Below are 144179 nucleotides of genomic sequence, written 5' to 3'. Positions count from 1 at the left end.
ATTGTTATAGGGTGAGCTCTGTCCACTACTGGTGCAAAGCTCTTTTATCCGAATGATTCGCAATACGATGACATTTTAAAGATCTCAAATCACCCTTAGGTCTCGTTGGTACAAGTCTATGGATAATGTTCCTTTCCTCGTTGCTGGGGGCACTTAACGATATAAGCATATAACTGTAGTTTTAGACCGCGAAATTTGCGAATCAACTCCCAAAGGAAAGGGGTGATTTTATCGACGCCACCTTATGTCAGCTCCTGATGCCTTTTCGCGTAGATTCTGAGAGGTGGTGTGTCTGCAATGTTTTCCTCAGCCACCCTTAAGAAAACCGTGTGATTTCAACATTGGGTGTCGCAGTTCTGATGTCTGTATTGTAGACGTCTTGTGTGGTTTGTCTGTTGAGACCGGCAATACAGCACTGCACGACAGGTCGATTCGTGTTTCTAAATCTTCTGTATACTACTTTGGAATATGTCTCTGTCTGGATTCCTTTCAGTTTTGATATCTGTGCGCCATGGTCTGATGGACAGTTACTAATTTTCGGCAGACCGTCGCGGTCAACTAGAAAACCATCTATTTTAATATGGTGTGAAATTGTACTGCTGGTTCCCTTAATTCTAACTGGATAAGTGTACTGTTGTACGTGTTAATCCATAGGGCAAAAATGTGGAATTTTTATGAATCATACTTGCTGCTGTCTGACGATGCGTCTCGCCCAGAAATTAGGTACAATCAAATAAACCATCCGCTCAAACAGTGTGGCTTGCCTGAGGTTTTCCTTCAGTGATACTTACAATATCAGCGGCGGTGTTCTCAAATCATCATGGACATAATAATGTACTTCCTCAGTAAGTTCTCGATTTATTACAGGAGAGACTAGCCACAACAGGCTGTACTGGCGTGGCCCAGTAGACAACACAAGTCCATTATCAGCTGGTTTATTTTACCTAATTTCTTTATTTATTATGCGAAATGTGTGATTCAACGATATAGTTAACGTAACTGATAATTTTTGGTAGTTCACAAAGAACATAATACACCAACCTGCGATGTATTTGGGTCAATTAGCTTAAAGAAATAGCTGTTTTACATTTTTTAGACAATTCGCACTTCTCAGATATGACAGATGTGATATCTGATAGCCTTTATTGTGCTGTATTGGAATAAACACTTATCAAAAAAAGTTTTACATGACCTCGATTCCGAGAGTTCCGGAACCTGTACAGAAAATTGGAATGAAGATCAACATAAACATCATTTCAGCCTTTTTTTATTGCTCATAAAAACCACATATTGCATGTTGTACCACCATACAGCGAGACCTTCAGAGGTGGTGGTCCAGTTCGCTGTAGACACTGGTACTTCAGTTACCCAGCAAGTCCGTTTGCATTGATGCATGCCTCTATTCGTAGTGGCATACTCCACAATTTCATCAAGGCACTTTAGTTACAGATTGTCACACGGCGACTCGGTGTGGATCCCTCAGAGTGGTTGGTGGGTCACGTCGTCCATAAACAGCCCTTTTCCATCTATCCCAAGCATGTGTCGATAGGGTTCATGTCTGGAGAACATGCTGGCCACTCTAGTCGAACAATGTTGTTATCCTGAAGGAAGTCATTTACAAGATGTACACGATGGGGGCGCAAATTGTCGTCCATGAAGACGAATGCCCCGCCAATATGCTGCCGAATTATTTGCACTATCGGTCACAGGATTGCATCCACGTATCGTACAGCCGTTACGGCGCCTTTCATGACCACCAGCGGCGTACGTCGGCCCCACATAATGCCCCCCCCCCCAAAAAAAAATGGCAGGGAACCTCCACCTCGCTGGGAATTGTGTCTAAGGCATTCAGCCTTACGGGGTTGTCTCCAAACACATCTCCGACGATTGTCTAGTTGAAGGCATATACGACACTCATCGGTGAAGAGAACGGATGCCAATCCTGAGTGGTCCATTCGGCTAGTTGTTGGCCCCATCTGTACCGCACTGCATGGCGTCGTGGTTACAAAGATGGACCTCGCAATCGACGATGGGAGTGAAGTTGGGCATCGTGCAGCCTATTGTGCATAGTTTGAGTCGTAACACGACGTCCTGTGGCTGCACGAAAAGCATTATTCAACATGGTAGAGTTGCTGTCAGGGTTCCTCCGAGCCATAATCCGTAGGTAGCGGTCATCCACTGCAGTAGTAGCCCTTGGGCGGCCTGAGCGAGGAATGTCATCGACAGTTCCTGTCTCTCTGTATCTCCTGCATGTCCGAACAACATCGCTTTGGTTCACTCCAGACGCCGGGACACTTCCCTTGTAGAGAGCCCTTCCTGGCTCAAAGTAACAATACGGACGCGATCGAACCGCGGTATTGACCTCTAGGTATGGTTGAACTACAGACAACACGAGCCGTTTACCCCTCCTTCCTGGTGGAATGACTGTAACTGGTCGGCTGTCGGACCCCTTCAGTCTAACAGGCGCTGCCCATGCATGATTCTTAGATCTAGTGAGATCTGTGAATAGTCAAAGGGACTGTGTCTGTGATACAATATCCACAGCCAACGACTATCTTCAGGAGTTCTGGGAACTGGGGTGATGGACAACTTTTTCTGATGTGTGTATTTCTCAAAATCACAATCATTATTAACTGTTCTTATTAAGCAAATTACTTTGTGAGGAAGTCTACTATTAGAAGATTCTGAGATAATTTTACAATGTGGTCTTATCATAATTACTGATTTTCGTACTGAATGGATCCTAGTGGGTCATAGACTTCTCTGTAGTGTTAAATAAAGAAAGAAAATATGGAAGGTAATTAGAAAATTCCGAACGAAGATTCCGAAGTTCCAACAAACATTTGTGATTGACCACTAATTCAGAAATGTGTTGTATTGATAATGAACTTCAGTGATTTTGATAAGAAGGGTACTATTTTTCTACGCCTGAAGGTAAAACTATTAAAAAATTGATAGATACTTGGTCTGCTCAGTTGTTGGTAATTTTAGCAATGAAGGAAGCTAATAATATTCATCGAAGTAATGAATGTAAGCATTTTATCGAAAATTTTTCTTTATCTCCTATCTTCTAGTCATAATACTGTTGTTAAAGCAACTACCGTAATCATCTTCATAAAATGACAAACGACACTATTGTAATTATGTATGAATTATCAACTTTTAGCGGCTTCTGTAATGATTATGCGCATTGTATCTAGTGAGTGAGAGAGTTCTTTCAGCCCAGCAGCTATGCGTTAACTTAACAGCTTTCGCAACTGAATTTAAACTCGTAATATGTGATTTTAATATTTGGTTTAAAGTATAATAGGCTCTTTTATTTCAATTGCCAGTTACTTTCTGTTGCATAGGATTCGGCTAGTTTGCCGCTGGTCTATGCAAATTGTAGAAAACTTATAACACTGTAAAATAAGCTGACTTCACGGTCTATTTTCTCGGTTATAGGCTGGTACATGATTTAGAGAACTGAAACGTATTATATATGCGTGGAATTGATTGTTTGAACTTTGTTTTCGAAATACTACTCTTCATTTAAAAAAAATACTTTCTTTGGTGAAAAACTGAGTTGAGTTCTTATTTAATATCATATCTACACTTTCAGTAAGTCACTGTATGGATTTCAATAGACCTCTTGCCCATATGAAGGAACGGTACGATGGGGGACTGTTGGCTGTTTTCCAACTTTTCTGGAGATACATACACGACAATCAGTAATGAGGATAACATTTACTTCATTGTATATCATAGAGTATATACTTGTTCTCCAGGAAAAAACCTCTAAGGAACTATAACCAGTGTTAAAGACAGTTGTGAGAAATTTGCTCTTTCTTGCACAGTGCGTAATTTTTGAGACCGTTGATACTACCATAAAGTGACACAGCTGATTTTGTCTGTTGTGACGTTGTTCTCATCAGCTTGTCTATAAACAGTAAGTCCGCTCGATTCATTTTTGATATCGTGTAAACTGATATTTATTATCTGACACGATGCCGGACCAAATTGAAGCAGTTCAAATACCGACGACTAAAACGTATTACTGAAAATATCTGACTCATTTGAGAGTATAACATCTATAAATCCTTAGTCTGTGAGATATCTCAGAGATTTGGGTTTTAATTCACAAAGCAGCAATATTATTCGGAACTCCGTGTGCGAGATGAATGTGAATATTTAGGCGCTTGAAACTCATCTTGAGATCGACTCCCCGAGTCCACTGCTGCGAGAGATGAAAGAACAGACACTTTATGCAGTACCATAAAGTGAAAAGCTGAAGCGTTGTCGGTGTCAATGCCTAGAAACAATGACGGACAGTTGAAGAAGCTTTCGCGTGATTACTCCAGTTCCTCGTTGTCTGCGTCTCGGAGCTGTATTTTCTTCTTACCGTTTACATTCACTTAATGAGTCACTCACAGCACCTCAGCAGCAGTGCATCAAGAAGAAGCTTGCTGTTGTCAAAAAAATACCTTGTCCTCCTGCGCTGTCAAAGACAGTAAATGAAAATGATAGTAAGTGCAGAATGGAAGTAGGCTGGTTCTGACTCGCTGAACAAATTATACTAATCAAAATGTGATCCACAAGGAAGACAGCCATTCACTGTGTTCTATCACTGTAAAGTTCGGTTCTAATACAATTTCACGCAGATACATGTTTTCAAAAACTTAAGCTATCTCTGCACCTCTGTCAAAATGAAGAATATGTCGGAGACATTCGTTATTTCCACGTAAAACTCTTCTCCTTGAGCTTACAAGTAGGTGAAAAAGCGATATAATCAGCCAGACTCAAAGCGTTATTACAGGGTGTCTGTGAAGTCCCAGTACCCTGATAGAATTTGAACAATTTGGAAATGAAATTCATTCACAAAGGAACATCTGAAATTAAAGTACCACACTCAGAAATGTGTGGCCTATTAAAAATGATTTGAAAATGAAGGAAATTAGACCAGTGGTGGGAAAAAAAGTTAACTGACAACGATATCGGTCAATGAGTTGCTGCCTGCCTACTGTCTTAACATTATTTCCAAATGTCGTGTTTCCTGATGAATTTGCAGTGTATCATATTTTATACGGAAGGAATGTGGTTTTGTGGTCAAAGTAAATCCTCATCAGTACAAGATCTTCTCGTGTCCGGAAACCAAATGTCATGATACCGCCCTTGATGCATGATTATACCTGTTCGGTCCTTTTTCTTGAAGGATATAAGAATGGAAGTTCTTATTTGTTATCTTGTAAAAGTGGTTAATTCGGCAGCAGTAAGACGAGGGAATCACACATCATGTGAGGCTGCAGTGAGACAGATTGCCAGCACACGTTGTTGTTCGAGTGTGTGAGTTCTTTCACGATATCATTCAAATGACCAGCATGAAGCCCAGATTTAAACATGCCAGGTAACCCGTCACGGGAATAATCATGTCCCATGTGGTTCAACATTAGTACAAGACTAAGGAAGAAATGTGTCTGTGTACTTTACTTTCACGTGTCCAGAAACAAAATTATACTATTTCAGCCCAGTATTGGCCCACGTCTAGAGCTTGTTTCTCCTACAGCCACATATTGTCGCGGTTATAGCTGTAAGAACAGTTTAAACAGGCCGGGAGGTGTTCATGTTTTGCACACCTCCTTCCCTGCCGAATCTGTCCGTACACGTACAACCCCGACGATATGTGGCTGGACAAGGAAGCTAATATGTTCTGTAAGGTGAAAAGAAGGACATGAACACGGAGAGATCGCAGTCTACATCACAACGATACACACACACATCTGCTTGGTTCATACACTGTCCACTCACATTAATGGTTCAAATGGCTCTAAGCACTATGGAACTTAACATCTGAGGTCATCAGTTCCCTAGACTTACAACTACTTAAACCTAACTAACCTAAGGACATCACACACATTCATGCCCAAGGAAGGATTCGAGCCTGCGGCCGTAGCAGCCGCGCGGTTCCGGACTGAAGCGCCTAGAACCGCTCGGCCGCAGCGGCCAACACTTACATTAATGTGACTGCCTGTCAAAAGTCCGAATAACTGCTGCAAGACGTGCAGGAAGATAGTCAGTGAGGTTCGGGAAGGTAACGACAGGGATGGAGGCAAAAGCAGTGCTGAAGCTAGCTGGGTTAGGTTTCTTGGTTGAAGATCCAAAGCGCGAACAGCCCGATCGAGGTGGTCACACAGATTCTAAATTGTGTTTAAATCCGGAGGCTTTGGTGACCCGAGAATTACGTTAAACTCATCTTGGTGCTCCTCGAAACATACACTTACGCTGTGAGCTGTGTAACACGTTCAGTGTCCTGCTGGTGGGTGCCAGGGAAAAACCAACTGCATGTAGGGGCGGAAATGGAACCCAAGGACAGACGCACGCTTATCATGATCTATTGTGTGTTCCAGAACGCCAAGATCACCCAGAAAATGCCACAAAGATATTTCCCACAGCATATGGACTCTATCGACTGTTGTCACAGGATGTCTGCTTTCAGGCGTTTCGCGCCGTACACGCCCAAGGCCATTTGTCTGACGATTCGTTTGGACGGAACACCCAGCTGCATTCGTCGCCAGTGAACAGCAGTCTGCATGGATGTATGGACCAGCTGCCTACTGTGCAGATCAATACGCAGCAACGTATGCTGAACGGTTGTTGAGAAGACATTTTTGGTAGCCCCGTGGTTCATCTGGCCGATCAGTTCCCCAACATTTCGGTTACCATAGTTCATCACCGTAGCCCTGTGGCGCACCACAGATTCCTTGGCGTCAGTTCTGGATAGTGCCATTTTGCCTTCCGGTTTAAACTTTAGGCATGGCGGCACGCAAAGGATTTACAGACTTACCTCTTTCAGAAATGGTTCTACTCTTGGCCCAAAAGCCAATGATCATGCCCTTTTGGACTAAATGGGTACATCGCTATGTCTCCGCAGTACAACAACGACTTGACTCTGTTCCGCGAACTACAGCCGCTGCCTCCTTCCTCCCTCCACCCCCCTCCGCCACTCCTGGCCCATATACTGCACTGCTAGTGCTGCCAGCTGCTGTCTCTGAGTGGTTACTGCACGTTGACACCGAACACAAGCAGTGGTCACGTTAATGCTACTGTATCCTGTAATATACTGCATGAATACATCACAAAAATATGAGTTAAGACCCAAGCTTATGGGATTGTTGTGTATCATGTATAATAACAGAACGAAAATTCTCGACAAGTGCATAGAAAGAATATAACTGACACACTGTGTTACTCTAATAACGTGGCAACATAATCGTGACTTATACCTCGTCGAACCAGGGATTTGGATCCTTCTTTGACATGTTGTAGAAGCAAGAAGCTCAGATTAACGAATGACAGGTGGCAAATGATAAATCTTCCAATAAAAGCGCCTTGGAAAGGTAGAAACAAATACTCTGAACTTAAGCGTAAACTTAATACCATCCAACCGCACTGATCCGGATTCACACTTGATTTAGCGCTGTTATTCCTAAACTTTTCTAGCTGATGCTCCTCGTTGCAGCCCAAGAATGTCACATTTTCTATAAAATTATATATATATATATATATTCTTTCGAAAAACTTTATTTGGCAAAAACTTCAATCCACATTTTACTACAAGGGGGATATCAAATGGAGAGTAACAATTCTGTATTGTAGTGTTTGATAGGTGAAACAGAAAGTTCTTATGTCTTACTTCAGTACCTATTGATAATTGATTTTATTTGAACAATACTTTTCACGTCTAAAATATTTTATGTGATGAAAGTCGCAAGAAATATTCAGTTCATCAATCAGATGTGTCATGAAGCAGCTCCTAAAGGTTTGGTTTCGAATTAGTTAAAGCTAATGTCACTTTCCACGTCCACGCGACTGCCGTGTGTTCTTTTTATGATCGCTAGTGAAGGGTATTCATCTCACGTAGGTATTTAGATGAGACTGTACGAGAAATTTTAAAGTCTTCTTTGCCACTGCTGGATAAATAGGAAGGCAACTGACCCAAAGTTCTTCCGACCCCTTGTTGAAACTGTTGTTTAGCGCTCGAATAACTTTTCAATTTGAACTGTATCCTCTTGTATTCCGTCAGGAAATGCATGCACATAAACAGTGCAAGGCGATCTTGCTAATTTTCACTGTCCATCTTTTGAGGACAAACGAGGAAAATCAAGACTGTACTCTCAATGAATCAGTTGCAGGCCTTCACTGATGATAACTATGAACTCCTATGAATCGAGAGAATGGCGATACATGAGTAAAGAGAGTGTGAAAAGAGCATCTAGTTGATGCTTCCATAGTTGTATTACTTCCAACAAGCACTTTATGGTACAATTGCCAACGATTATTCTGATATTTGTACCACGTAGTTTGAAACTGAGGTTCTCCAGCTTTTCAAATAAGTCTGCAAGGTATCAGTTTACATTCCAGAGAAATGTAGGAACACGAGAGGCAGTACTGACCCTACGACTTCTCATGTTTACAGCGTTTATAGCATTTCTGGACTTAGAGAAAGCTTTTGACAATGTTAACTGGAGTACTCTCGTGCAAATTATAAAGGCGACAGGTGTAAAATACAGGGAGCCAAAGGCAATTTACAATTTGTGGATAAACCATATGGCGGTTATAAGAGTCGAGGGGCACGAAAAGGGGCAGTTTACATTCCAGAGAAATGTAGGAACACGAGAGGCAGTACTGACCCTACGACTTCTCATGTTTACAGCATTTATAGCATTTCTGGACTTAGAGAAAGCTTTTGACAATGTTAACTGGAGTACTCTCGTGCAAATTATAAAGGCGACAGGTGTAAAATACAGGGAGCCAAAGGCAATTTACAATTTGTGGATGAACCATATGGCGGTTATAAGAGTCAAGGGGCACGAAAAGGAAGCAGTGGTTGAGAAGGGAGTGAGACGGAGTTGTAGCCTATCCCCGATGTTATTCGATCTGTATGTTGAGCAAGCAGTAAAGGAAACAAAAGAAAAATTTGAATAGGAATTAAAGTCCAGGGAGGCAGAAAAGGACTTGGCAGAGCAGTTGAATGGAATGTACAGTGTCTTGAAAGGAGGATATAAGATGAACATCAACAAAAGGGAAACGAGGATAATGGAATCAAATCATGGGATGCTGAGGAAAATATATAAGGAAACGAGACACATAATGCACTAGATGGGTTCTGCTATTTGGGAAGCAAAATAACTGTGATGGTCGAAGTAGGGAAGATAATGTAAACTGGCAATGGCAAGAAAATTGTTTCTGAAGAAGAGGAATTTGCTAACATCGGTCATAGATTTAAGTGTGAGGAAGTCCTTTTTGAAAGTATTTGTATGGCGTGTAGCCATGTATGGTAGTGAAACATGGACGATAAATAGTTTAGACAAGAAGAGAATAGAAGCTTTTGAGATGTGGTGCTACATAGGAATGCCGAAGACTAGATGAGTAGCTTACGTACTGAACAGAATGAAGGAGAACATAAATTTGTGGTACAACGTAACTAGAAGAAGGTATCGGTTGGTAGGACCACATTCTGAGGCAAAATCGTAGAGGGAGACGGAGAGATGAATACAGTAAGCAGAGTCAGAGGGATATATGTTGCACTAGTTGCTCGTAGATGAAGAGGCTTGCGCAGGACAGAGTAGTATGGAGAACTGAATAAAAGCAATGTTTTGACTCAAGACCACAACAACAACAACAACATGTCTGAACTGTCTGACCGTATACGTCTGCTTTCTCTGAGCTTCCTGTGCCCCCACCTATAAATCACTTATGCCCCAATACCACTAAGGTGCGCCCCTGTCCCTCCCCGTCGTCCCTCTCGCCCTTCACTCCAGATTGTGAACAATCGATTTAGCACAACGAGATATGAGAAACTAATGGCTGACGTGTTGACTCTCCATAAACAACATACTTTGTAACAATTATACCCACAAGCGGATGGAGTAAGAAAGAATCCATTCCTCTTGAGATACGCGCATGTACACCTACATTCGAACTGCGAAACCAATGTGCAGTATATGGCCGAAGGTACTACGTAACAGCTTAGTCCATTGTCGGTCCTTTTCACAAGTGGCAAGGAAAATCAGAGTCGCTGGGCCTCGGTTCATGCCTTAATCTTCTTCACATGATCCCTCGGCAAAAAATTCGTGGAGACTAGCAGAAACTTTGCACAGTTTGCTTGAACATCGATTTAATTAACCTATCCAAGATGGGTTAACGAAAAAGATATCGCCTTCCCTCTAGTTACGAGTGGCATTCAGTAATTAATACATTTCTTTCCGATTGGGTTGCTTTTTTTCAGGAGTTCAGTGCAGCGTATTATTCCTCACCCTTCTGGCTACAAAACTCTTTTTTTTTTTCAATATGATCCCCGTTCGATGCGACTGCCTTACGCCACCTTACGGGGAGGGCCTGTACGCCTGCATGATACCACTCTGCTGGTCGTCGTCGGAGCCAACGTCTGCTGCATCAGTGACCTCCACATTATCCACGTGCAGGGTGCATTCTTCATTTAGCCAACCGGATGGAAGCCTGAAACTGCGAGATCCAGTCTTTTGGTTGGATGAGTAACAACAGTCCAGTGAAGTTTTGTGAGCTCCTCTCGGGTGCACAGACTTAACTGAGGTCTTGCATTGCCGTGGGGAAGGGAAAGTTTGTTTGTATTTTTGTAGGAGTCACAGCCGCGTGTGGCCAGATGGCAAACGGAAGATTGGACAGGTTTGTGCGACCTTGATGCGATGGTGACAGACGTCTCGCCAAAAGACTCACCTTGCTTTGTTCATCGCCAGGTCTCCGTAGACATTCTGCGAGCGCCTGTGGTTATACGCGATTATCTCGTTTGACGCTAAAAAAGCTCTCTGCTTGGAATGCAGCTCCGTTAGAGACGCTGGTTTAAGGTATATATAGCGCTGGAACTTCGTGAAACTATAAGCGCTGAAGCAGGGTTATTCCAAGATGTCCAACAGCAAATCCAGCATTTTTTTCAACCGAAATTGGTCGAGGAAAAGTGTTGCATCACTTATTGGAAGCTTGTCGTATTGACTCTCAAGTACCTTGACTAGCTGCGTAGCGCTTTCAAATGGTCTATGTGTTCTACAAACTCTTCTCTGTTATCCGGTAATGACAGCTCTATGCGAACAACAGTACCGAACGTGAATAATTTGAGAACACTGCTCACACTACATGACAAACTGCATACGTTGGTCTCATCATCAGTCAGAAGACGCATATCATGCATCGCCAGATGCTAGTCGTTTCCGTCCAAGTCTCTTAGTCTTGTACAATTACCGTCTCACTTGTTAATAGCATCAGGACCATTTTACTTCATTATTCCAGTTACTAATGCTCACAGTATCGGGAAGCTGAATTTATCATCCGCAGTGAAGGCAGCGAGAGCCATGATATTTAATTTACGGCACAGCAGTTTTTCTCCGTACCGTCGCAATTGTTGCCTCGGTTCCGGGATCTAGTCAGCTGCCCAACTAGACCCCAAGGCTAGCGCTACAAGGTGCGAAAGGCAACTAACGAGTTAGATTCGTTTGCGTCGTGAACTCGGTTCCTTCACCGCCGTCGCTGCCACCTCGCCACGCCGACAAACACATTGCAGCGCTACGCACCGCGACCAGGGTCCGCCTCCAGTGCGTCACGCGTTCTCCGTCTCCATGCCGGGCAGCCGACGCGACGCGCCATCAACTTCACACCACCAGCAGCACAGCGGTAGCAGATCAGTGTTGAGTTGAGCGGCATTCACTATTTGCTGCTTGTTAGCTATGGCTGATGGTATCACGCTATCACCCATTGAGTGTGTCTCACGCCGAGTAGACAGCAATGCGGGGAGCCCTATTATACCTGAGAGAATTCTGATAAAAAATTTTGAGGACGCGGAAAGTATGTTCGCATCAAGAGACCCACTTGCACTGCTGCAAGTTATTATGCAAAAAGTGGGAGTAACTGATAAGATTAAAAGTAAAGTTAAGGGTGTAACACCACAGCTCTAATACTGTACTGATTTAGTTGGAACATGTTTTTATAGATGTTTGTGTATATATGTGTTTAGATGTAAATGCAAGGTTTTTGAGTATTTAAAAAGTTTCAGGATAATGAAAAATATTTTCCGTTTTGTTAGGTATAAAATGTTATGTGCTTTTGGAATGTATGTTTTTGTAGATGCATATTTACCTTTTTCTAGAATGCTATACCTGTTTTACTAATGTTCAGAATACTTTGTGTATTGTTTGCCTGTTATTTGAACCGTATGTGTATGAAATGTACATGTTTAAAGACATCTTGTGGAATGATGAAAATTAGTTTCCTTAAACCAGTGCGGAAATGAAAATTGCTGTAAATGTCTTATTTTTGAAAATGTTTTTGGAAGAAATGTATGAAATTTCTTATGGTATATACTATATGTCGGTAATATGTGTACTTTCTTTTTTTCTCCCAGCTGAAGTTGGAAGGTATAATGTTTTTTGTTGGCATCATCACTTAGGTGTTATAGATGTTTCCTTTAAGTGTCCCTTACCGGAAACTTCAACGAAACATGGGGCATGTGTAACACCATAGCTCTAATATTCTACTGATTTATTTTGCCTTTTGTTTTATTTAATGTTACATCGTTGAGGTTCTGTAAATGTGTTTGATTGAATAGATAACACAAAATTCTATACTCCTTTCTTTGTAAAAACTTTGATGTCATGATTTGATTCTATGCAGTGTAGTGTATCTGTCATTTAAATTCTTTGTCCCATTTGGAGGGAACAAAACTTACTGTATATAATTGTAATTTCTGTGTGAAAATTTTTTGTAGACATGTCAATATGTGCAAATGTTCTGTTTTCTTTAATGTGTTTGGTTGTTGTTATGGAAACTGCTAATCCTCAGTTAGGGTTTTTAGTTATTTTTCATGTAAAAGGTAGTGTGGTTCCCCTCGGGAATGGAACTTAGTAGCGCTTGCAAGTTGTGGTTGGCCTAGGTAGAAAAGGTGGAACAAGAGTCAGTCGGCGACGAGCTACCCAACTGCTATCTGCTCATGTAACAGTTGTATATTGCGTGGTTCCGAGAGAGGCATTTTCTGACGCTTTCCAATGCCTCGGATGGATGGATGAAGAGCTGGAATTTTTCTGGAATTGGTATCTATCATCACGACCAACAAATGGCAGAGTCTAGCAATTCTACCTGCAAATCCACCTACTAACATGCAATCGCCACCACAATGCCCAACCACTGTAACAGAATACTATAATAATGTACAGTGAAGGATCAGCTTATTGGATGTGCTAGTGTGCTCAAATATAAGGTAATATATAACTGAATTTATGTTTCTACCTTGATTTTTTTCCTAATCATAACACCTCTCAGGTTGCTCTCCGTTTGAACTTAAGTGATTACCGAGTGTCCCTACTGAAAGAACATTAAAGCCCAGTATTTTGCTAATTAATGACTCTTGAACATAGTAAAAAGAAAGTTAAAGTTAATGCGGCAAGAGAGTGAGTTAAAATAAATGATGCTTGCTGAAAATAATTTTCCTATTAAAACTGCTTATGAAAGCGTTGTTGCCAACTTCCAAATTAAAAGTTCTTAAGACTGAAGTCTATAAAGTTTTTCTTAGTAAATGATCACATTGCTGCCTGTTGTAAGTCGCAGAAGGTGAGTCAGTATCTTACAAATATGTTAATTTTGTGTCTCACTGTAGTAAAAGTGAAAACTGCATTTGTGAAAAGTTATCTCCTCATGCTTGCTAAGCACTTGTTTATTTTGGGTATTGCAAGTGTATTGATAGTGTAATAGGATCCACAGCTTGTCCTTTACGCTCATGATAAATAACACTTAATAGGAAGATCACTATTCATGAAAACAATAATTTCTTTATTCAATAAAACAGTGATAAGTAACCTGTTAGTGAATTCCATTTAACTTTCATTCTAAATAGAAAAGTATTTAGCTGAGAGAGGCTTAACCTGTGACCAGTTCATAATTTTGCAATGAACTACATTTACAATTTTATGTCAGCTAGGAAAATGTTTGGAAAGTAATACTGAACCTATGTCCAGTTTATGATTCTACAATGAATATTAATAGTAAAGTTATAATGACCATTCAGTTTGAATAATCCATGAAAGTAATAGTGTGTATTGTTATCTGTTATATTTATGCCAGTAGTTTGTTCTGATCTGTTAACTCCAACCTTAACCTGAACACACTGTATCCAGGTGCCAGAGTTCATTGCACTCGCGTGTAGCAAAGTATAGGTTGTGTTTGTCTGTTGAAGTTACTCATACCTAATTTCTTAAACAAGAATGTTAATCATTCTCTTGCCTAATTAGGCTGACGACCGCTTTCTTTACTCTTTAAACAGCGTAGCTAGGCAAAATATTATTTCTTACTGTTTAAATGTTCACGTAATTCTGACTTTCACTTCCGATAAGCCACCTCCGTTAGGTACAAAACGGTCAACATAACAAAATTCCTCTCAGAGGGTAACACTGCTCTGTTGCGTTGTACCATAATTGCTTTAACAAGATAGTTTTATTTCACGACCTTCCTTCAACTTTAAGGTTATGGTCTAGTAATAGCACACAGAAGTGCTATACGTGGCTTTTCCGTGACAGGACTACTTTGTTCTGTTGGGGCATAGTACGAAATAAGCCAAAATAGGTATTTGATTACATAAGCTACGTAAATGCTGTTGTAGTGTTATATGTGGCGCCGCGTGACAGGACGGTGTTCAGTGTACAACTACAGACGGAATAAATTATGAGTAGTTAGCATTTTACATACATAAAGTGAACATAAAATGTCCAGCCGCACGAACCTGTACATTATTTGACAGAACGGACAGTGAAAGTTCAGCTAATATTAAAAGTAAAAAGACATCAGTACTTAACAGTAATTAAAATGGACAGAAACCTAGAAATAAATCTAGGCACGCGACAACAGAATGCAATCGAGAGCAGTTCAGGCAGCACACCAGCAGATGGCACTACGCGCGATATAAATTACGTACGAAATCACGTGGACGTCAATAGTCATAGCTATGAATGTCGTGCATACTAAGCAAGACAATGTAGGCGATGTTGTCGAAGACAGTGGCTATGCTAATGAATCGAGGGATATATTTGAATCACCAAAAACAGAAAGGGCTGTAGGACATGAACACGAAAATGCAGTAGAAACCAATAGCGAAAAGACACCGGATGTGACTGATTTGTTCAGGATGTTGTCTACGCAATTTGCAACACACGTTGCAGTACTAGGTAGTAGTATAAGTCGACAGATGCAAGCGCAAAGCCAGAATCTTAGTGAACAAATCGAGAAGGTAAATGTTAAAGTAGACATTGTAAGTAATGAAATTAAAAACCTCAAAAGCGAAATTACTGTCATCAATGGCAATATTGCCAACGTACAAGGACAGATTGACGACATTAACGAAAGATTTGACACTGAAGTAATTAAAATTCACGATCAAATAGAACCCTTAGTCACCACGAAAGTGGACGAAAAGGTATTCGGTATTAAATCCGAAACACAAACAGAATGTAATGCGGAATTTGCACAGATTAGGCAATCTGTAACAGAAACAAGGAGAGTGCTAACCAAACAGATTGCTACTTGCGAAAAGAAGTGTGACCATAACACTTCACAAATCCAAGGCAAAATGTATGACTTGGAAAGAAAAATAGAAACAGGACCTACACATTTTACTGGAAGAATGCCTTTCAGTAAAATATTAGAGGGCAAAGAAAAATTCGACCCTGGAAAGAGACATAACGGATGGCACCCCCTTGATTTTGTAAAAAAATTGCGAAAGGAACTTTCCTGAATATTTATCTGATCGAGAAAAAAATTTATGTTGTAATCAGTGCATTAACGGGAGAAGTAAAAAGGTGGGGTTGAATCTGGATACAAACCAGATGTCTTTCGAAAGATTTAAACAAAAATTTATTGACGAATACTGGTCAGAACAAAAACAAGACCAGTTGTGGCGTGACTTTCTAATGGGCAGGCTGTATGATATCAGAGGTAGACAAACCATGAAAGAGTTTTGCGAATCATGGTACGGAAAGCTGATATATCTGAAGGCTAGGAGGACTGAAGCCGAGATCGTTTGGGTTCTTTGCAGAAACTGCCTGAGGATTCTAAAAGATATGTTGGGAGTACCCATAGAAGTTTTTCTGCATTCTTGGAAAGGGTAGAGGATGAATATCACTGGCGAAAAAATCGCGAGTCCTTTCCCCATAATAACGACAATTATTCGCGTGAAAGTAATGACCAAAATGAACGACCTGAAAATGATAGAATTCGTGTAAATATGACTCAGAGAGGTCGCGCGAGAGGAAGGGGAAATTATACGATGCACGGTAGGGGATACATGGCGCGGAATTTCCAAAATAGAGACGAAATGGAAAACTGAAAACTGCGTGTGTTACGGGCCGGATTCACGCGGAAACCGGTTTTGGGCACAAAGAAAAGATGTCAAATCATAAATTAGAAAAGGTAAGATGTAAAATACGGTGCAGGAAGATTAAGGACGCGCCTAGTGCGTAGTCATGTGACCACTTGTACTCGGGGCAGCGCTTGCGGGAGCACCGTACACACTCAAATGGCCGAGGCCAGAACAAGATGGCTGCCGTAGAGAGAAACAGAAGAGGCGGGATCGGACACTTCCCTTGGCCGGTTTCAGTATTAGACGAATGTAAAAATGAAAATAAAGTTAAAATGTCATATGATAACATAACTCAATGTTGGAACCATGCGAAAAGGCGTTATTAAAGAATGATAGAGAGCCAGAAAATGCGAGTGAAAAGGAGATTATTTGTACTGTTACTGAAGTGTATGAGGTAAAAGACGTAGATGTGGGGGAGGTTATGATGAAAAAAGAGGAAAGGAAGGCAGAATATGCCACGCAAAAGACGTGTGCACAACTAATAAATAATAAGTAAAAATGATGTAGAGGAGGACGTTAGTAAACATGATATTATAAGCAGTGCAGGTGAAATTATTGTTGATGGAAAGGTGTTTTGTGATTCTAATGCAGAAGGGTCTAGAAAAAATTTCACACAATTACCTGAGAATGATAGCAAAGAGGAAAATGAAATGAAGGTTATCGAAGTATATAACGATTATACTAAGTATGAAGTTAAGACTGAAATCTTTCAAAGTGATACAGATAAAGTACCTGAGTGTCCAAACAATGTGCATTGTGTAGAAAATGAGTCGAAAAAAAAGTGGCTGAAACATCTAGTGATAATCTACTCCACTGTCTAAAAGTTGCTTTCGTGCTCGAATCTGATGAAAATGAGATGATGGAGGGTATATGAATACAGAAAAGAATGAATATATTAACTTTCACTATTATTCAAAAGTCGTGTACTTAAGTGAATCTGTTGGTGAGGAAAGGAGTAGTGACGACTCCAGTGAAGATGAATTTTCAGGAATAAACGAAAATGAATATACTTTTACTGAAAGAGGGTATGAGAAAATTAGTGACATTTTTCCAAAGCAAGATACAGAAAGTAGAAGTGGGCCAAAACCGAAGGAATTATTCAGTAATGTAACACAGGGGCATTATTTGCAAGAACCTCCAGATGATACTATACTGGGGCAAGCCTTAGCAAATGTTATGAAGGAGTGTCAAATACAGGAACTAAAAGAACCACCTGATAAAATAATAGCAGAACAGGAGATTTTGTACTTTGCCAAAGACTTTGAAATTCCAAAACCCAAAAAGCCACCTGATGAAACAAAACGTTGGCAAGATCTGAAAAGTTTAATGAGAGATGTAGAAAATAGGAGGCCCAAAAAGCCACCAGACTTAAATGACTGTTTTAAGAACCATAAAAGACTGCCTTGTTAATAAAGAGACTGGGGGTAATATATATATATATATATATGTAGTTAATATAATGCATGACTTTATTATTATTGTATCTGAGTGTTACCTGAAAGTGAATTATTCTTTTCTTGGTCTTGAGGTCTGTGGCAGGTTATTGCTTATTTAATGTAGTGTCCTGTTTGACTTTGTTTCAAAACTGTTTATTTTCAATTGAATACTTATGAAGATAGGGGCATGTAGTGTGACAAACCTGAAAACTTTACGACTAATGATGCTTATAGTAAATTAACGAAAGTGCAAAGAACTCCACAAGATAATAATTTATTTCTAATGTACTTAAAAAATCATAAAGGGCTTATGTTTGCAGCATGTGGTTTACTTAAAGATACATGTCCTCAGATGAGGGTTGTCAACCCTCAGGGAACATGCACTCTTTGCATTGTCAGGTGCCTGACGAGCACCAGGGACACGAGTCGTTGCCAGCACTACTTCCGTTTCTTTTCGTGTTGTCAAACTTCCTCTTCTTCATTCAGAACTTTTACTATCTTCTTTCCTTCTTCTCTGTCAAAGTAAACTAAAAAGGTGGAAATAATGTAAGATACTGTGTAATGTTTATGGACAAGTAAATGAATAAATAGATTGGCCACACCAGAAAAGACCAAGAATAACGTAAGTATAGTGGGTATTGTAAAGAGAAAATACAATGGAAAAGTAAAAGGAAGAAATTGGATGAGAAAAGATAAGGATACTGAAATCAAGGTAAATGAATGTTATAATATGACTAAATGTAATTTTTAAGGAAAAGGGGTAAATATGATGTTGAAAAACTATGTGTCTTCAAAACTGAGGAGAGAAACCTGACTAATGTGTGTAAAATAGATATGAGATGTATGTGTCCAGTGCCACAAAAAGTTGGCAGAAATCACTTGCAGTAGGATGTAAAATTATTGTCCTGATCTTGACATATGTGATGACCTAAATGTCTGTAAATTGAATATTGATGGTAAAAGGAAATACTACTGAGTAAAAAAGAGGAAAAAATCACAAATCTGAACTCTCAAATAACTCCTGAACATTGTCATTATACCAAAAAGTCATTTAAATTTTTCAAGATTAATGATGTGTATATTACCTGATTTTTTCATGGTGTAAAGAAAAATTTAATATTACCAGTGTCTAATTGCTGTTTCAGTGTTGCAGGTTTTGTGTTTCATGCTGTTAATGCAATTTGTACCAAAGATGTGACATAATGATGAAAAACTTAAAGATGATTACAATAAACTGCCCAAAAATATGTTGTTGGGCAGCAAAACAAGACAAAAGAATAAAAATACTGTGGTCCTGAAGTTGAGGACTACCAAATATGCTACGTGAGCAGTAGCCAAAGGACTTGCCATTGTGGGGGCAAGGAGTTGATAAGTGATCACGAACTGCCTAATCTAGAGAATGGGGCAGTGTGTCAATTAAAAAAGGTGTTTTTTAGTATTCTTAATCTAAATTGTGTTCTATACCTAAATGTTTACATATAAAAACTGCCAAACCAATAATGGGCAGAATATGTAACATGGATTGCTAGTGCTGAGCAAGCAGTGAAGTAACTTAGGTTTTTGGTCAGTGTGTTATGGACTGACTATTATTGTTGAAGTCAGTGAAAAGTTATTGTCAAATATATATGGAATCTTGTTCAAATAGTTATAGATGTTTTGAGATTAGGTTTTCTTGTGTAACTCTAAAGTTGGACTGTCTTGCTTTAAAACACAGCAATGATAATTAAAGATATATTCTGAACTTGTTAGTGTGTTAATGCACAACAAACTTTTTTTGGACTGCTATTGATGAAGAGCAGCTTCAAAAATTAATAATTCTGAAAAGAAAATTTTGAGAGGGTAATTTTGCTTTTGAAGATTTAGTTGGAAAATGTTTTTATAAATGTTTGTGTATATAGGTGTTTAAATGTAAATGCAAGGTTTTTGAGTATTTCAAAAGTTTCTGAATAATGAAAAATATTTTCTGTTTTCTTAGGTTTAAAATGTAATGTGCTTTTGGTAATATATGTTTTTGTAGAATGCTATACCTGTTTTACTAATGTGCAGATTATTTTGTGTATTGTTTGCCTGTTATTTGAACTGTATGTGTATGAAATGTACATGTTTAAAGACATCTTGTGGAATGATGAAAATTAGTTTCCTTAAACCAGTGTGAAAATGAAAGTTACTGTAAATGTCTTATTTTTGAAAATGTTTTTGGAAGAAATGTATGAAATTTCTTAGTGTGTATACTATATGTCGGTAATATGTGTACTTCCTTTTTTTCTCCCAACTGAAGTTGGAAGGTAAATCTTTTTTGTAGCCATCACCACTTAGGTGTTATAGATGTTTCCTTGAAGTGTCCCTTACCGGAAACTTCAACAAAACATGGGGCATGAGTAACACCATAGCTCTAATACTCCACTGATTTATTTTGCCTTTTGTTTTATTTAATGTTACATCGTTGAGGTTCTGTAAATGTGTTTGATTGAATAGATAACACAAAATTCTATACTCCTTTCTTTGTAAAAACTTTGATGTCATGATTTGATTCTATGCAGTGTAGTGTATCTGTCATTTAAATTCTTTGTCCCATTTGGAGGGAACAAAACTTACTGTATATAATTGTAATTTCTGTGTGAAAATTTTTTGTAGACATGTCAATATGTGCAAATGTTCTGTTTTATTTTATGTGTTTGGTTGCTCTTATGTAAACTGCTGATCCTCAGTTAGTGTTTTTAGTTATTTTTCATGTAAAAGGTAGTGTGGTTCCCCTCGGGAACGGAACTTAGTAGCGCGCGCAAGTTGTGGTTGGCCTAGGTAGAAAAGGTGGAACGAGAATCAGACGGGGGCGAGCTACCAAACTGTCAACTGCTCATGTAAAAGTTGTATATTGTGCTGGTTCCGAGAGAGACTTTTCCTGACGCTTCCCATGCCTCGGATGGATGGATGAAGAGCTGGAATTTTTCTGGAAGTGGTATCTATCATTGCCACCAGCAATTCTACCTGTACATCAGCCTACTAACATGCAATCGCCACCACAATGCGCAATCACTGTAACGTGCTCAAATATAAGGTAATATATAACTAAATTTATGTACCTACCTCGATTTTTTCCTTATCATAACACCTCTCAGGTTCCTCTCCGTTTGAACTAAAGTGATTACCGAGTGTCCCTACTGAAAGAACATTAAAGCCCAGTATTTTGCTAATTTCAAGATTTTAAACATGGCTGCAACAGCAACTGTTGAAATTCTTCACGATAAAGGATGACAGCCAAAACAGTTGCAGGATAAAATTTTTTTATTAAAATTCTTGACCAAGGTTTCGGTACATATAAATATACCTTCATCAGAAGTAAAAAATCCGGAACAGGAAGACACTTTCATTAGAAAAGCCTTAGCATGGGAAGTGAGAAACACAAAAGCTTAAGTAACAGTGAAATTACCAGAGTAATACAGGCACAAAATCTTTTAGTTACTTACTAAAATTACATCATGCAATGGAGATTAATAAATCAATTGTGCCAAAGGCGTCGTCAATAATTAAGACATCGTCTCCATTTGTACAACATGACTATGGGCACAGGGTCAATGCGAACAGTTTAGCACGGGAAGAACTCGGCACTAAGTCCGGTGTATACAAAATTACGTGTAACGACTGCCCAAACTATTACATTGGACAGACAGGTAGACCCATTAAAGTAAGGTATAAAGAACACATGTTAGGTAAAAATGGGGAAAACGTACATAATTCCACGTTTGCCGAACATCTATGGCTCTTACAGCATATGCCACGTGAACTGGACGACGTAGAGTTGCTTCATGAAGCGAATAAGGGTTACAAACTGGACTTGCTCCAAGAATTAGAGATTTTCAAGCATCTGTCTCTAAAAGATGGTTATGTTCTTAATGAACAGGTGCAACTTACAAACAAAAATATTTTAGACTGTTTCAAACCCCTCCTTGCCTTAATGTAATATAGTCTGGCTGACTAGACGTTAGTTTTCTTGCTTGTTGATGCCGATGAAATGCGCTTTTCCTGTCTTGTTGGGATTTTACATATGTTTGATGTTTGCTGTTTGTGATTTTCGATGTGTATGTGTGGTTAATTGACTAGCATGTTTTTATTCACAACGACAGATGGTTTCGGTTTATTATAACATTTTGGTTGTTTTCGCTAGTATGTATTTCACCGCCTACGTTACGCGAGATTGTCGCGCATTACACTAGTGCCCTATCTCGTTAGATGTGTTCCATAGTGCAAGCTTCATCTGTTTGACACTAGGTCACAGGTAAATTGGTTCCATATTTTCTATTTTACATTAATGTTTTTATATGGTCTAATATGTTTTATCTATTATGACAGAAAGTTTGATTTAACACAACTTTTAATAATTTTTGATGCGCTTATGCAGGTATTCATGGATTTTAATATGCGCGAGTGTCTGGCACATACCACAAGTGCCCTGTCTCGGCGAAATCATCTGCCCTAGTGCTTTCACACTCTTGTCTCGATAGTTCATAGGCGAAGTACTGGTGCTAAACTGTTCGCATTGACCCTGTGCCCATAGTCATGTTGTACAAATGGAGACGATGTCTTAATTATTGACGACGCCTTTGGCACAATTGATTTATTAATCTCCATTGCATGATGTAATTTTAGTAAGTAACTAAAAGATTTTGTGCCAGTATTAATCTGGTAATTTCACTATTACTTAAGCTTTTGTGTTTCTCACTTCCGATGCTAAGGCTTTTCTAATGAAAGTGTCTTCCTGTTCAGGATTTTTTACTTCTGATAATAGTACGAGCGCAGTTCAATAAGTAATGCAACACATTTTTTTTCTCGGCCAATTTTGGTTGAAAAAACCGGAAATTTCTTGTGGAATATTTTCAAACATTCCCGCTTCGTCTCGTATAGTTTCATTGACTTCCGACAGGTGGCAGCGCTATACGGAGCTGTTAAAATGGCGTCTGTAACGCATGTGCGTTGCAAACAATGGGCAGTGATCGAGTTTCTTTTGGCGGAAAACCAGGGCATCTCAGATATTCATAGGCGCTTGCAGAATGTCTACGGTGATCTGGCAGTGGACAAAAGCACGGTGAGTCGTTGGGCAAAGCGTGTGTCATCATCGCCGCAAGGTCAAGCAAGACTGTCTGATCTCCCCCATGCGGGCCGGCCGTGCACGGCTGTGACTCCTGCAATGGCGGAGCGTGCGAACACACTCGTTCGAGATGATCGATGGATCACCATCAAACAACTCAGTGCTCAACTTGACATCTCTGTTGGTAGTGCTGTCACAATTGTTCACCAGTTGGGATATTCAAAGGTTTGTTCCCGCTGGGTCCCTCGTTGTCTAACCGAACACCATAAAGAGCAAAGGAGAACCATCTGTGCGTAATTGCTTGCTCGTCATGTGGCTGAGGGTGACAATTTGTTGTCAAAGATTGTTACAGGCGATGAAACATGGGTTCATCACTTCGAACCTGAAACAAAACGGCAATCAATGGAGTGGCGCCACACCCACTCCCCTACCAAGAAAAAGTTTAAAGCCATACCCTCAGCCGGTAAAGTCATGGTTACAGTCTTCTGGGACGCTGAAGGGGTTATTCTGTTCGATGTCTTTCCCCATGGTCAAACAATCAACTTTGAAGTGTATTGTGCTACTCTTCAGAAATTGAAGAAACGACTTCAGCGTGTTCGTAGGCACAAAAATCTGAACGAACTTCTCCTTCTTCATGACAACGCAAGACCTCACAGAAGTCTTTGCACCCGAGAGGAGCTCACAAAACTTCAGTGGACTGTTCTTCCTCATGCACCCTACAGCCCCGATCTCGCACCGTCGGATTTCCATATGTTTGGCCCAATGAAGGACGAAATCCGTGGGAGGCACTACGCGGATGATGAAGAAGTTATTGATGCAGTACGACGTTGGCTCCGACATCGACCAGTGGAATGGTACCGTGCAGGCATACAGGCCCTCATTTCAAGGTGGCGTAAGGCCGTAGCATTGAATGGAGATTACGTTGAAAAATAGTGTTGTGTAGCTAAAAGATTGGGGAATAACCTGATGTATTTCAATGCTGAATAAAACAACCCCTGTTTCAGAAAAAAATGTGTTGCATTACTTATTGAACTGCCCTCGTATATTTACATGTACCGAAACCTTGGTCAAGAATTTTAATAAAAAAAATTTATCCTGCAACTGTTTTGGCTGTCATCCTTTATCGTGAAGAATTTTGCTAATTAATGCCTCTTGAACATAGTAAAAAGAAAGTTAACGTTAATGTGGCAAGAGAGTGACTTAAAGTAAATGATGCTTGCTGAATATAATTTTCCTAGTAAAACTGCTTATTAAAGTGTTGTTGCCAACTTCAAAATTAATAGTTCTTAAGACTGAAGCTTATAAATTTTTGCTTAGTAAATGATCACATTACTGCCTGTTGTAAATCGCAGAAGGTGAGTCAGTATCTTACAAATATGTTAATTTTGTGTCTCAGTGTAGTAAAAGTGGAAAACCGCAGTTGTGAAAAATTATCTACTCATGCTTGCTAAGCACTTGTTTCTTTTGGGCATTGAAAGTGTGTTGATAGTGTAACAGGATCCACAGGTTATCCTTTATGTTCATGATAAAAAAATGATTCAAATGGCTCTGAGTACTATGGGACTTAACTGTTGAGGTCATCAGTCCCCTAGAACTCAGAACTTCTTAAACCTAACTAAACTAAGGACGTCACACACATCCATGCCCTAGGCATGATTCGAACCTGCGACAGTAGTTGTCGCGCGGTTCTGGACTGAAGCGCCTAGAACCGCTCGGTCACAACAGCCGGCTACGTCGTGTGCATGGGTAGCATTAAAGAGAGTGATTTATTGGCGGAGACTGAGCTGAGGAGAGAAGAGGTGGAAAAGATTCAACCTGTCATATGTGTTGTGATGTCTGACCGACAATGAAAACGACCTTACATTTCAAATTCATTTCTTTAATGCTCTTACAGTGGTCGTGTCTAATTTGACCGATAAGAATTTTTAATGGTCTATAATTCCGAAAATGTTTGGTTCTAATGCATTGTCGTCATTAACTTTGTTTGCGCCTTAGTAAAGTATATTCTGTCAGGAGCTTTAGTTTTGGATCCTCAGAAATAATACTTCTCAAGTTGTTTGGAACCTTTTAGACCCTGTGTATTTTAACCTTCATTATTATAACAAATTCTGACAATATTAAATTTGCCAAAAATGAAACGTGTATAAATACAGTAGGATGGCCAAAAGGAAGTGAAGTTATTGTTATTTTGAACAATGGAATATCCATTGCTGTGGAAAGGATGGGACGTTTTTGTTATTGTAACCAAATCAGTTTGTAAAGTGATTCGCTTTTACTCAGGTGCTAGGTGCCTACTTCTACAATTCATAGATTTTGTTGCCGGCCGGTGTGGCCGAGCGGTTCTAGGCGCTTCAGTCTGGAACCGTGCGACCGCTATGGTCGCAGGTTCGAATCCTGCCTCGGGCATGGATGTGTGTGATGCCCTTAGGTTAGTTACGTTTAATTAGTTCTGAGTTGTAGGGGACTGATGACCTCAGATGTTAAGTCCCATAGTGCTCAGAGCCAACCATAGATTTTGTTAGCTTTTTTGCTGAAGATAATATTGTCCTTGCAAAATGATGAAATAGCGGACATACCGACGAACTTATAGTGCTAAAGTAGTTTTAGAGGATGTTTCGGAATGCAGCTCTTGATCTTCACTAGAAGGCGCAGATGATTCACCAAAGCCGGCCGAAGTGGCCGTGCGGTTCTAGGCGCTGCAGTCTGGAACCGCGAGACCGTTGCGGTCGCAGGTTCGAATCCTGCCTCGGGCATGGATGTGTGTGCTGTCCTTAGGTTAGTTAGGTTTAAGTAGTTCTAATTTCTAGGGGACTAATGACCTGAGAAGTTGAGTCCCATAGTGCTCAGAGCCATTTGATTCACCAAATCAGTAAAAGGTGAGCAGTGTAACTATGTGAAAGGATAAATCAACTGAACGAAAGACACCAAGTAATCTAGTTCATTTGACTCTAGTACCAGCAAGATGTGCCACTTCTCGCATTATAAATGAATATTCAGCTTTCAAACTGATCTTTCCTCCAACAATTGAAAATATTTATTCACCCATTCTAAAACTGAAGAAATGTGTTTATATGAAGATAAGTGGAAAAAATGGACGATCTAAACCCGGTAACTTTCGTAAGTATGTTGTTTATGTTTATTTATTGATACGTTAGTTGCAGACTATTACATGAGAATTTTTGTGGATGTTGTAATTCTTGGTGCTGCTTTCCTTATCTTGCTCTCTGCATTAACGATAAGGTAAGCGGAGGTATTGTGATACGACAGAACATTTGTATGTAAAATGGAGAGGGTTTAGTTGCGAAAGGCGTTTGATTGAAGCACACACTATGACGCAGAGGTTAGCCGCGGTGCGGGTTGGGCTTGAGTGCGTGTGTGTGTGTGTGTGTGTGTGTGTGTGTGTGTGTGTGTGTGTGTGTCTGTTGAATGCAATCCTTTGACTGGGCCACACGTTTCTGTCAAAGTTTGAAATATTTGGACGTGACGTCAGCTCAGCCGCACAATTGCAGCTAACTATTGTTCGTCACTGTACTCATATAAAGCAAATAGTTCACCACGTAATGAAGAACTGTAGGTCATATGAGAGAGAGCAGCTCCACGATTCCGCTAGTGCGCAGTTATTATTTGTAAACTTTGTATATACAAAGATACAGCATCGAGAAGTTTTCCTGTAAGCGTCAGTCAGTAAAACTACAATAATCTCTTTACAAATTAGTGTGCAGTGAAGATCAGACAATAAATTTAAGTCTAGACGAGGTGCATCGAGTGGTGCAGTCACACAATTTATAATATAATTAATTCAGCGTTGAGAAAAATTGTAATTGGACTTTAATTCACAATCGATATGAAATCTACCGAAGAACAAGTACACATACAGCGAGGCAGTGTGCCTTGCTAGAGGTCGTAACACACAATTTACAATCGTTAGTTCTTAGGATTTGTAATTTACATTGTTTCTTTATAATTTTGAATGGTTTCGTCGATAACTACTGAACTATTACACATCTATAAATTCTGAGTAATGTAACAAGAAGACCAGTAAAAGTCTGAAAGTAAACGATGCCAAATTAGTAAGTCTAATAATTTTCAACAGCTCAAAGAGAAAGAACTCTTTTTGAAATGAAGTTTGTAATCATTCAGCTTTAATTATTGGCCAAATCATTACACACACATTTTAATATAACGTATTATTTTAGAAAAGAATTTCAGGGCGCAGCTAATAGCGCAGCAGATCATTCATAAGTACTCTGTATCAAAAGATGTAAGTGAAGCAGATGAAAAAGCGAACCTCATTGAGTGATGCTTAGGGCAATTTCGCTGAGGGGGTGAACCGAGGCTGCATAAGGGTGACGACCACCATGATGTGGCGAGAGTTCGGTGCGACTTGGTTGGAGCGGGACCTGTGCAGCTCGGAGAGCGTTCAGTGTGGTGTAGTTGAAGCAAGATCTACGTCAGGCTGAGTGGTGATTCCAGCCACACACGCTTTAGGACGAGAAAAGTTTGACGGTATGTCCAGAAACTGGACTCATTAAGCTCAAGGCCTAGTCATGTGTCTTATTATTTTCTGTCAGGTGACCGTCCGGACATGTGATTAAGATCTACGTCAGGCTGAGTGGTGATTCCAGCCACACACGCTTTAGGACGAGAAAAGTTTTACGGTATGTCCAGAAACTGGACTCCTTAAGCTCAAGGCCTAGTCATGTGTCTTATTATTTTCTGTCAGGTGACCGTCCGGACATGTGATTAAGATCTACGTCAGGCTGAGTGGTGATTCCAGCCACACACGCTTTAGGACGAGAAAAGTTTTACGGTATGTCCAGAAACTGGACCCATTAAGCTCAAGGCCTAGTCATGTGTGTTATTATTTTCTGTCAGGTGACCGTCCGGACATGTGATTAAGATCTACGTCAGGCTGAGTGGTGATTCCAGCCACACACGCTTTAGGACGAGAAAAGTTTTACGGTATGTCCAGAAACTGGACTCATTAAGCTCAAGGCCTAGTCATGTGTCTTATTATTTTCTGTCAGGTGACTGTCCGGACATGTGATTAAGATCTACGTCAGGCTGAGTGGTGATTCCAGCCACACACGCTTTAGGACGAGAAAAGTTTTACGGTATGTCCAGAAACTGGACTCATTAAGCTCAAGGCCTAGTCATGTGTCTTATTATTTTCTGTCAGGTGACCGTCCGGACATGTGATTAAGATCTACGTCAGGCTGAGTGGTGATTCCAGCCACACACGCTTTAGGACGAGAAAAGTTTTACGGTATGTCCAGAAACTGGACTCATTAAGCACAAGGCCTAGTCATGTGTGTTATTATTTTCTGTCAGGTGACCGTCCGGACATGTGATTAAGATCTACGTCAGGCTGAGTGGTGATTCCAGCCACACACGCTTTAGGACGAGAAAAGTTTTACGGTATGTCCAGAAACTGGACTCATTAAGCTCAAGGCCTAGTCATGTGTCTTATTATTTTCTGTCAGGTGACCGTCCGGACATGTGATTAAGATCTACGTCAGGCTGAGTGGTGATTCCAGCCACACACGCTTTAGGACGAGAAAAGTTTTACGGTATGTCCAGAAACTGGACTCATTAAGCTCAAGGCCTAGTCATGTGTGTTATTATTTTCTGTCAGGTGACCGTCCGGACATGTGATTAAGATCTACGTCAGGCTGAGTGGTGATTCCAGCCACACACGCTTTAGGACGAGAAAAGTTTTACGGTATGTCCAGAAACTGGACTCATTAAGCTCAAGGCCTAGTCATGTGTCTTATTATTTTCTGTTAGGTGACCGTCCGGACATGTGATTAAGATCTACGTCAGGCTGAGTGGTGATTCCAGCCACACACGCTTTAGGACGAGAAAAGTTTTACGGTATGTCCAGAAACTGGACTCATTAAGCTCAAGGCCTAGTCATGTGTCTTATTATTTTCTGTCAGGTGACCGTCCGGACATGTGATTAAGATCTACGTCAGGCTGAGTGGTGATTCCAGCCACACACGCTTTAGGACAAGAAAAGTTTTACGGTATGTCCAGAAACTGGACTCATTAAGCTCAAGGCCTAGTCATGTGTCTTATTATTTTCTGTCAGGTGACCGTTCGGACATGTGATTAAGATCTACGTCAGGCTGAGTGGTGATTCCAGCCACACACGCTTTAGGACGAGAAAAGTTTTACGGTATGTCCAGAAACTGGACTCATTAAGCTCAAGGTCTAGTCATGTGTCTTATTATTTTCTGTCAGGTGACCGTCCGGACATGTGATTAAGATCTACGTCAGGCTGAGTGGTGATTCCAGCCACACACGCTTTAGGACGAGAAAAGTTTGACGGTATGTCCAGAAACTGGACTCATTAAGCTCAAGGCCTAGTCATGTGTCTTATTATTTTCTGTCAGGTGACCGTCCGGACATGTGATTAAGATCTACGTCAGGCTGAGTGGTGATTCCAGCCACACACGCTTTAGGACGAGAAAAGTTTTACGGTATGTCCAGAAACTGGACTCATTAAGCTCAAGGCCTAGTCATGTGTCTTATTATTTTCTGTCAGGTGACCGTCCGGACATGTGATTAAGATCTACGTCAGGCTGAGTAGTGATTCCAGCCACACATGCTTTAGGACGAGAAAAGTTTTACGGTATGTCCAGAAACTGGACTCATTAAGCTCAAGGCCTAGTCATGTGTCTTATTATTTTCTGTCAGGTGACCGTCCGGACATGTGATAAAGATCTATTTCAGGCTGAGTGGTGATTCCAGCCACACACGCTTTAGGACGAGAAAAGTTTTACGGTATGTCCAGAAACTGGACTCATTTAGCTCAAGGCCTAGTCATGTGTCTTATTATTTTCTGTCAGGTGACCGTCCGGACATGTGATTAAGATCTACGTCAGGCTGAGTGGTGATTCCAGCCACACACGCTTTAGGACGAGAAAAGTCTTACGGTATGTCCAGAAACTGGACTCATTAAGCTCAAGGCCTAGTCATGTGTGTTATTATTTTCTGTCAGGTGATCGTCCGGACATGTGATTAAGATCTACGTCAGGCTGAGTGGTGATTCCAGCCACACACGCTTTAGGACGAGAAAAGTTTTACGGTATGTCCAGAAACTGGACTCATTAAGCTCAAGGCCTAGTCATGTGTCTTATTATTTTCTGTCAGGTGACCGTCCGGACATGTGATTAAGATCTACGTCAGGCTGAGTGGTGATTCCAGCCACACACGCTTTAGGACGAGAAAAGTTTTACGGTATGTCCAGAAACTGGACTCATTAAGCTCAAGGCCTAGTCATGTGTCTTATTATTTTCTGTCAGGTGACCGTCCGGACATGTGATTAAGATCTACGTCAGGCTGAGTAGTGATTCCAGCCACACATGCTTTAGGACGAGAAAAGTTTTACGGTATGTCCAGAAACTGGACTCATTAAGCTCAAGGCCTAGTCATGTGTCTTATTATTTTCTGTCAGGTGACCGTCCGGACATGTGATAAAGATCTATTTCAGGCTGAGTGGTGATTCCAGCCACACACGCTTTAGGACGAGAAAAGTTTGACGGTATGTCCAGAAACTGGACTCATTTAGCTCAAGGCCTAGTCATGTGTCTTATTATTTTCTGTCAGGTGACCGTCCGGACATGTGATTAAGATCTACGTCAGGCTGAGTGGTGATTCCAGCCACACACGCTTTAGGACGAGAAAAGTCTTACGGTATGTCCAGAAACTGGACTCATTAAGCTCAAGGCCTAGTCATGTGTGTTATTATTTTCTGTCAGGTGATCGTCCGGACATGTGATTAAGATCTACGTCAGGCTGAGTGGTGATTCCAGCCACACACGCTTTAGGACGAGAAAAGTTTTACGGTATGTCCAGAAACTGGACTCATTAAGCTCAAGGCCTAGTCATGTGTCTTATTATTTTCTGTCAGGTGACCGTCCGGACATGTGATTAAGATCTACGTCAGGCTGAGTGGTGATTCCAGCCACACACGCTTTAGGACGAGAAAAGTTTTACGGTATGTCCAGAAACTGGACTCATTAAGCTCAAGGCCTAGTCATGTGTCTTATTATTTTCTGTCAGGTGACCGTCCGGACATGTGATTCTCGTGTGATGTGGGCTTCGGACTCTTTCATCATTTAAGTTGGACTTTGTCTCAGTTTTACCTGCGAGGGACTCTGATAGTTTTTACTGTGAATCGGCACTTAGAACATAGAGTTGTGTCTCAGTATGACTCTAATAAGATGAGAGTTAGTCTGCGCTTTATTTTCCTATGATGATTAACAATGAATTTAGTCACTGTTTTAGAACAGATTTTACTTAATAAAATTTTATATAGCTGCCTTTCCGGCCGCTATACTGGATGCTCAAGTCGCTTTAAACCACTTACTGAAATAGTTGGTTCCCCAGTCTTGAGTTTTGTGAACATTTTATACAATAAAGTTTCATCGTTGAAAACTGAGATATTGTAGTCGCAGGTTTCCATTTCACGTATTTCTGACTTGGACAATGCCTAATGATTAACTGTCTTACTTGTTAGTAACATGATGGGCAATTTCATTTTCAATTACTGAGGGGCACGAGAAAGAAAAGCTGAGTCTGGCATCATCAGTGTAGGCCACGAGAGCCATTGTGTATAATTTACAGCCCAACAAATTATCCCCATACAATAGCATGCTGTCAATGAATACAAGTCCATCTCAACCATTTCCGAGCGAACTCTGCGAAGGGAACTACGTGCAATAGACATTTACTACTGGACATCTCGCAGAAAGCTATTACTCAAAACTGACGTGAAGTTGAGTGCCTTCCCACAGCACAGACAGTATAGAAACTGGACCTGGAAGCGTGTAATGTTATCCTAATGGTCTTGATTATGTCTCTTTTGCAAATGATGCAAAGCGTCAAGTGCATCGACGGCCAGATGAGGAGTTAAACTTGCAGTGTACTCCGGGCCTTATGTGGCTCTGCGATATTTTAGAGGATTTTACGTGTCACAACTGGAGCTTAGTATTTAAGGTTACGGGAAATACGAAACGTAATGTTTGTTTCAGCCTACTTGGTAACCAAGCGTAGCCTTTTGTTGTACATCTGATGAGTATACTGTGGACAACCCACCTACTTAATACTCGTTATGTCAATATTTGTCACGGATAACAGGAGCAACGCGTCATGACATGGAAGCAATGAGGCCTTCGCAGGTCGCTGGAGGGAGTTGGCACCGCATCTGCAGACACAAGTCATTTAATTCCCTTAAATTCCCGGAAGGAGGGAGATGAGCTCTGATGCTACGTTCAATCACATGCTAGATCGATCAAGTACTGATTTGGTGAGTTGGGGAGCCGGCACATCAACTGGAACTCACCACTGTGTTCCTCAAACCAGTCCATCAGAGTCCTTGCGAATGGTGCCTTATCTTATTGGAAAATGCCACTGACATCGGGCGACATGACCGCCATGAAGGGGTGTACGTGTTCTAAAAGCAGTGTACGGTACTCCTTGGCCATTATGGTGCCCTGCACGAGCTACACTGGGCCCATGGAAGCCCACGTGAATATTTTCCAGAGCACAATGGAGCCGCCACCAGCTTGTCTCCCTCTCAAAATACAGGTGTCAACGAGCTGTTCCGCTGGAAGACGACGCATTCGCGCCCATCAGCATGATGAAGAAGGTATCGGGATTAATGAGGCCATGCAATGCTCTGCCACTGCGCTAACGCCCAATGCAGATGGTCACATGATCATTTTAGTCGTAGTTACAGTGTCACGGTGTTAACACTGGCACTTGCGTGGGTCTGGGCTGCGGATGTCCATCGTTTGAAGTGTTCGGCACTCTGTGTGTTCAGACACATTTGTACTCTACCCAGCATTACAGTATGATCTTAGTTCGGCCACAGTTCGCTGTCTTTCCTGTTTTACCAGTCTGTCCAGCCTACGACATCCGACATCTGTAATGAGGGGTGGCCGCCCAACCGCACGACGTCTGAATGTGGTTTCACCTTGGTTTCGCCACGTGTTGAAGTCCCTCAACACAGCACTCATACACTCGAGAAGTCATGTAGTTTCCGAAATGCTAATGCCTACCCTATGGGCCATCACAATCAGCCCTCGGTCAAACTGAGATAGATGGCGCGTCTTCCACACTGTAACGCGAACAACAACCTCACTGATACGGCATGTATGTGTCTGCGTGTCTATCTAGCGGTCATGGAGACGCAGCTATCGCCTGCACGGGTTTATATCGATAGTAGTTTTGTGGTCATGTTGTTCTGATTGAGCAGCTTATGTGCCTTGTTTGATGAACACTAAGGCACCCCATCACACTTTCACTCCGAAGCTAAACTTCAGTTCCACAGAAAAAGTTTGGAAGTATTTGGAATTGCAGGTGAAATGTAGCTATGAGATTCCTTACAAACGGGTCTACAACTCAATGAGTGGCTTCCTCTGGATGTGGCACATCAACACAACTTGTGGACTCCTTACTTCGCCAACTTGAGGTCATTTTCAAGACTGTCACGCGGGATAATGTGCCCTCTCTTGTTTTTTGTGTATGAGTGGAGGGGAGGGGGAGGGGTGAGTGACTTCTGTGCAGTTGGATTACTGTACGATTTACACAGAAATGAAGGAACAAACTGTCTTGGTTTCAGTGTTAAAATTTTTTATTATTTCCCATTGATGCGTTTCATGTTTATTTAGGCGTCTTTCGATTGGCTGATGCTTGGTAGCGATGGGTATATGAGATACGGCGCACAAAATATCCCAGCAGGTAGATGCCCCTCATCAAAGCTTTAAAAGCACTGTGCGGTCATCTTGTTACGTTATGTGGCGCAATCTAATGCAAACGGAAACAGGCCTAGAGTTTATGTTTACATCATAAACATGCTGGACGTGTAGTGTATGTTCCGGTTGCGTAAATCGCGCTGTGTGCAACCAGGAGATGCAGTACGCCTCCGTCATGTTTACAGTGGTGTTAGTGAAGAGAACAGATGCCTTTCCACAGCAAGAGACCAAGTACAACGTAGGTTACGTTGTGTCTTTTTGCTACTGATAAAATTTGGATTTTCGAAAAAGCACTATTAAAGTTAAAAACAGGGATTTATGAGAGTAAATCGTACTTACGGAGGCAGTAGAGTCAAAAAATTCTGCTTACTGTTGTTATGTCCCCTCCACTTTACGTTGTGTTTGCACTGTAGTTCACAGTCTGGTTGGAGGCGAAGGCGCGAGTATACACAGCAGCATAGTCAGGTACATGGTTACATCTCCCATAGATTAATTGAGCGATTCTTTTATCGAAATGATGTGGATCGAGTCAATATACAGGATACTTATTTAGTATTAACATTAATGAACATATTGTAATTTTATTGCTGTTCATGAAACTACATTTAAAAACAAGGAATTTTTTAACCGTCTACAAGCTTTTAAATGTAAAATAGTCAAGAGAATAGAAGGAGTTGTGCAGGAGCAATGATTTTAAATTAGATTTAACCCTTGCTTCGCTACCTGTCAGTCATTTTATGTTACTAGGCAAATGTCGAAAATTTATATTGCAGCATATTGAACGCCTCTCTGAACCACTGCGGCCGTAACAATGGATAATAAAAGCCGTTCGTCCGTCTAGTGTAGTAGATAGTACATTTTTATTCTTCTCAAATTGTGATGGATTATTTGTGATAAACACAACAGTGTTCAATTGTTAAATCTATTCACAATAAAAAACCATAACAGTTATTATAGATAACTAGCGTTCTAAAAAATCGTTGACTTAATGCTGCTTGGGACACTCAAAACTGGTATTCGGAGCTCTTCTATCTACTTTTTTGCTTTCTCCTGATAGCAATGTATTTTTTATGCACCATTGTTTTTAATTTTTATTCATCTACTTGTTCTGACTACTAATATAGGCATTTTATCAGCAGTTTTTTAGAGTGCCAGTCATCGATAATAACTGTCATGGTCCGTTAGTGTTACAAGATTAACCAATTGACAACTACAGTAGCTCAAAACCTGCAGGCGCCATCTGTCGAGAGCTGTGTGCATTAGTCTTAGGGACACTGTACGTTTCCATATCCAGTGTGATGTGTGCAACCAGTGTAAGCACTACACCTCTGGCACGTTTATGATGTAAAGCTTCACTGTAGGCCTGATCCCGTTTAGTTTGCACTGGACTGCACCACATGCCATAAGGACACTGCTCAGTATTTTTAAACTTTTGACAAGGGGCATTTACCCGCTGGCACATTTTATGCGCGCCAACGGCCTTGCCGCTGTGGTAACACCGGTTCCCGTCAGATCACCGAAGTTCTGCGCTGTCGGGCTGGGCTAGCACTTGCATGGGTTACCATCCAGTCTGCCGAGCGCAGTTGGCAAGCGGGGTACACTCAGGCCTTGTGGGGCCAATTGAGGAGCTACTTGATTGAGAAGTAGCGGTTCCGGTCTCGGAAACTGACAACGGCCGGGAAAGTGATGTGCTGACCACATGCCCCTCCATATCCGTATCCAGTGACGCCTGTGGTCTAAGGATGACACGACGGCCGGTCGGTACCGTTGAGTCTTCATTGCCTGTTCGGGAGGAATTAGTTGTAATTCACATTTTATGCTTTGTATCCCATGTGCCAATCGCTACCAAGCATCTGCCAATCCGAAGATGACTAAATAAATGTGAAATGCACCATTGGGATATAATAAAGAATTTTAACATTGCAAACAAGAATCCTTGTTTCTTCATATGATACATACTGGTATCTGTACCAGCACCGGTATGAACTGGAAGAAGTATCACGCAGAAATGTTTATATACAGGGTCCAGCATCATTAATGTGACCACTGACCATGTTCGGAGTCAATGTGTACCAACCACTCACAGGCAGATGGCAGCACTAACAGTAAAGGATGTATTAAACGTGTCGGGGGAGGCGGAATACAGTGCAGTCGTGTCGTAAAGCGGAAACAGAGTGAATTATGTAACGTTCTAATGGACATGGTGATTGACTTTCGAGCCAAGGATGGGAGCATTTCCGGAACCGCTAAACTGTTAAGGTGCTGACGTGGTTCAAGTGAACCGTGCATGGCAAAATAAAGCTGTCCAGAACGGGCGCCGAGGCAACTGTGGTGAATTACGGGCTACGGATGGCATTGGTGAATGTCGGCTGTGAAGATGTGTACAGGCGAATAGATGGGTAACTGTTGAGCAGTAGCCTGCACAGACGAATCAAGGGATTACCGACAGCGGCTCTTCAAAGGCCGTTCAGCGAACGTGGCAGCATATGGGCCTCTGCAGCAGGCGCCTGGTTCATGCACGTATGCTAACTGCAGTTCATCAGCGACGAGAGCTTGAATCATTCGCCAGGTCCGCACTGGACGTCCACTGAGTGGCGGCGGGTGTTTGCAGATGAATCACATTTGGCACTCCACCGCACAGATGGCCGTGTGCGTCTACAGCGTGAAACATCTAACGTAAACACCCCGCAACAACTGTCGTAAGGGTCCAGGCTGGAGGAGGGAGCGTTATGATATGGGGAATGATTTCATAGCGTTCTCTGGGTGATTTTGTCATTATGGAATGTGCAATAGATTAGCCAAGAAAGCATCTTCCCTTGGGAACCATGTCCATCCTCACATGTAGTTTGTTTTTCCACGGCACGATGGTATCTGCAAGCAACAGAATGCCTGAGTCACACAGATCGCAGTGTACGCACATGATTAGAAGAGTACCAGGATGAGCCTGTGGCATCTCCTCGATCGGGCTGTTGGATCCTCAACCTGAAACCTCAGTGATTCTCTTCTTGCACGTCTCGCTGCGGTCAGTTCTGCAAACTGGTTATTCAGGTTTTTGCAAGATTGTTACATTAATCTGATTGGACAATGTAGATTTGCCCATTCATTGGATCTGATGATATTAACATTCTCTTAAACTAAAACCAAATATATTTTAGATGTTTAAAAGCGGAGATAGGCTCTGTGACCGTTTATTCAAATACGGGAGAACCACAAGCAATGCCCATGTAGCTTTGGAGGATAGGAAGCCTTGAAGCATGAAAGCAAAGCTCTTTCATGAAAATTTCGCTCCATCTGTATGGTGAAGGGATAAACTATGTAGCAAAATTAAATATCATTGATCAGAAATTGATTCGTTGCTATGCCGCTTCTGAAGTTTCAAAGAAGTACGGTGAAATCAGATTTTGCTTGGATCAGGTATACTGCGACATATGCTAAAAGTTTATTTAATTTATGCTACTCGTAAAATATTTACTATTGAAGGATTATTAATTTGTATATGTTTTTGGTCTACAAAGTTTTGTAGTACGAAAGCGTCACCTGACAAATCACTAACTGTTCTGAATACAAAATGAGCAGTAGAATTCATCTGGAATTACTATTCGGTGAATAGTAATGCAGTTGTGATGGGGAAGTTTGCGTTTTTTGTTGGTTACTTATTTTATGTCGCTTGCAGTAATTGGTATATTTAATTGTGTTTGTGTTATGTTGTCCAAATGCTGGAAGCTGGGAGCCAGGGGTGGGACAGCGGTAAGTGTACTTTCATGGATGGTAGGGAAAAGTGAGTGATCAAAACGTGGCTCATTGGTGGTGAAGATGTGAGGCCGAAATGATGCAAAATGGTTAGCTCTGCTCGTCAGATAAGGTACAAGTATCAAGGAGAAGCAGGTAGTAAGGTCTGGGGTTATTGCCAGTGAGTGGATGGAATGCTTTACAGCACTTGAAAGAGTAAATGGAGAGTGCAGCGTTGACTCTGGTGAATATATGGCGTCAGTCCTGGCGATTCTTTGCATTTAATAAATTCCTAATATGTCTCTGTACTTGCCGGTGGCATTTAGGTGTATCCTGGTGTCGAGTCTGCATGAAGGAGTAGTACATATGACTGGATTCTCAGAGGAGTAGTAGAGCCTTTTGGGGGGAGGGTGGGGTGCTGAGGGTATATGGTTTTAGTAGGAATGTCGATGATGTGGCAGGATATCGTCTGATTCCTAGAAGGACAGGAGGTGGTTCACTATCTGGGTGTGTATGGATTCCTGGTAGGCATTCTAGCTGGTGTGGGAGTAATCTTGGATAGCTCTTGGATGGAGATTGGGAGGGGGGCTTGTGGATGAGATGGGGTATAGGAGATGCTGAGGAATATGGGTTGGTGATCACTTCCTCTCAGATTGAGAGCTTCTGCAATGAGTCCACCAGAGAGTTCTGGAGGTGACAGGATGACATAAGGGTGATTTAGCTTCAGGATGGGTGTGGTGTGGGATGGTAACATTGTCACCTTGCAGGGAGTTGGTAATTTAATGCCACCACTGGAGTTCTGTGGAGGATCTACTACAGATGTTGAGATCTGTAGCAGAAGGTGGAGAAGGTACTAACTATGATGGTGAGAAAGTCATAGAGGTTGGGGTGACTATGCGAGATGTAGATGGTGGCACAGGTAATGGTTAGGGTTTGGAAAAAGAGGTCAAGCATACAGTGTTTGGTGGAAGTATTGTTTAAGCGTTGTGGCCAAACAGGGATGTTCTTGTTGTGGCCAACTGCAAATGATATAGTTAGAGATTCTGATGGTATGATATGGTTGGAGGAATGTTTAGTTAAAGATAAATGTGTGGCTTTTGTGTTTTGATTGAGTATGTATTAAAAGATGTTTATTAATGGGGAGGCAGAGGATGTTATGCTACAGGACTTTGTAGTGCCATCGTGCCATTATAGTTGACAAGACTGGTTTTGTGGATAAGGTCTGAGAAGGTTTAAACAAGAATATGAAGGTGGATGAAGACGAAGTGGACCAGGTTGTGGGTGTAGGTAGCGTGGGTGCTGAGATGGAAGATAGAGTAGGCAGAAAGGGAGATTTGTTGAACGGTGTGTGGACATTGGATAGATGTTGTGGAGGACGAGTGTATTAAATGTGATGCTAGGTTAGGGCACTATCTAATAAACTGGGACACTTTGCATTGTGGAAAGATAGGTGGGTTTTTACTGTCTGCAGTAAGGTGCTCATTGTAACAGATACATTTTTGACAGCAGCAGGGCTGAGAATGTGATTTTGAAGGTGCAATCTAGTGGCAGTAGTGGTAGACAGGGCTCCCTCTTTATGGAGAAGATCCATGGTGACTACGGATTCAGAGTAGTTGTGGAAGTGGTGAGTGGGACCAAGGTTATCATTGATCCAAAATGCATTTTGAACTTCCTAAATGCAGGTGGTTGCTAATTTCAGGTGTCACTACTTCATTCATGGTCTCACAATCGATCTTTATGATCTCTGTGGTGAGGGTGGCAGGACAGCGGAGAGGTTGAGGTTGTTTGGCCCTGGGTGTGGTGGTTAGAGGTATAAGGGGACTTTGGGAGCAAAGGTAATGAAACGTATTTTGGAGAGGAGGACAGTATGGATGTAGGAGTCTAGTGATTTTAGTAAGATGGAGTCTTTTCTTGGGATGATTTGCTGGAGGTGGAGGATTGGTAGGTATTTTTTGAATTAGAGGATGAGGGATTTGGGTTTAAGGAACTTTGGGTCAGTTTGGAGAGGATGAAGGTGTGGATGGTGGAGGAAGAAGTTAGATGAGGAGGACTTGTATCCATATGTTGAGTGTCGTCAGACTCAGTTTGCAATTCCTTGGGTGTGGGAGCTGGAGAGATGCCAGTGGTTTGGCGTTTTGTCGTTTTTTAAATGTTGTTGGAGGACAGGATGGATATGGGAGGGAGTGTGGCGAGATATAACGTCTTTGAAGGTTACCTGTGAGCTGTGCAGGTCCTTCAGCGTGACTTGTATTGGTCGTTGCTGTGAGGCTCGATGAGTTGAGACTAATAATATCATGTGTTGCAACTGTGACTCGGCAGGTGGTGACACGTGCAGTAGTGGTTGTAGAGATGGCTGGTGAGTTGTGACTGAAACAGAAAAGATAGAGGTGTTGGGGACAGAGATAGCTGCATGTGGAACAGCTGCAGCAGCACAGGGTGCAGAAGGTAATGAGGGATAGATGTGGGGGGTGACAGTATGAGCAGGAGATGGAAAAGTGTAGATGATTGACGTAGTAGGGTGGTGCATGATGGAGAGTGCTGAATGCCGATGACTGAGGTGAGTGGCAGCCGAAGAGGCGTTGGGACACGGCGATGAGCTGTGGTCAAGTTGTGAAGGATGAAAATGTCTCCGATGTGGCAGGGATGAAAGAAGCTATGTCAGGCGAATCTGGTGGTAGGGACCGACAGATGGAGGAGGCGGCGATGACGAGCAGGCGATGTGAGGCTGTCAGTGAAGCTGGGGCTGGCGATTATTAGTGGCGAGGGTGAGATGTCGATGCGAAGATGATAACTGGCAGTGAAAGTGAAGACAGGTAGCGAGCGCTGGCGGCAAAGACAATGACATGTAGAGAGGAGTGGCAGAGAAGGCAACGACGAAGACGACTGCGAACTATTCCGTAAAGAAAATTTAAACCCTGAGAGCAATCCAGGCAGTTCTTTTTCGCGAAAGAGGGAGGGGTTCCAACCCTCGAATCTGGTCAAGAAGGAACATATAACATTTAAAAAAATGTGAGACTATGAGCACGCCACGAGATCATGTCAAGTACTGAATGAATGTTTCGGGACAGCTATACGGAGAAAACTGGAAAACTCTGAGTCATTTGCTACACACATCTGTTTTTATGTTTTTATACAATGCATTTTTCTCGAGATAATACCGTTTTGGAACTCACATGTGTCATTTGTCGATTAGGTCACTATAGCGTCATTTATTGCGCAACGACAAAAGTGTAAAATACGAAAGTTACGTATTTTTTCCCGTAGAATCCGCTTCTACAAAAAAGGAAGAAAATGGGATATTCCAATTTAAGATCTCAAATTTGGTTCCAGAGGTCACGTTGTTATCGTCGGAGAGCATTTTTAAAAATACTGAACATGCATTTTTCCGTTCTTTAAACCGAGCGAAGTTTTTGAAATATACAGCTGTCTGTGTCCAGGACCTCACATAGCATTAAATGTGTAGAACTAAAGATATTTACAAATTTTGGAAAAAAACAACATTTTGTCTATGGAGTGCGTGACTGATTATTTTGTAAAAATGTTTTGTTTATTTATAGACGCAATCACATGTTTATGTCTCAGTCATAAGTGGTTTCCGCCATACAATGACCATCTTCAGATTCTAAAGGCGGCATACACTGAACACAGGTTGATGCATTGTCAAATGCTGTATACACCAAAAACAGTAGAAAACGGTGAAATCTGGTAATGATGGTCTCCAATGTGCAATACTTCAATTATTTCTACAATAGATCAGCACACTGAAACACCGACCAGGAAACGGTACACTATCTTCAAGGTGCGACGTTCACCCATACTCATTATATAATTCACGCAGACAAATTTGAAACGATCCATCGCATTATCGTTCACGTTTGTTTGCTGTACGATGCTATTTTCGTCATGCAGCATAATATTTATAAGATGCAACAGAATTGTGATGTGTGGTCTCCAAAATATAATTCCATAAACTGAAGGATGCTTGATTGTCGACGAGACATATACATAAATACGTAGTCTGAAGCGTCGGTGTCGATGTCATTAACAACATTCTAGACGTGCAACGTCATCGAATAAAATACTTGAAATGCTAGAATACTAAAATAACCGACGTTCCGCCTATGTTGCAGCTACTCTCCTCAGGACAAAAGTATTCACGTATTTTAAGGTATTTTGTACGATTATGCGGCTGTACACCCAGAAGAACATTGATGAGTGCAAGATATTGTAGCAGTGGTAGACTCTGACGACAAAATTGGTTTCTGAAAACTATTTTCACTGACAGTGCAAAATACGCCTGTAAGGAGGGCGAAAACATCTCTGTCAGACGGATAACGTCAATGGAAAATATGTGTTGGAAGGGGTTTTCATTACGAAAATATCGAATTCAGCTCAGGGAAAATCAAGGCTTCCCAGGAAACAATTCAGCATTAATGACTAATACCTTCCTCACACGATGAAAGATTATCTCGGCAGCAATGACATTATTGAACTGAACCTTGGAAGCCTGTCGTCAGAAAATGCACCTGTTAATGCCACAACAGTGCATTAAAGTAGTGGCGTAGTGTTTAAAGAATTCTCACGATACATTCTGTCACATCACGGCCGGCTACGACGTGCCAAACTTCACACACGCAGCATGTGGAGGTCACGGGCTGACCAAGCCTGGCCTATCACTCAGCTTTACTCAATCCTTCTTGGGAGTACCTGGAACAAAAATGGTTCAAATTGCTCTGAGCATTATGAGACTTAACATCTGAGATCATCAGTCCCTTAGAACTACTTAAACCTAACTAACCTAAGGACATCACACGCATCCATGCCCGATGCAGGATTCGAACCTGCGACCGTAGCGGTCGCGCGATTCCGGACTGAAGTGCCTAGAACCGCTCGGCCACGGCGGCCGGCTTAACTTGAACAGAGCGGAATTTCGTGTCATACTACGGTGGGGCATTTTTCAGTCGGCACAAGTATCTTCTGTTCGACGGAATCGAGTTGTCAACACTGTTTAGTCTTCTCTATTTGTTCATGGTATGAAGGACGTTCACTGGTCCAGTGGCTGTTTGCGCAAAGGAGGCAGTAGAATGATCTATCTTCGGAATCCCTTAAGATGAATGGGAATGACAGAAGAGAGGGATAAGAAATCTCAATTCACATATGTGACAGGTAGCTCATATTTACTATGAAACGACATTACAATACTACCCAGAAAGAATTTAAAGATTTCGTTAATAATGAAAGAGCAAAAAATTACAAAGTTCGACAGTTGGGATACATTCTGTGCTACATCAAAAAACACTTTGTGCTAAATTGCAGGGTTGCAGCACGTGAAGAAATAGGTGGCACGAATAAAAAAAATTCTTATGTCACACACATTATTCCATTGTCGGTTGCAACAGTTTTCAGTGTAAATGAAGGAGAGTATGGAGGCTTAATATGTTACTGAAAAGCTCGTAGGTTAGGAAAGGGGTATGTCTGCAACGAATTTGAAATTTCACACACGCTACTGTTCAGTTTTTTGAAGGAAAAAGTATTTCAGGAACGGAAAAAATAGAAAATCGGGAATGTATTGCAGACTTAACATTTTAAGTGGACTTGGATGCCCATTGCCCACAGTAAGACATTGGAAGGTAATTTCTTTCTGATTTGATGGAGATGCATTTAAAAAGAAAATCGGGTTGTAGGAGGGACACATTCTAACGAAGACAGTCCAGTTCCCTAAGGTCATTGGCATTAAAGAAAATGCGAGGTTTGAAGGATTCATTGTGGCCTACAAAGAATTACAAGGATAATTTTATAAAAATTTTGAGAACACTATCAGTCTTACATATTTTTCCGAGCTGTTTCCAAGAAAGTTTGACGTTCCAGTTGAAAGCGCCCCTGTGCATGTGCAAATGTAACTGGTTAACCTCAGTAGTGTGTTTACATTTTGAGGCGTGCAGTTGCAGCTCTAGCTGCAATAAAGCTAAGTACTGGCGTAGTTATTTGTGTACTGTTAGACAGTTACTAAATTTAATAGTTTTCAGAGGTGTTCCGTGCTGTTTGTGGCGAAATAGCCGCGCGGGATAAGCCGAGCGGTCTTAGGCGCTGCAGTCATGGACTGTGCGGCTGATCCCGGCGGATGTTCGATTCCTCCCTCGGGCATGGGTGTGTGTGTTTGTCCTTAGGATAATTTAGTTTAAGTAGTGTGTAAGCTTAGGAACTGATGACCTTAGCAGTTAAATCCCATAAGATTTCACACACATTTTTTTTCTTTTTTTTGCGAAATAACGAATTAATACACTTTTTGGAACGTTCGCCCGTTGTGTTTTTTAGAGTTTTCTATGCGTTGAAGTCGTTTAGTAAATTTCGTGCTTTAGTTTTCAGCTGACGCTTCATATTGTTTCTAGTGAAATATTTCAGTAAAATTTTCATTGAGTGTTTTAACTTCTTTGAGTGTTCCAGTGGTCGCTTGATTTTTTTTGTTTTAGCTAATAATTTTGTGAAGATTTGTTGGTACCGGTATTAGTTGTGGTTCTTAGTACTAATACATGTAGTTGAGACCACTATTGTTAGTTCTATAAATAGTTCTATTAGTGTAACTGAACTTAGGAAACGTATAGTTCTTTTCAGTAGCTATAAAATTTTACTATGAGTGAGAAGTATGAGCTCTGTCGTAGGTTTGTGAGTAGTAGGTTATGGTGTGGGATTTGTTAAAAGTATTTTCACGGCGAGTGGGGGGTGGGGGGTGGGGGGTGGGGGGGGGAATGGAATGGGGAAGTCTGTGGTCATTGTAATGAGATCCTCTCCTGGGAATGATGCAGCATCTGTAGTACAAATAAGTTGATAGAGCTGCAGAAGTATAAGATCTGCGCCCTTCAGATGCAGTTACAACACGCAAAGGAGGGAATAGATAGGTTGAGAAAGGCGAAGGGTGATGGGGAATGGGAACTGGCAGTTGGCAAGAAGGCAGCTTGGAGGAGGATGTATCCAGGCAGCTACACTTTGCGTATATGCAATAGATCTGACCAACTGTCAGAATTGAGTGGAGAGGAGCCTCTTGTAGCTGTAGATATGTGGAACATGCAGCAGTCCTCAGCAGTTAGGAGGCCTAGGTCAGTTGCAAAGTCAAAGAACAAGGGTGTGGGCCAGCAGTTGCAGGAAGTGAAGCCTAGTGCAGGGTTGGCTCAGGTGACTGACAGCATAATGGTGTTATGTAGGAATTTTACGAAAGAGGGTCAGATAGTGATAGTGGGTGGAACAGGGAACAGTCTTGATAGTGACAGGGAATATGATGTAGGTGGTGACCTGGTAAAGATAGCTACTCAGACTTGTGGCACTAATGTGCATTTCGTGCAGTTGTTTCAGCTTCATGATTGGACTCATCGTAATGAGGCTGTCAGGCACGTTAACATGGGACTGGAGAAGGCACTGATGGTAGAGGGTATGAGTCACATTGCAATGGTGCTGTCAGTAAATCGGGTTTCACTAGGCATGGCCTGCACTTCAATAGGTATAAGAAGGGGAGACTGGCGAAGCTTATAGGTGACAGTGTAGTGGGTGGCGGTGGGATTACTCATGGAAAAATTACTGTCGTAGTTGGTGTTAGAGCTGCGCCTTTTTTAGATTTTAGTCAGCTGATAGATATATCTCTTTAAAAGAAGTCCCTCTGAGAGCTCACTTTCAGAGGACATCATGATTCAAAGTAGAGAAGGAATTAGCATATGTCATCTAAATATAAGAGGTATTAGAGATAAAATTAGTGAACTACTTGTAGATGTTGACTCTGAAATTATCGGTACATCGGAGAACCACTTAAATAATTTCACAATTCAAGAGGCTTCCTTTACCAGGATACAGATTAGCTGGCTGTTTTTCAAGGGGTTCCTTTTGGGGTGGGAGAGAGGCCACGTGAGTAAAAAAAAGTATTCCATATAAGTCCATAGACGTATCGCGGCACTGCACTGAATTGGTATTTGAATGTTGTGCAGAGGCAGTTGAATTTAGTGAAACTAAACTTCTAATTTTTGTTCTTTATAGATCCCCTAACTCCGACTTCAGAGCATTTCTGCTCAATCTAGAGAGGGTTCGTGATTAGCTTTATAGGAAGTACCAGAAATTAGTTGTATGTGGTGACTTGAATATAAATTTTGTATATGATGGTGCAAGAAAAAAGATGTTGGTAGATCTCCTAAATTCATGTGATCTGATGCAGTCAGTGTTTTTTCCAACTGGGGTGCAGAGGCACAGTAGCACAGCCATAGACAATATTTTTATTCATTCTTCATTACTAGATGGGCATTCTCTTAGTAAAACGGTGAATCGCCTTTCAGACCATGATGCACAAATTTTAACACTAAAAGTCTTTTGTACTAAAAAACAGTCACTTATAATTACAAACTGTGTAGGAAAGTTAATCCAACTGCAATAGAGTTTTTTAAACCTCATCCAGGCTCAAGAGTGGCAGGATGTTTATAGCTCCGACAACATAGATGACAAATACAATGCTTTCCTTAACACGTTTCTCATGCTCTTTGAGAGTTGCTTTCCATTACAACTTTGTAAATGGGATACTTGCAGTAAAAGGCAGTCAGGGTGTCTGATAAGTGGGATAAGGATATCATGTAAAACAAAGTGGGAATTATAACAGAATCTTAGAGGTAGTCACAATGAAGCTACAGTAGCCCATAAACAGTACTGTAAGGTGTTTACAAATATTATTAGGAAGGCAACGAGCCTGTGCTATGCAATTAGAATAGCTAATTCACAGGATAAAATTAAAACCATTTGTCAGTTGGGAAGGAAGTGTCTGGTCAGCAACATAAGGTCGACGATATAAAAATATTTCTGTTAGTGATAAATCAGATATATGTACAGTCTTAAACAATCATTTTCTGAGCGTTGCTGGTGAATGAAATAAAAGTTTAGTTTCTACAGGGAATCATATAACTCTCTTGGAAAATGCGTTTCCGAGACTGATGTCTGAAATACTCCTCTGTGATAGAGACAAGGGGGTGATTGAGTCAATAATTAAATCACTGAAGACTAAAGACTCTCGTGGATATGATGGAGTGCCTAGCAGAATATTAAAGTACAGTGCTGCACATGTTAGCCCCGTATTTAGCCATATTTGTAATTTTTCCTTAAGGAATGGTCAGTTTCCTGAACGATTAAAGTACTCAGTAGTAATGCCGCATCATAAAAAGGAGAAAAGGATAATGAAGGCAATTTTAGACCTATTTCCATGCCATCAGTGTTTACAAAAGTTATTGAAATGCCTGTGTATGTAAGGATAACTGATCATTTTATATTACACGATTTCCTATCATATGTTCAGTTCGGCTTTAGAAATCATTTAACAACTGTAAATGCTATATTCTCTTTTCTCTGTGAGGTACTGGATGCGTTCGGCTTTAGAAATCATTTAACAACTGTAAATGCTATATTCTCTTTTCTCTGTGAGGTACTGGATGCGTTTGCAGATGACACTAGCTTGGTAGTAAAGGATGTTGTGTGCAACATTGGCTCGGTTTCTAATAGTGCAGTTTATGGCATAAGTTCATGGCTTGTAGAAAATAAACTAACGTTAAATCACAGTAAGACTCGGTTTTTACCGTTTCTAACACACAATTCAAGAAAAGCTGACGTTTTAATTTTACAGAATGGGCGTATGATTAGTGAAATCGAACAGTTCAAGTTTCTAGGTGTTCAGATAGATAGAAAACTGTCGTGGAAAGCCCTGTTCCAGGACCTTGTTCAAAGACTTAATGCTGCCATTTTTACGATTCGAATGGTATCTGAAATGAGTGATCGTTCGACACGAAAATTAGTCTACTTTGCTGATTTTCATTCGCTTATGTCGTATGGTATTATATTTTGAGGTAACTCTTCCCATTATAAAAGTATATTTTTGGCTCAGAAACGGGTGGTTCAGGCAATAAGTGGTGTAAGTTCACGAACCTCTTGTCTATCCCTGTTCACGAGTCTCGGTATTTTGACATCGGCCTCTCAATATATATTTTCCTTACTGTCACTTCTTCTTAACAATATTAGCCTATTCCTAAGAATAAGCAGCTTTCACATAGTTAATACCCGACAGAAATCCAACCTGCATTTGGACCGGACTTCCTTAACTCTTGTGCAGAAACGTGTGCAATATACTGCTGCACCCATTTTCAATAAGTTACCACAAGAATTCGAAAATCTTAGCAGTAATCCATGCACTTTCAAATCGAAACTGAAGAGTTTCCTCAAGGGCCACTCCTTCTATTCTGTCGAGGAAGTTCCTTGAAAAAATAAACTGATTCTTGTTGTATTGCTGATGGTGTTTACGTAAACTTATAGTTTGATTTTTCTCGGGTTCATAAACATTTTATTTTTATCTGTTATTATTTTTATGTTGTAATATCATGTACTGGCACGTTCAATGACCTTGGAGATTTGCACCTCAATTTGGTCCTGCGGAAGTTGGCGTGTAAATAAATGAATAAATGAAAGGTAATTCCAGTTTCGACATTCTTTTTACTTTAAGATTGTTCAAGACGTCTAAGTTGCTTTCCTCAGTTTCAACTTACACGTCTCCATAATGAGGCCATATGTTGATCGACATATTTGTGTGTAAGACCTTTTTTGGGTTATGAAACTAAAGAAGTCACGGTTACGTTTCAGATTGAGTGCGTCTGTCCGTCCACCGGCAGCTCCTACAACATGAAGATTATATTATGTCAAATAGTTCAAATGGCTCTGAGCACTATGGGACTTAACTTCTGAGATCATCAGTCCCATAGAACTTAGAACTACTTAAACCTAACTAACCGAAGGACATCACACACATCCATGCCCGCGCGGTTCCAGACTCTAGCTCCTAGAACCGCTCGGCCACATTGGCCGGTTCTATTATGTCTTTAGCGCACCAAAAGTAATTAAATGACCCTGAAAGTTTGCTTTATTTGTGACCTATGTTGTTGAGAACAGTGAGATATAAAGCCAGGTAGGACGCAGTGTGACAGCACTCCCATTCAAATGCGGCGCATTCCTAATTCACCCCCCTCCCCCCTGCCCCTCCTTGCGCTTAGCTTGTAGTGGCGTTGGGGTGAGCGCGAAGCGAGGCTGAGCGCTTTGGCACTCGTGCCCGGGCATGGCCCGCGAGCCGAAATCTTGGCCATCCCTGCTTTACATGTTTCTAGGCGTGTTTGGTGTAACTGCACAAACTGTAATGCAAAGATGTGGCATGAGGATGAGGCAGGTGTAGTGAAGAAAATACATCTCAAAATTTTTAAAAGTGCAATAAATACCACGACTGTAACTGCTTATGCGAACCATTTGTCTCTTTTTTGCAGATTATAACAAATCAAAGCAAATGATACATTTTGAAGACGCAGAACGCTCTGTATGTACACACATTTGTAAAAAATTGGAGGAAGGATGAAATTGATGTACAGAACATGAAATTAATGTAGACTTTTTGTGCAAGAAGAAGCGTTCAAAGCATTTTTGATTACCAGTCTTCAAAATTATACACTTACTCTACATACACAGACGCACACACACACTAATACTCCATGTGTTGTCGTAAATAATTAAGTCACCTATCGTCATAACTTGATGATGACTGTGTGATGGTGCTAAGAATTTTTAACGTTTCATGTTCCCTACCCCTCTTTCCATTAAGAGAGTGAAGTGTAATTTCAAGTGAAGGAAAGTTCTTAGAAATCCCTGCGGACGTGACGTGAAAATCTTTATCGGTTCGCTTTCCGAATGCGCCAATCTCAGCCTAGGGATTAGGCAGGAGGGTTGTGGGATGGAGCGTGGGTGGGGGGGGGGGGGGAGGGAGCAGTAAGGGGGAAACGAATGGGTCGAACACTGATCCCTGCCTACGGGACGGAAATTACGGCCGCAGATCGGAAGCTCTGATCGTGGGCCTGCCGCAGAATAACTGACGAGTGGACTTGCAAATTCTGGAATTAACTGCAAACGTCTGACTGGGGCATTAGGCACATTCTTATGCGCTGCGAAGAAACTCTGTTAATGCCATTCAAAGGATTCTGTTCAACTTTCCTTGTGTTTTCGTAGTTCATGGAATGAAAATGTATGATATTCTACTACACTGAAAGAGAAAAACTCAAAACCAAAAAATATCTAATTTAGAGTATTGAAAGTCTGGGATTACATTTGCTTCGGCATCATATTTAAGTGAGTAACATTGCAAGATCACAGGTTAATGTACTCGCGAGATAAGCATTTGCATATGCGAAATTCTGGTAAATTAGTAACCAGTGTAAGCGACAGAATGTTGATTGGAAGCGTGCAAACGTGCATGCATTGTGTTATACAGATGTCGGATGTCAGTTTGTGGGCTGGAATTCCATGCTTGTTGTACTTGGTAGGTCGATATAGTAAGCGGTAGAGCGTTGTCCTGTTGGAAAATAAAGTGGACATTTCAGTGTAAGAAAACGACTAATGGGTATGGGAAAGGCGCGGGCCATCTATCACACGTCATTCATAAATTTACAAATCCAAAGAAACACTAATAAAATACGAATGAGTCAAGTAATTATTCCAAACTTCCTTAAACTGAACCAACTGATGATTAATTAGTTAATTTAAACGAATAAAATTCACCAATTTAGGAAGAAGTAACAAGCAAATAGGATAATTAAATACATTTCAAACATTTGTTTAGCGCTGGGCAAACAGTGACAGTAATGATGCTAAATCCGACATTTCACTGGCCAAAGGGGTGCTTAACCTTCGCCGGGTTGGGGTGAACCCTGTCTTCTATACTGGTCGCATGATCCAAGACGTGCTAGGCTCCACCAAGGACAAAGTGGATGGACTACACACTGAAGGCGTGTACGAAGTAGAATGAGAATGTGGAGAGGCATACATCGACGAGACTGGCAGGCCAATAGCAACTCGTGTTCGGGAACACGAGCGCTATATTCGTCTAGGGCAGCACAACAAATTTGCAGTGGGAGAACATCAGCAAGATTTGTGAAAAGAAATAAAATTCAGCGAAGTCTGTGTGTTGGCCAAGGAGCTGCTTATGACGAAACGCAAAATCAGAGAGGCCATCCAACTGCTTAAACACCCTAAGAACATGAACAGAGAGGAGGGATTTAGGTTCGCCCCATCTTGGCTGTCAGCAATCAGAGCCCGACAGACCTCACTGTGAACACGAGGCACGAGCACTACCAGCGAGTAACTGCTGCAGCGCGTCCGTTGTCCAGCACTTTGTAAACAGGAGCCAACTTCTCATTCGCTGGTCACTACCAATCATGGTACATAACACAAGAGCTAATAGACAACAGAGGTTACGCTCTCCCTCCAGCGCAGTAACCTATTAAAATAAAGTTCCCTCTCCTTCTTTTTAAAATTATAGCATGCTCAGTGAACAGTAATAACAAAACGTAAGGGGCACTGCATAGCTAGAATGCAACAGTAGACCCAGAAGAACAGTAGACCCAGAATGATCATGATGATTGGTTTGTGAGGTGCTCAACTGCGCGGTCATTACCACCCGTACGACTTCCCACGCTGTACCATACCCAGAAAACTTTTATATCGAGTATTCCCTGCGCCTTTCTACATTTTGACGAGCATCAAAGGTAGCTCCTCCCACTGAAACTTCGTAATCGTCTATCGGGTCTTCACTTTTCTAGAGCAAGAAGACCTCGGAGTCGATATGCCTTTCAATATTACAGAGGATATGGACGACGTTTCTTTCCCTCTCATCTTCTTGTTGGAAGGTCATAATCCTCGACTTCGTATTGGACTTCCCACAAGCGACGAAGGACACGATAAGGTTCACAAAGCTTTTATTTCTGTGCAGATAACCGGTCGGTGCTTGGCATTACTGAGTTCTCGGTCTTCCTTCTGGGCGTGCAGGGTCCGTGTGCTGGCCAGCTGCCTTGCTTCCTCGGTCCTGGTGATGAGCTGTTTCGCGTAGTCGTCCTGAATATCGTATGGTTGAAACGACCATAGTTATTCCAAAGTCGTTTTGGCCTGTGACCGTGAAATATAATCAACAGGGTGAAGTCTGCATTGTCTTCGCTGTGCACTGGTTGAATTTGACTGTCATGACGGGCAGTACTGCTTCGCAATCTCTCTTTTCGATGTCGTCGTGCATAGAGCACATACTCTGATGAGCCAAAACATTATGACGACCTGCTTAATAGATTGTTTGTGCGTCTTTGGAACGAGATACGTCACTGATTCTGAGTATCAGGGATCCGACAGTTTATTCGTAGGTTTGTGGAGGTCTCTGGCATTAGATGTCTATGCACGGACCATGTAATTCGTGTAAATAGCGGGCCACTGATTTGCGTACAGAGTGATGGCCCCCGACAGCGTCCCAGGTGGGTTGCACAGGATTTACATCAGGTGAACATAGTCCCGGAGGTGTCAACGTGACTTCACTATAATGCTCCTCAAACCACTGTAACACGGTTCTGTCTCCGACACAGACAATTATAGTGCTGAAAGAAGCAGGAAGGGGTGCAGATTGTTCGCAGCTGTCAGCTACTACCACAGATCCAACGAAAGTGAAGGAGAATGTCTCCCATAGCATAATATTGCTCCCACCATAGCCTGCGTCTGTGGCAAGCTGCTCATTTCCAGCCGCCGTTCACCTCGATGACGGCATCTGCGGAGTCGACCGTCAATCTGGTGGAGCAAAAATGTGATTCAACCAAAAAGCCGAAACGTTTCCGTTGACTGACGGTCGAATCCCGATGGTCCCACGCCCACTGCAATAGTAATTGACGATGCCGTTGGGTCAGCATGTGAAAACGTGGGAGTAGTCTACTGCGGAGTTCCATGTTCAACACTACACACTTACGATGAGCGGTGTGCTCCGAAACACTTGTTCATGTACCAGCATTGTGCTCTTTCGGGAAAGAAGCCACAGGTCAACTACATTACAAAGAAGATAAGCCTACGAATCCCAAGTTCTGTGAAGGGTCGTTGCTGCCCAACCATTTAGCGCATAGTGTCCTTCCGTCTCTTTCCGTAGATGCTCGCGACAGTAGCACGTGAACATTCGGCCAGAGATACCTGTTCGCAGACTCTGCGTAATAATAATCTGCCCTTTGCCAGAGTCGCTTATCTCAATGTATTTACCCATTTGCAGCTCATATCTTCGCTAAGGTGATACACCGCCCGAGTCTGCTCCGCTTACATATTTTTGTTAACGCATCACGTTCCTGCAACGCCAGAAGGCGGTAGCCAACGTTGTGGTGGGCAATGGTCGTAATGTTTTGGCTGATCAGTGTGTCTGTGAACGTTTTACTAAAGGATTTTGTGAGTCCATTCTTCTATAGATAGAAGGCGATTATCATCCTCTGGGCGATGTCACAATGTGACGTTAACTCTAGTCTCGATTGGAAAACTTTTGTACCATCAGAGAACACGACACGGGATGCCCCGTGTCTCAAAATGATATCTTCTACACAGGATCTGGCAACTTCAGGATCTCTGATGGTTGAGACCGGTTTGGTGAGGTGCGGACTGTTATACAACATTTCCAGTCTGCTGATTTCTAGAACATCCCCAAGAGGTCGATTCCATTTCGTTGGAGTGGCACTGCTGCAAGCAGAATTGTTAGCAGGTGCCTCGGAGGTAATCGTGACACGTGCTTCCTTTGCCGTCTCAGCTCACATAGTATCTAAAGGATCGGTAGAGATCAGGCCAGCGATGCTTGCGTCTGATTGTGTGTGGAGTCTTCACGCTTCCAAAGTGGCCAGATATTGGAGTGTCGTGGAAGTACTTAGGGATAACTAGCCATAGATGAGCTGGGACTTGTAACACTAACCTAAACGGCCTTGCTGTGCTGCTACTGCAAACGGCTGAAAGCAAGGGGAAACTACAGCCGTAATTTTTCCCAAGGGTATGCAGCTTTACTGTATGGTTAAATGATGATGGCGTCCTCTTGGGTAAAATATTCAGGAGGTAAAATAGTCCCCCATTCGGATCTCTGGGCGGTGACTAATCAGGAGGACGTCATTATCAGGAAAAAGAAAACTGGCGTTCTACGGATCGGAGCGTGGAATGTCAGATCCCTTAATCGGGCAGGTGGGTTAGAAAATTTAAAAAGGGAAATGGATAGGTTAAAGTTAGATATAGTGGGAATTAGTGAAGTTCGTTTGCAGAAGGAACAAGACTTTTGCTCAGGTGAATACAGGGTTATAAATACAAAATCAAATAGGGGTAATGCAGGAGTAGGTTTAATAATGAATAAAAAAATAGTAGTGTGGGTAAGCTACTACAAACAGCATAGTGAACGCATTATTGTGGCCAAGATAGACACGAAGCCCACGCCTGCTACAGTAGTACAAGCTGCATCAAACCAGTCTCAGGACTGAAGACCACAACAACAACAACAACAACAACAACATGGTTTTCTCTCTGTTCAGCAACACTGTCATTAAACGAGTGATGACTGAGATTTCGTATATACTGCTGCGTTCCACCACAGGATTCCCTGAAAGCATCTTTCTGTTTGTGTCCATTTTTGTACATCACTGTGACGTCATATTCGTGAAGCGTCAGTGTTGTCTCATCAGTAGCCCCGATGGTTCCGTCAGGCTAGTCAGCCACCATGGAGAATGGTGGCTCATCACAATGATGAATGGTTCGTCAAAAAAATACTTGTTGATCTGTCTCTCGTTTGTAGAGCAGTTCATCTCAGATTTTATACTGCTCCGCCATAACCTGTGCTGGGTACAATGAGGGTAGCAGTTCACATTGCTCGCTAGCTTGCTGTGGGTTTTGTTTTGTGGGCTTCTTAGAACAGCCTCACCACTTATGAGTTCTGATCCTCCACTGTCTACGACTCCTTGTGATGCCTGTAAGACGCCCTATCCAAGAATTACGTTTGCCTACCTCCTGTTAAGGCTGCTGACTTGGAGGGGTGCTTGTGTCATTGATAGTAACGCTTATAATTCTTGTTCCTGTTGGCTGTACGTATTTCCCATAGTGACTTAAAGCACAATTATTTTCGTATTACGGAACAGTGTCTTCTTTAGATGGACATGATAAACATTTCATAAAAGGAATCCCCTGAGTCTTCTAGCGCCCAGATAGTTTAGCCGTTGATGATGATGTCTATGATATTTCCTGATATCTTTGTGATTGTAGTCCGTGGAGGATTTTCATCTGCGACGACATCACCATCGCACATGGTCGCCTCACTTAGCTCTCCTGAATTTCGCTGGGAGATGAGCGGCTGGTATCTCTGTACGGCGATGGGGAATCACTGGGGCGTGTTGGAAAGCGATCTTGTGTAGGTAGGGTACGAGTATTGGTTTCGCCCACAGGTTGTCTACAGTCGTCTGCAGGTGAGTGGCGCGAATAGGACTGCTGTGATGGCTGACGTCTTGTGGCTTAATAGTCATCAAACAGTCGTGATTTCTCTCTGCAGTAGCATACAATGTTTCCAGGACGACCACATTAAATGACATGCATGTTCCTGTTACATGCCCGAAAGATGATGAAATATCGGCGTTTTGTTTTCTTTCCTCCAAGTCTCCGTTTTCCTGTGAGGCATTGCACTTGCCGGAGAAGTTGGCTGTACCTGTATTGATCGGATGCTGGGTTGTCGTTTGATAGCTCCAGCGTAAATCCGAGCTCACCAACTCCATTCTTCACAACGCGTTTGACTAGTGTTATGGATTCATAGAACTTATTATTCAACATTTTCTATTACCTCGAGACTATTGGGGTCGACATTCATAACTGCTACCTCTTGTGTACTCAGTCTGACATTTCTGGTTACCATAATCTCCGAGCTCATAGTGATCTTTCAGAACTGCTATAGGGACACACATTTGGCAGCCGGTCATACCCCCTTCGTCTTTTTCTGTTGCGTTTCCTCGATCGCTTACACGACTTTATGAATTCCTCTGCCGCTGTGACGTCCTTTACCAGTAGATATGGTATGTGTCTTCTTCGAGACCTTTCAACACCTATGAGATTTAGTGATCTTCTGCCATTTTCAGATTTCCTTGTGGCACAAGGCGAAAACACGTTGTCGGTAGAACTGTGCGTTTACCCTTGATGTTGGTGCCCCCTCTTCAACTGTTCTTCCGCTAAGTGGACTTGCTGCATATTGTTAACAGAAGTTTTCTGAAGGTCGGCCTGAAATGTATCCGAGCTATTGAACTTCTTTGTGTTGTTCTGTAACGACTACTGGGCTGTTCTGTACCATTAAAAGTGCACATTTACGTAACATACATCTCATCCCCCCCCCCCCCCCCCCCTCCTTTTACATTTTGCGGCCTCGTTGAGTCCCTTCAGGCACTTAAATGGTTTCTGACCAGCGTTTCTCCAAAACACTGATGGATATATGAAGTACAGCTGATTTACTGCTGTTTATAAACCCTCTGGTCTCTTGTATATATGGACCATGGTAATTATTTACTCCTTGTATTCCGTTTCCTGTCCATATAGACCACGGATATCACATCGCCTGATTTGAGCCACAATGATGTAGGTATTTTTAAGTACACAGCTTCTCCACCAAATTGTGTCATGTTGTAACCAGACTCAAATTGAATTCCGAACGTAAGGTCGGAAATGAATCCGAATACTGAAAGTCCGTTTATTATAAAACGAACGTACAGCCGGAACAGAACAGAACTGAACTCCTGGATGGAGAGTACTGCTATTTATACAAACATGGAATATTCCAGAATACACAAACATAAGAAATTTGGAGGATCTTCCAGAAATTATACAAACTAATTAATAAATAATTGCTGATGGTCAGGTGTGAACTACCAATCCTAACTCGTCAACCGTGGAACTAACCGCCACGCCACACCACATGCAGCACAGATCGCGGACAACACATTCAATTTCTCAGAAGGTCTTAGTAATAAAGTAGTGCGGAAGTACAAGTAAATTAAAATAAAATATCATATTTCATGGAAAACAATCAGTTAAGCTGAATCAATTGTTCACATTACACTAAAATTAATTAGAGGTAAATATCGAATGAGTTTCACAAGCAAGACAAGCCCGACAAAATGGCTCGCAGATTGCATTCTACACTCTCTGTCGGAATGGAAGTCAAAGGATCCGTCACGAAGGCCGTCTATCATTTTCGAAAAGAACTATGTTCCATAGAGACACGTGGACGTATTACCAACTTGGCCAGATTATTTTGAGGAAGCTTATGTACAGGATCATAACATAAATTGCTACAAAGTTCAGTGAGAATGTGTATTTATAATTCGTAGTCCAGCCGCTTTGTTATGTTCACAGGTACTTCACCTATATTCTCAATCACTTGATATAGCGATAATTTAAAATATCGTTGACAACAGAATTGCCGCTGTTCCTTTAGATTCTATTTGACAGAAGAAAGGTTTATTTCTTAGTTTTTTATTATTTACTGCAAAGTGTGAAACCTTCCGCACTCAATTGCTTTCATTGCCAAAAACATTAGCACTTGTATGCTATTGGTAATTAGCGATAGTAGAAAAGTTTAATAATCATTGTGATTTTCCAGGAGCAGTTCCTTCTCTGATTACTGGCTGCCACACATATCCATCCACATCTAGGAGAGGTAATCGTGATGATTCAGGACAATTCTTAAAGAACTTGCAGCTTGAAAGAGCTATAACTGCTATCGTAAGTGTGCAAAAAGAATATTGGAAGACTGTGTCATTTAAATCGTCGTGGGATTTGAATGGGAAAATAAATTAGTGGAAGATACACTGTGAGTGAGTTATTGGGATTCCATGGTTTCCTTTCTTGAGCCACTTTATTCTTCAAAATTTTCTGCTGTGTAAGTTATTGATAAATTCTGGGTAGATTGTGCCACGATTTATGTCTATAATACACGTCAAAACACTAGCTGGAGTCTTGTTTATTATGTAATATATGTTTGTGAAATTACTTTGCAGTTCTTCCTTTTTCGATGAAGTGTGCATTACGTGTGTTTAACTGTGATGCAGATGTAAAGATTGAGCTACGCAATTGCTGTATCTGCTCATTCATATTCGTTGGATTCACCAACTTTTAACCCATCTTGAACTGAATTGCCACCTTTCAATAAAATGCTAAATGAGAAGAAAAAACAATGAACATGTAGTGTAGATATTGTGAATCTAAAACTTTTTAAGGTGAAAAATAAAATGAAAATTTTTAGATACATGATAGCTGGCTTCTTGCAGTGGTATTTGAAACAGCAACAATGAAAGGTAAAGCGACATACAACAAGTGCACAATTAAAATATATAAAACATGCTGCTGATAACTGAAAGAAGCACTTTCCTGTCACTGGAAACTGGAAGGACCTGCCATGAGATAGGGAGTCAGTTGGCAAAGGAAAAAGGTTGGCCAATGAGGACTGAGGGAATGTGGTGGGATGAGGCTGAAGGACCGGTGCATAGCAGTCATGGTGCATGGCTGGTGGGACAGAAGAATGGCATGAAGTAGAGGAGACACTAATAGTTGTTGGTAAAATGGATGTGGAAAAATGAAAAAGGGGAAAAAAGGAGGGTAAGAAACTGCATGTGGGGAGGGCATTGAGAGAAAGCCCTTGTATGATGAATTGGGTGGGGTGAAACTGTACTAGGAAGAATAGGTAAATGTCAGGTCAGAGTTCATGATCTGGGATGGGGAGATGGTTGAAATTTCTTTGGGAGAGTATGTGGAGGGGATGTAGCTGGAGGGTTGGTAGGATGTGTTGGCAAAGGCGTAGCAGCAAATGAGAGTTGGAAAGTAGAGGGGTGACGATTGGATTACTGAAGCTGAATTTTCGTTCAGAGGTGTTCTGAGTGAGTGAGGATAGGTGGGAATTTGATGAGTTCGTAAAGGATTCTTGTTGGGGAAGGTAAATGAATGCGGAAAGAGGTAGGAAGTATATGGCGTTCCAGCGTCTGGAAGGTCTGAGATCTACGCAACATCCACATAAAAAAGGATAGGATGGATAAACGATTTATATGAGTGGAGGACTGTGGAGGAATGCAATCCCCACCTAATATCACACTGTAGCCAAACACGTCGGTACACCTGCCTCCAAAAACACAAAATTTTCTCACAGGAAGTTAGCATCTTGGTTCATTTGTTCATACACCCAAGCATGGGAAACGAAATTTTTAGAACGAATAAAATGTCAGTCGACAGATGACACATGACGTTGAATGTTAATTGCTCAAAACATGGTTCAAATGGCTCTTAGTACTATGCGACTTAACTTCTCAGGACATCAGTCGCTCAGAACTTAGAACTAATTAAACCTAACTAATCTAAGGACATCACACACATCCATGCCCGAGGCAGGATTCGAACCTGCGACCGTAGCGGTCGCTCGGATCCAGACTGTAGCCCCTAGAACCACACGGCCACTCCGGCTGGCTGTTAATTGCTACTTTTTGTTGCTAGCTCCTACCTTTAGTTGCGAGCTGTCACTGAAATCACAGCCAGACATGGCAGCATCAGGATGACAAATGATTAGTAGAAAGAAGTGTGAAACTCAGGCAATAGATGACACACAGCGTTGAATGTAAATTCTACTTCTAGTTGCTACTTTCTTGTGGCATTACACTACTCGGCTTGTTCGCCATATTTTGCAAACTCCAGGCTCCGTCCAGAGTTCATGGATAATCAGAATGTCAATGGAAAAGTACCCACTAAAGGTCTTAACTTTATCATGTGCTATTAAGACTTTGAATGCATATAAACGCGCGGTGAAGAATTATTAAACTCGTCTGTAATAGATACTTGATCCTTGCCAGGAACGGTTGCTGGCGCTGTTAAGGCCAGTATTACACTATCAAATTTCTTTGTCCAATACCTTTGTCAAATATCTTTGTCAAAGAAATTTGATGGTCTAATAGGGAACTTTGTCAAATGTCGCCAAATATTTGATCAAATCTAGTTCAAAAATGGTTCACATGGCTCTGAGCACTATGGGACTTAACATCTGAGGTTATCAGTCCACTAGAACTTAGAAATACTTAAACCTAACTAACCTAAGGACATCAAACACATCCATGCCCGAGGCAGGATTCGAACCTGCGACCGTAGCGGTCTCGCGGTTCCAGACTGTAGCGCCTAGAACCGCACGATCAAATCTAGTGCCTCGCTGTAGATTTGTTCAAAGAATTCGCTTGTCTTCTGCTCACTGCAATGCGACATGTTACTACGTGGAGCGCTAGCATCGCTGCAGCGTTCTGTCATCTGTAGTGTTTTTATAAACATTGCCGGTAAATATAATTGGTGTGTACTGGCAACTACAAAATTAATAGGGACGTATAAAGCTGAAGAGTCGCTTTACAACGTGAGGCACCCTGGATTAAAAAAAAGATTAAGAAGATCGGAGACCTAACCTAACCTAACCTAACTCTCCCCTGTAGCAAGGAATCGGAATGTTACAGTGAGCCTGTCTTCTGCAGACGTAGCAGTTCTTAAGTGAATACTGTGCTTTGTGATATGAGGATTTTTCTTCACTGAGCACATACAGAAATGTTTGCTCATCCATTGTTAAGTAATTGATGTACGACTTGGCGTCCTCCACTATAAGCTCACGTAACAAGTTTTGTTGTATCGTATAGTCCTAAAAACCACGGCTTCACCGAGGTACATTTCCTTTTTTTGCCCGCTTCTCTTCCACATGTGCATACGGTGCAATTGTGGTACGTGCAACTGCTGTGGTTCATAACAAGTTGTTGCTGTCAGCCATCTTGAACTTTGACGAAAAATATGATGACAGTGTAATACCCCTTCTAGCGCTACGTCAAAGATCTTTGTCAAATTTATTTGACGGAATATTTGATCACATCTTTGATTAAATCTTTGACAAAGAAATTTGATAGTGTAATACCGGCCTAAGACCTAATGTTTCACCTGCTGTGACGTACGAGCCGCGGCTGGTCTTTGTCGTGCGGGTCGGACTCGATAGCATAGCGTGACAGGGTTCTTTGAGAGAAGTATGAACTTTGGCCAACAGATGGCACTAGGCGTTGAATGTTAAACGCTACTTTCATTTGCTACTTGCGACTTCCAGTTGCGACTGAAATCGCAAAGAGATCTGTAAAACTTTATTGTGATAACTGTTTCTCAGCCACTGAATTGTGTAACAGATACGCAGTTTCTTTCCCGCCCCTACTTCGCTTTGGCAACATGAAAAGGCCACTTTAAAGAAAAATAAGCATCTTCAAGTAAGGAAAACCTTGTGGGAAAGTGCAGTTAGCGTCTGTTGGCGCGCTGGTGTTGTGAACTCGCTTTTCTCCGGCTCTCCCGTATTCCCCAGGGAAAGGTACAACTACCGGCACAGGCCTCCTGTTGGTGGAGGGGGAGCCGCCATTTTGCTCCTGTTTGCCGACCAGATCCTGCGCGACTTGCCAGCAAGTCGTTGCCTCGACTGAACTGGGTCCCCCGTGAGCCGCACTGAAATCTCTTGTCACGTTATTATTTTCACTTTTCCCCAGAGTGGCGCACAGTCGGCCGACTCGTGAACAGCACAGTAGTGACCGCGGAATCCAGTTGCCGTAGCCGTCTACGTGGGATGAAACTTTATAGGCTGGTGGAAAAAAGTCTGTTCTGCTGCGATGCTGGCCGTGCACGTTCAGTGGGAAGACGCTGTTGCACCTCACGTGGCATGCGTATTATTCTGTTCACTGCGATTGTATGTGGCTATCAAAATAATGCAGGCTCATGGCTAGAAAAGTAATGCGGATACTGATGTCAGAGTAGAGGTACCACGATCGTGGCCTGTGGCAGAGAGAACCGGTCATTAGGATTATCTGACAGCATTGCTATGGGCGGACCACGAACGATTAATAATAGCCTATACACATAAGTCGAAAGAGTCTGCACGCTAACACCTAAAACAGTTGAAAATTAGATCGGTTACTACATACAAATATAATTGATATATTTTATATGAAGCCTGTTGCCTGGCAGGAAAAATACTACTGGCCGTTAAAATTGCTACACCAAGAAGAAATGAAGATGATAAACGGGTATTCATTGGACATTAATATTATATTAGAATTACATGTGATTACATTTTCACGCAATTTGGGTGCATAGATCCTGAGAAATCAGTACCCAGAACAACCACCTCTGGCCGTAATAAAGGCCTTGATACGACTGGGCATTGAGTCAAACAGAGCTTGAATGGCGTGTACAGGTACAGTTACCCATGCAACTTCAACACGATACCACAGTTCATCAAGAGTAATGACTTCCGTGTTGTGACGAGCCAGTTGCTCGGCCACCACTGGCCAGACGTTTTCAATTGGTGAGAGATCTGGGGAATACGCTGGCCAGAGCAGCAGTCGAACATTTTCTGTATCCAGAAACTCCCGTACAGGACCTACTACATGCGGTCGTGCATTATTCTGCTGAAATGTAGGGTTTCGCAGGGATCGAATGAAGAGTAGAGCCACGGGTCGTAACACGTCTGAAATGTAACATCCACTGTTCAAAGTGCCGTCACTGCGAACAAGAGGTGACCGAGACATGTAACCAATGGCACCCCATGCCACCACGCCAGCTGATACGCCAGTATGGCGATGACGAATACATGCTTCCAATGTGCGTTCACCGCAAAGTCGCCAAACACCGATGCGACCACCATAATGCTGTAAAGAGAACCTGAATTCATCCGAAAAAATGACGTTTTGCCATTCGTGCACCCAGGTTCGTCGTTGAGTACACCATCGCAGGCGCTCCTGTCTGTGATGAAGTGTCAAGAGTAACCACAGCCATGGTCTCCGAGCTGATAGTCCATGCTGCTGCAAACGTAATCGAACTGTTCGTGCAGATGGTTGTTGTCTCACAAACGTCCCATCTGTTTGTTGATTCAGGGCTCGAGGCGTGGCTGCACGATCCGTTACAGCCATGCGAATAAGATGCCTGTCATCTCGACTGCTAGTGATACCAAGCCGTTGGGATCCAGCACGGTGTTCCGTATTACCCTCCTGAACCCACCGATTCCATATTCTACTCACAGTCATTGGATATCGACCAACGCGAGCAGCAATCTCGCGATATGATAAACCGCAATCGCGATAGGCTACTATCCGACCTTTATGAAAGTCGGAAGCGTGATGGTACGCATTTCCCCTCCTTTCACGGGGCATCGCAACAACGTTTCACCAGGCAACGCGGGTCAACTGCTGTTTGTGTATGAGAAATCGGTTGGAAACTTTCCTCATGTCAACACGTTGTAGGTGTCGCCACCGGCGCCAACCTTGTGTGAATGCTCTGAAAAGCTAATCATTTGCATATCACAGCATCTTCTTCCCGCCGGTTAAATTTCGCGTCTGTAGCACTTCACCATTGTGGTGTAGCAGTTTTAATGGCCAGTAGTGAATGTCATCGCGCCTTGGAAAGTGCCATCAGTTTGCTTGCAATACAGGAACTGCTGGAAACGATTTGCGTTCTGTGTTAGGTTCAGAGTGTCGTGTATACACTTTTTTCCGAAAATTGAGAATTGGAGAAGACTCTTTGTGTAGTGACGGGTTGGAACTCCATGGGCTTTACGCATCGTTTGAAGGCCAAAGATAGAGCTTGATATCCCACCAAACTACTATGTGCTGGAAAAGTGAAAACAGTGGATCGCCATTACAACAGAAGTCACAAAGATGACTCGATGAACTTGTCTTCTGGTCAGTATGCAGCTTTCCCAGAGATGACTGGAAAATAGGGCAACTGCCTCAGTGATTCTCAACTGAGAATGTTTTGCATTCCTGTAAAGTATCAGTGCACGGGGAGAAGCATGTGATCACTGATATTGTAGACAAGACTAATGTTTTGAAACAAAGATGTCATATTAGCTTCACATTCATAACAATGTGCATTTACTGAAAACTGAGTGAGACAGTCCTGGCGCAGTCATGATTCACTACGATTCAGTTATTAAAACACTGCGTGGTGACTTCCAAAAGGAGTTTCAGTATTTTGTTTGACTGAGAAGATTTTGAATTCTTGACCGACGGTTTTTTCTATACGCCGCCGACATGCCCCATTGCTACCAGCTAAACTTGTAGTGCTAACGCTCAGTTCAAGTACGTTCTGACATCTCCATTATGGAGCTCATATAATGTTAGGGCTTGTTAACAGAAAGCACCAATTAAATAGAGCACTATTTGAGAATACGCGTAGGACGATAGTTCAGAAGCGTGACTTCGCTCATTCACACACGAGAGCTCACTTTATAGTCACGTGGGCAATCATAATAAGAAAGAATAGTGGGGTATTGCTCATACACGAATCTGATCTATGATTACTGAATGCTAAGACAGAAAAGAGCTACACTTATTGCTAAGTAAAAAAAAAATCTATTAAAAACAGATATCTCAGGGAAGTTATCCTTTAATTGATTACTCTACAGATATACACCAACATCACTATAACACTGTTTAAAATAGGCGACAGATACTAGTAATGTGAAACGATAATTTTCGAATGTACACAAAAAAGTAGTAACTGTTATTCGAAGTTTAGAATACGTACAAAGGTAACAGAAGCGCAGTCGCAGCTCAGACATGGTGCTGGTAACACGTCCGGGTCGGATGGAGATGTCCCTGATAGTAATGCATATCACAAACAATAACACATGTGTAGGATAGTAATAGACTATTCGTCATTCTCAAATCTCATATTATCTTTGAATTGACGTAATATAGAAATGTGTGATAGGGCTTTCACGGTTTCTTAAACGGTACACGGTGCCGAACTAATGCTCGCAGTTTCAGATGATTCGGAAAAAAAATGTTTTGCTGTATTCCACAACGTCTGTGAACAGCAAGACTACAAGACGACGTACCTAACACCGTCAGTAACCGCCGAGGAGCTGACGAAGGGGTATCCGAAAGGTTCATTTTTAATTGGTATTATCTCCTATGTCAGTGCCACAGGTAGTCCCAGAATAGAACACACCATGTACAAAGAGTGTTATTCCGTAAGCACACTCATGACAGTGGTATCCTAGTGGCATTGTGTGAGAATACCATAGTCATGAATAATGTTACTGCCCTGTTTGGTGTGTAGCTAAAACGCTAGTACAGACAGAACATCACCAGCGTGTCTCGTGTGTGTTGAAGTCTACACTGTCTAAGAGCTTTTACCTCTCTTGGGGTAAGTAAAAGCACCTCCCTTGAAAAGAAATTTGGACCATACACTGAGATGACAAAAGTCGTGAGATAGCGACACGCACATATACTGATGGCGGCAATATCGTGTACACAAGGTATGAAAGGGCAGTTCTTAGGAGGAGCTGTCATTCGTACTCAGGTGATTCATGCGGAAGGATTTCCGACGTAATTGTGGTGGGAATTAACAGATTTTTAACGCGGATTGGTAGTTGGAGCTAGACGCATGGGACGTTCCATTTCGGAAATTGTTTGGGAATTCAGTATTCCGAGGTTCACCAAAATTCAGTCATTTCTCACGACGGACAGCCGGCCGCTGTGACCGAGAGATTCTAGGCTCTTCAGTCCGGAACCGCGCGACTGCTTCGGTCACAGGTTCGAATCCTGCCTCGGGCATGGATGTGTGTGATGTCCTTAGTTTAGTTAGGTTTAAGTAGATCTACGTTGTAGGGGAATGATGACCTCAGAAGTTGTCCAATAGTACTCAGAGCCCTTTGAATCAACTTTCTCCCCCGAATGCGAAAATATTTTGTTGACACCGACCTACTTAGGGCGGAACGATCACCACGATAAAATGAGGCAAGATATAGGTGTTCATTCTTTCCGCGCGCTATACGAGATTGGAATAATAGACAATTGTGAAGGTGGTTCGATGAACCCTCTGCCAGGCACTTAAATGTGGTTTGCAGAGTATCCATGTAGATGTATATGTAGAACCATTCACCACGGACAACGCAGTGGCCGACAGCCTTCACTTAATGACCAAGAGCAGCGGCGTTTGTGTAGAGTTTTCAGTGCTAAAAGACAAGCATCACTACATGAAATCAATATGGGACGCATGACGAACGTATCATTTAGGGCATCTGGCGTTAATGAGCTACTGCAGCAGATGACCGACGCGAGTGCCTTTGCTAATAGCACGACATAGCCTGTAGCGCGTCTCCTGTGCTAGTGATCATATCGGTTGCATCCTTGACTGGAAAACCGTGACCAGGTAATATGAATCCTTATTTCAGTTGGAAAGAGCTGATGGTAGAGTTCGATTGTGGCACAGAAACCACGAAGTTTTGGTGCCAAGTTGTCTACAATTTACTGTGCAGGCTGGTAGTGGCTTCAGAATGGTGTAGTCTGTGTTTACGTGGAGCAGACTGTGTCCTCTGGCCCAACTGAACCGATAATTGACTGGAACTAGCTATGTTCGGCTACTTGTAAACCATTTCCAGTCATTTAACGATGGGGTTTCTCTGAATTACAGTGCACCACGTCACCGGGCCACAATTCTTCGCGGTTGGTTTGAAAAGCATTCTAGACAGTTCGAACAAATGATTTGGCCATCCAGATGGGCGGACATGAATCCCATCGAATATTTTTGGGACTTAATTTAGAAGTCAGTCCGTGAACAAAATCCTGGGCTGGCAACACTTTCTCAGTTACGGACAGCTATAGAGGCAGCATGGCTTAATATTTTTTCAAGGAACTTCCAACGGCCTATTGAGTTCATGCCATGTCAAGTTGCTTTTGCACTACGCCGGGAAAAAGAACGTTCAACGCAATATTAGGAGGTATCCATGACCATACCATCTACTTCGCTCCTTATCCTCTCAGAACTGGATTCCTTCAGTTTGTCCCATTTAGAAAAATCACCCAGTATACACAACATTCCTTCTGAAATGTACAATGCTGCATAAGTATATTTCTAGTACCGTTCGCGAAAACTGTTTGAATTATTTATTCCTCGATCAAGCTGCTGTAACCATCATGAACCATGATGATAAGGAAATTCTTGATCATAATGCCAGAATAAAGAATAAGAGTAAACCTGTCATTCCCATGATTCAAATGTTGTCCGTTCACATAACTGAAGGACTAAGAGTAAAGTAGTACAGGTATCGTTTCACAATAAAAGAATCTAAATCCACATTTGGAAAGCTGAAATGCGGATCTCTTCTGAGGAAAAGAATTACGAGCGATTTCCTGTATAGTACCGCACCTTGTGATGGTAAAATTTGAGTTCTAAGTCAATGCCTAGACTGCACTTACAGTACAAACAGCACAAGTGAATGGCGGACAGAAGGAGAATTCCTTCTATCTTAAATGAATGTTCAGGAACTTATTTTTTGAAAGTACAGCAATAGCGTAATGTTTATGCCTTTCTGAGTATTTACAAAAATATTTAACGCTTTTTTAAGTAAGCGATATTTTTAAATACTGCTTCTACATCTTGAGGCAAAATCAGCATATTGACGCAATAGATCATAACGTCCTTGAACCTGGAATGCGATAGCGATTTTGGCCCATCTAAAAAGATAAAGAAACACTTCAAACATATATTTCTACCCGAAGACAGCATCGAAGCAAGGTCAGCAAAAAGTTTTGTATAGTGGAAATGAAAACAGAAAACTTCCCCTCAATTAAAGCCGCGTATGCCACGGCGAAGGTCAAAGTTGCTAGAGACACAAAAGGAAATAAAATACAACGGAGGAATACGGGGTGGATCAGAATCAGAAAAGAAAAATCTGTAACAATGGAGTTCAGCCATTCACTAAACCGTGATCTTGCGTTTATAGAAGCGAATTTTAGCAGGCCCAAAACTGTCCCTCAGCAATACGTAGTTCTTCAGCCTTTCCATCAAGATGAGTTTGAAATAAAATTTGAGAAATGGAAAACTTTGCAACAGACGAATCCCTCCACTTTAACACGAGTTCTGTAACTTTATTTCATCCCCTGACGGCAGGTACCATAGCTGAAGGAAGAGGTGCACTATTCTTGCCCGCGAAAGGCAAAGGTCCCGAGTTCGAGTATCGGTCTGGCACACAATTGTAATCTACCAGGATGTTTCATACCAGCACACACTCCTCCGCAGAGTGAAAATTTCATTCTGGAAACATCCCCCAGGCTGTGGCTAAGCCACGTCTCCGCAGTATCCTTTCTTACAGGAGTGTTAGTTCTGCAAGGTTCGCAGGAGAGCTTCTGTGAAGTTTGGAAGGTAGGAGACGAGATACTGGCAGAAGTAAAGCTGTGAGGACGGGACGTGAGTCGTGGTTGGGTAGCTCAGATGTAGAGCACTTACCCGCGAAAGGATAAGTTCCCGAGTTCAAGTCTCGGTCAGGCACACAGTTTTAATTTGCCTGCAAGTTTCGTATGCGCTATGGTTGAAAAAGTAATGGGCCAGCTCTCTGCAGCTACAATTGCTAGCGCAAGGTCAGAGAAGACATACAAACAATCTAGTCTGCTTATGGAATGACTGGAGCCCGCATCTCGTGGTCGTGCGGTAGCGTTCTCGCTTCCCACGCCCGGGTTCCCGGGTTCGATTCCCGGCGGGGTCAGGGATTTTCTCTGCCTCGTGATGGCTGGGTGTTGTGTGCTGTCCTTAGGTTAGTTAGGTTTAAGTAGTTCTAAGTTCTAGGGGACTGATGACCATAGATGTTAAGTCCCATAGTGCTCAGAGCCATTTGAACCATTTTTTGGAATGACTGGAGGTGTGGTAAGGTCTTCGGAGGCCTCCCCAGTGGGACGGGATGGCTGCTGTGAGACGTCACATAACATATGGCGTCGTTCGTCGCTTTGGTCGGCATTCAACACCTGTATTTTCGACAAGAGCGAATCGGTAGTCGGCCCAGTGGAAGGACAAGCGTCAGAATCTCATGTGAAGGCATTCATAGAAAGTTCATCGTGGTGGCGAGAAATCGCATCGGCTCGCGACTATGTCGTGGGGTCATTGGCTGGGGAGGCCTGTTCCGCGAGTGATCCCTGTGTTAGGTGACGGGATCAAGTCCTGACTTTCAGGAGCAAAGGCACCAATGGGTATAATCCTCGCATCAACTTCCAAACTGCCATGGAGCTTCTTGCCACCTCCTTCTAGAGCCGGTGGGGAGTGACGGGGGACTGTGTTAGGCATCGGATTTCCCTCGTCGTCCCGTACTGATATAGCCAGTTGTGAAAGACTCTTTAAGTGGTCAGATACAAGCGTTTGACTGGAATACGTCTGGAGCGCCGCTAAATACGTGAGAGATAAGCGAGTCGGGGCACTGGAAGGCATAAGATCTGTTGGTCGCAGCTGGTCAATCCGTCGCTGCAGACACCGAGAGAACGTGGCCCTTTTTCCCGCAGTCCGAGCAGGTCTCTGGCTGGCTGCCATATATGATGTTCGCTCTGCATCAGTGGATGGAGGGGTAAGACGGAACATGTTTACTGAGTTCAGTGCGTACTTGTCGCACTCCATTTAGTACAAGGCAGGTGGTCAATTGTACCCACTTCTCCGCGACGTGGCTGTGAATTGTTCCATAGGGTCTGAGTGCAGTCACCACATTGTCCGCCAGAACTTCGAGCGGGAGTTCGAATATGCGGATCGTCCTGAGCCTGAGAGCTGCATGATCCACAGTCACATGACCAGTGTTGTCGTCCGCATGTCGTAAATTGAGCCCGTCACTCGTCTCCTCTAAAATCGTGTCGCATGCAGCATCAGTTACTAATTTAGCGTTAACAAAGCTGCTCACAATTCAGAGGTGGTTCCAACAAATCGGTACAAGAGATCTTCACATCGGCTCGAAGAAATCATTTTATTTCCAGCGATTTGGGGCACGCTTAGTCATTCGAGAAACTGAATTTCAGCATTGATTCCCTATACGGATTGCCAGTTTAATTCGAAAAACTCACTGGCGCGAAATCGGCTGTAACACGTAAACACCTCGAAAGCGCGCGCCGCGGCTTGGACGTAAACAGACCCGTCCACGACGCTCTGCCGACGAAAAGAGACTGGCAGAAATATGATTATTTAATATTGTATTTTGGTCTTTAGCGTGAAATATTTTCTATAAATAGCGTGTAAACCATGCAGTAGCATGTGTCTGAGGAATACTAAATATGTAATCTACCACTGTGAGCAATTTTTACCAGGAAAAATGGTTCAAATGGCTCTGAGCACTATGGGACTTAACATCTGTGGTCATCAGTCCCCTAGAACTTAGAACTACTTAAACCTAACTAACCTAAGGACATCACACACATCCATGCCCGAGGCAGGAGTCGTACCTGCGACCGTAGCAGTCGCGCGGTTCCGAACTAAGCGTCTAGAACCGCGGCCGGCTTACCAGGAAAAAGGCGGTTGTAGCATAGGTCTGTGGCAATTTCGGATTTAATAGAGCTTAATAGGTAGAGAGCTTAATAGGTAGAGAGCTTGAACATCTGCCCTGGACGGGTGTTATCGAAGAAATGAAGTCGGATGATACCATGTAGCTTCTTCGTGTCATTAGGATGATTTTAACGTGAAATATTTGCCACATTCAACAAGCTGAAGCGCTGTGCCTCCATAATATAAAGGGTTAAAATGTTTGATGCTGTCAGATTAGAACCAACGCAATTTTGGCTTTCTAGTGGGACGTTGTTTCCACTGACCTAGCGCCCCACTGCAGCGTTGAGTGCTTCCTCATAGTACTAGTGATGGTCAGGAGCCCTAACTCGCAATTAACTCAAAATTAGTTCCAGTTTCTGTGGTGAATGTCCTTTCTGAGCTAAAAGCATTAATTTGATAATTAGTTGACACACCACAAGTAAAAGTATTTCACAATATATAATTGAAATATAGAGACAACATGAAATGAATTTAGCAAGATAATTCTGTGTCACTCCAGGAAGTATCTCCACTATCATAGGTTTGCCCTCCCAGTTAGCCGTGCGACCTAACGCACTGCTTTCCGGACGGGAAGGTGTGCCGGTCGCCGGCACGAATCAGCATGTCGGGTTAGTGTCGCGGTCCTGTGTGCCGGCCAGTCTGTGGATGGTTTTTAAGACGGTTTTCCATCTGCCTCAGCTAATGCTGGCTGGTCCCCCTTATTCCGCCTCAGTTACACTATGTCGGCGATCGCTGCGCAAACACTTTCTCCACGTACGCGAGTACTCCATACTTACTCTACCACCCAAACTCTGGGGTTACACTCGTCTGGTGTGTGACGTTCGTGGAGGGGGGCGGGGGGGGGGGGGGGGGCAGGTCCACTGACTGGGGGCCCGAACCGCACAATAACCCTGGGTTCAGTGTGGGGCGGCGGAGGGGTGAGTGGACTGCTGTGGCCTGCTGTGGGGTTGTGAACCACTGAGGGCTACGGCGGGGACGAAGCCTCCCCGTCGTTTCTAGGTCCCCAGCTCAATGCAATACAATCATAGGATCTCCAGACTTAATTTGCAATGTTGCCAAGTCGCAATCATCCCCGTAGCAATTTCTACAGCCGATGAATTTCTTGAGAAGTAGCAGTCCGGGGGTAAAGCTTGAGCTTCAAAGACGCAGCGAAAGCATCAAATTGGCAGATAACTGAAATACGAAAGATGTAAGCAAATCGGTGTGACTCAACAGACACAATATACATTAACAGCAGGGGAAATGAAACGGATGGCCTACCTCCCCATAGCTATCATTATGTTATTTCTGTTTTAGGCTGTAGTTTATCAGACTATTCGTATGAGAATTATCAGGAAGTAATTGTTAGCATCGTCTGCTAAGTCAAGTTTAAATAGGAAAATAAATGCCGCTCATTGTAATAAAGGAGTCAGTGATAGCGTGTCCTTAAATAAAGAGAAATTAAATAAATAGCCGGGAGCGGCTTTTACAGTCAGCGACCCACAGCTACATCTAGGGACTGGATGCGACGACATAAATGGGCAGACGGTGCTGTAACGTGTACAGACTATCTAGATGCTCCTGATTCGTTAAGTCAGACTATCATGGTTCTTTAACAGTGTTCGTTATTAACTAGATTCCTACACAAACTTAATATTTGCTGTTGAAACAGCTGTACAAAAATCTCTGAACAGCACCAACAGTTTTGTATCCCACACACAACAGAAATCGGGCAAGTACTACTTAATCACAGCAATACGTCCTATCCTTATACCTCTCAGTGACGATTTAATCTCTTCGTAGCAGACTAACATCTCATTTTGGAGCTCGTGAACAAGTGTAACAGGCTGTCACTAAATCAGTCACCTCATAAACCACACTACTTCGACCAACCCCAACCTCCGTAGTGGATTTCTCATAAATTATGACCCCACACACAGAAACATAACAAAGTTTTTTTTTGTCTTTCGGCATGCAGAATAAATTTGGCAATTACCTAGGTGTCTCATACTTCTGTCTTGCGAAACGTGTATGCTAACTAACATAATTACCATGGCCTATGTTCCTTTGAGCGTTAAGTCCTTTAGTCTATCTTCGACGACGTAAACCAACTATTCCTTAATTATTCGAGTTCTAAACGGTCTATTAATTTTCATAAATCAGAATTGTAGGTACAGTATTGTCGGATTCTGTATCATCCAATACCCTTTGCCCCTAAAATCACTGCTTTATAGAGTAACTCCCCCGCCGTGAATGTTATAACAGTTCACGAAATACCTACACATCAACTAGAGGACAGACAACAAATGTAGCTTCTTATTATTAACGGCGGTACACAAATGAATTCATCCATCTTGCGTATCTAGAGCTTCTAATTCGTTTAATTCCGTATGTCGTCCCGCCGTTAAGTGAAATCACATTTCCACTACGAATAACTAACAAATTGGAAAGAATTTCTTCTTCACTGACTTGTCCCTACAGGCTTGTAGATAAAATTTTAGGAAGTATCTCTATATTGTCACACAACAATATTAATCATGGATGGGAAGGAATCTATGATTTGTTTTCAGTATCATACGTCATACGAGTAACTATTAGTCAATAACTCTGAGAATTTGGGCAAAAAGCCAGAAGAAAGCAGTGTTTCAACATTTTCGTTACAAATGCATCAGAATTCCAATGGAAAGAGGCCGTAGCTGCCATGTTCAGTTAATCCAAAGTAGCCAACAGGTGAAACAACAGAAAACCATAGTCAAATCAGGACCTCTCATTCGTGGCTCTGGTGGTTTCAGAGCATTTACTCTTTATATAATGGGGGACCATGTTCTGTCGTGAATTACTTTGTCGTTACAGTGATAAATACCGTAAATGGATATAGATTTATAGCCAGTGAACCAATTCCTTGTTATCAGCCTTTATAACTGGGTGCTCCCTTTTTATTATGAAAATTAAGTGAACGGAAAAGACAAAGGAGAATATCGCATAAAGTGAACATCAAATGCTTCCACCTTTCCAACTCAACATTCCAAAAACAGAGAAAGTATGTGACTTTCTAAAAGAGAACAAATAACAACAACAATAATAATATTACAGTAATAGGTAATTTAGTTTGACATATTCCAACATCAGCTGATGATTATAAAAAGTTGCCTGTTCACTCTACACAGAAACTGCAGTTCTAAAGTCAGAGATTATCTTAAGACGGTACTGAATTTCATTATGATCGTTTTCAGCTGCATTTGCGAAGGGACAATACAAATGAAAGTCCAGAGTGTATACCAGTTAGGTTCCTTTCAGAGTATGCTGATTAAATACCTCCGTACTTAACAGTCACATACAACCGCTCGCTCGACGAAAGATCAGAACCCAAAGACTGTAAAGTTGTACAAGTCACACCAAAATTAAAGAAAGGCATTAGGAGTAATCCACTAAATCACAGACCCATATCATTAACGTCGATATGCAGCAGCATAAAGAACGATCTAAAGAACGTATATTGTGCTCGAACAACAAGACAGCGGTCTGTTGACACACAGTCGACACCGATTTAGAAAACATCGTTCTTGTGAAGCACATTTCCGGAAGGCTTCTGACACTGTATCACACAAGCGGCTTGTAGTGAAATTGCGTGCTTTTGGAATGTCTTATCAGTTATGTGACTGGATTCATGATTTCCTGTCAGAGAGATCACAGTTCATAGCAATTGATGGAAAGTCATTGAGTAAAATTTAATCGGTTTCTGGCGTTTACCAAGGAAGCGTTATAGGCCTTGTGCTGTTCCTTATCTGTATAAATGATTTAGGAGGCAATGAGAGAAGCCGTCTAAGGCTGTTTTCAGGTGATGCTATTGTTTATCGTCTAGTATAGTCATCAGAAGATCAGAACAAATTGTGAAACGATTTAGAAAATATATGTGTATCGTGAGAAAATTGGCAATTGACCCTAAACTATGAAAAGTGTGAGGTCATTCACTTGAGTGCTAAAAGGAATCAGTTAAACTTCGGGTACACGATAAATTAGCCAAATCTAAATGTCGTAAATTCAACTACATACCTAGGCATTACAGTTACGAACACTTTAAACTGGAATGAACGCACAGAAAATGTTGTGGGGAAGGCAAACCAAAGACTGCGTTTGATTGGCAATTGGCAGAACATGTAATAGATCTACTAAAGAGATAGCATACACTACGCTTGTCCGTCGGGTACTGCTGCTCGGTCTGGGATTCTTACCAGATAGGATTAACGGAGTACATCGAGAAAGATCAAACAAGGGCAGCTACTTATGTACGAGGGCAGTTCAATAAGTAATGCAACACATTTTTTTTTTCTCGGCCAATTTTGGTTGAGAAAACCGGAAATTTCTTGTGGAATATTTTCAAACATTCCCGCTTCGTCTCGTATAGTTTCATTGACTTCCGACAGGTGGCAGCGCTGTACGGAGCTGTTAAAATGACGTCTGTAACGGATGTGCGTTGCAAACAACGGGCAGTGATCGAGTTTCTTTTGGCGGAAAACCAGGGCATCTCAGATATTCATAGGCGCTTGCAGAATGTCTACGGTGATCTGGCAGTGGACAAAAGCATGGTGAGTCGTTGGGCAAAGCGTGTGTCATCATCGCCGCAAGGTCAAGCAAGACTGTCTGATCTCCCGCGTGCGTGCCGGCCGTGCACACCTGTGACTCCTGCAATGGCGGAGCGTGCGAACACACTCGTTCGAGAGATCGACGGATCACCATCAAACAACTCAGTGCTCAACTTGACATCTCTGTTGGTAGTGCTGTCACAATTGTTCACCAGTTGGGATATTCAAAGGTTTGTTCCCGCTGGGTCCCTCCTTGTCTAACCGAACACCATAAAGAGCAAAGGAGAACCATCTGTGCGGAATTGCTTGCCCGTCATGTGGCTGAGGGTGACAATTTCTTGTCAAAGATTGTTACAGGCCATGAAACATGGGTTCATCACTTCGAACCTGAAACAAAACGGCAATCAATGGAGTGGCGCCACACCCACTCCCCTACCAAGAAAAAGTTTAAAGCCATACCCTCAGCCGGTAAAGTCATGGTTACAGTCTTCTGGGAGGTTGAAGGAGTTATTCTGTTCGATGTCCTTCCCCATGGTCAAACGATCAACTCTGAAGTGTATTATGCTACTCTTCAGAAATTGAAGAAACGACTTCAGCGTGTTCGTAGGCACAAAAATCTGAACGAACTTCTCCTTCTTCATGACAACGCAAGACCTCACACAAGTCTTTGCACCCGAGAGGAGCTCACAAAACTTCAGTGGACTGTTCTTCCTCATGCACCCTACAGCCCCGATCTCGCACCGTCGGATTTCCATATGTTTGGCCCAATGAAGGACGCAATCTGTGGGAGGCACTACGCGGATGATGAAGAAGTTATTGATGCAGTACGACGTTGGCTCCGACATCGACCAGTGGAATGGTACCGTGCAGGCATACAGGCCCTCATTTCAAGGTGGCGTAAGGCCGTAGCATTGAATGGAGATTACGTTGAAAAATAGTGTTGTGTAGCTAAAAGATTGGGGAATAACCTGGTGTATTTCAATGCTGAATAAAACAACCCCTGTTTCAGAAAAAAATCTGTTGCATTACTTATTGAACTGCCCTCGTATTATCGTGAAATAGAGGAGAGAGTGTCAATGACATGATAAAATATTTGGGCTGGACACTATTAAAAGAAAGCGATTTTCGTTGTGGCGAAACCTTCTCACGAAATTTCAATCACCAACTTTCTCCTCCGAATGCGAAAATACATTTTTTACACCGACCTACATAGTGAGAAACGATAATCGTAATAAAATAAGGGAAATCAGAGCTCAGGTGGAAAGATACAGCTGATCGTTTTTCCCGCCCACTGTTCTTGATTGGAATAATAGAGAATTATTGTGAACGTGGTTAGATGAACCCTCTGCCAGGCACTGAAATGTGGTTTACGGAGTATCCATGTAGATGTAGACGTAAACGTAAATATACTAATTTTTTAGTGATGTTCCACCGACTCGTAAAAATTGAATTCGCATCAGGAAATAAACTCGATATCACACAGCAAGTGAAGCTCCGATGCGTAGAACATTGTTTCACTGCTGTAGTAGCAGTTAAGGCAGAAAGAACAGCATATTATTCACAAAGCTAAAGGTGAGAGAAATTATAGACATTCACGACGAGAATGACGTTGTTGCAGTCACAAAATGAAATGTTCTCATTGTCACTTATTACGTTCAGAATGTTTCATTAAAGTTACAAGAGAGTATCTAAGGAATTTGGAAGGATAATTCAAATCTAGCTCCGAAATAAAGTTGAAGATTGCAGAGCAGCCAAACAAATCTTCCGATATTTCTAGGTTTCAGCTTTTCCAACAGAAGAAACGTGTTTTTGAATGTCTCTCAAACCATCACTCTAGCGCTGCTGCACTAATCTTGCTAGATGTCTGGCCCACCAGACATCAACTTGAGAGCAGGCTTCACTGTAGCACCTACAGAATACATCGATTATGCCTGATCATTGAAATTACCTGAATATGTATAATACATAGAAACAATTTAATTCGAAGTAAAGTATCCTACGATTTATGTAATTGTGTTACTATATGTTTATGTGTGTATCTGTGTAATGAAGATATATTGCATCATGATAATTGTCGAAGATGAAAGCTCTTAACTAACATTTCTGGAATGAATCGTTCCTACGGTAATGGCACTTCAAGATTATAAAATATAGAAGTCGCCCAGCAACTCGGCTTTTGCCAGTTTTGCTAAGAAACATATCATGCAAGCTAGAGCCGACGCATCGCAAGTGAGTCGCAGGCAAATCGGAATCTGAAGAATTGCATTATACTATTGGAAAAGTTAATAGATTATGAACTAATAGTAAAAAGTAAACACCAACACGTCAGTTACTGTAGACACGTTGTAACTCAGTTATTACTGTGGGTACACATCAGCTGTCATCTTACTGCAACAGATAAAAGTTCCTATTTTTTAAGAGAAGCAGATATAATTGTAAACCACCAAATGAAACGTTTGTTCGATTTTTGAGACAATACGGTCATGAACATCAACAATAGCAAAACGAGGATAATGGAATGTAGTCGAATTAATGCTGTGGGAATTAGATTAGGAAATGAGACGCTTAAAGTAGTAAATGAGTTTTGCTATTTGGGGAGCAAAGTAACTGATGATGGTCGAGGTAGAGAGGATATAAAATGTAGACTGGCGATGGTAAGGAAAGATTTTCTGAAGAAGAGAAATTTGTTAACATCGAGTATACATTTAAATGTCAGGAACTCGTTTCTGGAAGTATTTGTATGCAGTGTAGCCATGTATGAAAGTGAAACGTGGACAATAAATAGTTTAGACAAGGAGAGCATAGAAGCTTTCGAAATGTGGTGCTACAGAAGAATGCTGAAGATTAAGTGGGTGGATTACATAACTAATGAGGAGACATTGAATAGAACTGGAGAGGAGAGAAATTTGTTGCAGACCTTGACTAGGAGAAGGGATAGGTTGGTAGGGCATATTCTGAGGCATCAAGGGATCACCAATTTAGTATTGGAGGGCAGCGTGGAGGGTAAAATTCGAAGAGGGAGACCAAGAGATGAGTACATTAAGCAGATTCAGAAGGATGTAGGTTGCTGTAGGTACTGGGAGATGAAGAAGCTTGCACAGGATAGAGTAGCATGGAGAGCTGCATCAAACCAGTCTCTGGACTGAAGACCACAACAACACAACGGTCATCAGATGTAAGTTGCATAATTTTGGAAACGGCAGGTAGAACTGTAATACACCAACTGTCTTAATTTGTTTGTCCTTAATTCAGTGTAACTTATTTGCGAAAATTAGTTTTGACATTTGTGTGATAGGACATGAACATCATCGTATCTTCAGTCTATTGTGACGGCAATGCCCCAAGTAAAAATGAACATGAATCAAAGTGCAAGATGTATTCATTCAAACTACTGGTCTTTAAAATTTATTACAATGATCAAATACTGCAGTGAACTGGGTACTCATTCAGTAAAATTCTGAACAGCGAAAAAACATTTCAATAAAGTGATTATTACACCTCTCTTAACACACAATAGTTGAACTGAGATTTTAGTTGACAGCAGACGATTCGATTTGTTTTGGAAATATCTACAGAGTTCATATATTAAAATTAACTGACATTGTCAATGCTGCAGGGGACGATTTATGAATCTAGTGTTGCAGTTTTTTTTATTTGCCAGGATCTCAAGGATGGATGTATCGATTACTAGTTTCGGTCAATTAGATGGTCATCTTCAGATAATACAATGGAAAGTAGTCTCTACATCGACTACTGAAGCAAGGCGCTTTCTCACACTCGTGTTTACAATTTCAAAGTCAAAAATTGTACTTTTGAATTTTCGGGTTTGGAATTATAAATACGATTGTTATAAATTGTCATGTTTCAGTAGTCGATGTAGACACTGCTTTCTGTAATGTGATCTGAAGATGGCCAGTTTACTGGTGGAAACTAGGAATCCATGTATCCTTCCTTCCTATCTTGGCAAATAAAAAGTTATTGTAAAGAAGACTATAACATTCGATTTAACACAAAAATGAATTCTGTAGTAATTTTAATCACATGTACAGCATAACTGTTGAGATTTACATTCAATAAGCCAGATTATTCAGTGTCATTCTATCAGCAGGAGACGTCCTCTGAAACTAACTTTTGGTGTATTCTACAAACAGCGGTAAAAGACAAACTTCCACTGTGAGCAATATTTAATCGTGTCATTTATTATGCAAAATTATTATTTATAACATAAAGTGCGTAAATAATTCATTATTTATGTGAAAACCATACTCTTCAGGTAAAGGTTGTCTCTATGCATATTGTTCTGAATAATGTAATAACTACGGTAATTATTTAATTCAAAGTGAACCTCAACTAAGATCTATCAACATGCACTAATGTTAAAAAATTGTAGAAGTTTGGCAGCAATAACGGGCAACATCTGGATAGTCTCCTGACATTGCAGGCGTGGGACCACATAAACACCAACACTTCGTCAACGCTCGCGACCGTGACCTCAAGCTTCCAAAATAAGCCTCCAAAACAGACCAAGGGCCTGTACGGACATTAGCTGGCATGTGTATTTATCGTTCTGGTTTTACTCTATTTTTGCAACCGCAATTTATTCCTTGAAAATGAGCTGATCAATAAAACCTGCAGACGTTTTTGCTCGTTATAGACAGTCTAACTCATCAGGGATTAGAAAGAAAAAAAATTATTTATCTACCAGTAACAAGCCTTCTTTACAACATCTTTTCACCAAAGCTAAAACGGGGAAATCCAGTTTCGTAACAGAACACTAATTTGCGTTCAGAATCATAATTTATGAGAAATGCACAGGCGAATAGTGAGGGTGCACAGTAATGTTACAACCTGTTACTCTTACCACCTCCACAACGAGGTAGAAACATGCTGTGGTAGATATTTAATCAACTGCAGAAAGGTGTTAGCATACGGCCTCCTGCTGTGATAAGCAAGTACGAGTATCGCACAGGGACCATTCAACCAGTATGTATGCAGGGTGTATACCCTAAATAATTGTTTGTCCAGATGCAAATCACAAAATGTTTCAAGCAAATGTTCTTTAGAAGTCAGGAGGACATCAATCAGAATGATTCCTTCGTTGTAGTTTTGTTTTTTACAAAGATATGAACAGCGGTGTGGCTTTTTTAAATGGCACCCTGTATTTTTTATTCGTTTCCTCTCCTAAAGACCTATTAAAAAATGTATCACAGTGTACCATTCACTAAAACACAACGTTATTAATTACATACCACAACATTGACGTTGACGCTCCCAGCGCTTAGTGCAGGTACTCGGGGTAATGGATCACATCCACATCCTGACGTTGACAGAGGACAAATGTAAACATAAGTAGAATGCACACATGTCATTCCGTCAACCATCGTAAGTTGAAGAATTGTGTGAGTAGAATGTACACCCTCGAAGAGAAGATAGAAATGCTACTCATCTATGGGGTATGTAAGTTAGCCGAACAGTAATTGCAATACTGTTTTCTTATGTACGGGTACATTTAATACATATAGTTTAGCCCCTTTAAATACTGTTGTGAAGAGTAGGCATACATTAAAGGCTGTCCTTCCTACAAACTGCGCCGGCATAACGTTTCTTTTATTGTTGTTGTTGTTGTTGTTGAAGGTAGGCGAAATGCTACGTCGGCAGCGGAACTGTACAGAGAGCGATATCCTGACAAGAACCCACCTTCACGACGGATGTTTTCTCGCCTTGTTGCGACGCTTCAGGAAGCGGAAAGTTTCAACCGACGACAACGCAGTCGTCGTAGCACTCGCACAGACGAAGCTGCCGAAGTTAACTGTTCTCGCTTCCGTTACTATGAATACACATGTGAGCACACGACAGCTTTAACACGAGATTGGCATTCCTAAAACCAGTGTACATCGTATTCTTAGACGTCATCGGTTCCATCCTTACCGCGTATTCCTACATCAAGAATTTCAGCGGAATGATTTCCAGAATCGTGTGCAGTTCCGTCAGAGGGCACAGCAGTAAATCATCAAAAATGGTTCAAATGGCTCTGAGCACTATAGGACTTAACTTCTCAGGTCATCAGTCCCCTAGAACTTAGAACTACTTAAACCTAACTAACCTAAGGACATCACACACATCCATGCCCGAGGCAGGATTCGAACCTGCGACCGTAGCGGGCGCGCGGCTCCAGATTGTAGCCCCTAGAACCGCTCTGCCACCCCGGCCGGCTAGTAAATCGTCGCCAACTCGAACTTCTTCTGCAATGTTCTATTCACCGATGAAGGTAAACACAAGGAACGGGCATTATTGGTCCAGCGACAACCCACGATGACTTAGACAAGTGGAACATCAGCGTCAATGGAGAGTAACGACTGGTATGGGATGCTTGGTACTACAATTATTGTGCCTTATTTCGTCAGTGGTAGTCTAAACGGCACAGCTTATGTCAACTTCCTAACACGAATTCTTCCTCCTCTTCTGGATGAAGTGCTGCGTCTGTGGCATCAAAACGATGGATGTCCAGCAAATAATGCCTTGCGTACACGTCTTGTTCTGAACCGAAGGTATCCTGCCAGATGGATTGCTCGAGGAGGAACAGTTACACTTTTGAATAGATCTTTAGGAGAGGAAATGAATTACCGGATGAAAAATACAGGGTGCCATTTAAAAAAGTCATACCGTTGTTCATATCTTTGTAAAAAACAAAGCTACAACGAAGTCAATCATGCTGACTGGTGTCCCCTGACGGCTAAAGAAAATTTGCTTGAAAAATTTTGTAATTTGCGTCTGGACAAACTGTTATTTAGGGTGGTCAAGATAAATGGGACACCCCGTATACTAGCTTCTTATCATTTCATTCGGTCGCTAAGAACGACGTTCCACTTGTCACAAATTTGTTTACGCGTTTCGGGCATAGTCCACCATCAGAACGACGTGTAAAGAAGCTTAATACACAGCGCCATGCTACATGATGTCATTCTTCACACCGGTGTTCAATTAATATTGAAATGACGTAACACGAACCTATGGTTAGTGATTAAAACCGTCTAGAACGTTTACTACAGACAGTCAGTAATTAAAGGGACATGTTAATGTAGAACAAAAATTGTTCATTCTACAAAACGATATTTTTGCTGCTTCTCAAAATTAACCACACCAATGTTAATACACTTCCCGAACAACGAACAATTTTCTTTTCTCATACTTTGAGCCACTTTCCCACACATCATTGTTCCATGATTGCCGGCCGGAGTAGCCGTGCGGTTCTAGGCGCTGCAGTCTGGAACCGAGCGACCGCTACGGTCGCAGGTTCGAATCCTGCCTCGGGCATGGATATGTGTGATGTTCTTCGGTTAGTTAGGTTTAATTAGTTCTAAGTTCTAGGCGACTGATGACCTCAGAAGTTGAGTCGCATAGTGCTCAGAGCCATTTTGTTCCATGATTTGTCTTTGCGCCTCTGGTTCAAAATACTGAAGTTTCATCACACGCTAAAATCTTGTTTAGAACAGATCACATTCCCGTTCATACGGTTTATTTCGTTCACTTTGAGTCTTGATTCCTTGTACTTGGGCTTGTTACTGATATCGCTATGAACTATCACAACACCTATTGGAACTGTGTGTGCTATATGTTGATCAGTGACACACCGGTCTTCAGTAGTAATGTCCTCAATGCGAGCTTCAAGTGAAGGAGTTGACAGTTCTGCTGACCGGCGAAGACGTTGCTCGTCAGTCACTGAGGTTCTACTGTTTGTGAACTGTTGTGATCACTTACTATAATTTCCGCGGTTCATAAAGCATGTACCACAGTATAATAGCATTCGAGAACGAATACATTCGCCTTCGGAAAGCAAACAGAAACGAACCGATCACTCAATGTTGTTCAATGAATGTGAAAGTTTAAGCGCCCACGCTGTCACGAGCCAATTTTTATCCGCCAGCTGTTCTAAGCTCATCCTGGCGATAAAAATCTAAAGGCATGAAAGTAAATAACTTCTGACACAAAATTTTTCGTTTCTGCATGAATTTTTCTCTTGAATTATTGAATGCTCCTCTTATATATCATAATTCATCATCTCTTTTCGGCTCCTGCCGTCATCAAAACCAAAACCATGTGTGAAATCCATTTAAATGATGTGATGATGTGCTACGCCCGGAATACGTAAACAAACAAATTATTAACAATAACGGTCTCGTTATCATTAGCTATCGAATGAAGCAGTCAATCAGACGTGCTCAGTATTAACTACTTATTAGGTCCTAAGTCAGCGGAAACTACATCACAATGTGAAGCCCAAGTTCCGTTGGTTGTAGATAACAGCACACCAAGATTTTAACTCTTTATGTGACCACACCGATTCGGCTTGCTGAATGTGGCAAATAATTCCGTTACACTCATTCTACATGACACAAGATAGCTATTACCTCACATCATTTCTTCGATAACACTCTCCCCGTACAGCTTCTTGCGTTTCCAGTAAATACTTCACAAAGAAGGCCAAACTACATAAACTACAATGTTAAATAATCTCGTGCATGCCAACGAGAGTGTACAAAGGTCCGCTGTAGATCACTGGTTCAATGCGCGATCAGTCTCGATCTCCTAGACTGACGCAGGCTAGCGTCAGGCGACCATTGGTTGGTGGGTCAGAAATCTTTCTGGTCGGGACAGGCAGCCACGTGCACTTCACTGAAACGTTTTCCCAATCTTTTGCTGTTTCTGGCGGGTTATAATGTGAAGAAAATTTTTTCTGAGCTTCCAAAAGACTAATACTGTCAGCAGACTGACGAGTTTAGCTTACTAACTTACAGAGGTATCGGGTTCAGCAACTCAACTTTTCCTTTGCACTACACGACTTTACCATGATGAGTGGTTCAAGTGGAAGCAACACTTCCAGTAAAAACATTCGTATCCTACAATGTTGACAGTTTGTGTAGATGGCCGCCACGTGATTTTATTTTAGTGATTTCAAAGTCAAGTTGAATGTACGCACTGACAGTTGAGGGCAGCTGGATAATGGCGATGCGATGGAGCAAGAAGTGAGTGTACTGAACCGACATAAACCACTCCAGTGAGTCGTATCAGTGCTACAAAAAAATCATATTCCAGCTATATGTGGAGTTCAGGGTCTGGGGGCTTGAAATTGTTAGTATACGTAGCGTCAGGTTCGATTAACAAATGGTTAAAATGGCTCTGAGCACTATGGGACTTAGCATCTGAGGTCATCAGGCCCCTAGAACTTAGAACTACTTAAACCTAACTAACCTAAGGACATCACACACATCCACTCCCGAAGCAGGATTCGAACCTGCGACCGTAGCAGTCGCACGTTTCCAGACTGAAGCGCCTAGAACCGCTCGGTCACAAAGGCCGGCTCGTTCGATTAAGAGTTCAGGCGATTTCTTAATAGGCACTAGTACATCGTATTCACCCCGGATTAGGCCAATTGAGGAATACACGATTCTACCGTGGTTCGGAGTTGACATTAAACGTGATGTTCCTTCGCTACCGACTACATGCTAGGTTGGGCCACGACGGAGATGTAAGTGGCAGCATGCCACCGGTAACATTTGTTACACAAGTATTTTTATTTTAGTCTAAGAACCAAACACCATGTAAAGTCACATCGCAGTTATTCTATTTTTTATTTCAGACTGAGATGTTGACTATACCGGTTCTGGTTTCACGGGATTTAATCCCTCCGTGACGACATAGCACCATCAAATCGTTGTTTGACAACGTTGCAATCTGCTTAGATTCTCCACGTAAGACGCGTGTCTGGGTTCGAACACTGATTCGAAATAAAAATTTTCATGTCCTCTTGGGCTTTAGCATTATCATACCTAACTACTGATCGAAATTTATTTTGATTTTTAACGTGTCTTAATTAATTGTAACAACGATATGCGATGGTTTCGACTCACAGAGAGATACAGATCTTATCGTCACATCATATGAAGTTCACACACGCCACTCCCAGCTTCTGATGAAAAAGAATTCAATACTTAAAGTGTCTACCTGTCTTGGCAGTAACGATATGTGTGGGGTTTGATCCCAAGTCATACTGTTGTCTTAGTCGGTTCATTTCTAGTTCAAACATGCGCACAACTCGCTTTTAGTGAAAGGCAGCTGTATTTAATGTTCATTACTGGCTAGAAACCAGCAGCGACAGTTGCCATGTGCGAACTTCGGGAAAGGAGAAACAATTCATTTTTCTCGTCATTGTACTTTCAAACATCTCGCAACTGCTGGGAAAATTCTATATCTGTAATTTGACTGTGCTTACATAACAATCGGGTTAGGTGCTGAGTTGGGCTCGAATCATCATCCATCACCCACATTACGTCATTTCAAGTATTACTTGGGAATGAGACCATATTTAACATTTTTCATCGTTGGTTAACAGAGACAACAGTATCTGCGTATTTGTTTCGATAAAGTACAAAAATTTTCGTCATGTAAAATCGAGATTTGTTAACTGAAACTTTCTAAAAAGGTTTTGTATCAGATCTCTTTATGGTTAATCAGCAATGACGATTAGTGTTATGGTCGAGTCTCACAACGTGTGAATAACGTTTATTTTTAATGTCACTGTCTGTTACATAACAAGTATGATAGTTGGTTTTTGAACAGCACATAGATCAACGTTCCTTGATGAATGTAGTGAAATTGTTTACGGCGAGGTTTCGATAGAGCTTTGACGCTGTTAACTATGGTTTTTTAAGTGATTAGTTCATTAACCAGTTTATGCCGAAGCACTCACCAAGTGAACGACTATTTACTGGTGATTAGAAAAGCTCTTAGAGAACAAGAATACAAGAATGGCTGATGTGTAGAGTTACGTTCATCATTTTTGTCATGCACTAGTGACTGCGGTAACTTTTCACAAATGTCACTTCTTGTAATAAATTTGAGTTTACAAACGTTAAGGACTGTCTCAGATGTTTTCTGATTTTTTTTAGTGTTGTGAGGGTAATTTATATAAGAAGTTAACGCCATACATAACAGTGTTTTACAGTGGTAACACGTGGTGAACATTTTGTATAATCAAATATCTGTACCGGAACAAGACTAGATGACCTGCAGGACAGTTACGTTATGTGGGGTGCACGCAAATCGGACGAGACGTAATTCCGGTCGTTCGGAGTCTCTGAGCATAATAGTACACTCATTTTTATCATACGTATGGATTTCACAGCTACACTGCTATCCAAAACTTAAGGACCAGCTAGCTCAGGTAAAATTATATCGATAGCACATTACCATAGTCCTCCCAGTGGTGCACATCTCGTGAGGTCAGCTTGAGTATAGCCCCAAACGTTGCTGGCCGCGCAACGCAATGCATTTGAAAGAAATGGGAAAGGACACTGTGTGGCAATCATAGAACAGTTTTGGTGAACTGTGGTAGAGTTGGTCACGGCCACTTCTCCAAGAGACAACATATGGATAACTTCACACAGCGAAGAATCATCGGGAAACTGGAAGAAAGGACAAACTGTGTCGAGTATAGCCCAATAGTTTGGCATTGCTCATAACATTTCACGTGTTGCCTGAAGGAGACGAGGTGGTCGACCATAGTCAACCACAGCATCAAATGACCGCTACATCGTGTACACTATGCAACAAGCAAAAAGAGACTCTCGTCAAATACCGGGTGCAATTGCCACCGCTACTTACAGGACTGAGAGGCACACAATCTCGTGCTCCACAGTGCCACAACGATCAGCACTTAGTTTATCGGTGATACCAGCATATCAGCGGCACCTTTTGCGATGGTCCTAAGAGTTAAGGAACTGTACCAAAGAGGGTTGGGGCCACGTGCTCTTCTCATATACACTCCTGGAAATGGAAAAAAGAACACATTGACACCGGTGTGTCAGACCCACCATACTTGCTCCTGACACTGCGAGAGGGCTGTACAAGCAATGATCACACGCACGGCACAGCGGACACACCAGGAACCGCGGTGTTGGCCGTCGAATGGCGCTAGCTGCGCAGCATTTGTGCACCGCCGCCGTCAGTGTCAGCCAGTTTGCCGTGGCATACGGAGCTCCATCGCAGTCTTTAACACTGGTAGCAAGCCGCGACAGCGTGGACGTGAACCGTATGTGCAGTTGACGGACTTTGAGCGAGGGCGTATAGTGGGCATGCGGGAGGCCGGGTGGACGTACCGCCGAATTGCTCAACACGTGGGGCGTGAGGTCTCCACAGTACATCGATGTTGTCGCCAGTGGTCGGCGGAAGGTGCACGTGCCCGTCGACCTGGGACCGGACCGCAGCGACGCACGGATGCACGCCAAGACCGTAGGATCCTACGCAGTGCCGTAGGGGACCGCACCGCCACTTCCCAGCAAATTAGGGACACTGTTGCTCCTGGGGTATCGGCGAGGACCATTCGCAACCGTCTCCATGAAGCTGGGCTACGGTCCCGCACACCGTTAGGCCGTCTTCCGCTCACGCCCCAACATCGTGCAGCCCGCCTCCAGTGGTGTCGCGACAGGCGTGAATGGAGGGACGAATGGAGACGTGTCGTCTTCAGCGATGAGAGTCGCTTCTGCCTTGGTGCCAATGATGGTCGTATGCGTGTTTGGCGCCGTGCAGGTGAGCGCCACAATCAGGACTGCATACGACCGAGGCACACAGGGCCAACACCCAGCATCATGGTGTGGGGAGCGATTTCCTACACTGGCCGTACACCACTGGTGATCGTCGAGGGGACACTGAATAGTGCACGGTACATCCAAACCGTCATCGAACCCATCGTTCTACCATTCCTAGACCGGCAAGGGAACTTGCTGTTCCAACAGGACAATGCACGTCCGCATGTATCCCGTGCCACCCAACGTGCTCTAGAAGGTGTAAGTCAACTACCCTGGCCAGCAAGATATCCGGATCTGTCCCCCATTGAGCATGTTTGGGACTGGATGAAGCGTTGTCTCACGCGGTCTGCACGTCCAGCACGAACGCTGGTCCAACTGAGGCGCCAGGTGGAAATGGCATGGCAAGCCGTTCCACAGGACTACATCCAGCATCTCTACGATCGTCTCCATGGGAGAATAGCAGCCTGTATTGCTGCGAAAGGTGGATATACACTGTACTAGTGCCGACATTGTGCATGCTCTGTTGCCTGTGTCTATGTGCCTGTGGTTCTGTCAGTGTGATCATGTGATGTATCTGACCCCAGGAATGTGTCAATAAAGTTTCCCCTTCCTGGGACAATGAATTCACGGTGTTCTTATTTCAATTTCCAGGAGTGTATGTGCATGTTCAGTCCGAGCAGTGATTCTCCACGTGTCCTCACATGGCAAGAAGTTCAATCAAGGACTTTACCGAACATGACTGTTTTGATAGTCAAGGTGTTATGGAGTGGGGAGATATAATGTTGACTGGGAGCACTAACCTCCAAATTTTTGAACAAGATGCAGTCACAGGTCAACATAACTGTGACAGTGATGATGATGATGATGATGATGATGATGATGATGATTGGTTTGTGGAGCGCTCAACTGCGCGGTCATCAGCGCCTATACAATGTTCCTACTGTTTCACAGTCCTATTTTTTTCACACGCCAATGTAGCCACTGTCACGAATGATGAGGATGAAGATGAAATGATAAGGACAACGCAGACACCCAGACCCCGGGTAGAGAAAATCCCCACCCCGGCCGGGAATCGTACCCGGGACCACGTGATCCAGAGGTAGCAACGCCAGCCACTAAGCCACGAGCTGCGGACTGTGACAGTGTACTCCTTCCCCAGGTGCGTCTCTTCCGGGGGTGAATTCGGCCCTGGAACGAGAGGATGTGCGGCGAATGGACTGGCTTGCCTGTCCCGCTGAATGAAAACCCATCGATCATGTTTGGAATGAGTTGGGCAGATGCACTGCAGGATGGCCACATGACCAACCAGCAGTTGTCAGTCGTGCTGGTGGAGGGATAGAACACCCTACCACAGGAAACTTTGTGGCCAGCATAAGTGATCATTGCGGAACATGCATTTCTGTTGTTAGGAACACATGCCCTATTAAGACCCATGTCACACCTCTTTTATTGTCCAAGGGATCCTCATAAGTCACGGTGACTTCAGTATAATTATTGTCTTTGAATAGAAGTGTCATTTCACTTCTTATGATTGCGATTTTTTTTCCAATTACATTCTGTACTATACCATAGCAGTTCTTTCTATGCATAGTCTAAGTTCCATCCACCTATACAACTTGGCAGTGACATATCAAGCGAAGTATATTTTCGTCCTTACTCTTTGCACTGCAGTGCAGTTGACCATTTTATTAGCTGTCTCCCGGACACAGTAGAGTAAAAAGAAAGTAAGGGAAGCTGACATCGATAGTCTTATCAAATTAATGTCCATTCATACTAATTATGCAAACACATTAATAATTTTTATATTAATTATTATTTTTAAAAAGTTGTACTTATTGTATGCTAATGATTTATATCATCTTTTAGGTATCAGTGTAACGATCGTGCAATAAAAGGCAATTTTTATAATTTTACAGTCTTTCAATTTTACTAAACTTGTTATCCCGTATGTCCACAACACGCCTTCAGACAAGGAGGGGAAGAAAGCAGAGTAGCCCAACAATACCTGTCATAACATTGGCCTCATAGCAACTGACATGAACACCACCCACGAGAAAATTTGTTTGTTAGAGTTGCCTAGCAATGATCACTCTTTAAAAGCCTCTAAGGAAGTTCGTAGCTCTGAAAGTTTGAGTAATTTGGATTAATTCAAGCCGTGATGTTCTTTTATGTTGTGCTCATCCTCGAACGTGGAATATTCGTCTCTGAATCCGATCAGCCTCTGACAATTTACGGCGGCCATTGCGGTGAGAGAGGACGTACACCACCGTAACATTTGGAGGGTACAAGTGGGCCACAATTGTTGCAGGTGCTATCATAAAAACTGTAAGTACGCTCAGCGGCGACGCAATAAGAAACGTTGCAATGGATTTGAGACTCAAAAGTAGGATCTTACATAGTTACCCGCAATGATAGTCGAAGCGTCGTAGTTTTACCACATCATGACTCTGTCACTCATGATCTCTGTACTGAAATGGACCATCGCTGCCAAAGCCTCCGCTCTTATGGTTTCTCGTGTATCTGAGAAACCGATCATCTGCGACACCATGCACTGGAGTTCTAGCTAACGATGATTGTGGGAGTTAGTTTCTTGCCATTCTTTTTCAATCCTTTTTCTACCCAAACTGAGCTTGCAATAATCATTTTGTTTCCTCATTTGCTAGACTTTTCAACAAAAACTGCTTCGGTGATAAGGCCCAAAAGTCTGTAAAAGCTGTGACAACTTTTTTCACCGCTCATTTGTAAGCAGATTTCTCTCGCTAAGGTGTGGTGCGCAAATATTTGAAAGTATGGAAGCTAACTGATCGTCGGTTTAGCCAGTTGTCCTCACAAGTCTCATAGATGCACATAGTCCCAGACCAACGTTATCAGTGCACAAACCTCCCTATCATACTGACGAACATGATTGTGCGGCAGAGAAAATATTAACGACGTACGCTTCTGTAAGACAACGTTCATACGCTCTCTTCCCGAGTTCAACCCGTGCAGTGATATACACTGTCGAAGAAAATCCCCATACCCAAAAATAATTAATATAGAACTACATTGATCTAGGCAACATTTAAGTGATGAAAGTTGCAAGATCACAATAAACATTATCGCCAGAAAAGTCATTGCAAATGTAAAACGCTGGTACATTAAAAACCATGTAACCGAAACTTCCTGGCAGATTAAAACTGTGTTCCGGACCGAGACTCGAACTCTGGACCTTTGCCTTTCGCGGAAAAGTGCTCCTCCAACTGAGCTATCCAAGCACGACTCACGCTCGGTCCTCACAGCTTTACTTCTGCCAGTACCTCGTCTCCTACTTTCCAAACTTTACAGAAGCTCTCCTACGAACCTTTGCAAAACGTCTCGAGTTCGAGTCTCGGTCCGGCACACAGTTTTAATCTGCCAGGAAGTTTCATATCAGCGCACACTCCGCTGCAGAGTGAAAATCTCATTCTGGAACCGTGTAACCGTTAGAATGTTGAATGCAAGCATGCAGACGTACATGCGTTGTGTTGTACTGGCGCCGGATGTCAGTTTGTGGTATGGAGTTACATACCTACTTCACGTGGTGATTAAATACAAGGTCGGTTAATGCTGGTTGTGGATAGAGCTGGAATTGGCATCCGATGACGTCCAGTATGTGCTCTATTGGAGACAGTTCTGGTGATCTAGCAGGTCAAAGCCACACTCTGTAGAGTATTTTACGTTACAACAGCGGGATGTTGGCGAGCGCAATGGTGGAATGGTGTTCATGACTGGAAGCACAACAGATTGAATCACCACACTGACGTACAAATTTGTAGTCAGGGTCCATGGAATAACCACCTGCTGTCATACTAAATCGCACTCCAGACCATAAATCTAGATGTGAGTCCAATTGTCTAGCATACAGACCGGTTGGTTCCATGCCCTCAACTGGCCTCTTCCTGAACCAACACAAGGCCGTCATTGTCGCCTATTCTGAATTGGCTTTTACCAGAAGACATAACAGACCTCCACTGCGCGTCCAATGATCTCTCGTTTGACACCACTAAAGTCACGAACGGCATCAGTCTGGTCCCATTTAACACACGCTACAGGACATCTGGCACGGAGATGTCCGATTTGTAACAGTTCGTTGTGCCACGGTGGTGCAAGCTGCTGCCGAGTTGCTGCTGCAGGTGCAGTGCGATTTGCCACAGCCATACGCCGAACACGACGGTCTTCCTCCTAAGAATACCATGTCGCCGTCCAGAGGTCGGTCTTTTTGCGACTGTGCCTTCCCGTGACCACCGCAGCTAACAGTTATCTACAGTGGTTACATTCCTGCCGTCTTTCTGCAATATCGCATAACTAATATTCAACTGCTCGTAGCACTACTACACGATCTCATTCGAAGTCAGTGAAGTGTTGATGATGCCGACTTCATCATCTTGAAGGCATTCTTGACTAATATCAACTCAACACGTCCAGCCTCAAAGATGACTAATGTTCACGACCAGTACGACGTGTATTTTAAGTAAACCAGATTTGCATCCTACCAATAGCGCTGCTAGCGCCACTCTTACGTGACTGGCACGAAGTATGAATAGACGTTATCTTTCAGTTATGGAAACACGTCTACCGACTTCCGTTTAACACGCACAAATCCTTCTTGCTGTTGGGATTTTTTTCGTCAGTGTACAGGTGAGCTGAGTTTCCCGCAACCTGCTCTTACCTGACGATATGTCAGTCGACACATTGTATCAGCACCCGTTTTGTGCCTTGTAAGAGTCACAATTTGGTGAAATACTCATACAATTTGTTTACACTTTTTGTTAATTCACTTTCACATTCCTTCAAGTTATTAGATCGATTGCTTCGGAAACTTCCGATTTGATATCTCTCTTATATATGACAATAGAAGATTGAACAAAACTGGTGTGACGAGACGAACTTGCGGAAAGCCATTGTTGATAACGTGTTGCCTCCGTCCCTCTACTCCCTAACTACTTTAAATAGGCTGTTTCGTCTGGAAAGTAAGCTGATTCTCTGCAGCGGGTTGTTCGCAGTAACTTCAGTCTCGAGTCTCTCGCCATAGGGTTTCATATGGTGCGTATACACTATGTGATCAAAAGTATCCGGACACAACAAAAAACATACGTTTTTCATATTAGGTGCATTGTGCTGTCACCTACTGCCAGGTACACCATATCATCTACCTCAGTAGCCAGTAGACATCGTGAGAGAGCAGAAAGGGGCACTCCTCGGAACTCACGGACTTCGAACGTGGTCAGTTGATTAGGTGTCACTTGCCTCATACGTCTGTACGGGAGATTTTCACACTCCTAAACATCCCTAGGTCCACTGTTTCTGATGTGATACTGAAGTGGAAGCGTAAAGGGACACGTACAGCACAAAAGCGTGCAGGCCAGTCTCGTAAGTTGACTGACAGAGACGGCCGACTGTTGTAGAAGGTCGAAATGTGTAATAGGCAGACATCTATCCAGACCGTCACACAGGAATTCGAAACTGCATCAGGATCCACTGCAAGTACTACGACAGTATTTGGCGGGACAGACAGTGACAGCTTGAGAACCAGACGCTCCACTGTCACCAGGCTTGACCGTTAGGTACCGCACCATCAAAAACTCGAGCGACTCGCACTTGCAGATTAAACTGCAGTTCCTCACCGACCTCACTGATCAAGAACCTTCCCTCTGCGCGTTTTTATCATTAGCGAGGGCGCCACTCGCGAGGTTCTAAGTTAAAGAGGCAAAGACGATCTAGAGGGAAGAAACAGTTTGAGTATAGAGTCCACTTTGCTCAGGGCAGTCGTGCTAAATGTGCTCGAGAGTTTGTTCCGATGTTCCGCAGTCGAAGTGATCATCATCGGCAATTCCTCGAATGGACAGAGTTCCATTGGTCACTGCCTGGTCAGTTCTGCTACCGCTGAGGGAACCCCATAGTTTTCTTAGCTGGCTCACAATCGGGAGTTGGATGGTCGGATCTATGTTGCCTAACTTTTTATGACGATGGAAATATATCCATTGATTTCTCCAATCATCGCTTTGATTTTACCGTTCAGGGGTGAGATGGCTAGTGTTTACCGGATTGGTTCTCTCTAATGCGTAGTAAGTTGTTCACTGTTTCATGAATAGCTAAATCTCTGGATCTTTTGCGCTTCATATAGTCATGCGTGTGTGCTTATTGTCGTTGAAGATTTAGAGGGACATTACTGGCGAGTACTAATAGCAATGGCGTTGGCATGGCTTTATGAGTTCCTGTCACGATCCTCATCGCATCATGTGGATGGTTATCAACTTTTTGCACCTGGCTACTTCTGCTAAACAGGAGAGCAGTATTCGGGAACAGGGCTCACAACTGCTTCTGCTGTACTTCTTAAGGTGTTTGCATTACATCCCCAGCTAGGACAAGCCAGTTTCCTTAATATTTTATTCAAAGATATTAGCTTCTGTCCGGTTAGTTCTAGGAGTTTCCTAGATGTCAGAAATCTGTCAAGGTGGTGTGTCGACAATGTCGTAATTGTCTGTTGCGGGAGATTACATTCAGTTCTGTGTTTTCCAATGTGTTTTTCGGGTGGAATGAGCTGTCTTCTGTTTTATTGGGGCTCGGGTAGAGTCTTCACTTCCTGTAACACTGTTCGAGCTTTTCTATATAGGTAGTGTGTGTCTATTCACCTTCTTCGAATGTGTTGGTTTGAGTTACAATCGCTAGGTCATCGGCGTAGATAAATATTGCAGAATCAGTTTTGATTGTATCACTGGTGCACAAGTTAAATAAAAGCTAGGCCAATGTCACTCTTAATAGCACAGGATTTACTTGTAGTTCTTCCAATGTTAACTTAACGAGCGGTTTCTAGGCATGTTTTCCATTACTGTGACATTTGAGCTGGGAACGGTTTGATTTACATTATACATTAATCCATCCAGCCCCACGGTGCCATACACTTCTGTGAGGTCAATGTATGCCACTGAGATTTTTTATTTCTTTCTTAGGGTGAGAACTTGCTCACTGCAGCTTCGATTCCCACGAAATCCTACTTGGTGTAGGGATGTTGTGGCATCAGTTATTATACATATTCTTTTATACAGAATTCTTTTCCAGCATCTTGTAACAAATACGTAGTACTGCGATTGGACGATAGCTTCCTGCGTCTTACTTTGCTTTTCCTGGCTCGAGTATACAAATAGTTTTTGGAATTTAAAATTGCTGAGGATTTTCCCGCTGGCCAATATTTCATTGTAAAATTGTAGTAGCAATTCTCTTGCTTTCCTTCTTGGTTGCTTAATGAACTCGGGAAATAAACCATACAGTTCAGCAGCTTTCATGGTTTTGAGTGATTTTGTTAGTACCTCAGGTACCTGCTCTGTGAAGCCTAAGAAGAGAGTAGGGTCTTCTATTATTTCTCTCTTGTCCCAGAGTTATTTCTTTATTTCTTCTTCGAAAACGGGATCCATCTCAACTTTTCCTTTGCTTTTATTTATGTGTGTTATGTCGGGTTCCTGATTTGGGATGACTGTTGCTCCACCTAGTTTCTTTAGGACGGACCATGCTTTCCTACTGCCGTTAGTGAAATGTAGATTTTCTGTGGTTTCTATTCTCATTTCCTTGCGCGATTCATTGATAGATTGTCAGATATTATCTCTCTGGGCTGGATTGCTCCTTCTTTGATATTCGCTATGTATGTATTCTGTCCCGTTTCTCCAACAGGGGGTTTATTCTTTCCTTTAAAATCTTGGGATATGTCGTTTTGCTGTTGCTAATGTCTTTCCAACAGATGGTTACTTTAGCTGTTATCAAATGTATTGTTGAGTCAGTTTCTTTATGGCACGATTTCCAGTCTGCTTTCCTCAAAAATGGCTCTGAACACTATGGGACTTAACATCTGAGGTCATCAGTGCCCTGGAACTTAGAACTACTTAAACCTAACTAACCTAAGGACATTGCACACATCCATGCCCGAGGCAGGATTCGAACCTGCGACCGTAGCGGTTGCGCGGTTCCAGGCTGAAGCGCCTAGAACCACTCGACCACAGCCGCCGGCCTGCTTTCCTCAAGTTCCAGTGTGGTTTCTTGGCTGTTGTTAGAAACAAAATTTATATGCCAGCATTTATAATCTTTGGTCTGTGTTGGGAATGCGGGAACCCACGTACAACTTCCCTCGAGCTGGGTAACGGTGTCTTCTGGATGTAAGTATTTGTAGGCGGAGATCTGGGTTTACTTCGCTTTGCCATCTCACTGACCGGAATGTTTTTACATCTTAGAATCAAACGTGATCACGGCCTTAAGAATCAGAATTATGCAAAGTACAGCAAAAATAAAGTCCGTAGGCAGATAGTCAATGAATAAATAATTGGCGACGGAAAACATCTGTGTATATGCACCTCACTATTTGTCTGTAAGCCATGACACCAATATTGCCTTAATAAATTTTTTTCCGAATACAACTGTTTGCCAAGTTCTTACCAAAATATTTACATCGATAAGAATTACAGAGAAAAATAAAAGAAAATTCAAAGTTTAGATCGTTCCCCGAGCGTAGTGAAATGGAAGCCGGTACATGCGCAGCGTTGGATAAGTGAAAATTTCCGTGTCTGAAGTGGAATTGGCAGTTCCCCTAAAGAAAAAATTCAGCTTGTTAGAGTTTAAAAATTTGTCATTTATCGTCACAGTGCAGAGAAGAACGCTATAATAATTAGTATTTAGTTTGAAAGTAATGGTGGAACTCGACGTACAAAGCCGGGAGTGACCTACAAATATCACAAACAATAATTTGGCATGTTCTGAAAAGAAAGCTGATAAGGAAACTACAAATAATTCGAATTTTTACATAAACTGTTCCTTATCAAATGTACGAATTATGCTACGCCAGTACTGGAAGCCATGGAGGAAGAAACATTTGCAGCACGTCTCACTTTTGTAATGAGTCAACCTTCCACATGAGTAGCTACGTTAACCGACGAAACATTCGATTATTGGATATAAAAAACTTCCATGTATAATGGAACACCAGCCAGAAATTCACTGAGAAAGAATGTGTTCTGTTGGACGCCAACGGAAAAAATAGTATGATCCATTGTTAGTAACTAAATTAAATGTTTAAACGAATATTTACCTGGAAATGTCTGACCAACGATTGATACTAATGGTTCAAATGGCTCTGAGCACTATGGGACTTAACATCTGAGGTCATCAGTCCTCTAGAACTTAGAACTACTTGAACCTTACTAACCTAAGGACATCACACACATCCATGCCCGAGGCAGGAATCGAACCTGCTACCGTAGCAGTTGCGGAATGAAGCACCTAGAACCGCTCGGCCACTGCGGCCGGCTGGCGTATGGAAGTCGGCAGATTATTAACGACGCTGTGTTCGGTTCTTGGCCATCTAGATCTTTCGACATGACACCTATTGATTTTTTTCAGGTGATTGTCTAAAATATTTTGTGTATGTTCCTTCGTTTGCCAAAAACAGTTCCATAACTCAAAACGTGCATTTATAGCCCGCTTACGACGGTGACTCGAGTTATACTGCAAAATATATGGTGAGAAACGAATTAGCTTTTAGATGTTGCCCATGTTGCAGTGCAACGACCCCAGCCAGGCTTGCCACTTAAAGAACGCACGCGTGAAGGTGAGCGTGACGTATCTGACATCCTGAATAATTAGTATTCCCTATGTATACAAATGCTGCAACAATTTCAATGATTAACTTTGTAGCAAAATCGTTACTGCAGTTATTATATATTCCGTAAATTTTAAATGCAGATTAACTTCTTATTATAAGTGTGAGAGAAAGGAGACCGTAATAAACAGATTCCTGACCTACTGAGTAACAGTATTCCAGATTTTGGTTTTGGATGCGGTCATTTTGAGGGGAGTTAGTTGTTTGATCAAGACGGCAGCACAGTTAAATTTTCCTTCTTCCTCGAACAGGGGTACTGAAACAAAGACAACTGCGATGGATGGTTGTAGCGAAGGCAGGAAGATGGGAAATGTCTGTTGACAGAGAACTTCGCCTACGCACCAAGTCCCACACCGTGATATCTGGCCACTGCTCCTCCAAGCTGTTCGTACTGGGCCTGTCTCTTGAAGTCACAAGCTCGCTATGGAGTGGGCTCTGCAAGGTCACAAAATTTTAGCGGCCTACGTTGGACAGCCTCTGCAGTGGCAGGACTGAGTAGGTTCGGTGGGTCATTGTCAGGGTGTTGGCGTTGGTAACAGAGGGAAACAGCACTAATATTCACATAGCTTATTCAGACTCAAGCTAGAATTCTAGCAGCGTTGCTTCGCAGGGCCCAGCCACCATTTGGAACGTGGTGAGGACAGCATGCAGATGACTACTGAGGTCAGCAGGCAGCCAGAGGCCAGCTGTTGCATGAGCGACTGGAGGCATGCTGATACTCAAGAGTCTACGCAAGAGCACGGGCACTGCCTATGCACTGCGCGGCTTCTTGGGGCAAGGTGTGTCAGGGATACGTAGACGGATGCCTGCTGTGTTCTCGTTGGTGATATCAGCCCTCACATACGGAACTCGCCCATGCAAGCAAAGTCCCGCACGACCATGATGCCTGCACCAGCTTACCGCGTCAAGTCCACAGAGGACGACTTAGAGCCTTCAGTTGCACAGGTGGTGGAGATGATCCAGACTTATGGTGGCTGCATGCAGAACCATATAGCGCGATCGCCTGACATAATCCTCCTCTCGTGCTCCATGCTGCAAGAATGGAATATCTTTCTCTAGAAATGATGAATATTTGTATTGCTTAGGTGCCCATTTTTTGCGCCAATAAACAGGCAATTTCTAAGGTTTCTGGCAGCTCCTGTGGCAGGCCGCTGTTTTCAAAGTAGAGCTCAAAAAATTGTCGCTGCGCTATAGAACTGTGGCGCCCAGTCCCTTGCCAGTTTCTCTTCGGACTAACAGTTGCAGCTAAATAAGCGTGATGTGAATGTGCTCTGCTCTTGCTGCCTGGAGTCGTGTTACAGCTCGTTAGTTCATTAACTCGGCCAAAATGTTACTCGGATAGACACCATTTCCACTTGGCATTCGTGGCTACATTGCGTAGTTGCCTTGGGACATAATCAGGAGTGTGGAAAGATGTTACTGACAAACCACTCCCCTCCTTTCGTCACCACGACTTTTACCTCACGGGTTCAGCTCTCTCTCTAGTCTGTTACGATTGCCACATACATTCAACACTTTTCCGGCACATTAATAGCAGAAGTGGGGCTTAAGATTTTCTGTAGCTTCATGTGCAGATACTTGTTTTCATTGGTTGATATCTCTATGAACGCTTACATCATATGTAAGTAATATCAGAACGTCAGTGAAGCCTGCTATCGGCTCTATGTTAGTGATTTATGATACAATACATCACATTGCTAATCTTGCGACATACTCCTCTTACAGTCTGGCCAAGTAAGGATATTAGATATTTGGCTGATTTTTTTATTTGATTATGTTAAAATCAAGGAGGCGACCACACACACCTATCACGTCACCCAAGAAATTATTGTACATTTCACAACAACTCAGTTAAGTGCCGGCAGGATTATGAATTGACGTAAAATTAAATATTGTTTGCAGCTCGCATGGATTTGGTTCTTAAATAAATGAAGTCTATTAAACATTCAGTTCCTGAATTCACACTACCAAAAATCAAATACCTTACAAAAGATTGCTAAAAGGCGCACACCAAGTTGGCGTGAAACACTAAGTTATAGTGGCGAATTATTATAAATTTAATACAAACCCACAGCTTCTGTTAAAATGTTGAAGTCTCAGCCAAGTTACCTGGTGAAATGTTGAATATCCTATTCAAGTTAACCTGCAAAGCTCTAGTTAATTAGTGAAAATCACAACTCCAACATTTGTCTCGAAAATGAAAAATCTACCTAAGTTAATTTGTCAAAATTTAAGAATGCAACACTTGTTATGAAGAGAAAAATTAAAGTTCTCCGAGACGTCACATGCCAGAATGTCTGAGCATATTTTATCTGATCACTGTTACTCGAAACGCTTCATAAATAAAGTTTTTAACCATCAAGACATTTCCGTGGAATTAATACATGCTCTTTACTTCTTATAGATTAATCACTGCGCATTAAACATTTGTTATCGCTACGTATATTTTGAACTGCCTTGAACATTGCGACTGCCTTTAAGATGCGATCATCAACAACTATGAAAAAATTAGAATGATTTAAACAACTTCAGAAACCCGCCACAGGATGTCGTATGTAGTTGATACTTAGGCCAAAACAGCCTTTGGAAACGAAAGGGAAAAAGTTGTCCTACCAACTGACGGATGTCTTAGAGCTGAGTGCACTTCTTTGCCATGCCATAAAAATAGTTCTACAGAATTTCCTTTGAAGCATAGTGCTGTTTCGTATAACAGGAAATTCTGATACGCTGCGGGAAACTATCGTACCTGATCGTGTCGTGATGCAGTAACCCTGTGGTGTACCACACACTGAGTCGTTTAACTTTGGTCCCAGACGGCGCTGTGTCTTATCTCTGCGACGTAACGTGCAGGTCAATTACACGGCTCTAATTTCCCAGAGGCGAATTATGCATCCGACTGCGCGCTCGATTACTGAAAATCCATTTAAGAGCTCACGAACTAAGTTCATGTTTCTGCGCTTAGCTGCCAGAAGCTTAATGGCGAATGGAACACGTAAGCGCAGAATGAGGGGTTTTGTTATCTATAGCAATTGTGTTAATTAGAAATGAGGACACTGCCATAGAATGTAAGCAGTACGTAGTCAGTACCACAATATCAGTATAACACTATAGAGACTTAAACAAAAAAGGATGTTTATACACGTAGATGGAGGTGCATTTTTCTAAGAGCCTCCTACAATCTATTTCATGGTGCTACAAACACGAGGAAACGCTTAAAATCAATAATCATTTAGGTCAAAACCTTCACCTAGTTCTAAATGATCAGTTACGGGTGACCACGTCCTGACTCTCAAGCTAAGGCCGAATCAGCCCATCATACACGTAGATATCAACTTCAGTGATACACACACATCTTCACTTACTTCTACACAAATTACGCACGTGTTATTTCATATATAACAATACACGCACACAATCAGTTGGCATCAACACGATATGAGATATTTGTTTTTCATTCTTATACAGCAACGTTCAGTTTGACTTATTGCATTACATGGTATCTCTTCGGTATTGGTCTTAAAAACTACGTACACTGTTTTGTGTAATAACTGTGTAAAGTTCTGTATAGCGAAGGAATCTCCAAATTAGTCTTTATTCTCGTAACAAGGCTAGAAAAAGTATAATGTGCATCCATCTTTAGTACAAGTCATTTTGTGTAACTATGGTTACGCAAGGAACATAAGCCTAATGAACTGTTTGAAACCAATGTAAATCGTTTACATGTTTTCTTTATTTGCGATGAAATAGAATTTGTCCTGTTCTTCTGCAATATTCTGTAATTTTCGTTAATATAAATACGTTGTACGGCCTGAACTTTTCTACGTGATTTAAATGCAGAAAAATACGGTCAGCCTTTTGTAAAACGAAGAAAAGCTATGCTGCTTAATGTCAGTTGCAGATTATTTTGATGATATTATTCAAAATTGTGTTCCGACAGATTTTCAACTACCGAATAGCCAAGACTCTTGTAAAATAATTTTAAACAATTGAGCTGAGGAAAGCAAAACATTATTTAAAAATTTAAATACAGTGCTGTGAGTAATGTATCGCTCATGAGTGTTTTTGGCTCATTTTCAGAATATTTAAAATTTCAAAATGTCGGGGCACAGGAAAATTGTGCATAGAGTGTGCTAAACAGGACCAATAGGCGAAGACGGACGGAATTTCTATCTTTAAACTTCATTAGCGGTGGGAACACTGGCATGACAATTACTGCTATTTGTCTAAATTGTGAACTATCCTCAGCAAAATAACTTTTGATACCAGATCTGACTTTCCTGACGTTTTTGTCTCTATGTAGATTAATTCCAATGCAGAATTAAAACAGTGTTACGGTGGAACATCGTATTTACAGCATAATAGGTGAAGCTGTAAGAACACCGATTTTTGGACATGAAATTCATGATGCCTGGTGCAAACCAGTATGGGTAACTAAAATGTATGCGGATTTTGCATCCCACAGCGAGATTGCTAATCATAATCATTCAGGCGAACTACGGAGCAAGAGTGTAAAAATGCTAAACACGTTGCTTCATATTTCATTGCAGTTTGACGCATCTGGGGCTTGTTATATGCTTCGACGAAGCTCTACTACAGGGCGTGCTGCTTGTACCTTTCTGTGTGTGATTACAGTTCTCGCTTCCCGCGCACGGGATCCCAGGTTCCATTCCCGGCGGGGTCAGGGATTTTACCTGTCTCGAGATGACTGGGTGTTGTTGTGTATCCGCACAGTCCATGACTGCAGCGCCTGAGACCGCTCGGCTAATCCCGCGCGGCCATCATCATCGTCCCCTAGGCTCCTCAGAGTATGGGACCTCATCATCATCATTATTGCGTATTGAACCAGGGACCTAGAAACGATGGCCTCTTCCGCGCCGTAGTCCTCAGTGGTTCACAAGCCCACAATTGCCCCCCTCCCCCCCCCCTCCCCCCCCCCCTCCCCCGGGAACGTCTCATACCAGACGAGTGTAACCCCATATATTTGCGTGGTTGAGTAATTATGGTGAACGCGTATGTGGAGAAAGTGTTTGTGCAGCAATCGCCGACGTAGCGTAACTGAGGCGGAATAAGGGAAACCATCCCGCATTCACCGAGGCACAGACGGAAAACCGCCATAAAAACCATCCACAGGCTGGCCAGCACACCGGACCTCGACACTAATCCGCCGAGCGGATTCGTACCGGGGACCGGCACGCCTTTCCGCTCGGAAAGCAGCGCATCAGACCGCTCGGCTAGCCGGGCGGGCGCGATCTACAGTTCAAGAGAAACATTTTGAAGTTGTTCAGTTTCATTTATCACAGTGAATGAAAACCGATTTTATTTTATTCTGAAATTTTTCTCTTTCAGTAGACGAAGGGAAATACACTCCTGGAAATTGAAATAAGAACACCGTGAATTCATTGTCCCAGGAAGGGGAAACTTTATTGACACATTCCTGGGGTCAGATACATCACATGATCACACTGACAGAACCACAGGCACATAGACACAGGCAACAGAGCATGCACAATGTCGGCACTAGTACAGTGTATATCCACCTTTCGCAGCAATGCAGGCTGCTATTCTCCCATGGAGACGATCGTAGAGATGCTGGATGTAGTTCTGTGGAACGGCTTGCCATGCCATTTCCACCTGGCGCCTCAGTTGGACCAGCGTTCGTGCTGGACGTGCAGACCGCGTGAGACGACGCTTCATCCAGTCCCAAACATGCTCAATGGGGGACAGATCCGGATATCTTGCTGGCCAGGGTAGTTGACTTACACCTTCTAGAGCACGTTGGGTGGCACGGGATACATGCGGACGTGCATTGTCCTGTTGGAACAGCAAGTTCCCTTGCCGGTCTAGGAATGGTAGAACGATGGGTTCGATGACGGTTTGGATGTTCCGTGCACTATTCAGTGTCCCCTCGACGATCACCAGTGGTGTACGGCCAGTGTAGGAGATCGCTCCCCACACCATGATGCCGGGTGTTGGCCCTGTGTGCCTCGGTCGTATGCAGTCCTGATTGTGGCGCTCACCTGCACGGCGCCAAACACGCATACGACCATCATTGGCACCAAGGCAGAAGCGACTCTCACCGCTGAAGACGACATGTCTCCATTCGTCCCTCCATTCACGCCTGTCGCGACACCACTGGAGGCGGGCTGCACGATGTTGGGGCGTGAGCGGAAGACGGCCTAACGGTGTGCGGGACCGTAGCCCAGCTTCATGGAGACGGTTGCGAATGGTCCTCGCCGATACCCCAGGAGCAACAGTGTCCCTAATTTGCTGGGAAGTGGCGGTGCGGTCCCCTACGGCACTGCGTAGGATCCTACGGTCTTGGCGTGCATCCGTGCGTCGCTGCGGTCCGGTCCCAGGTCGACGGGCATGTGCACCTTCCGCCGACCATTGGCGACAACATCGATGTACTGTGGAGACCTCACGCCCCACGTGTTGAGCAATTCGGCGGTACGTCCACCCGGCCTCCCGCATGCCCACTATACGCCCTCGCTCAAAGTCCGTCAACTGCACATACGGTTCACGTCCACGCTGTCGCGGCATGCTACCAGTGTTAAAGACTGCGATGGAGCTCCGTATGCCACGGCAAACTGGCTGACACTGACGGCGGCGGTGCACAAATGCTGCGCAGCTAGCGCCATTCGACGGCCAACACCGCGGTTCCTGGTGTGTCCGCTGTGCCGTGCGTGTGATCATTGCTTGTACAGCCCTCTCGCAGTGTCCGGAGCAAGTATGGTGGGTCTGACACACCGGTGTCAATGTGTTCTTTTTTCCATTTCCAGGAGTGTATTTCTGCTTATGGAAAATATTTACGGTTTTGTTGTAATAAGAAAAAAATATACACTATGTCATACTAATACTGCTACGTATATGAAAAGAAAGAAAATATAAGGTAAAGTATATTACAACTGCATTATTATAAATGTTGTGCTTGTACGATTTTTGGCAAATCGTACTTCCTCTCTTACATTTCAATTGTAGATGCAGGCAGCGGATTTCAGGTACCCCAGTGCGTGTAAAAAATAAGAAAATCTTCCTTACTTAGTTCCACTTCGCTTCAATAAAAACTACTTAATACCACTACTAAATATTCTCTTATTTCGCAACATATATGATACAAAACACTCGGCCGGCTGGAGTGGCCGTGCGGTTCTAGGCGCTACAGTCTGGAACCGAGCGACCGCTACGGTCGCAGGTTCGAATCCTGCCTCGGGCATGGATGTGTGTGATGTCCTTAGGTTAGTTAGGTTTAATTAGTTCTAAGTTCTAGGTGACTGATGACCTCAGAAGTTAAGTCGCATAGTGCTCAGAGTTTTTTAACCATTTTGAACAAAACAGTCGTAGCCCGTCATACTCCGAGCCGCACTTCTTAACAGAAACTTGTACATACAAGAGAATCAGAAACAAATTTATCTAGAAGGAAAAATGAATGATAGTTTTCTTTTCTTCATTTGTCTGCGCCTTACCGTGCATTAACGTCTTTGCCAATGATTATGGTCGATCGGTGTTTCACTTTTTGTTTTTAATAAATTTTAACTTTACGGTATCCTGGCTTCTTTCACCATCTAGCTACACAATTGCCCCCACACTGTACGTTGACTTGGTATGGAGAGGTACAGTGTTTTTTTTTCACACACCTATTTACATTTGCCGTTAGGGGTCGATGCCCTTTATTTGTCGGCTTCTCTTATATTTAATGGAATGGATATGTCAGCTTATCCTATGTACGTTAGAAGTCTACAAGAAATTAAAAGATTACATACATAATAGGATAGTCCATTACACATCTGAATTTAGCACGCTGACAAAAATGTTCAGTTTGCTTCAGCCTCGCTGCCGAGTTTTGTGATTGCGCACTGGCAGATTTGGCGGTCAACAACTAGTCGCTAATGCTCAACATGTTCGACGCTACCGTCGCACGTGCATGCACTCGTTTTCTTAGTGTTGATTTAACACTGAGTGTAACTCTTTCACCTGAGTACCACATATTAAAGAACTGCCATGGCCTTTGTCATTCTGAGTGCAATGGGTGTGTGTTTATTTTTATTGTGCAAAAATCCACCGCTGTAGCAGAAGATCTCCATTTTTACGGCCCGGGTGTCATTATTACCCGTCGTACTGGCATTTTCAGCGGAGAGAACCCTGGCCAACAGCATCCGTCGACGAGGTAAGTATTGGCTCGAACAACTATAGTTCACTTAATAATGTATCAGGTGTTGTGAGCAACGATACTCAGAAATGCTCACGCATTTTAATGTCACCACACTTGACTATCCACTTGCTGAAAGACACATATAGCCGTCCAAAACGTTGTATAAATTGTCTTCAAGTTCATTTCTTCACATGGAGTTTGGTTTCCAATGCAAATTCATACAAGTATTGAGTTACAACCTACGGCTGACATTCCATCCATCGCTTATACCACGAACATAAATGTCTTAAGTTTTAAAACGTCATAAAATTTTCATTAACTGGGTTCTGTTACTACAGCTTTTTTTTAACTTATCTTCTTTCACATAACATATACAAATTAATTACATAACACATTATTATGATACAATACACGCATATGATACATTTATACTTCATTTTATAACTAGGCTTCTCTAACTTATGGAAGCTCATTTCTTCCTTAGGTAGAGGAGGGAGAAAAACATTGGAAATAGGACTAAAACATTACGCAATGGTGGCGTAACTACACTTGGCACCGCCTCCTTTATTTAGGAGGGAAGAAAGGAAATACTCATATACTGGTTCAAGAATTTATGAGGAAATGTTACTGGTACAGTCATGGATTAGTTGCCAAGGAACTTTTGTTTCATAGAAATCATGTGTTCTGACTAATCATTCACGAGTATCATGTTTATTTCTTCACGTGCAAGTGCTGTTTACTCCAGTTCACGTGTAGCTTAGTGTGAAATACGACACTTTAACCATCGTAGACTTATCTTTCTCAAATACCTGAAAATGTCATCATTCAAGCTTTCATGTGACACGATAAAAATGAATTGGTTCTGCAAAATTACATGCTTAAATGCTTGTGTGTACTCTGCAGCGAATAAGTACTGATAAATCTCACGGAGATATACTGCGACGATGCACATTCTTATTTTTAATTGCCTTATGATCTTTGTGTATATATCTTAATACCTAAACCGTTTACTCGAGGTGCGGTCCGTTTCTTCATTTGGTACCTGCTACTCCCGACGTAATTCTCTTCTTCTGCGCCGCGACGATGCACTGGTCGCTGTAAGGAAACTAACTTAAAACTAATTGCATTACGTAGCTTTGTGGCCACTGATACATTTGGTCATTACATCCGTCCTTAGATGTTTCCATACTTCGTTTAAATTCGTAGATATTCGTTTATTCTGTTACCCTTTATGGTTACTTATCTGGCAAAGAAAATTATTTGATATTTCTTAAGGTATATTGTTGTTGTTTCTCCTTAGCTTAAACGTCTCGTATAATTTTTCATAATGCTTTCTTTTGCTTGTAAATAAGTTGTATATAGCATAGTATTTATGTAAATCTCTGTGTACATTTATCAATAGGTTCCTTAGTTCTTAGACAGTAGATGTAACTGCGTAGTGTTTCCGTTTACTTTGTATTCAACTTAAGTACTTGTACATATCGCATTCCTATTTGGCTGCGCCTTCTGCCAGTCTGTAGCGCTTGTGCATAGGTCAATGCCTCCTCTCCTACTACTGACGTCAGCACGTATTGTTGTTCGCGGACAGCTGGGCCATAAGCTAATTTTGTTTATACCTTCGCTTCACATGAAGCGGTGTATTACTTCTTATTGCTATTAATTTTATGCCTACGTGTACAAATAAAAAGAATTACATTACTTTACCTTAAAATGCAGGGTGTCCCAAAAAGAATGACCGGATTTTAATTTGTAATAGTATTGAGACATATGTCACTAGCTAACTGAAACAGCGCAATATGAAATCGGCATGGTCTAGAGTTTCATAAGAAATCCACTCGATGTCGCTACGAGCGCTAACCTGGAGTCTGCAGCCAGTCTCGCGCAATATGGCGTCCGCGGAACAGAAGGCGTATTGTCTTATTGAATTTAGTCGTACTCAGTCAGTGATCGCAGTTTAGTGGGTGTTTCATATTCGATTTCGTGTTAAACCACCATCACCAAAGAACATTCGACGGTGGTATAAACAGTTTGAGGAGACAGGGTGCTTCTGTAAAGGCAAAAGCCCTGGCCGGCCACGTGTTCCTGAACAAACAATGGAACAAATTCGACGAGCATTTGAATGGAGCCCCCGCAAGTCTACACGTCGTGCTACCCGAGAACTTGCGTTACCGCGCATGACAGTGTAGCGTGTGTTACGGCGTCGTTTAGTCCTCAAACCACACCGATTACAAGTGGTACAAGCTCTTCGAGATACTGACAAAGTGAAGCGAGTAGACTGTAGCAATGCCATTCTAGAGGACATGGAAGCATACGAGTATTAGCGGTAACGTTCTCCATCATAACCTGCGTATATGGGGGCTCCAAAATCCCCATGAAACAATTGAACGCGAACGTGATTCACCAAAAGTGAATATTTTTTGTGCTGTTTCACAAAGCAATGTTTATGGACCCTACTTTTTTTGAGGAAGAAACCGTAACAGGACAATAATATCTTCCAAAGCTAAAGAACTGGTTATTCCCACAACTTGGCTCTGACAATTTCATCTATCAGAAAGATGGAGCACCACCACACTGGTACAACAATGTGCGCATTTTCCTCAATGCCAACGTGCCTCAACGCTGGATAGGGCATACAGGACCACGACACCAGTCTTTACGCTCTTGGTCTCCTAGGTCCCCTGACAACACCATGTGATTTCTTTCTGTGGGAATGCGTTAAACAATGTGTATACATTCCTCCCTTACTTCGTGGCATTGATGAACTAAAAACCAGAATATCAGCTGCTGTAGCTTCAGTGACAGAAGACACCTTATGCTCAGTTTGGGGTGACGTCTGTGGAGCCAATGGAGGATATATTGAACATTTATGATGTATTTTTATAAATTTATGTCTTTTCTGAGTAACTTTAGTATGCAATTTGTTGGAATTAAGCCCTTCTTCCTAATAAATAATTCTATTTACAATCGGGTCATTCTTTTAGGGACACTCTGTACACCCCAGAAGAAAAATTACGCTTCCAGTTATGTACACTATGTACAATTATCTTGTGCTAGAAAGAAAAAATGCTACCTAACTTCATCATTCTGTAAAACTTTTTTATATCTTTGTGACGGTGGAGACCCTTGACTCGCCCTGTTTTCTCACAGGCTAGTCTGTACGTCCCACGGTATGGTATTTTGGAAATTACATATGGTCCTGAATAAAGTAATTGTCACTTCTTATTCAGTTTGCCAAATTTTGTCGATTTAGGGTGTGTCCTTCAGAGGACTCGTTGCCCTTCAAAAAACTGTGTAACATGTTTCAGTTTCTTATTGTAAATTTTCTTTCTATACTCGATCATGTTTTCTAGTGTAACCATGGCTTGTTTGATTTTGTCTTGTAGTGTCATTTCTCTAGTGGGTACATTTGGTATGGGCGACTCCAACTCATTCGTTTATTTTGTCCGAAATATCAATTCGTTAGGTGTGAAACCTATGAAGAATCTGGAAGGTTATTGACAACTTGCATGAAAGGAGCTACGTATTCTATCCATTGAGTGTGTTTGCAAGGGCTGTATGTCCTAATAAACAGGTTAAATTCCTTAAAGACTGGTTCTACTGGACCTACGTCTGGGTGAAAAAGGCTTACTAATACATGTTTTATGCCCTGGGTCGTCTTAAATTGTTCCCACTTTTGCTCAATGAAATATGAAGCATTATGAGTAGTACCGGTGGTATACCTACTCTTCTCGAATACTGTCCCTCAGTTCTTTTTCTGATATTTGTGGCTGTTGCACTTTTAATGGCATACATTTTGATATGTTTCGATAAATTATTGTAGAGTGCTACTACGTATCTTTCTTGTCGTTGCATCTCATTTAGTATTTGTGATTTACTTAGTTTCTGCTCTACCATTTCATAACTAACCTCCGTGTTTGTTTCTTGTTCAATATCAAATTTGTTTGCGAAATATACAGCTGGAAAGGAATATTGTACTATTACATTTGTCTCTGTTATGTTTTTGTCACTTTCATCAGGTGTTTTGAGTAAATCAATAGAAAAAATCAGATCCTTTACATAAAAATGTCATTTACCATTACCTATGTCAATCTGTGTTTTGTATGTTCTAAATAAGACAATTAACTGTAAGTTTGTCAATTATAAGAAAATTGCACTTCACTGTAAAATGTTCAGTTTGTAATGGAATAAACGCTTGATGTTTAACCAATTTAGTCTTACTGCCTTTTGCAGTTTGCACCTTGCGATTTTGGACAGGAAATATTGGGACTTTGGCTCTCTTCTTCAGTTTGCAGAAAAATGCATTTGACGTTAGGTTGGTAGTTGAACTTGTATCTAAAATTAACTGTGTGTCAATATTAAATATTTTCACCTTAACGATTGCCTGTATTTGTTCTTCCTGGATTTTATTTGCTGTATCTAACGCTAGGTGATACAGATCATCCTTGATGTCACTTTGTTTGTCAAACCTTATGAAACATGTTTGCAGTTTTGCTTTGCCCCCACTCCCAGAGAGGTCAATAGCATGGTGCTTAACTACGACCGGTCGGTGTTTTCCGACGGCGTGGTGTGACTAAATTCGTTAGCTGGAGTAATTTCAGTTAGTTACACTGTGTGTGTACTTCGCCAATTTGTGTCGTTAGCTGCTGTGCTGTTATTTTGCTGCGGTGCAGCGTCGGCCACTGATGCGGCTGACTGTTTATGTTTATGTTTAGCATAGGGCCTTATGATGGTGGATTGTAATTCGTTCGCGCATTGAAATTACTTCTGTTGTTTTGAAAGTTTCTTTTAAATCGCTTGTTTTTTCCTTTAACTTTACCGTACTCGTTACCTCTGGGAATGTAACTTTGCTGTTATGAGTACCATCCTTACTGTGCGTTTACATCACATTTTACTGACTAATTTACATAACTATGTTATTATTGTGCTTGATTTTCTGTTGCTTTATTGGGTACAGGTCTTTCCTCATATATTAAGTCGATAGAATCAAGCACTGACAGAAAATATTCAGTGTCGTGCTCTGGCGTTGTGACTAATTTTTCTCTAATGTGCGATGGTAAACGACTTTTCAGAAGTTTTTACACGTCTACCTGTGATATGGGGTTCGTCCAGTAGCGTGTCTCGTTCAGGTATTTTTCAAACTATCCACGTAGAATACAGTATTTGCCATTGAATGGTGTGGGGTTGAAAACCGTTCTTGCACTGCCATAGACCAGTATTTGTCGAGGAAAGCTCGTTCAAATTTTTATATAAGTGCTGCAACATGCGGCCACTTCAGTTGCTCATAAAAGAACGTAACCTTGCGTATATCCCACGACAAATCTGATTCTCTGTGCTTCCGTCCAGTTGCGTGGAAATACATGACGAAAAGCACTGATAAATACAGGGTGATTCAAAAAGAATACCACAGCTTTAAAAATGTGTATTTAATGAAAGAATCATAATATAACCTTCTGTTATACATCATTACAAAGAGTATTTAAGAAGGTTTTTTTTCACTCAAAAACAAATTCAGAGATGTTCAATATGGCCCCCTCCAGACATTCGAGCAATATCAACCCGATACTCCAACTCGTTCCACACTCTCTGTAGCATATCAGGCGTAACAGTTTGGATAGCTGCTGTTATTTCTCGTTTCAAATCATCAATGGTGGCTGGGAGAGGTGGCCGAAACACCATATCCTTAACATACCCCCATAAGAAAAAATCGCAGGGGGTAAGATCAGGGCTTCTTGGAGGCCAGTGATGAAGTGCTCTGTCACGGGCTGCCTGGCGGCCGATCCATCGCCTCGGGTAGTTGACGTTCAGGTTTCATAACTAACCTTTTTCGTAGGACTCTCCATACAGTTGATTGTGGAATTCGCAGCTCTCTGCTAGCTCTGCGAGTCGATTTTCCTGGGCTGCGAACAAATGCTTGCTGGATGCGTGCTACATTTTCATCACTCGTTCTCGGCCGTCCAGAACTTTTCCCTTTGCACAAACACCCATTCTCTGTAAACTGTTTATACCAACGTTTAATACACCACCTATCAGGAGGTTTAACACCATACTTAGTTCGAAATGCACGCTGAACAACTGTCGTCGATTCACTTCTGCCGTACTCAATAACACAAAAAGCTTTCTGTTGAACGGTGGCCATCGTAGCATCAACTGACGCTGACGCCTAGTCAACAGCGCCTCAAGCGAACAAATGTACAACTAAATGAAACTTTATAGCTCCCTTAATTCGCCGACAGATAGTGCTTAGCTCTGCCTTTTGTCGTTGCAGAGTTTTAAATTCCTAAAGTTGTGGTATTCTTTTTGAATCACCCTGTACTACAGGATTCATTCTTTCACATTCGGTAGTGAATGTAGGAAACTGTCGACGTCTCAGCAAACCTTTGTCTCCAAAAAAGTTGATACGTGACATATTCGGTCGTATTTATGTTGTTATTGTAGTTACCTGTAATTCCAGTTGGTAATTGCTCAGGTATTGGAGTCGTGGGTTTGTTTAAGGTTTAAGTTCTCCAAAAAAAAAAAAAAAAAAAAAAAAAGTGCTCTGAGCACTATGGGACTTAACTTCTGAGGTAATCAGTCCCCTAGAACTTAGAACTATTTAAAGGACATCACACACATCCATGCCCGAGGCAGGATTCGAACCTGCGACCGTAGTGGTCGCGCGGTTCCAGACTGAAGCGCCTAGAACCGCTCAGCCACACCGGCCGGCTAAGTTTCGCACTCGACGACTGCCACTGGTACCTGCTGTGAGACTCGTGACGATTTGTGGATAAATACCGACAAGTTGTGGTTCGTTGACTGCAACTTGTGTATTACTTACGTGCATATTTCGAGAGCCGGTGATATTTTCTTCTAAAAGATTGCGGATCCTATTTTCCGCGGCTTGTAAGTTACTCTTTACGTTGTCCACTATTTCACTTTCTTTTTTCTGAATAGCCTTTTCTACTACATCTCTGTATAACCAACAATCGGTTACTAACTGCTCTGCAGTGGTATTACCCTTATCTAACGTACGTGCTTAAGCTTGACTAATGATATCTCCCAGATTTTCACTGATCTCTCTCCTTCTTAGCACATGCTGGGTCAACTTCTAATGTTACTATCCATAAAGTAAGCTCTTCTACAGTTAGTGGCACATCTTCATAGTCTTTATTTAGTTTGTTAACGACAGTGATTACTTTTTTTACTGCCGAAACCAACTGGTTTTGTGTGTCTTCAATATTTGTTTTTGGGTCTGTGATTTTATCTTTTGCTCTACTACATCATGACGCTCGTTTAAAGAATCTATCTTCTGTTTTAGCTCCGTAATGTTACTGTTCAACTTTAGACAGTACTTCATGCTTTACTTGTTTTTCATATCATTCAATTTCTCATCGACTTCAGTCCTAAAATTTTTGGCTAAGTCATCGAACTACTGTGAGACAGTGTCTTGAAAATCCTTGAATAATTCTTTTTATTCTTGTTTCATTGTATTTAGAGCTTGTGTAACACTGTTTTGTTGCTGTTTTACCACGTTCATGTCTTCTTTCATATCACTGAAATTTGAATTGATACTATCTAGCCGGCCGGAGTGGCCGAGCGGTTCTAGGCGCTTCAGTCTGGAACCGCGCGACCGCTACGGTCGCAGTTTTGAATCCTGCCTCGGGCATGGATGTGTGTGATGTCCTTAGGTTAGTTACGTTTAAGTAGTTCTAAGTTCTAGGGGACTGATGAACTCAGATGTTAAGTCCCATAGTGCTCAGAGCCATTTGAACCATTTTGATACTATCTAATTTCGTGTTTATGTTAGATAATAATTGCCATAGCAGAGCTTTAGTTTTACTATTGCGGTTGCTGTCAGCTGTACAAGTTAATGTTTGTGTTTTGACCAAGTGGTTTTTGTAACATGTCAAAATTCATGTTGGAATCGCTCTCCAATGTTTCATTCGTGAGCGGTGTGTCACTCTGGGAGATGCGTGACATTGTCTCGTCAATTGTAAACATTGTATCGTTAAGGTTATTTTGTTGTGGAGCGTGGCTATCATTTGTTGCACCTGCGACACTCACCTCTGCCCTACTTAAACCTTCTGCAGCAGGCAAGCACGGCACCTGAACTTCAATTGTTCGATCTCGCAATTCTACGCCATCTTGGATGATTGCGTTTTCGCTATTGCTATCAATAAGGGACATATATTTCTCTGCCATGATGTATAAGTATACAAAAACAAAAATTTCACAAAAATGTTAAAATTTCATATGCAATTTATTACATTTGGTAATAGTAACTTTACGTCATGTCAAAGCCTGTTTTATGTCTATTATGATGCGCAATCTATTGTATTGCAATTCTTTATGTTTTACTGACAATGTTTTTTTTTTTTGGTCATCAGTCTACTGACTGGTTTGATGCGGCCCGCCACGAATTCCTTTCCTGTGCTAACCTCTTCATCTCAGAGTAGCACTTGCAACCTACGTCCTCAATTATTTGCTTGACGTATTCCAATCTCTGTCTTCCTCTACAGTTTTTGCCCTCTACAGGTCCCTCTAGTGCCGTGGAAGTCATTCCCTCATGTCTTAGCAGATATCCTATCATCCTGTCCCTTCTCCTTATCAGTGTTTTCCACATATTTCTATCCTCTCCGATTCTGCGTAGAACCTCCTCATTCCTTACCTTATCAGTCCACCTAATTTTCAACATTCGTCTATAGCACCACATCTCAAATGCTTCGATTCTCTTCTGTTCCGGTTTTCCCACAGTCCAGGTTTCACTACCATACAATGCTGTACTCCACACGTACATCCTCAGAAATTTCTTCCTCAAATTAAGGCCGGTATTTGATATTAGTAGACTTGTCTTGGCCAGAAATTCCTTTTTTGCCATAGCGAGTCTGCTTTTGATGTCCTCCTTGCTCCGTCCGTCATTGGTTATTTTACTGCCTAGGTAACAGAATTCCTTAACTTCATTGACTTCGTGACCATCAATCCTGATGTTAAGTTTCTCGCTGTTCTCATTTCTACTACTTCTCATTACCTTCGTCTTTCTCCGATTTACTCTCAAACCATACTGTGTACTCATTAGACTGTTCATTCCGTTCAGCAGATCATTTAATTCTTCTTCACTTTCACTCAGGATAGCAATGTCATCAGCGAATCGTATCATTGATATCCTTTCACCTTGTATTTTAATTCCACTCCTGAATCTTTCTTTTATTTCCATCATTGCATCCTCGATGTACAGATTGAAGAGTAGGGGCGAAAGGCTACAGCCTTGTCTTACACCCTTCTTAATACGAGCACTTCGTTCTTGGTCGTCCACTCTTATTATTCCCTCTTGGTTGTTGTACGTATTGTATATGACCCGTCTCTCCCTATAGCTTACCCCTACTTTTTTCAGAATCTCGAACAGCTTGCACCATTTTATATTGTCGAACGCTTTTTCCAGGTCGACAAATCCTATGAAAGTGTCTTGATTTTTCTTTAGCCTTGCTTCCATTATTAGCCGTAACGTCAGAATTGCCTCTCTCGTCCCTTCACTTTTCCTAAAGCCAAACTGATCGTCACCTAGCGCATTCTCAATTTTCTTTTCCATTCTTCTGTATATTAATCTTGTAAGCAGCTTCGATGCATGAGCTGTTAAGCTGATTGTGCGATAATTCTCGCACTTGTCAGCTCTTGCCGTCTTCGGAATTGTGTGGATGATGCTTTTCCGAAAGTCAGATGGTATATCGCCAGACTCATATATTCTACACACCAACGTGAATAGTCGTTTTGTTGCCACTTCCCCCAGTGATTTTAGAAATTCTAATGGAATGTTATCTATCCCTTCTGCCTTATTTGACCGTAAGTCCTCTAAAGCACTTTTAAATTCCGATTCTAATACTGGATCCCCTATCTCTTCTAAATCGACTCCTGTTTCTTCTTCTATCACATGAGATAAATCTTCACCCTTATAGAGGCTTTCAATGTATTCTTTCCACCTATCTGCTCTCTCCTCTGCATTTAAGAGTGCAATTCCCTTTGCACTCTTAATGTTACCACCGTTGCTTTTAAAGTCACCAAAGGTTGTTTTGACTTTCCTGTATGCTGAGTCTGTCCTTCCGACAATCACATCTTTTTCGATGTCTTCACATTTTTCCTGCAGCCATTTCGTCTTAGCATCCCTGCACTTCCTATTTATTTCATTCCTCAGCGACTTGTATTTCTGTATTCCTGATTTTCCTGGAACATGTTTGTACTTCCTCCTTTCATCAATCAACTGAAGTATTTCTTCTGTTACCCATGGTTTCTTCGCAGCTACCTTCTTTGTACCTATGTTTTCCTTCCCAACTTCTGTGATGGCCCTTTTTAGAGATGTCCATTCCTCTTCAACTGTACTGCCTACTGCGCTATTCCGTATTGCTGTATCTATAGCGTTAGAGAACTTCAAATGTATCTCGCCATTCCTTAGTACTTCCGTATCCCACTTCTTTTCGTGTTGATTCTTCCTTACTAATGTCTTGAACTTCAGCCTACTCTTCATCACTACTATATTGTGATCTGAGTCTGTATCTGCTCCTGGGTACGCCTTACAATCCATTATCTGATTTCGGAATCTCTGTCTGACCATGATGTAATCTAATTGAAATCTTCCCGTATCTCCCGGCCTTTTCCAAGTATACCTCCTCCTCTTGTGATTCTTGAACAGGGTATTCGCTATTACTAGCTGGAACTTGTTGCAGAACTCAATTAGTCTTTCTCCTCTTTCATTCCTTGTCCCAAGCCCATATTCTCCTGTAACCTTTTCTTCTACTCCTTCCCCTACAACTGCATTCCAGTCGCCCATGACTGTTAGATTTTCGTCTCCCTTTACATACTGCATTACCCTTTCAATATCCTCATATACTTTCTCTATCTGTTCATCTTCAGCTTGCGACGTTGGCATGTATACCTGAACTATCGTTGTCGGTGTTGGTCTGCTGTCGATTCTGATTAGAACAACCCGGTCACTGAACTGTTCACAGTAACACACCCTCTGCCCTACCTTCCTATTCATAACGAATCCTACACCTGTTATACCATTTTCTGCTGCTGTTGATATTACCCGATACTCATCTGACCAGAAATCCTTGTCTTCCTTCCACTTCACTTCACTGACCCCTACTATATCTAGATCGAGCATTTGCATTTCCCTTTTCAGATTTTCTATTTTCCCTACCACGTTCAAGCTTCTGACATTCCACGCCCCGACTCGTAGAACGTTATCCTTTCGTTGATTATTCAATATTTTTCTCATGGTAACCTCCCACTTGGCAGTCCCCTCCCGGAGATCCGAATGGGGGACTATTCCGGAATCTTTTGCCAATGGAGAGATCATCATGACACTCCTTCAATTACAGGCCACGTGTCCTGTGGATACACGTTACGTGTCTTTAATGCAGTGGTTTCCATTGCCTTCTGCATCCTCATGTCGTTGATCATTGCTGATTCTTCCGCCTTTAGGGGCAATTTCCAACCCTTAGGACAAGAGAGTGCCCTGAACCTCTATCCGCTCCTCCGCCCTCTTTGACAAGGCCGTTGGCAGAATGAGGGTGACTTCTTATGCCGGAAGTCTTCGGCCGTCAATGCTGATTATTTAACAAAATTTAGGCAGTGGCGGGGATCGAACCCGGGGACCGGAGACGTTTTGATTATGAATCAAAGACACTACCCCTTTTTTTTATTGTATTTTACTAAAACATACATTTCAAGTATTCAACAGTACAATTAATGATTAAACCATTTGCAACATTAAAAAAAAGAACCAGTTTTAAACTATTTAGATGCAAAATATGTCTAATACAGTAATAATGGTAAAACAAACTTTAAAAGTGGTTACAGTATAAACTTTGCTCAAGATAACTGAGATTATTCTAGGTGCAAATTATTGTCACCCAATCAGTGGGTTTGTCTACTAAGTTGAATTCACTGTTTAATTTGTAAACTGTCCATTGAATAAAAAATATAGCATATTTAATACCAGTTTTCTTGACTATGAACCAGTTTAAATACAATCCAATTAAACACATACAATAACACAAAAAAAAAAAAAGTTCCGGAAGCAAGGTTAAAGTAAATGATAATAAGGAACCAAGTGACTTTTATTTTTCTTCTGTTCGTTCTCGTTCAAGGTGTTGTAGTGGTTTCACATATTTAACCAACACCCATTCTTTCAAAAATGATCTTCAGCATGTTGCCATAGCGCTTCTTGTGGTTGCGATACGTGCTGATTTTTGCATATTCACACTTCATGTAAACGCGGAATTCTATCTCGTTGTCCGACCCAAGTGTGTGGATGACATAACTAACATATTTTCCCAGTAACCAGCTAATGGTGTTGGTTTTTAATTTCGGAAAGTATGTCATGTCCGGTCTCAGGAGGAGCGACGGCGTTATATATTGCGTAGAGGATCTGGTGAGAAAGGCGATTTGTTGCCTGATCCAATTCCAGTTATGCACATTGCCACCACAGGTGAATCTGTGGCTGAGTGTATCCACCAGATTGCATTTTCCACAAAGGTGTGTCTGGTTTAAACCGATCCCATATAGTCTCTCGTTGGTGCTGATGACATAATTAACTGTTTTGTACCATGCGGAAATAGCGTCTGTAGATAGCCCGGCATAGTTGATGTTCCGCCATACAGCTTTCCAGTCACAATTTGGGAATTTCGTTTCAATTTTGTTTCTACCCTCATTTAACTTCCTTTCAAGTATGATGTCGCGCGCTGTGATACGTGTGTTGCTTCTGATTTCGTCACTAAGATAACTTGCTTCGAGGAAAAAGTTCCTCACATACTGCAGACGGGCATTAATCCTTCGCACATCAATCGGTGCTTGCAGGCTATGGGGTGTCACAGCCTCAAAGAGCTTTGCGGTTATACATTGTGGAAGTTCTCTGAGTATATGGAAAGTCCGTTTGAGGAACAGAGCAGACGCTTTATTGCCAATATGCACCAAACCGAGGCCCCCGTTTCTGACATCCAGTATAACCGTAGTCGCACCAACCCTGAATATGTCTCCTCTCCATAAATAATTGGTAACAGTGGACATGATCCCTTTCGCTACTAGTTTAGGGATTGGAAATACCTGCTCAGTGAAATACGCTTTAGACAAAACGCAGGAGTTGATGAATCTGACTTTTTGCACCAGGTCGATGGATGTTCTCCATTACAGCACCATGAACTTTCCTCCTAGTTTCCGTCCAGTTAAAAGCAGCCATCCGCATCGGACATGCCATTAAGGTGATTCCCAAAGTTTTATGTTTGTTGTCTTGTTTTGCCCATGCCAGTCGAAGGTGATCTAGGCCCCGTAGATTCAATATTTGACTTTTGTTTTCATTTACTGTCGCTCCCGACGCTAGACAATATCTTTGGATTTCTCTTTCCAGTGTAACTGTCTCCTCCTTATTCCTTATTACAACGCCCACGTCATCAGCATAAGCTCGTATGACAATTTTCTCACCACTCAATGTTATGCCTGTTAATCTTTCGTGGACAGTGCGGAGGAAGGGCTCTAAAGATACTGAAAATAAAAACATTGATAAGGGACTGCCCTGTGGAACCCCTCGCCTTATCTGTATGGGTTTAGATGTTTGGCCATTGATTGCTATTTTCGCATTTACACCTGTTGCAATATTCCTTAGCATGTTCACAATCTGGGGGTGGAAAGCCATTCTTGACAGCGTCGCAAAGAGATATCTATGACTAACGCGGTCAAAAGCTTTGTTGAAATCTATAAAGATTAAAGCACATTTTATACTTGTCACTGAGGTAATTGCAATGACGTCTCTGTATGCAGATAGACTTTCGAATATCGTTCTGGTCGGAGAGCAAGATTGGTGATGACTCAATATTTTGTTGGAAAAGGCAGAGAGTCTTTTGTTGATAATACGCGAATTATTTTGTAATCAGAATTTAGTAGCGAAAGAGGCCGAAAATTGTTTAAGTTGGTTTTGTCTTTACTCCTAGGAATCAGTACTATTTTACTTTCCTTAAACTCTGCAGGGACCGGTTTTCCGTTCAGGACCTCATTTGTCATGGAAGTGATCTTGTCCCCAATTATAGACCAGTAGCGGGCATAAAACTCCACAGGGAGGCCATCAAGTCCCGGAGATTTGTTGAGAGGTGAGTTACGCACTGCCTCATGCGCTTCATCTTTAGTAATAGGTGACAGGATGTCAGCGTTGTCTGTTCCCGACAATTGTGGACCTAAAATAGTGAGAAAGTCCTCGAGAGCTGCATCTTCCACTGTGGTAGGGGCATATAAGGTTTCATAGTACCTGTGGACTTCGTCCAGTATTTGTTTCTGGCATGTGAGCCTCGTACCAGTATGCGTCTGGACTTCATCAATTAAAGTTTGACGTCTGTTTTTAGCATGCCGCACCAAGTGATACAGAGAAGCTGTTTCATCCGCTACGACTGATGTGGCTTTCGATTTAATTTTGAGTCCCTCCATCTGTTGCCGTTTAATGCTTAATAACTTGGCTTTTATTTTTTTGATATCATTTAGACGAATTACGTCATCATGGGCCTGTTGATATAAGTCTCTTAAAACTTTATAATAAAACTCCATTGTATTCCTCAACTCCCTGTGCCTGGTTGCACTATACTGCATGACAACTTTCCGCAGCCTTGGTTTAGCCCTCCTTGTCCACCAGTCTATGACTGTTGGGTGCTTGTCTACTGTGCGGAGGCACATAGTCCACGCAAACCTTATTTCCTGTTACAGTTCTTCGTCAGTTAAAACAGAGATATTTAAGTTCCATTGGCCTCTGAATCGACGGGTTGGTTGTACACTTAGATTAAAGCAAGTTAAAAGTGTACTGTGATCGCTAAAATACACTGGAATAGTCTCAACGTTTAATAAATAATTTTGCAAATTTAGTGACACGTAAATTCTATCTAGTCTGCTGCGGGTGTGGCTGGTTATATACGTGAACCCGACTGACGTCGGGTGCTGAAGTTCCCACACATCCTTAAGGTGTAGATCACTTACTAATTTTTTTAACTGTGGCGAGTAGTTGAAGTTGGGTTGTTGATCTTTCTGGTTTAAAACACAGTTAAAATCTCCACCTAGTATAAGAGAACACGGATTTTTCCTCAATAAATAAATCAGTTCATCTTGAAAAAACTTCGCACGATCCAATTTGTGGGAAGTTCTTGATGGGGCGTAAAGGTTAATCACTGTCACATCGAAAAGTTTTATGCCTATGGCTCTTCTTGATTCTAGTCGTTCGATTTCAGTCACCGGAATGCCTTCCCTTATAAGAATGGCTGTACCGATATTGGCTTCCGTAGAAACATTAACAATTTCAAAAAAGCCTCGGATCCGAAATTCCGTTATCGGAACTTCTTGTAGCAACGCGATATCTGTTCCGGGCTGGTACAAGAATTCCTTTAGTGCTGCCAATTTCAAGGGTGACTGTATTTTATTAATGTTAATAGTAGTAATGCTATAAGCTTGCAGCACAGACATACCGGAAGAAGCTATTTGGGATGAGGTTCGGTATGATTATAGCAGCAAACGTGCTTCCCTACAAGGCACGATCTTTACAAGCTGTGTGCCCATTACATGTACTAACTGCCTAGAAAATTTGCACTGCTTTTAAACAAATAGCTTGAGAAGAGAAGTATCCTGAAATCCTGACAATGCATTGCTATAAGTCACTGTGGCCATTCTCTTTCTCCTCGTCAGTGTTGGACCTGATGACTTCATATTTGATATTCTTTTTCTTGATGTCTTTCTTCTCTGGTGTGACTTTCGCTTGATGACGCGTGACAGCAAGGCCCGGTGTCTGTCGCAGCCGCCGGCGGTGGCTAAATGGGGCAACGGCCGTGGCTTGCGAGTCGTCAATGTTTGGTTCCGGCGTGGTGTCTGTTGTGTTGTGTTGTTTTGCTGGCTAGGCGGTGATGCTTGTGTATTTCCTCCTTCGGCGTGGCGTTGCGCTTCGGAGTCAGCAGGTTCTTTACCTGGTACTTCCTCGTACGGTTCGCACTGTATGGGTTGTGCACTTGATGCGGTTATTTCAGCCGTGAACTCAGACTCAGGGTCACATTTCCGTGAAAAATCACTACCCGCTGCGTCACTATCTGTTCGTGGCGGTGTAAGTCCTTGTGCGGAAGTGGGAGCCACATCGACCTTCATTCCATCTCCTTTTTCCACTTCCAACAGATCTTCAGGACTGGGCTTCGGCCTCCTGGCAACGGGTGTTTCACAGGAAGAGTTCTCATCAACATTTCTTTCAGTGTCCTCTAGAGGACGCTTTTTTGTGGGAATCTCGCTGTCACGGGACGGAATTTCAGCAGTTAATGCAGGTTTTAAAGACGGAAAGTCATTAACATTAAATGCAACATTTTCAGAGGTAGTAACAGGATCCACGACCGCCGCTGGCTCTGTTGTATTACTGGCTGGCAACAAATCGTTGAGTGTCAATTTTCGGCGTTGCGTAAGGTTATTTGTTAGCACAAATACACGGCGAGGGCAGTCCTGACGGAGGTGACCAGACTCGTTACATACATGACATGTAGGGGTTTGTCCTGAGTACATAACATGCGCCTTGTGCCCGTCAACAAAGATGTGGGAGGGAATGTTTGCTTTCACTTCCATCTCCACGGAGCGAATGCCGTTAAAGCACTGCAGCTTGAAATGCGAAGCCCACCTTTCGTTGACTATTTGCCTGACAACCCCATACTTTGAAAGGACATCTTTAATTTTCGAATTGTCTACTTCTATGGGAATATTCAAAACCCTAACATTCCTAATTACAGACTCGGAATTCCGGAGTTTGACAGTACTTTTAGTACCATCACGGTGTATAAATTCCGTTTCATAACCAAATTTTGCCAGAAAGCGGTCTACACTCGCGGAATCGTTAAACTTTACAAAAATGCAGTATTCATCAGAGTCCAGCTGCATGGTATGAACAGATTCAGAATGAAGGCCAATTACCTCGGTAATCCAGTCGTGTATTTCAAGTGCAGAGGGCTGTACTCGACGGGTGTACTTGCCGAAGGTGAAAATCACGGTGTTTTTTCTCACGGAGTTTGCCATGGTGTTCTGCAGCGAAGAAATCTCGGACAACGCCGAAATCCCAACGGCACTTCGTAGAAAGATGACACGGAAGAAGACCAAATGCTCAATTGATAACGCTTAATTCACGTGCAAAACGTCAATAAACGAGCACAAAACACGAAAACACTGGCGTAAACACTGAACGTTCACGGAGCAAACTTGAGGAGCGTGCGACCGCTGCGGCAGCTAATGCCAGACTGTCCACGGTCTCCTGCCCCTGACAATGTGTATCACACTAATAAAATTCCTGTAAAGTTCTCACAGTAAAATTCAAGGAAGGTGCTAATAAAGAAAAGGTCTCTACCTACTTAAAAAGAGGCGAACCCAAGCGTAACCAAGCAAGCTACTTGCGTAGCCGTCTAGACTTTGCTGTGCCGAACAAAATTACTATTGAAAATTTTAAGTTACCTTGGTCTAATTCTTATTGCTTTCCAAAATTTTCTGCTTAATTTTTGCCGTTTTGCTTTACTTGCTCCCCGTTGTGATTCATGCGACTAGAAAATACCGACAATTATTTTATATGACCAATAACAGTGTCCCAGAAATTTCTTATTATAACGGTAGTTACCAAGCGCTACTCACTGGCGGTGCCCTGAAGCTCTGACACTCAGGTCGCCTGTTGTGTTGTAATAATAAAAAAAATATACACTATATAATACTAATACTGCTTCGTATATAAATGGAAAGTAAAAATAATTTAAACAATATTACAGTTGCATTATTAGAAATGTTGTGTTTGTACGATTTTTGGCAAATCGGACTTCCTCTCTTACAGGTGACTTGCAGATGCAGGCAGCGGACTTCAGGTACATCAGTGCGTGTCAACAATAAGAAAATCCTCCATACTTAGTTCCACTTCTCTTCAGTAAAAATTACTTAATACTGATATAAATAAAATCTTCTCTTATTTCGCAACATGTATGATACAAAACACTCGTACCCCATCATACTCCGAGCCGCACTTCTTAACAGAAACTTCTACATACAAGAGAGTCAGAAACAAAATTATGTACAAGGAAAAATAATTGACTTTTTTTCCTTCGGTTTTACTGCCTTGCCGAGTATCATAATTAGCGTCGTTGCGAACGCTTGTGGTCGATCGGTGTTCCAGTTTTTGTTTTTAATAAATTTTAACTTTACGATATCCTGGGGTCTTTTACCATGTACCTACAGACAGTCTGGGGAGCAGAAGTTGCTTTTAGCGGGCACCACAAACTGTGTGTTGTGTTCAGGTTTCTAACGACATTACTTTTCTTCTTGCGCTCAGAAAGCCGAACAGGGCTTGGAAAATTCCTCATACCGTTATATTTCACCGCTTTTCTTCGTATCTGCTTTTATCAGGAAATGAAGTCCGCTCTTTAATATATGAATAATACTCCTAGGAACTGAGTGGAGGTGAGATGTTCACGTCTGTATTACCGTTCTGTTCCGAAGAAACTTGTTTTCCCAGGTAGAGATGGAGAGATCACACCCCTGTTATGTTACACAGTGTGCTGTACTTTTTAAAGTCAGGCGTGACAACACACCTCAAGCACTTATATTTATAAACTTGCTCTGGTGCTTTTCCTCCGTATGTGATAAAATGCCTCTCCTCCCTTTTGTTCATAAGCATAGACTTTTTCCCAAAAATTATCTCTACTCATAACCCCTCCCTCCACAGCCTAACAAAGAATTTGTCTTGGATGTTTTGTTCACTAGAGACTTTAACAGATATACGTCCACTCAGTACGGCTTCATATTATGGTGTGAAAATTGAGTAAAAAGTGTAGTTTACATTACTGCAGCTCTGTCCACGGCTTTTGGGCGGTTTCCCTATTCAAACTGACAATCCTCTTCCAAATATTCTTAACTGCGCATATCTCCCTTCACCTTGTTAGAATTTTAGTGGAAAGATCCGAGCTTAGCAGACCATCTTAATATACACCAACTGGAGTGAAATTTTGTCGAAAATAAAAAAAAAATAAATCGTAAAGTTTTGAGCACAAACATAAAGCGTGTCTAAGAAATTCAGTGAAATTTGACATTGTCATACTGGAGCAAACGATTTATTTAAGGCACATTTTCATTCGTAATGTCTCGGTCACATATTATGTCCAACGTGGCCATCGGATCTTCTGATGTCTACGTCGTAGAAAGATGGTTGTTGTTCTGATCTTCCTGCGGTGCTGGCAGTTATGCAATGGGCCGCACTTTCAAATACGCGCGCCACCAGTTGCTCCACCGCGTTTCATACTTGTCGTCACAGCGGCACGAGGGCGCTACCACGAACGATTACACAGCTGCCAATGAGGTGCAAGCATCCCATCTCCGGAGCTCCACCTGCGGGTGTACTTAAGTTCGAACATTCATCCACTGTGCCCCCATTTTGTCAGCCAGCTGAATAACATTTACAGGCTCGACATCTTCTGAAAAGACATTGCACTGAAGAGTGACAGATTTATGAATCTTTTGTATCTGTACATGTCTCTACACTACTGGCCATTAAAATTGCTACACCACGAAGATGACGTGCTACAGACGCGAAATTTAACCGACAGGAAAAAGATGCTATGATATGCAAATGATTAGCTTTTCAGAGCATTCACACAAGGTTGGCGCCGGTGGCGACACCTACAACGTGCTGACATGAGGAAAGTTTCCAACCGATTTCTCATACACAAACAGCAGTTGAGCTGCGTTGCCTGGTTAAACGTTGTTGTGATGCCTCGTGTAAAGAGCAGAAATGCGTACCATCACGTTTCCAACTTTGATAAAGGTCGGATTGTACCCTATCGCGAGTGCGGTTTTTCGTATAGCGACATTGCTGCTCGCGTTGGTCGATATCCAATGACTCTTAGCAGAATATGGAATCGGTGAGTTCAGGAGGGTAATACGGAACGCCGTGCTGGATCCCAACGGCCTCGTATCACGAGCAGCCGAGATGACAGACATCTTATCCGCATGGCTGCAACGGATCGTGCAGCCACGTCTCGATCCCTGAGTCAACAGATGGGGACGTTAGCAAGACAACATCCATCTGCACGAACAGTTCGACGACGTTTGCAGTCCTGGACAGTGTGGCTGGTTCCGGCGGTGGTTCGAGTCCTCCCTCGGGCATGGGTGTGTGTGTTTGTCCTTAGGATAATTTAGGTTAAGTAGTGTGTAAGCTTAGGGACTGATGACCATAGCAGTTAAGTCCCATAAGACTTCACACACATTTGAACATTTTTGACGTTTTCAGCAGCATGGACTATCAGCTCGGAGACCATGGCTGCGGTTATCCTTGACTCTGCATGACAGACAGGAGCGCCTGCGATGGTGTACTCAACGACGAACCTAGGAGCACGAATGGCAAAACGTCATTTTTTCGGATGATCCAGGTTCTGTTTACAGCACCATGATGGTCGCATCCGTGTTTGGCGACAGCACGGTGAACGCACATTCGTCATCGCCATTCTGGCGTATCACCCGGCGTGATAGTATGGGGTGCCATTGGTTACACGTCTCGGTCACCTCTTGTTCGCATTGACGGCACTTTGAACAGTGGACGTTACATTTCAGATGTGTTACGACCCGTGGCTCTATCCTCCATTCGATCCCTGCGAAACCATTTCAGCAGGATAATGCACGACCGCATGTTGCAGGTCCTGTACGGGCCTTTCTGGATACAAAAAATATTCGACTGCTGCCCTGGCCAGCACATTCTCCAGATCTCTCACCAATTGAAAACGTCTGGTCAATGGTGGCCGACCAACTGGCTCGTCACAATACGCCAGTCACTATTCTTGATGAAGTGTGGTATCGTGTTGAAGCTGCATGGGCAGCTGTACCTGTACACGCCATCCAAGCCCTGTTCGACTCAATGCCCAGGCGTATTAAGGCTGTTATTACGGCAGAGGTGGTTGTTCTGGGTACTGATTTCTCAGGATCTATGCACTCAAATTGCGGGAAAATGTAATCACATGTCAGTTCTAGTATAATATATTTGTCAAATGAAGGTCCGTTTATCATCTGCATTTCTTCTTGGTGTAGCAATTTTAATGGCCAGTAGTGTACATTCGAATCTTCTGTAGGCATCTGACGCTGCAAATACTGCAACAAAGTTACGTATTATTTTTACTACTTAATATCAAACGTAGAATAAATTAATATCTGAATTCTCTGTTATTAACAGCATCAGTTCCTCGCTCGTGGATCCATTCTACAGCTACATCTACATCTACATAGATATTCTGCAAGCCATTGTTCGATGCATGGCGGATGGTAACCTGTATCACTCCCTGTAATTTCCTTTCCAGGTCCACTCACAAATAGAGCGACGGAAAAACGACTATCTATATGCCTCTGTATCAGCCCTAATTTCTCGTATCTTGTCGTCGTGGTCCTTACGCGGAATGTATGTTGCCGGTAGTAGAGTCGTTCGGCAGTCAGCTTCAAATACCGGTTCTCTAAATTTTCTCAATAGTGTTCCTCGAAAAATAATCGTCTTCCCTGCATGGATTCCTATTTGACTTCCCGGAGCATTTCCATAACACTTACGTGTTGTTTGAACCTACCAGTAACAAATCTAGCAGCCCGCCTCTGAATTTCTTCGACGTCTTGGTTCAGTCCGACATGGTTCGGATCCCAAACACTCCGGCAGTACTCAAGAATATGTCTCTCCAGCGTCCTACCTGTGCTCTCCTTTACAGGTGAACCTAAAAATCTCCCAAAAACCTGAAGCTGACCATTGAGTTCCTTGCCACATTTCTCAGATGCTCATTCCACCTCATATCGCTTTGTAACGTTACGTGCAAAGATTTAAACGATTTGACTGTGTCAGGATGGACACTAGTAATACTGTATCCGAAGGTTACACGTGTGATCTTTCTGTTCATTCACTTTAACTTGCATTTTTCTGCAGATAGACCTAGCTACCATCCTTCACACTAATTGCAAATTTTGTGTAAGTCGTCTCGTATTTTCCTACAGTCACTCAACTTCGACATCTTGCCGTACACCACAGCATCATCAACAAACAACCGCAGATTGCTGCCCATCCTGTCCGTCAAATCGTTTATGTACACACAGAACAACAGCTGTCCTCTCACACTGCCGTGGAGCACTCCTGAGGATACCGATGTCGCTGATGAACACTCGCCGTCGAGGACAACATATTGGGTTGTATTATTTAAGAACCATTATTAAAGAACCACACAGTTTGCAAGGAAGACATAACATTCCCATGGTGGACAAGATCTTTGCTGCAATTATAGCCTGTCTGCAAGTTCCGTGGACGCGCACGACATACGAGACCCTTTCCTACTCGAGCGGCCGTCTACACACTGTCGACTATAACTGAAAGTAACAGGAAGGAAAAAAGTGTTCACCCGCAGATCGCTTGGGGAGAAAATTCATGTACCACGAGAGTCAGTACAGTAATATGAGATGAAAATCTGGTTTATGTTGACCTCATTTCGTGTAGAATTGGTCTACAATGGCTAGATGGACCATCTCACGAAGGAGGCCTGTGTTTCTGGCCCCGAAATAACGTCAGTCTATCACGTTGTGCAATAAGTTTACGGATGAGGCAACTGACCGAAGAAGGATAGGCAAAGAACTGAAGTCTTTTAAAAAGTTAAAGTGGTCGTATTGTAGTATCCTTGTCGCCGCTGTAGTGTCTTCTACCAAAGGAGCAAGGGACAGGATGTCAGAGATGGCCAGTATCCTGTTTGTACAACACAAATGCACACGGAGATTAACACGATTCTTTGTTCAGAAAAACAGGAAGCTGCTAATCTTGAGTAGAATCCGGGCATTGCGGTACAAGCTCATCAGCAGTAGTCCTCTTGCAGACACAATCGGAAATCTTGCTATTTTCACAATTCTGTGTCTACTATGTACTGGCTTAGCCTATGCTCGACTATGCCGCTCCGTCAATGAATGACAGACGCCAGCCTAGAGCAATGAGTCGAGTCAGTGAGCTAGCGACTGAGGCCCGCCAGTCAGCGGTGGCGTAGACAGGGCGTTGGTGGCGTGTTGCTTGTCGGTGTGCCTTTGGCCTCTCTTCTGATAGGTACGCTTGATCCAGCGACTACTATCGATCTTCACACTACATCTTTGCAGAACGGTGTGCTGGCGACACTTACACTAGCACACCTATAGTCATGAAATGTGTGAAGGGGAACAGAGGTAGGAATCCCGTACCACAGTGCTTGGGAAGGTCAAAGTGGAGGTGATTTATTCTTCCCCTCCTACGACCTGTTATGAAGTGTCAAGTGTGAATCTGTGCTGTGCAGATGACTGTGGTGAGCGGTTGCAGAGTGTACTGTTGGGTTCTTGTTGCTGCACGAAAGGAAGGGAGAGGGGGAAACCAGGTGCCAGCATACAGCCTACTGCTTTCGACTACTGTCAATCCGCTATGTAGGTCAGTACAAGGCTGCTGGCGAGACAGTAATTGGAACTGACCCTGGTTCTGAAAATTTCATTGTAGAAGGCAGCAGCTAACTATCGTGATAGGAATATGTTTCCAACATTCATTCATTTCCCTCCCACTGACATACGGTATGGGTCAAGGATAACCTCTTCTCGCGACTGATAAAAGAAACACTAAGAAAGTATCAACTGCTCCCTATTTTCCTGCAGATTCTTCGAACCATAGCAAAACTTCTTGCTGAAAAACCTTGTGAAACACAATGTACCACTCCCAACAAAGGCTACTGTTTTCTTTTTTCGGGAAGATCCTCATATACTCGTATCCAGGTCCCTTCCGCGTTTTCAATGAGAGTGAAACGTGTTTATATGAAATTCTATCTATAGTTGCATAAACCACTCTAGGCGTCTGACCTACACTTTTCATCTCCATTCTTTTTATTTTCTATTTTGTCTTTATTTCATAACTCAAGTTTCCTTATCCGCAGGTATGGCACCTATGTGGACTCTGGAAAATAGTTTTAAACCATTACTCGAAACAGAAAACACAAAATAGCCAGCAAATTGCCAACCACGGTGTCTACATTGAACAGTTGTTATTTGACTCAACATTTTATCCAATCTGTGAACCTTCGTTGACAAAATTCTCCGTATTTAAAAATTATGTTTCTACCTGCCCGCACTCGGCTTTCAACCATCTGGCCGCCGCCTTAAGGCGACGCTCCTACACCTGCACCCAGTCAACTAAACAATAGGAGATAAAAGGACGGCGTTCTCAAATGCAACGTGTTCATCAAAAATATAGCGACAAAGCCCAAAGGCACCTCAGACGTGCCCCCCTGCCGCTCCCTTTGCACGTCTCGTGATACACGGCATGCCCTCAGTCCTAGACAACACAAAAGAAATTGATTATTTATTTAGCGTATGGCAAGTACAAATCACGTTAACACAAAAGAAAAATTAAGTAGCATAACTCCCCGCCCCTCCCCACCCCCAGATAACGGTCCAGTTGGTCCTCAAAACTCGGCTTTCCACCATCTGGCCGCCACCTTAAGGCGACGCTCCTACCCCAGCAGAGTAGGAGATGGAAGGACGACCTCCTCAAGTGCAACTTGTTCGCCTAATTTATAGCGACAGAGCCTCCACACGCCGCCCCTCCCCCCCGAACAGAGAGCGGCTCTGGCCGGCGACCGTCACAGAAGACATGCACCCTCCCCCCCCCCCCCCAACCCCCGTCCAATCGACACCGGCCCCTCACCCTGAAAAAGAAAAACACATTTGCGATCATAATAAATAGGTAAAGTCCATTTTCTTTTAGTTTAATGAGCAAAATCGGTATAGTTTTTATGTTCGAGTGCAGTCGCTTGTCATTATTTTGTGACGTCCAGCGAAGTGTACTGCCACCGATCACATATCAGAGACATGCCCACCCTGCGTAAAATGAGAAAAAAAGTCTTCGACTATCTAAATGCGAGAACTACCGATCACCACAGAATATCCTCGTTATTTCGAAACCACCTACAGAGTAAAGAAAAAGCGATACATTAAACTCCAAAGAAAAAAAACATATTAAGCAATTTCTTCCAGCATTTTGAACAAATTACACGGCCTGAGACTCTCGCGTTCAGTGTCTGTAAATAAAGTCATGCACGTTTGTATTATAAACATTTAAGAAAATCTTTCACGCCATTGGCACACATGTCGAAAAAAAACCACATTCATTTTACGTTTGACAACAAGAGGCTGTAATTCAAGAGTATGTAGCTGTGTTGTACACTATGACAGGGCTCCTTTTATCATTGTGATGCTATATCATACTAGCGTTTAAGAAACAAATCATGAGAACCTGTTCGTCGTGTGTAGGTGGGAGATTGAAATTTCGTTGGAAGATATCACCGCAACGAAAAAAAAAAGCGCTAGTCAATAATCGTTCTGTGGTGCCCTAGCCATCTCTTCCACCCGTCAGGTGGCACGTCATTGATGTCAATTTGATCGGCTAATTAATTAACTCGATCATGAGAGTTACTTTGTATGGCGATTTTTTTTTTTTTTTTTTTCAGCGGTCGTATTACACTCGCCAAGTCGGACAACTGGGAATCCATGGAGGGAACACGATGTTCTTTTCGAGGAACACTATTGAGAAATGACATCTGAAGCTGACCATAGAGGGATTCTACAACCCACAACATACCTTTCGTGTAAGGACTGCGCTATTTAAAAACACGATCATAAAGCATATGTTACCATCACACTGCAAACGAAGCTTTGCTCTGCAACACGAGGTAGTAGAGGAGATAGTACGAGCACTTACGGTGGTGTTTCTTGTTGGGAAAATTAGGAAGACTACACATCATACATGGCACGGAAGAAGGACGAATATTTTGTGACCCATCTCCAAACTACAAACAGGTAGTCCGGACGAGATCTGTGTCTCTCAGGATGTATTAATGTATCACCCAAATATACAGGTATTGGTTAATTAGAGCAGTTGGTTTGTGATCGAAGTTGCTTCCACAGACCGGTGTAAAGTTTCATCATCTGTAGTGTAGGATGATCATATCCAACAGACTATCAATCAAACGAGAGGGTTCCTGTACTGCTCCTTCATATGCAGTTTAGTACTTTTTTTTGTTTTTGTTTTTGCGGTTGTAACTCAGCCAGTAAGTGTACACCGCCATACACTTTGTTTTTTCTACCATGACTTAGATACCCATGCAGCTGCTGATAAACTGACACTAACACGCTTCGATCCTCTTTCTCTCACAGAAAACTGAACATCGCATGGCATAAACTGTACAGTCACCACACCATGGCTGGTAGAAATAAAACACAGATGCAATGTTTTTCATTGACAAAAATGTGGAATACATCGAACATATGAGAACTGGAAGAGTTTGTGGTATTGTAGAACGCTTCCAACAACTATGCAAAGGTGTATAGTTAATCTCATCTTCCCATCGAAAGGGTAGCAGATGTCTTGGTGCTCCGTTTCGAAAAGCATTGTTCCTTCATTTTGCAGTCATGTACATGATTACTGTTCTGGTATTGATCATCGCCGGAAGGTGCTGTTTGCAATTCGCATGAAAAAAATGATTCAAATGGCTCTGAGCACTATGGGAATTAACTTATGAGGTCATCAGTCCCCTAGAACTTAAAACTACTTAAACCTAACTAACCTAAGGACATCACACACATCCATGCCCGAGGCAGGATTCGAACCTGCGACCGTAGCGGTCGCACGGTTCCAGACTGTAGCGCCTAGAACCGCTCGGCCACTCCGGCCGGCAATACGCATGAGCTAACACAAATAAAAAGCGGTAATGTTGTCTTATTGGTGCAAAAAATTAAAAAAATAAAAACATGTGTAGGGTATCACAGCGTATGTAAATAGGACGAGGCTGTAGCAATAAGGAACACTTCCAAAGAACTGTATTAAGGAGATGACCTCTACATTTAATCTCATGTTCCACAGCGACAAGTAGCAGATATCTTGGGTTCCGTCAAGGTTCCCTCCATCTCAACGGATTGGTGTCAGTCAATCATTATGCTGTAATCAACAGCGCACCCAGTGGATGGTTGGGATTGGAAAGACGCCATTGATATGGAGTGATGTACTGTAATACACACCGCAGTTGATAGCGAGATCAATTATAGCAATTTTATCTAGGAGTCGGAGAGAGCAAGATGTACCACGTTCTCCAACCTGTTTAGAAGCAGAGTGAGCTGAGTTAATGCTATAGGAGCATGTTTTGACTACTCTGTGGAAGTGGGAACATGTTGTCCTAGCTCCGCCACCCATGTTTGATGTGTAAGGTCAGCATCAAATGAAGCCTGCTCCTGCAACACGATGACAGTACGAACAGTATGCTGGTGTTTCTTGTTGGGAAAATTAGGAAGACTCAACATTGAAGCAGATCCACGTCACTCAGGATCGTTTCACATCTATCATCCAAACAATGTATCATCGTTATTCTGTACCATCCAGCAATTACGAAGTATAAAGGCTCCATTAATTTCATCCGATAGATTTTTACCACATCTCTCTCTTCTGATGTATAGAAAACGAATACTGTCTATGTGCCGGCATCGAGCATATGCGGCGATCCTATTAAGTATACTGGTATTGATCCAATGGAGCAGGTGCCTAGCAATCGACGTTGCTTGCACATATCGACGTAAAGTTTCATCGCCTGTACTGTACGAAAACTTTGCCCCGCATGTTATCAGTCGCAGGAGAGGGACCCTGTTTCGTTGTTTGCTACACCACCTTTTCTGCTGTTACACGTGTTGTACACTGCCAAATAATTTTTTTTTCCACCGGGACTTCAATGTCTGTGTCAGATTCTAAACTGACATTAACACGTTTGGTCTATTGACTCCCCCAGGAAACGAGACATCGCAAGATGTAAATCCCATTCTGTGGTAGTCAGCAACGTAACAGGACTGTTGGGATAGAAAAGATACCGTCAATGTACCGTAATAATAAGCATAATAGATGATAGTACGAGCAATTTTAGCAATTTTATCGTAATTTCAGGCACTGACCAATGATGCGGCAGGGCACTTACCAGTTTCTGTATCGTCGCTAAACAGCCCCTCCACTACTTTGCAAGTACCATCGCGAATGTAAGTAGATGGCTGTGCAGTATCTTCATTCATTATTAATTCTCGAACATATACACCAAAGTATACCAGACAGCAACCTACATCTCTCTAGCACTTCGATCATAGTGTGTAATTTATGATCTTTCTCTATGTCGATGGAAGTCACAGGGCATTCTCGCATTCTTGGAATAAAGTTAGAGACTGAATTATCTCCTCGCATTGTCTTTGACCAACACTCCATGCAGCTGACCAGAAGGGTAGACCGCTAAGCTCCACGTTTCATGTAGGAACAATGCGAACCGCAGATGTAACTGCTCTCCCACACCCATCCAAGAGCACAAGATTTCTCCAGATGCGCGATTGTCGAGGAGGTTAGCAACCCTTATCGGTATACAGCAGATATTAAACTGTTGCAATGGTATAACAGACGGTTTACAACAAGAAATATGTGGCTTTTATGTATGATGGAGCTCCAGGCAGATGGAGTTTGTTGCGTTTTATGTAAATCAACTGCGCTATCAATACTAAAGTATTGTTCTCGTGTCTGTGGACATTACCAAGAAGGTATTGGTAAGAGAAAATAAAAACACATGCACTCCTAATGCTGCAATGTTCTGCACTTAAAACTCACTATAATGTTAGATCGTTGCTGTTTGCGACTAATTACTCGTATGGAATGCAACACTGTTACTATCCAAATTTAAGAAATATTTTTCCTGCACATGGCATACATTCTCCTTGCAGGTTTCTCTATGATAAACTGTGGTGATAAACTGTAAAATGAAAAAGTACTTCCTTGAAACATCGGTTCTTTGTGATACACGTACAATATAGCTTTCCAGAGGTGTATAGCTCCCCACTATTCACATCCGATCACGGTTCAGAAATTATACTATGCTTGCGTCAGTCCTATGTAAAAAGACCTTTAGTAATGGAGAATGCCTCCTACAAAGAAAGGGACAAATGAATAGCAGCGGTGATTGACATGTGAAGTTACATGTCATGCTGCCACTATCTCCGTAAACAGGACATCTGTCAATGAGATGTTTATGTGGGGATTGTACTACCTCACAAACCTCTGTCGCTAACTTAGAAACTGACGACTCGATTTTATGCCAAAGATGCGGCAGGGGGGTGGAGTGCCTCGCATAAATCTTTGATCGTCTAGAGGAATGTGTCAAAACAGGATGGAAGTCCTCTGATGTTAATGATCGCAAGTAGACAGTGCTCTAAGTCATACACAGAACATACAGTTGTATGCGAGTCGGAAGCAGGTCATGTCACACAACTGATCCCAAGAGAGCAACGTAAAAAAAAAAAAATGGTCAAACGACCTGCAGCACCATATCCCTCTCTCTCTCTAGAACGCATCGTCAGTCTACCATTAAATCCTACCTTGTTACAGCTCCATCTTACCCTATCACTCCATCCAATCTCTGTCATCCTTTACCGCATATTCAAGTAATGGCTCTCATCTATTCAAGATGGCTCTCTTTCTTCCAGAAAAACATCGAAGACAGCAGTCAACGCTCGTGTGTCACTATTACCCCAACAGGAATACACTAGAATGTTATCTTGACTAAAAATAAAAGATTGTGTCCCCAGTTCCCGATGCTTCCATCTCGCAGTTTTCCTGCATTCCTCTTGCTATTGTATTCTCGGTCCCATGTACAAGAATTGTTCTGCACCAATCAGAAGACATGCAAGTACTCCCCCAGCTTCCCCACATTTCGGTGTATTTTTCCTCAATTTATATGTATGTTAGTAATACACATGTGCATAACATTTAATCTACTACTGTGTTGCTCTAAGAGCGTCGCCTTAAGGTGGTGGCCAGATGGTGGAAACCCGAGTAGTGCAGACTAACTGGACTGTTGTCCAGACGGGCTGGGTTATGCTACTTAATTTCCCTTTTGTGTTGTCTAGGACTGTGGTCTGAGGGTATGCAGCATATCGTGAGTGGCGTAAAGGGAGTGGCAGCAGGGATGTGTCTGTGGTGCATGGGGGCTCTGCCGCTGTATTTTAGATGAAAAAGTTGCACTTGAGGCAGTCGTCCTTTTATCTCCTGCTGTGTTGGCATAGGAGCATCGCCTTAAGGTGGAGGCCAGATGGTTGGAAGCCGAGTGCAGGTAGCGGCTTTAGAGGGTGGTAGTGGGGGCGCGAGACACTTGGCAGAGCATCGTAGTGGGGGGAAGGGGGAGGTGTGAAGGGATGTGAGAAGGCCTTGGTTTTAGCAGTTATTGATTGTACATCAAGAAAAATGCACATTCAACTACCACCCCTCAGCACTCTGTAGGACGACGATTTTCCCCCAGTACATGTACTGCATTATGACCCGTTTATTACGAGTCGTTTTTTCACAACAATTTCGAAGTGTAATTAGAACTGTGACACTTTTTTTCCATTAGTTGTGGTAGTGTGTATTGGCCCTGATTACCTGGGCTGCAGGATGATTTTTGAGCAGGCATCTGTAGCGAACTCTGACATCAAACAGCGATAGGTACTGTGTGCGAGCATCTAATCAGTTGAACGTATTCCTCACCAAAAAGAATAAAGATATTACCTTACACCACTGCCTTTTTCCCACCAGCTTGTAGGTGTAGGGTAAAGTTTGAGAGTGTGTGCCGCTAGTTACGAGTGGTACTGCGAAATTATTTCCCAGCAGGATAACATCAATTGTATGGTATCGTCAGCTTTTAAGCTGTATTGAGCTTTTATGCCGTCCTTGTGTAGCGCTATGCATACAATTGTGTAATTAGGCACAATCTTTGTGATTAATTGTGTAATTAGCATCGACCTTTGTGTCAGTTTCCCAACCAAAAATAAATAAAGTAGATTAACCTAATCTTCCTCTCCTGCTTCTGGGCAGATTACATGTGATAGGGGGTGCACTTGGTTTTTCCATCCAGTAGAATTTACATCTACATCTACATTTATACTCCGCAAGCCACCCAACGGTGTGTGGCGGAGGGCACTTTACGTGCCACTGTCATTACCTCCCTTTCCTGTTCCAGTCGCGTATGGTTCGCGGGAAGAACGACTGTCTGAAAGCCTCCGTGTGCGCTCTAATCTCTCTAATTTTACGTTCGTGATCTCCTCGGGAGGTATAAGTAGGGGAAGCAATATATTCGATACCTCATCCAGAAACGCACCCTCTCGAAACCTGGCGAGCAAGCTACAACGCGATGCAGAGCGCCTCTCTTGCAGAGTCTGCCACTTGAGTTTGTTAAACATCTCCGTAACGCTATCACGGTTACCAAATAACCCTGTGACGAAACGCGCCGTTCTTCTTTGGATCTTCTCAATCTCCTCCGTCAACCCAATCTGGTACGGATCCCACACTGATGAGCAATACTCAAGTATAGGTCGAACGAGTGTTTTGTAAGCCACCTTGATGGACTACATTTTCTAAGGACTCTCCCAATGAATCTCAACCTGGTACCCGCCTTACCAACAATTAATTTTATATGATCATTCCACTTCAAATCGTTCCGCACGCATACTCCCAGATATTTTACAGAAGTAACTGCTACCAGTGTTTGTTCCGCTATCATATAATCATACAATAAAGGATCCTTCTTTCTATGTATTCGCAATACATTACATTTGTCTATGTTAAGGGTCAGTTGCCACTCCCTGCACCAAGTGCCTATCCGCTGCAGATCTTCCTGCATTTCGCTACAATTTTCTAATGCTGCGACTTCTCTGTATACTACAGCATCATCCGCGAAAAGCCGCATGGAACTTCCGACACTATCTACTAGGTCATTTATATATATTGTGAAAAGCAATGGTCCCATAACACTTCCCTGTGGCACGCCAGAGGTTACTTTAACGTCTGTAGACGTCTCTCCATTGATAACAACATGCTGTGTTCTGTTTGCTAAAAACTCTTCAATCCAGCCACACAGCTGGTCTGATATTCCGTAGGCTCTTACTTTGTTTATCAGGCGACAGTGCGGAACTGTATCGAACGCCTTCCGGAAATCAAGAAAAATAGCATCTACCTGGGAGCCTGTATCTAATATTTTCTGGGTCTCATGAAAAAATAAAGCGGGTTGGGTCTCACACGATCGCTGTTTCCGGAATCCATGTTGATTCCTACATAGTAGATTCTGGGTTTCCAAAAACGACATGATACTCGAGTAAAAAACATGTTCTAAAATTCTACAACAGATCGACGTCAGAGATATAGGTCTATAGTTTTGCGCATCTGCTCGACGACCCTTCTTGAAAACTGGGACTACCTGTGCTCTTTTCCAATCATTTGGAACCCTCCGTTCCTCTAGAGACTTGCGGTACACGGCTGTTAGAAGGGGGGCAAGTTCTTTCGCGTACTCTGTGTAGAATCGAATTGGTATCCCGTCAGGTCCAGTGGACTTTCCTCTATTGAATGATTCCAGTTGCTTTTCTATTCGTTGGACACTTATTTCAATGTCAGCCATTTTTTCGTTTGTGCGAGGATTTAGAGAAGGAACTGCAGTGCGGTCTTCCTCTGTGAAACAGCTTTGGAAAAAGGTGTTTAGTATTTCAGCTTTACGCGTGTCATCCTCTGTTTCAATGCCATCATCATCCCGGAGTGTCTGGATATGCTGTTTCGAGCCACTTACTGATTTAACGTAAGACCAGAACTTCCTAGGATTTTCTGTCAAGTCGGTACATAGAATTTTACCATCGAATTCACTGAACGCTTCACGCATAGCCCTCCTTACGCTAACTTTGACATCGTTTAGCTTCTGTTTGTCTGAGAGGTTTTGGCTGCGTTTAAACTTGGAGTGAAGCTCTCTTTGCTTTCGCAGTAGTTTCCTAACTTTGTTGTTGTACCACGGTGGGTTTTTCCCGTCCCTCACAGTTTTACTCGGCACGTACCTGTCTAAAACGCATTTTACGATTGCCTTGAACTTTTTCCATAAACACTCAACATTGTCAGTGTCGGAACATAAATTTTCGTTTTGATCTGTTAGGTAGTCTGAAATCTGCCTTCTATTACTCTTGCTAAACAGATAAACCTTCCTCCTTTTTTTTTATATTCCTATTAACTTCCATATTCAGGGATGCTGCAACGGCCTTATGATCACTGATTCCCTGTTCTGCACATACAGAGTCGAAAAGTTCGGGTCTGTTTGTTATCAGTAGGTCCAAGATGATATCTCCATGAGTCGGTTCTCTGTTTATTTGCTCGAGGTCATTTTCGGATAGTGCACTCAGTATAATGTCACTCGATGCTCTGTCCGTACCACCCGTCCTAAACATCTGAGTGTCCCAGTCTATATCTGGTAAATTGAAATCTCCACCTAAGATTGGCCGAAAGGCGAAGGTGGGATCTGGCCGCGTGGCAGCTGCCTTACCCGTTTCCAACAGGTACGGGGTGCTTCCTAGTGGTGATGACATCGTTTCCGAGCCACCACAGGGTGCCTCACCTGTTGGGCCAGTGGCCGATTCTCCGGCAAGGTCCCGACAGTCACAGAGGGCGGGCCTATTAGTTATAGGGAGCTCCAACGTTAGGCGGGTTATGGAGCCCCTCAGGAAAATAGCGGGTAGGTCGGGGAAGAATGCCAGTGTGCACTCGGTGTGCTTGCCGGGGGGTCTCGTCCGTAATGTGGAGGAGGCCCTTCCGGCAGCTATTGAACGCACTGGGTGTGACCGGCTGCAGATAGTAGCACATGTCGGAACGAATGACGCCAGCCGCTTGGGTTCTGAGGCCATCCTTGGTTCCTTCCGGCGGCTGGCTGATTTGGTGAAGACAACCAGCATCGCACGCGGAGTGCAAGCTGAGCTTAATATCTGCAGCATAGTGCCCAGAGTCGATCGCGGTCCTCTGGTTTGGAGCCGTGTGGAGGGTCTAAACCAGAGGCTCAGACGACTCTGCGACTATAATGGTTGCAAATTCATCGACCTCCGTTATTGGGTGGAGAACTGTAGGGCCCCCCTAGACAGGTCAGGCGTGCACTACACACCGGAAGCAGCTACTAGGGTAGCAGAGTACGTGTGGCGTGCACACGGGGGTTTTTTAGGTTAGAGGGACCCCCCCTTGGACGAAACGATAAAATACCTGACGGCTTACCAGAGAGGACATTATCATCGTTGATAAAGAATGTCCGTCCTCAGAGACCAAAAACAGGAAAAGTTAACGTAATATTGGTAAACTGCAGGAGTATCCAGGGCAAGGTTCCTGAATTAGTATCTCTTATTGAAGGAAATAGTGCGCATATAGTATTAGGAACGGAAAGTTGGTTAAAACCGGAAGTGAACAGTAACGAAATCCTAGACACAGAATGGAATATATACCGCAAGGATAGGATAAACGCCAATGGTGGAGGAGTATTTATAGCAGTAAAGAATTCAATAATATCCAGTGAAGTTATTAGCGAATGCGAATGTGAAATAATCTGGGTTAAGTTAAGTATCAAAGGTGGGTCAGATATGATAGTCGGATGCTTCTATAGACCACCTGCATCAGCAACCGTAGTAGTTGAGCGCCTCAGAGAGAACCTGCAGAACGTCGTGAAGAAGTTTCGTGATCATACTATTGTAATAGGGGGAGACTTCAATCTACCAGGTATAGAATGGGATAGTCACACAATCAGAACTGGAGCCAGGGACAGAGACTCTTGTGACATTATCCTGACTGCCTTGTCCGAGAATTACTTCGAGCAGATAGTTAGAGAACCAACTCGTGAAGCTAACGTTTTAGACCTCATAGCAACAAATAGACCGGAACTTTTCGACTCCGTGAATGTAGAAGAGGGTATCAGTGATCATAAGTCAGTGGTTGCATCAATGACTACAAGTGTAATAAGAAATGCCAAGAAAGGAAGGAAAATATATTTGCTTAACAAGAGTGATAGGGCACAAATCGCAGAATATCTGAGTGACCACCATCAAACGTTCATTTCTGAGGAAGAGGATGTGGAACAAAAATGGAAAAAATTCAGAAACATCGTCCAGTACGCCTTAGATAAGTTCGTACCGACTAAGGTCCAAAGCGAGGTGAAAGATCCACCGTGGTATAACAATCATGTACGAAAGGTACTACGGAAGCAAAGAAAGCTTCATCATAGGTTTAAGAGTAGTCGAATCATAGCTGATAAGGAAAAGCTGAACGAAGCGAAAAAGAGCGTAAAGAGAGCAATGAGAGAAGCATTCAACGAATTCGAACATAAAACATTGGCAAACAATCTAAACAAGAACCCTAAAAAGTTTTGGTCATATGTAAAATCGGTAAGCGGATCTAAATCCCCTATTCAGTCACTCGTTGACCACGATGGAACCGAAACAGAGGACGACCGAAGAAAGGCAGAAATACTGAATTCAGTGTTCCGAAACTGTTTCACTGCGGAAAATCGTAACACGGTCCCTGACTTCAGCCGTCGCACGGACGCCAAAATGGAAAATATTGAAATAAACGATATCGGAATTGAAAAACAACTGCTATGACTTAGTAGCGGAAAAGCATCCGGACCAGACGAGATACCCTTAAGATTCTACAGTGATTATGCTAAAGAACTTGCCCCCTTTCTATCAGCAATTTATCGTAGATCGCTGGAAGAACGTAAAGTACCTAGCAACTGGAAGAAAGCGCAGGTCGTTCCCATTTTCAAGAAGGGTCATAAATCAGATGCGAATAATTATAGGCCTATTTCGCTTACGTCAATCTGTTGTAGAATAATGGAACATGTTTTGTGTTCTCGTATTATGACGTTCTTAGATAATACAAATCTCCTTCATCATAACCAACATGGATTCCGCAAACAGAGATCATGTGAAACTCAGCTCGCCCTATTTGCCCAAGAAATTCACAGTGCCGTAGACACTGGCGAGCAGATTGATGCCGTATTCCTGGACTTCAGGAAGGCATTTGATACGGTTCCGCACTTACGTTTAGTGAAAAAAATACGAGCTTACGGAATATCGGACCAGGTTTGTGATTGGATTCAGGATTTCCTAGAAGAAAGAACACAACATGTCATTCTTAACGGTTCAAAATCTGCAGATGTAGAGGTAATTTCGGGAGTACCGCAGGGAAGCGTGATAGGACCTTTATTGTTTACAATATACATAAATGACTTAGTTGACAACATCGGTAGCTCCGTGAGGCTATTTGCAGATGACACGGTTGTCTACAAGAAAGTAGCAACATCAGAAGACTCGTACGTACTCCAGGAGGACCTGCAGAGGATTAATGCATGGTGCGACAGCTGGCAGCTTTCCCTAAACGTAGATAAATGTAATATAATGCGCATACATAGGGGCAGAAATCCATTCCAGTACGATTATGCCATAGGTGGTAAATCATTGGAAGCGGTAACGACCGTAAAATACTTAGGAGTTACTATCCGGAGCGATCTGAAGTGGAATGATCACATAAAACAAATAGTGGGAAAAGCAGGCGCCAGGTTGAGATTCATAGGAAGAATTCTAAGAAAATGTGACTCATCGACGAAAGAAGTAGCTTACAAAACGCTTGTTCGTCCGATTCTTGAGTATTGCTCATCAGTATGGGACCCTTACCAGGTTGGATTAATAGAAGAGATAGACATGATCCAGCGAAAAGCAGCGCGATTCGTCATGGGGACATTTAGTCAGCGCGAGAGCGTTACGGAGATGCTGAACAAGCTCCAGTGGCGGACACTTCAAGAAAGGCGTTACGCAATACGGAGAGGTTTATTATCGAAATTACGAGAGAGCACATTCCGGGAAGAGATGGGCAACATATTACTACCGCCCACATATATCTCGCGTAATGATCACTACGAAAAGATCCGAGAAATTAGAGCAAATACGGAGACTTACAAGCAGTCGTTCTTTCCACGCACAATTCGTGAATGGAACAGGGAAGGGGGGATCAGATAGTGGTACAATAAGTACCCTCCGCCACACACCGTAAGGTGGCTCGCGGAGTATAGATGTAGATGTACGTTCTTGGTTCAAATGGTTCAAATGGCTCTGAGCACTATGGGACTTAACATCTTAGGGCATCAGTCCCCTAGAACTTAGAACTACTTAAACCTAACTAACCTAAGGACATCACACTCATCCATGCAAATTAAAAAAAAAAAAAAAAGACTATAACATGCTGAGAAAATTTATGTGAAATGTACTCCAAATTTTCTCTCAGTTGTTCTGCCACTAATGCTGCTGAGTCGGGAGGTCGGTAAAAGGAGCCAATTATTAACCTAGCTCGGTTGTTGAGTGTAACATCCACCCATAATAATTCACAGGAACTATCCAATTCTACTTCACTAAAGGATAAACTACTACTAACAGCGACGAACACTCCACCACCGGTTGAATGCAATCTATCCTTTCTAAACACCGTCTGTACCTTTGTAAAAATTTCGGCAGAATTTATCTCTGGCTTCAGTCAGCTTTCTGTAACTATAACGATTTCAGCCTCGGTGCTTTCTATCAGCGCTTGAAGTTCCGGTACTTTACCAACGCAGCTTCGACAGTTTACAATTACAATACCGATTGCTGCTTGGTCCCCGCATGTCCTGACTTTGCCCCGCACCCGTTGAGGCTGTTGCCCTTTCTGTACTTGATCAAGGCCATCTAACCTAAAAAACCGCCCAGCCCACGCCACACAACCCCTGCTACCCGTGTAGCCGCTTGTTGCGTGTAGTGGACTCCTGACCTATCCAGCGGAACCCAAAACCCCACCACCCTATGGCGCAAGTCGAGGAATCTGCAGCCCACACGGACGCAGAACCGTCTCAGCCTCTGATTCAGACCCTCCACTCGGCTTGTACCAAAGGTCCGCAATCAGTCCTGTCGACGATGCTGCAGATGGTGAGCTCTGCTTTCATCCCACTAGCGAGACTGGCAGTCTTCACCAAATCAGATAGCCGCCGGAAGCCAGAGAGGATTTCCTCCGATCCATAGCGACACACATCATTGGTGCTGACATGAGCGACCACCTGCAGACGGATGCACCCTGTACCCTTCATGGCATCCGGAAGGACCCTTTCCACATCTGGAATGACTCCCCCCGGTATGCACACGGAGTGCACATTGGTTTTCTTCCCCTCTCTTGCTGCCATATCCCTAAGGGGCCCCATTTCGCGCCTGACGTTGGAGCTCCCAACTACCAGTAAGCCCACCCTCTGCGACCGCCCGGATCTTGCAGACTGAGGAGCAACCTCTGGAACAGGACAAGCAGCCATGTCAGGCCGAAGATCAGTATCAGCCTGAGACACAGCCTGAAGCCGGTTCGTCAGGCAAACTGGAGAGGCCTTCCGTTCAGCCCTCCGGAATGTCTTTCGCCCCCTGCCACACCTTGAGACGACCTCCCCCTCTACCACAGGTGAGGGATCAGCCTCAATGCGGGCAGTATCGCGGGCAACCACAGTCGTAGTCCGATCAAGGGGGTGCGTGGGACGAGCTGGCTGTCCCCGACAAACCCGCATCCGGACCCCCACAGTGATGCCCATTGGCAACAGCCTCAAGCTGTGTGACCGAAGCCAACACTGTCTGAAGCTGGGAGCGAAGGGATGCCAACTCAGCCTGCATCCGAACACAGCAGTTGCAGTCCCTATCCATGCTAAAAACTGTTGTGCAAAGAACGTCTGAACTAATCTACAGAGAGCGCAGACAAATCGACACAAAATTTAAACGGTTATTAAAATACAAGGTTGCCTAGTAAATGCAGTAATGCTGCTACTTGCGCACTGCTGACACACTGCTCGGCGGCGGAAGGAGACTACGTGATTTTACACTTTTCAGGTACTAAAACGCGATGTTACAACTCTCAAATACTATAATACGCCCGAAATTTATGAATTAAACAATTCAAGTACCGAAAACACGCAAAGAAATTAAGAATTAAACTATGTAACAAATGAGTGAGCTAGGAGTATACGACTTGCTGCTGCAGCTGCTTCTCCAACGGCGGCAGGGAGCACACTGGGTTCAAGTCCCAGAAAGAGCACAGCCATTTTTAATTTCCCATCAATTCCAAGTGCCTGTGGTGGTTTAATTGTGTCAGGGGCATACACTTGACTTTTACGCCCAGCAGGACCAGGGTTCGAGTCCCATAAGGGTTACCGCCAAGTTTAATTTCCCGTCAATTCCCACCAAAATTCGAAATTCCCTTCGGAATTCGCAGTTCCTGCCAATAGGGTAGTTGAAAGAACTTTAGATTGTTGGGAGGTTCAAAGTGAGTATTATGCAAGGATTGATTGGCACACAAGAGAATAATGCAGTTGGAGACGGTAGGATAGTTCTGAGACATGACATAGTGAAAGCAGCAGTCAATCACATAAGTAAAAAGGTGTCTAATGTAAATCCATAGATATCACAGGACGTATTGAATTTGGTTGATGAAAGTACAAAAAAGCAGAAAATGAAGCAGGCAGAAGGGAACACAAATGTCTAAAATTTAGATTAACAGGAAGTGCAAAATGGATAAACGGGAGTGACTATAGGAGAAATGTTGGTATATAGAAGCATGTATAAGGAGGGTAAAGATAGATATTGACTACAGAAAAATTAAAGAGGGCTTTGGAGAAAAGAGAAGCAGCTGTATGAATATCGATGGA

The sequence above is a fragment of the Schistocerca serialis genome, chromosome 9 (assembly GCF_023864345.2).
Source record: "Schistocerca serialis cubense isolate TAMUIC-IGC-003099 chromosome 9, iqSchSeri2.2, whole genome shotgun sequence".
Taxonomy (NCBI): domain Eukaryota; kingdom Metazoa; phylum Arthropoda; class Insecta; order Orthoptera; family Acrididae; genus Schistocerca; species Schistocerca serialis.
Note: the sequence above shows the minus strand (reverse complement) of the source record.